This window comes from Bacillus rossius, chromosome 3 (assembly GCF_032445375.1).
Source record: "Bacillus rossius redtenbacheri isolate Brsri chromosome 3, Brsri_v3, whole genome shotgun sequence".
In the NCBI taxonomy this organism is placed as follows: domain Eukaryota; kingdom Metazoa; phylum Arthropoda; class Insecta; order Phasmatodea; family Bacillidae; genus Bacillus; species Bacillus rossius.
Genome location: NC_086332.1, coordinates 94,714,964 through 94,838,067, shown reverse-complemented (window position 1 = coordinate 94,838,067; position 123,104 = coordinate 94,714,964). Strand labels below are relative to the sequence as shown.

At 39.0% G+C, this 123,104-nt stretch overlaps 1 protein-coding gene across 1 annotated transcript; it reads right to left on the bottom strand.

Annotated features, from left to right (window-relative positions):
• Positions 1-23,911: 23,911 nt before the first annotated feature.
• On the bottom strand, positions 23,912-113,570 carry LOC134531039 (sialin-like). Its single transcript, XM_063366531.1, has 10 exons — positions 113,537-113,570; positions 81,162-81,215; positions 78,220-78,365; positions 59,994-60,224; positions 57,620-57,794; positions 54,978-55,108; positions 36,689-36,835; positions 33,954-34,086; positions 31,032-31,276; positions 23,912-24,679 (listed from the first exon to the last, which is right to left on the bottom strand). Exons 2-10 carry the CDS (start codon positions 81,172-81,174, stop codon positions 24,476-24,478), a joined length of 1,425 nt encoding a protein of 474 aa, XP_063222601.1. The 5' UTR covers positions 81,175-81,215; positions 113,537-113,570; the 3' UTR covers positions 23,912-24,475.
• Positions 113,571-123,104: the final 9,534 nt, after the last annotated feature.

The following is a 123,104-nucleotide window of genomic DNA, read 5'->3' as shown; positions in this document are numbered from 1 at the left end:
GGCTCCCGAAAGTTTTGAAAATCCGCACTTTTCATGCCCGTTTCTATGTAATAGCTCATGGTCAGCCACACAGTTGGGCGCCATTTTGTCGATGTTATGGCCATTCCCATGGTTCGGAGTCGCTGCCCAGCTGCTCTGGCAGAGAAGGTTCGTGCCACGTGGCAAGGGAACTAGCCTAACTAGCGTGAAGATTTTATGATGTTAGTTGTGTTTACTGCACACGTTACACACTGTACATGGGCTGTCACGGCTCCCATCTGTGACAGTCCATAAGGGCGAGGCCCGGCTCCACGCACTTTGAGCGCGACACCAAACTACCAGTGACCTGGCTGGCGGTGACACAAAAGTGACGCGACTGACAAGTGGCATGAATGCCAGTGACGTGACTGAGTGACTTGAATGACGATGACATGAAAGATTGTGACATAACTTCCGATGTGAACGACAGTGACATGACTGATGGTGACATGACTGACAGTGTGAATGATGGTGATGTGACCAACGAAGATGCGAATGACGGGGACATGACAATGGTGACACGACTGACAGTGTCCGTTCGACTCTCACTCACAACTTCGCGACTGCACTCTTTCATCCCACTCAGGTGACTGACTCGACCCACGCTCTGCGACATCTCAGTGGCCTCTCCCCTTGCCACGCGCACATGAATCCCCCCTCTTCCCTTCGTGTGCGAGTGCGTGGAGCCCACATGGTCATAGGGAGGAAGACGCGACTCCGTCGCCCGGGAAACACATCTACAGGAAAAAACAATACAAATAGATAATTACACACTCACATAATTAAATAAACAAAACCCTTATGAAAAAACACATCACTGTTATGGTGGTGCCTCTGCAGGGCGTTCCCCTCTCAGCCAAGGATGTTTGTTACACTTAGGCGCACGGGCGCCGGCGTATACGCAAGCCTGAAGCAGCAACGGGCATTTATGGCCTCATTGAGCCGGAGGAGCACTTGGGACAACGTCAGTAACATTAAATTCTTCAAACATTTTTACTCATTAATGTAATTGTTCAACTTCCGAATATGTCTTGAACTTGGCCGCGTCTTCTGTTCCCCGTGCGCTTTACTTTTGGCGTGCTTTTAGCAGGCCCGCTGTAGCGCTATGCTATTCTAGGTGGACAGTATCCATCGGGAGCTCGGAGAGGCTGGTCGACTTCGCGCAACGTTGAGAGGTCAACTTCGCGCCAATTCCGCAGCCTCATCTAGAGCGTGAGTTACGACCCCCACTAGCACCATAACTGCAGCAACTTCCGCCACATACTGTTCTCATCAAACTCCCCCTCTCACCATTATAAGCGGGGTCATCACCGAACAGCCGTACATGCGCAGAGCTCACTAACCCCGAACAGTGGTGGCCAGGGGATGGATAGCACCATGTAAAGTTTGTTAAGGAATAATAAACACACTTCATGTAGCGAAGTGTATAATTTGTAGTGTAAGGCATCTTAGGTGGCCTAAACATCCCAAGGATCAACTCTACGGACACAGCCCTGCCTCTTGCCACTTGGCCGAACCCAAACCCCGAAACCAATTCCTCTTAAAACTTAATAGCTTTGACAGGGACGCATTCATACTGGTGTCAAAATGGCGCCCAACTAGTGTGGCGACTAAAGTTCGGACTAATTTTCCAAAATTAACATCAGATACGGGAAAAATCTAGCCTAAATTCTGCTGCGGGAGACACACAACGCAAACCGGCGGGAAAACGTTGTCGAGAACGGCATAACTCGCAAAGAAAAAAGGACTTCAGTTGCGCGTTACTGGACAGGCTGGCGCGGGGTAACGGGATGTGCCAGCTAAACCAGGTCAAGCCACCCCCACCCCTCCAGCAACACACTCCGAGCAGCCAAGCGCACACCGAGCCCCCCCTTCTCTAGTGCGCCCAATAGCAGCTTCGGCCGAGTGTCACAGCACGAGCCGAGCCGACATTAGCCGAAGCAAATTAGTCAGGCACACCGAGCAGCCATGTGAACGCCAGGGAACACGTGCGCGAGGCCATCGGGTCGTATCACCGCATCAACCTGGCACACAGACCGGACAGCCGCGACCCGCGATCATGATGCAAGCCAACACAGACGTATACATTGACATGGGAGAGCCGTGCGACAAGTACTCCCGACCGCGTACACCGGCCAACAACGAGGTCGCTTGCGCGATGTACACATGTGGCACGGACATAAAGACTGAACCAGGCGAAGGGAGAGACAAGAGAGCACATAAATGCAGCGTGATAAGATGCCACAGGCAACTGGACGAAGTTGCATACTGTCACCATTGTGGCACAACGAAACACCGCAGATGTACAGAAGCACTGGAATTTCTTAACTTCAGAGACCGACTGTTCATGTGTTCTGCGTGCGAGAACATACGAGACCCCCTCAGGTACAGGTGGTGAGCGTCACGAGTAATATCAGAACCATGACATTGCCAGAGTTCGCCGGACAAGCGCACAAGGATCCCGGCAAGTTCACGCGGACTTGCCGCGATAGGCTGACGCTGTTCGTAGTGCCGCTCAACGAGTGGACTGAACGAGTCAGCGAGCGGTTGCGGGGGAGCGCACTCGATTGGTGGGGCATGATTAGTGAATTCGAGATGGAGTGGGACGACTTCGTGGCCCGATTCGAAGGGCGCTTCGACGGCGCACGCGTACGCGCGCAGTGCTAGCGCACACTATTCTGCCATTCCCAGGCTGCCGATGAGGACATGGAGACACATATACATGACAAAGTCCGGATGCACAGGCGTCTGGTCCCAGGGGGCCAATCGGCACAGCTTTGAAGTAGTCGTGGAGTTAATGGTCCCCGAGCTACGGCCATTCCTGCGGAGCGCCACCAGACAGGGGTTAGAGGACTTCGTACAACTGGCGAAAGAGGTGGATCATGACCTGCGCAGTTTGCGAATACCAAGGAGTTCCCCAGCACAGCGACGAGGTACATACACTGCGGAACTGACAACACTTGAAGACTCGCTTGCAGTAGTCTCCTATGTGGCGCTGGCACAGTTACAGGGCCCACTCAGGCAAACAGAAGTAGCATGGGAGCGTGGCAACCCATCACCGAGCAGTCAGAACCAGGGCAACCAACGGACCCAGCGTGATGAGCGCAGAAGCACGAGATCGGAAGGCCAACGAGACAGGGCACCATGCTGAAAGTACTGCCGGACGGAAGAGTACCACTGGCATGATGTCTGCCCTACCAGGGCTGCATTATGGCAGACTCGTAGGACCGAAGTATCCACGGTGGGAAATGCCAACTAGGGGTCGATGCACCCGTTGTCTGCCGCCCCTGGACCCTGTGTCCAGCCCCAACTGAGGTACCAAAGCGCCCCATCAGGACGGACAGGGGTGACCAGCGCCACACCTCAGCGGCCTGCACCAGGTCGCCGACGAGAATGGACCAATCATCAGGGCCAGGCCAGGGACCCTACAGTGCCACCCCAGTGCAACTCAATGGAGCTAGGCCACATCGCAACATCACTGCCCCTACTGAGGGGGAACGAACATAGTGAGGGAGGCACACAGTCATTTTCTTGTTGAAGAGGGATGCTCGCGGCAGTCAGGGCCTAGAATCTCTCCCCAGGTATAGTACACCACCGCAGTGCAGTGCTTCGAGTGCATCACTCCCGTGCGATCATTGTGAGGCGTCAGTGCACATAGCGGCCTCAGACAGAGGGGGGGGCATTTGACGCCAGCCGATAGTGCGCCTCTTATTCGCACAGACCCCGATGCCTCACCGATGCCTCTCAAAGCCGTGTGGCACAAACAAGCCTGCGCGTGCAACATGGTGCAAAGAGTGTGAGTGCACCGAACGACCCGCAGCTAGCACCTTTACCGGCCACATCGGCGGAAGCACTCCGCCGGGTGTGGCAATGTGCTTCCGCCGGACTATAGCATTCAAGGGCACATGTTTTATCCCACAGACAGAAACTAAGTAATATTTAATTCTTCAAACATTTTTACTCATTATGCAGTTGTTCAACTTGCGAATATGTCCTAAACTTGGCCGCGTCTGTTGTCTGTGCACTGCGCTTTTGGTGCGTAATTAGCAGGTCCACTGTAACGCTGTGCTACACGAGGTGGACAGTATCCATCGGGAGCTCTGAGAGGCTGGTCGTCTTCGCGCAAAGTCAAGAGGTCAACTTCGCGCCAATTCTGCAGCCTCATCTAGAGCGTGAGTTACGACCCCCACTGGCCGTGCGTCACTGCGCAGGTCTTAACAGCCATCGCACACTTAGCAACATAACAGCAGCAACGTCCGCCACGTACTTTTCTCATCAAATTCCCCTCTCACCATTATAAGCGGGGTCATCACCGAACAGCCGTACATGCGCAGAGCTCACTAACCCCGAACAGTCGCGGCCAAGGGATGGATAGCACCATGTAAAGTTTGTTAAGGAATAAAAACCACACTTCATGTAGCGGAGTGTATCATTTGTAGTGTAAGGCATCTTGGGTGGCCTAAACATCCCAAGGATCACCTCTATGGACACGTCCCTGCCTCCTGCCACTTGGCCGAACCCAAACCCCGAGACCCATTCCTCAAAAAACTTAATAGCTTTAACGGGGAGGCAGCCGAACCGGTTTAAAAAATTTTATCTCCGCTTACGGTAAAAATTAGTGGAAGGTCCATTGCACATAAAAAAAGGTGTCTAACTACACAGAATAGCAATACATGTCTGTGCGCGCTTTACTTAAAAGGTATTGTACAGATTCATATTTACATTTTTTCAAATATCTAGTATTAGAAATTTTGTATCTCCGCTTTCCGTAAAAAATAGTGGAAGGTCCATTGCAAAAAATAAGGGTATTATTCGAAAAAAATTTTTTAAAGAGGCGCCCCTCAAAGTAATATTTACCAAAATGTGTCCTTTCACTAAAATAATCAAACACAATTTACCTGTGAAAGGTTATCTTCTTATGTTTTTCCTTCAGTAACTGGCTCTCAGTTTTCCTAGAACTTCTGTTCACACAACTTTAAGCAACACACGATGCCATGATATATTAACATATCATGCTTTGTAGATTGTCACACTGGTTCAAAATCTCACATTATACTTCTAAAACAACCAAACTTTTGAGAAATTACAACAGATTCACCTACAACACTTGTGGCCAACCCCCCTTATACCAGGGTAGTTGATCACGTCCGCACCCGCCACGCCAGTCCCGTATACGCGTCTCTATTGACATATTGAAAATGAAAGTGTCGTAAAATTAACTTAAATAGACGCGCATGGACTGGCTTAAAATTTGACCAGTGCGCAAAAGCAATCATTAACGTACTAAATTGACCGACAGCCCTGCTAAACTTATTGTGATAGTTAACATATATATAATGAATTACCAGAAATAGAATGACCAGCATTAAGTACGGTAAAAAAGGAAAGCAACCTATAAATCCAATTCGTGATACCATTTCAATTGCTATAATTAAATTTCATGTATATCGGTCACATTCACATACAAACACTCTTACACTATACTTAAAATAAACCAAAGTCCCATAAAGTCTATTACCGAGGAGGGGAGGGTGAAAAAACGAAATAGTGACGTCTAGATAGTTCTACCAGTAATTTCCATCGCCGCACTCTGTTTTAAACACGTTGTCCGCAAGTCAAACCAGCGGAGTCAAAAGTTACAAATCCAGTTCTTGCACTTACTTGTTCTAGAGGCATACCTCTGTAGTCGGTGTACGCCGGGGTCGGATGTAAACCCCGCTCACCTTGTAGCGCCTGTAGCATCGCGCTACAATGATGACCAGTGCACTAGGCCCACGATATCGCATTTTCATACACCACGCCTGGTGTTACTTCGCCGAGGGTGTATGGCATTACCGTCATCACGTAATCACGTAACGTCGCACTCGTAGCTCATCGCTGAAAAGCCAATTCTCGTCTCTCCCGCATAATTCCGCGGCGCGCGCGCAACACATACAGTCTGTCCGAACGTCAAAAACAGCTGGCCGGCGCCTCCCCTCTCTCGTCAGGTGACGTCACCCCCCCTCCTGTCCTGCCACCCCTGACTCCGCTCGATCGTTCTGGTTAAATCTAGTGGTTGCCACTACCGAATAAGGATAATAAACGTACAACAAAACAACAAATAAATAATTTACATACACCATTAACTAATATAATACTATAAATAATATTATAAAACAATTTACTGATCTTAAAACAAACTTTACGCACCATAAAAGTTATAATAAAAATCAAGACGACTGAGGCCGCCACAAATGGCCTCAACCACCCCGACAAAAAAAAAAAAAAATTATAATACCCCTTTGAGTTATCTAACTATTAGGTCCGCGTAAAGTAAGTAACACTAAAAGCAACACGTAGAAGACGAAGTAAGAAAAACTCAAAAGAGCTGCGAAAGAGAAAAACACAAAACTAAGACACAGAAAGCAAACTCGAAATAGCACCAAACACTAACTGTAAAGCGCGACCCATAGCTAAATCTCCAAAGGTTTTACAAAAAAAAAAAAAAACTAAACTAAAATAATTTAATACTGGATGTAAATTTAACCATTTAAAAAAGTACAGCGACCATTGAACTTTCTTTTCAAACAAATTTTCCACAAATGGCTATAGGTAACTCACATAAACGTCTAATACATACTAAATTTATTAGAGTCCAAAAATCCAGCTACCTGCCAAAATCACGGCAAACATTACAATATGTAAATATAAAAGACTCGCTAAAACACTTTCAAAAATCACGAAATATATTCTTACAATCATAAATTAAATATAAATATAGATATGAAAGTATATAAATTTTCTGACTTAATAACATCACAACTCTTTTATATCAATTGGAAACCAAATTACATTTGGACTACCCCCGACAATAGGGCTTCAACTGCGAAAGGTGAGCTTTTTTCACGCGAAAATGGTTCCCACATTCTTCTAACAAAACGGTAACGGGCCCCAAAAATTTCGCCGTCTTATGCTTTTCTTTATCGCTGAGATGGTGCTCCTTACACAAAACTTCCTGGTTTACAGTAAACGGGTTCGGCAACCGCCCTTTATTATACTGACCCCTAACTACTTCCTTACTCTTTTCCAAATTCATGGCGGCATCTACCCACACTTCTTCCAACTTACGTGGGCTATGAATTAACAAATTCTCTGGTGAAATGCCCCACACATTTAATAGGGGATGGCAGATGTCTCGCCCCAAGAATATTAACGCTGGCGTAAATCCAGTAGCCCCATGCTTGGTCATATTAAAAGCCATATTTAAAAAAATTAAAGGCTCATCCCATTTTTGATGGTCTTTCTCACTAAAGATGGTCATTGCTATTTTCACATTTTTATTTACCCTTTCAACAAGATTTGGGTTCGGATAATAAGGACTCGTTTTATTGTGTTTAATACCCCAATTAAGACACATGCTTTGAAACAGCTGACTACAAAAATAACTGGCGTTATCCGTTACAACCTGTTCGGGCCCACCAAACAAACTCCACACCTTCTCCACAAGGGCTTTTATAATCTGGCTACTTTTCATATCCCTCAACGGCAAAAATACGCAATATTTACTAAAACCATCAACCAAAATTAACAAACAACTATTCCCTTTCGTTGACCTAGGAAATGGACCGAAAACATCTAAAAATACCCTCTGCCAGGGGCGCGTAATACTTTCTACACTATGGTACCCAACTTTACTATTTTGAGGTTGTTTCGCCAACTGGCATGAGACACATCCTTTAACGTATTTCCTTACGTCCTCTTTAATGGTAGGCCAATAAAAATTATCAGAAATTTTGTCTAAGGTTTTGTCGACGCCGTTGTGAGCTCCAACTTGTGAGTCATGAAAATAACGCATCAACATATTGACCAACGCTCGTGGAACATACAACCTCCTCTTTCCCCCTTTACTGTAGTGCAGTTTTTCATTGTGAATCTCAAAATTTTTGTATTGGGGGAGTTGAATGTTTTCCCGGATTTTTCTTACCTCCTCATCTTTATCTTGCCATTCCTTTAAATCAACAAAACCCTCTGGGAAATTTCCTAATACATTACAAACATCAAAATTCCCCTCACTCTCGTCGTCTGACCTTTCACCTACTTCTTCAATCTCCTCGGCATTATACATACGCGATAGCGCATCCGCTACCACAATCTCCGATCCTTTGACATGCTTAATTTTAAAATTAAATCTACTGAAGCGCATTACCCACCTCCCAATCTTACCCAACTGACGGGGGTGGGTAAACAGCCACGTCAATGCCTGATTGTCGGTGCACAAATCAAACTCTGCGTGCTCTAAAAACGTCTCTAATCTTTCCAAGGCATAAATACAGGCCAGCGCCTCCTTTTCATATACGATGTACTTCTGTTCATGTTGATTTAGGGTACGACTGATGTACATTATAGGTTGCATTCCCAGGGGGCCTTCCTGCAATAATACTCCTCCCAAAGCCAAACTCGAGGCATCAACCTGCACCACAAACCTCTTTTCAAAATCGGGCAAGGATAAAACAGGCGGGCTTGAAATTGCTATTTTGAGTGCTTTAAACGCCTTTTCTTGTTCCTCCCCCCACTCAAAGGATACCCCTTTCTTTTTTAGGTTATTTAAGGGGGCACAAAGTTCCGAATAATTCGGGATGAAACGGCTAAAAAACCCAATCATCCCCAAAAATCTCATAACCCCTTTAACATTTTTTGGAGGAGGATAACTGACAATAGGTGAGATTTTCAAAGGATCCATCACTAATTTACCCTCACCAATAATGAAACCTAAAAAATGTATTTGCCGCTTTGCCCAACAAATTTTTTCAGGATTTAGGGTAAACCCTGCCTCTCTCAATTTACCTAACACTATACGTAAATGCTCAATGTGCTCCTCCAAACTATTTGAATACACACAAATATCATCCAAAAAATTAAGAGCAAACTTGTATTGCACGTCCTGCAAAATTTTACCTAAGATTCTTGACAGACATTGAGCTCCAAAATTCACCCCAAAAGGCACGCGGGTCCACTCATAATGTCCCCAAGGGGTGACGAAACCAGTATATTTTCGGCTCGATTCATCTAAAATACATTGATGGAATGCAGCATTTAGGTCCAAGATGGTAAAAAACTTAGCCTTTCCTAGGTATTGAAAAATAGTATCTATTTTTGGTAACGGGAATGGGTCAAGCCTAATCTTCTGATTCAAAAGACGGTAGTCCAAAACAATACGAAATTCGCCAGCTTTCTTCTTCTTTACCAAAAATGCGGGTGATGCATAATTCGACTTTGAGGCAGTTATTATACCTTCTTTTTGCAAATCCTGAATAATTTCCCTAAAGGCTTTCATTTTTGGAGATGAACACTGGTATGGTACGCATTTAATGGGGATATCGTCCGTCAACTGAATTTTATAGGGGTCCAAAACACATTTACCTACTCTTTTGGTAATGACATCCTGAAATTCATCAATCACTCCCTGAATTTTCTCAACTTCGCTTATACTCAACCTTTCTCGGCACCCCTCTATCCCTCCACAAATTACCTGTTCGCTACCCTGGGGTTTTTCCAATCCAATTCGATACTTTGGTGCAAAACCGAAACTTAACCTACGAGTCCGGCAATCAATAACCGCTCGTGTATCACTCAAAAAATCAATTCCCAATATCATTTTATACACCAAATTATAAATTACATAAAATTCCCGATCCCACGAGAATTTACCCAGTTTTATATGCATAATTACTTTCACAACACTCTTATGAATTTTCCCATCAGCCGTTTGCACCTGTATACCTCCCCTTCTCTCAACACGACGCCCAACTCGTTTCCCTTGTTTCAGGAATTGCTCAAAAAATTCTTCGCTCACGAAACTCTTACTCGCCCCGGTGTCTACAAGGGCTTTGACTGTATTCTTACCCACTTCTACCTCCACACATAAATTATTTCCACTTCGCATCACTAACAGATGGTGCTTATCTTTAAATCGAAAATGATTAAGTTTCATCTTCTGCCAACATCTACTCGTTATATGACCATTTTTACCACAGAACCCGCATCGGTTCTTACCACTCCTCCATAGCTTACACCATTTTTGTACATGTCCCATCTTACCACAACAAAAACAAATTTTATTAGAAGTACCCACATAACCATTCCTACGAAAACACGTATCTCTTATATGACATTTTTTCTTACAAAAATCGCATATTAAGGGCGTCGTCCTAGGCTGGGAATTTTCCTCAATGGACCTTTCACTAGAAAGTTCTACGCCACCATTTTTTCCTCCTATCTCCATTAAGGCATTCCTGGTTTCTATTTCCTTAGCGGCCGCACTAACTTCCCCTTCGCTGGACCTCCTACTATCATAATTTACATTATCCACTTCTACAGCCCAGTCCATTAATCCCGAAATACTTTCTGGCCTCTTAACAAACGAACATTCCACTCGTATTTCAGGGACCATATTTTCAATAATCATAGAAATTATTTCGTGATCCAAAAACTTCACTCCAAATATTTTTATGTGCCTAAGCACATCGACCACGAATTCCACAGTACTTTCTCCACGCTTCTGAAAACGACTCACATACTCGTGTATCAAACCAAATTTAACTCTCCTCGGGCACAAATTCTCCCACAACATCTGACGAACTTGCTCCCAGCTACGCTTTTCTACCAATCCGCGCGCAATAATTTCCCTCATTATGCCGGTACTTTTCCCCAAAAGACACCTCAACATACTATAATCGTCACAAAAAATTTTTATATCATTCAACACTTGGACTTCAAGCAATATTTTCCTCAACTCATCACCATTATTTGCCTCTAATCGCGGCAAATTTTTTAACATGTTGACACCTATAGTTGCCGGTACATTGCCTGCCAAATCCCGTTCACGAGCATTCTCAGGGCTTTCCACAAATAACCACTCGTCTGTCCCGTTGAGATATTCGACTAATTTAAGACGTAGTAAGTGAACGTCATCATCGTTCTCTACCATTCGCCCTGCGGCATGCAAATTGGCAATTAACTGCTCCCTTTCTAAGTTGAATACCCAGCTGTTCGCCATGTCTAGGGTGATCGTTTCAAGGATACTCAGAAATACTATCACAGTAAGGACCAACAACAAGACTGCCGTAGCAGAGTGGCGCACTTGTGGCCAACCCCCCTTATACCGGGGTAGTTGAACACGCCCGCACCCGCCACGCCAGTCCCGTATACGCGTCTCTATTGACATATTGAAAATGAAAGTGTCGTAAAATTAACTTAAATAGACGCGCATGGACTGGCTTAAAATTTGACCAGTGCGCAAAAGCAATCATTAACGTACTAAATTGACCGACAGCCCTGCTAAACTTATTGTGATAGTTAACATATATATAATGAATTACCAGAAATAGAATGACCAGCATTAAGTACGGTAAAAAAGGAAAGCAACCTATAAATCCAATTCGTGATACCATTTCAATTGCTATAATTAAATTTCATGTACAAAGGTCACATTCACATACAAACACTCTTACACTATACTTAAAATAAACCAAAGTCCCATAAAGTCTATTACCGAGGAGGGGAGGGTGAAAAAACGAAATAGTGACGTCTAGATAGTTCTACCAGTAATTTCCATCGCCGCACTCTGTTTTAAACACGTTGTCCGCAAGTCAAACCAGCGGAGTCAAAAGTTACAAATCCAGTTCTTGCACTTACTTGTTCTAGAGGCATACCTCTGTAGTCGGTGTACGCCGGGGTCGGATGTAAACCCCGCTCACCTTGTAGCGCCCGTAGCATCGCGCTACATTGATGACCAGTGCACTAGGCCCACGATATCGCATTTTCATACACCACGCCTGGTGTTACTTCGCCGAGGGTGTATGGCATTACCGTCATCACGTAATCACGTAACGTCGCACTCGTAGCTCATCGCTGAAAAGCCAATTCTCGTCTCTCCCGCATAATTCCGCGGCGCGCGCGCAACACATACAGTCTGTCCGAACGTCAAAAACAGCTGGCCGGCGCCTCCCCTCTCTCGTCAGGTGACGTCACCCCCCCCTCCTGTCCTGCCACCCCTGACTCCGCTCGATCGTTCTGGTTAAATCTAGCGGTTGCCACTACCGAATAAGGATAATAAACGTACAACAAAACAACAAATAAATAATTTACATACACCATTAACTAATATAATACTATAAATAATATTATAAAACAATTTACTGACCTTAAAACAAACTTTACGCACCATAAAAGTTATAATAAAAATCAAGACGACTGAGGCCGCCACAAATGGCCTCACACTCAAAAACCAAATTAACGATACATAAATTAACAAACTTTCAACTACTCGCAATGTAATCAAATGGCAAAATCTATGATTTTTTCACTAAGCAATATGGCTGATCTTCCCCCTCATCTTTCCACTCCTGACTTCAAACCCCTCACGACAACGATGCGTTTATGTTCCATCTGGTCAATTTACTTATCTCAGGTTGTAAATGTTTCAGTTTTTAATAATAGGCATACATTTGTTGCATATAACCAAATTTTGTTTTTAATAAATAGTAGTTTTAAAAATGTATAAATTTTTTTTTACTAGTTGAATATCAGGAGAGAAAAAATATCAATCGGTAATTTTAATATGGCACGATAAAATATTGTTAAAGAAAGTTTATTATTGGTTTTCATGTTTAAAGGTGAGTTTAAACTATATAGCGTAGCTATATAACCAATCAGCTATTTATGTAGCAGAACTACATGTAGCTGGTTTGGGTGGAAGAGCACCAGATTCACAGTTCGCACCAAGCAGTGGTGAAGAGAGGACACCTCTCTAAGGTCTAGCTGCACTTTGTCAGAAAAGTGTTGGTCATCCATCACTGTTTTGGGGAATAGGCGACCTGTGGGTCGGATAACCCACGAATCGCGACAGGAATAATGACAGACAATCAAAACCACATCCATGAGCAGGGAGGGGAGACAGCAATGGAGGCACAGAGTGCAAACAACAAACGCTAGCGAGACAAGGACACATACACAAGTGAGGTACCAAAGGGCATGAGGCCTGTCCTGAATGCCATGGGAGACAGGGAAAGGCGACTTAACTCATTCGGGGACAGCGATGGTTACATCACAGACAAACGGGAGCTCAAAGCGAGGCAAGTAGCAGGCCCGACAGCCATACTCACCACAAACAGTTTATACCCTCTGAGACAAACAAAGTCAGACACCCACACACTGGCACCACCACAGCCACACCAGACTACAAACAGGTACAAAGCCGTTCCAATCATGGTTCGCGAAACCTGCAGGCTCAGAGAAATCGCGCAGTTTCTAAATCTACACAGAGTCCAGTTTCGAAACTTAGTCACTCGTAGGAGGGAACTGCGACTCAGTTTCGAAAACAGGGAGGGATACGCACTGGCGCTAAACTACCTGAAGGAGCACAACATCCATCACACTTTTGTGCATCCAGACGAGCGGATCACAAAAGTGGTCATCAAGGGCTTATACGCCGAAGTCTCGGAGAAAGACATAAAATCTGAGCTTTCGGAAAAAGGCTTCCAGGTGTTAGATGTGAGAAACTTTAACATCATGCGACCGGACCACACAGGGACACTTAAGCCAATCCGCACAGGGACATTTCGTTTGACCATCATGCCTTCCAAAGATGACAGTATATTAAATGTAAAAACGATCTACTACACTTCCATTACCATTCAAAATTGTAAGTCCCACCCAGAGGACATCGCACAATGCAAACACTGTGGGGAGTTCAACCACCCTCAGGCCCGCTGCAGTAACCCACCACTGTGTGTGAGATGTGGCCGTAAACATACACGGGCACAATGCACATGGACTAAGCAACCAAATTTTGCATAAACTGTAAAACCGGAAGACACACCGCAGCATTGAAACAATGCCCGGTATATCAGAAGATCGTCGCAAATAGGCGAATCAAACAACAACCCCAGACACTGTTGATCACACATCAGGTGCCACCAGCGAGCAGCCAGACGGAATTCCCCCGCGCCTGCCAGGCACACGAGCAGCACCACACACCTGTGGTAAACAAGCCCCAGCTACGCCCACAAACAACAACACATGAGACCACAAACAATCCTTCCTGCTAGCATCGCTGAGGTAGTCGCCTCGTCTGCACTTGCAACACCAAACATGGGCGTGTTGCAACCTGTTGCGACCTGTGATGCTTCTACGCAGACATCCAAACGATGTGCGTCTCGTCGTCGAAGTTCAGGCAGTGAATCTGTCCCAACTAGCACTGAGCCAAAGCCCAGGCACAGACGTGGTCACAGGCGCCATCGACCATGTCTTGTCGGAGTTGACGACGTCGCAGAAGATGACCAGCTGGAAACCTGTGTTCCTGATCCCGTGACCTGCGAACCAGTTGGAACCGGAGTCGACGAGGCAGTTCGTGCGTCATTAAAGACTTTGCTTGCGAAAATGCTTGATTCCTTTACCTAATATGTATTTGTGTAATTTTTATAAATAAATGTGTAAAACTTGAACTTGTGTGTTTTTATTTATAAATACAGGCAATATTTTGACTCATGTAGTATACCAGTAGACCGTGGGTATATAAGCGAGGTTCAGACGACTGGACTCTCAGTTCACCTCTGGCCATGGTGCAGTACGGACTTGCTCTCTTCAGTAAGTTTCATGAGATTTAGTTACTGTTCCAATGTCGACCGGAATAGACTGTTTACCGTCAGCAGCGGGGACATCGATGACAGCAACGATGGTAGAGTCGGAGATCCCGATACTGGCTGAAGAGGAGACCACGACAGCGGAGAGCTCAATGGCTGCGGTGTCGACAGCTGTGGAGATCCCGATACCGACTGCAGAGGAGACAACGATACGTACTGTTCCATCATCATCTGAAGTTTCATCATCTGCATTCCAGAATTCAATTAATGAAGAGCGTACATCGCATCAATGCAAATATTGTGGCACTTCTTTTACTAGAACTTCAAGCGCGCGCAGACATGAAAGAAGCGGTTGTCTGAATAATGTGCAAAAAATACAATTTCAGTGTAACAAGTGCAGTAAACTCATTTCACATCTCCTTAGCTTACATCGTAATTATAAAAAATGTTCCGAGAAAGTTAAGTGCAAGTATAATGAACATGGTTATTGTTTTGACTCATGCATTGTACTAGCTAATGAGAATAATTATATAAGTGAGACCCTGTCGATGAGAACTTCAGTCCGTCTCTGGTTGCGGTGATGAACGGATCGGATAGTTAGACTTGTATAACATAATAGACCAGTATCTAACTATTCATGAGAACTCGATGGCATCATTACCACTATCAACACCAACCTGGATCGAAGGTCTACCATCATCAGTGCAGAGCTCGATGACAACGTCGTCTACAGCTACACCTACTCTCTCAGCACAACAGGAGATTTCGACGCGTGCAACATTTTCTGCAGAGCTGACCTCAAAGGCTTCAGAAGTTAACATTTCAGCAGTTACTATTGTTGTCAACAGTTTCAGTGGCATTGAAGGAAGGAGCATCCAACGGTGTTCCATCACCCAACTGCACTACCTGTGAGAAGATCAAAAACTTGAAATTACGGGATTATGCAATACACAAATGTAATAATAACTCTGAACACATTAAATATCAGTGCAACAGGTGTTTAAGCAAGTTTATACTCTATGGAAGATTAAAACGACACCTCAGGAATTGTGATAGACTGGCTGTACATTCATCAGAAACAAGCTGTATATTTTGTAACAAAACATTAGCAAATATTCAAAGAGCACAACGACATGAAATATATCACTGTCCTTTTAATGAAGTCGATAATTCATCTTTGTGTGAAAATTGTTGTCAACCAATATTTCGACCTGATAAACTGAATAGACATTTACAGACATGTAAAGGACTTACTTCGACCATTAAGAAAACTGTTTAAATCGAGAAATCCACAAAACTTTAGTAATTTGTCTGTGTATATTTTGTACTTGTAGTAGTGTAGATTTATGTAATAAATGTTTTGGTTTTTTTAAAAGAACTTGGTGTTTTTATGTTCTCAAACCTGCCACTTTAGTGGTACTTTTTGAAAATTAAAGTTGTTTTGAATCGGCCAGGGATCGAACCAAGGACCTTAGTCAATCTAATCAATCAGTATATAGATTACAAATTTATTTAATGAATTTTGAACTTTTTCCCGAATCTCTAGCATTAAAATTACGAATTTCTAATATGGTGGTCTTGATGTCTTATAGGATGATGGTAGTAGAATATTTAAAGTCTCTTTAAGAATGTTGAACATTGTTTATTGAAATTATTATTTTTTTTTACATAAAATTAAACATTATTGCATCGATCGGGTGTCGAACCAAGGACAGGAATCGATCGAATCAATATGTAAATTAATGAGTGATTTATTTAATGAATTTTGGAACTTTTCCCGAATTTCTAGCTAAATAATTACACAATTCTAAGATGGCGTGCAAATGACAAGATGGCGGATGTCACAGTAATAATAAATGATTACAGCACTCTAGCGGGTAAGAATTAAACTAACATGGCGTCAGCGCACTCTAGCCGACGATACAATGATTATGGCTTCCAGAAAACGAAGACAAGATGGCGGACATGACATCATGTTACCTGATGATATATTTACATTGACATAAATGGTGGGGGTCAGTCTGCCAGCACCCACCACAGGGGAAGGATCGGTCGCGATTTTTATTTTTTTGCACTCGTCGGGTTGAAACCGAGGACTCCGAGCTCCATGTCGTAAATGTATTTTTTTTAAATATTTTTTTATTAAAATTTTATTAATTGAATTTTTTTTATAAATTTTAATTTTTTTCATTAAAATCAGATTTTAAATAAAAAGTTAAAGATGGTGAGCATAACGGAAATTGCAACGGTGACATCATAATTCAAAATGGCGGAAAACAAAATGCAGGAATGTTCGAGAAAACAAAATGACGTCATACAAAATGGCGGATCCAAAATGGCCACCGAGGTCAAGGTCACTCTCATCCAATATGGCCGCCATGACATCTGCCGCCCTCTACCTCAACCTGGCCAAATACCAAGGAGGCACAGAGGTCAACAGTGAAAGCATGGGGAACGGGCTCAATGGTGCTTTGTTAGACGTGTAGTAAAATCATGAGAACCTTGAGCCGACTGGGGAGGCCATATTACAGGATAAAATAATTAATTATTAACTAGTCAAAATTAATACAGACAGTGGTTTTAGTTAAATGAATACAACAATATCGTTTCTCTGTTCCTTATATTTTCTTTTCTTTAAATTATTTTACTTTAAATAATAACAATAACAAGGTTAATATCAAATGATGAGTACAGTCATACCGATAGTAAAAGTTAATGTTAAGATAAGGGGCTCCTTTAGATACTTAAGTTAAACACATTGATTTTGATGTTAAGAATTACATAGGTTGAGTCAAAAAAAAATTAATTATTAGTCCAAAACAATGCCGAAAATGCTAGGTTAAAATTTTCTCTTTAGATATGTGGTGGCTCATGGTTGCTCTTCTGCATGCAGAAAGTAACCAAGAAGATCTTTCCTGATTAGACGAGCTGCATCAGGCACTGATGAGCACCATGACTCAGGTGACGAAGAAGTTGTGTGGCACGAAGTAATCGCGCCCATGGCCACCCACGCCTTCTGCACACACACACTTGCGGTGTACGGAGAATTAATTAAGACATTGATGTCAACAGATTGAAAAACGGCCGAAGCTAGGAACAGTTACATCATGGCCGACATGCTTAAAAAAAAAGACGAATTATTTTGTGCAACTGAAGAAGACCATAGAGTTGAGACATGTAAGACTGCACATGTAAAACAAATAGAGTTACACTATAGTGCGGTTTCCCAAATCAACATTCATTATGGACAAAAGTAAAATTATTTTGTTGTAAAATTAATATAAGAATTTTAACACAGAAACTTGTCCTTTTATAAATATAAATTATGCTGAAATTGTTGGTTACAAAATGATTTACAAATTCAAGAATTAAAAAATTATGGCTCCCAGTTTGCTATACAAAATAAAATAAAAACAATAACTATAAATATAGATAAAGTGAGCATGCGCATTACTAAAAATGAGCAATGACACAGACGTCACAATCCAAGATGGCGGAACGACAATTACAATCCATCCCCCCCCCCCTGAACCTTGGGCTCGGAGCCCCATTCCTATACTACTCAAAACAACTTTAATACTCTTTCATTTTCTATCACTACAAAGTTAAAAAAATGTTTACTTTTACAATATTAATTAAATACTCTGAACAAAGAAAAAAAAAAAGGAAAAAATGGTACAGTAGCATTTACAGAAAAGACATATCCTGTTGTGTGTACAAAAAAATTATCTCACTGCCAAAACATAGTAAAATTAATATTGTATCAGTAGGTAATACTTAACCATTATTTCTGTTGTCTTAAATGTGTTTCTTTCATGGCATAGTGCCTATTAGTTGGGGAAAAAAAAACTCATATTATATCGTAATAACAGCAAATAAATAATTATACTTTAAAATTATTATTTAATACTAGCGGCAGGCAAAAGAAAATATTTCTTTTACTGCCTAACACCAAAAAGTTAAAAATTATTTGTTTCATTTTTCTGTAGTGTGAAAATAAAAATAAAGGTTTAGTTATAAAGTACTACAATAATAATATCAAAACAAATATGATATATCAGTAATATTAAATAGTTCAAAGTTTATTTTTATAATCTAACCATTTCAACTCTCGGCCTAGTGCCAATTAAGACTTAGTGATAAATATTACAGACTTCATTTAATTTCCAAAACGGAGCAAACGAAAAACAACCAAGTGCAAAATACTCAATTACAAGTATTAAAAGAGAAACATTGCGGTACAATAAAATAAATATTTTTTCAATACTCTCGGCAGATAAAATGGTCTAGCGTCGATTAAGGTACTTGAAGAGGTCCACTGCTGCTGCCCAGCATCGAACCGAGGACCTGCTGTCCTTGAAGCTGCAACGACGCCCTCTGCTAGGTATGATGCAGGAGGAGGAGGGAACACAGATGGTAGAAACTGGTTTCAGAAACTGCGAAGGCTAGGTTGGACCACTATCACTGACCTTGACATATGGGCTCCTTTGACAGACCTGCTCCAGATGTGTTTTGACAAAGGGAGGGTGGACAAAATGGCTACCTTCATTTCACACACAATCTGTGTACGAATCTTGAATCCCGTGCCTGTGTACGATATTTACAAAGACAACATAACATACTTAAGGCAAAACATACCATACTTCCAGTATAGCATAGAATGTTTATCGGGCACACCTAAGAACTGATCCTGAGTATCCTACGTGACCCCTACTGCTAACTGAAATTGTTAGAACAAAATATAAAGGTCTTGCAGTTTTTGGGAAATTAATAAATGATACACTAATTTATATATCCGAATGTTTTTGCTAAAGCTCCTCATTTGACTAATTAAAAATTATAAAAAATAATGAATAAACTTTAGGTTTTAACGAACATAATAATCGCAAAAAAGTAATGAAAAAATAAAAATTATATGTTTATTTTGTTTTCAAACTATATTTCTTCATAAAAATATCTTGCCAGGAGCCAAAAAACTAAGAAATAGAATGACCACTGTCTTATAATTGTGTTTTTAACGAACTTCAATAAAGTAAAGCGATGTGTAACTTCAAGAATTTAGTGGCGAAATGTCTGGAGAAATTAAAACTTTTAAGCTAAACTAAAATCATGGAGGTTTAACCTCGCTGTGGTGAAATCGGTCCTTAAATTTTTACCAAACATAACCTACAAAACATTTTTAAAACAAACAATGTTTCTTTAACACGAAGTTCATCATAAGTAGTATACAGATTAGTTTACTTGCATTCTAGCATATTTCACTTTCAGTTTGGGCAGCCCTTGTGATTTCACTTATGAGGCTAAATACACATACGTATACTTATAATTCAGGTGAATTCTAGAACGACGTAATTCACGCCAATCCCTGGTTATCATCTGCTTCGTACAAGACATTCGAACTCGAGATGCGAGAATTAGGCTGGGTTCACAATTAAAAAAATTAAGCGAATGCATAGCAAGCCATGCACACGACCTGTGCGAACTGCGAAATCGGTTCACAGTTGAATTCTTACTGTTAATTTCAGCCAATGAAATTTCGCGAACTATGCGACATCTGTTAGCAGTGTTAGTAAATAAACATATTAACTTTCAAAATAGCTATAATAGGGGAACTGTGCCTAATATCGCACCCATTTTGAAAATGCTAATTTATGTGGAGACAAATTTCCTAAAAAAATAAGTAACAGCTGTTTAGCACATTAGGGTTATTACTGCAAAACATGTTATGCTGTACATGATTTAATTTTTATTATTTTGAAATTTATAACAAAGAAAGGAATTTGATGCACTTTCGTCATTTGAAAAACAGTGTTCCTAATATCGCACTAGTGTGCGATATTTGGGACACCATTTTTTTTTAAACTAATATATCTGGCACATCTTCCATTAAGAAGAATAACTAACACATGTTTCAGTTTACATCGTTCTTATACTAGTATATTGCAAAAGAAGAGTTTCTAATTAAAACTAAATTTTTAATGTGCATTTTCAAACTAGAACAATGAAATCAATACGAGTCTCGTAAATCTTCAAAATATTTGTAGCATTACCCTTCTAAACAAAAATCACATATGAATGAAGTGTAATCATCAGTTCCTGAACACTCTTCATGGCACCAAATGTGACACTTTGTACAGAGAACCCATTTTTCCATCTGCCTGTCTTGTGAATACAACTGGTTGCAGTAAGGACACACACAATCTTCATCGTCACTATTTTCTTCATCTGTGGAAACTGTCAGAGGTTCAGCCATCTCTTCTTCACTTGATTCTGAAGACAGTGATATCTTCGTCTTCCGTTTCTTTTGTTCCTTGCTCTTGTCCATAACAGATTCCTTCTTGCTTAGAGGTTTACCTATCTCACAACTTCTTTTTTCCCTCGTGCAGTATTCTTCTTGCAGCCCATCTGTAGCTGTTTTGTCCTACCCTTTATAGATATGTTTTTCACATAATCGGATCGCTTGTTTTTGTAAAGCGAACTTGTCAGTGCGGCAGCAGGGCAGGTTGGTCGACCTATCCCTCTTGATGGTTTTGTTTGGTTGGATTTCAGAGAAGGCACAGGTGAAATGTCAGCAGGACCTACTAGAATCCCTGACGCCATGATTGTGCTTGGCTGAGATGATGAACAGATGTCACTAGGACTTTTATGAAGTTCTTGTTGGATAGGCCTACTTGCTGTTGATATGCCTAACGACCGATTTCCTTTGTTTTGTAGAGCGGTGTCGTATGAGGTTTGTTTACTTTATCGTTGTATAGAGGGCTACTGTTGAGCTCGCTAACAAACTCATGTTGACCGAAAATGTTGCGGTTGCAAGGGAACAAACCAGTTTTCTTGAAACCAGTTGTAGCTGTTGCAACAGTAACTGCCTTGTTGTAAGCTTCTCCCAGAAGTCTTCCAACTTGATAGTGAGTTACCACTCTGCCTTCATTTTGCTTGAGCCAAGTTTAAATTGCTTGAGCATAGTAAGTTTTCAGGGGCAACATAAATGCAGCATAAAGGGGCTGCATTTTGTGTGTGCAGTGGGGGGAGGGGGGGAAACACACAATGTGCACACCATTTTCACGAGCAAGCTCCAAAGGTTGAAGATTTCTGGTATGGGAATAATGTACATAAAGCACCAATATGACAGGATCTTCTTTTTTAGGCTTCACAATGGCTAAGAACTGATGTTGGAACCACTGAAGGAAACTGTCCATTTGTATCCAACCAGATTTATGACACACAGCTATAGAACCATTTGGAGTGCCATCAAGCCGTTCTGGTTTCATGTTGACTCTAGGAAAGACTAGAAGTGGTGGGGCATAGTGACCCGAGGCATTCATACACGTAACTGCAGTCGCCAAGGAACCTCTTTCGGCAGAAGATACTGCTCCGACCTGACGTCCCCTGAAACCACCCTACTAACTTTGTGCTGCACGACAGTGAGACCTGTTTCATCACAGTTGTAGAGATTATTTGGGGAATGTTTAATAACATCCATAAATGGCTCAAAGATGTCAAAAAATATCTTGACATTTTCTTGTGTGAACCCTCTTATTCTTCCCAGTGATGTTGCTTGGGGTTTTCTGAGGCTAAGTTGTGAATTTCTCTTCATGAATGAACGTAGCCATTTCCATCCCACTGCTTCTTCTCCCTTAGAAAAAATATGGCATTTACCATTATTTTCTGCCAGTTCAAAATACATTCGTTTAATGTCTTTAGCGTTAAGCCATAAAACCTAGCCTCCATTTCCAATGCGTACCTTACCAATGCCGCCTCTATTTCATCATCAAGTGCTGGCTTCCTTCCAAGTTTTGTAGCAACTAGTTTATTTACATCTTCCTCACGACTATTAACTTTGTCTTTCAATGTCAATTCAGGAACATCAAACAGTTTCGATGCTCGTGACAATCCCATTTCTTTTCCTCTAACTGCTAATATAGCATCTCTCATGTTTTCTTGTGACCACTGTTTGCGCTTTTTTGGCGCCATCTGTAAAGAAAAATGCCAAATATACAAAATTCTTTTGAAATAAACTCTTAAATGCATACGCATGACATCCCCCAAAACAAAACTGTAAGCTACACATCACAAATCATTCACTTAGATAGCATTACAGGCAGCGTGCTTGCATGCGTGTGCATGTGACAATTTTAAACTGTGTTTGCTTTAACCAATGTATCGCTTGCTATTTTCAAACTACGCAAAAGTAATTTCAATAGTTAGGTATTTTTCTACTTATGACATATTTTGTTTTATATACTATGTAAGTAACATGCCACATACAATAATGTATAATATCTGACTAGATAATAATGTAATGTAGGTTGCATTGTATTGTATTAAGCTGCTAGTCATAGAAAATTTAAGGTATTCCTAATATCGCACCATGCGATATTAGGACTACTTCAATGTGCGGTATTCGGCAAATGCAAGCAAAACAAAAGGCGGCCATTGTCACAAAAAAACGTAACTTCAGTTAAAATAACCACTCTTACTAGCAACACTTTGGTATTATGACACGCTATTTATACAGTCAAATTGTAAAAAACACATATCTTTGTTGTTGAAACAAATCGAAGAAGTGGCCCCTTACAAATATTTAGCTCACAGTAAAAAATTCATTCTCTCCTAGCACACGCAAATCTTTGTGAGGACGCTTATACTCTCCCACCAACACGATACTTTGCACGCAGCAACAAGTTGTGCTTATTGCCGCTAGGTTGCAGCACATACCGGCCGAGATACCATGGGGTGCGGAATTAGGAAGCGGTGCGGTATTAGGCACAGTTCCCCTACTATTATTATCTCGACATTTTCTTACCACAATATGGTTAATATATATAAATAAATATTTCTACTCCCGCCAAAAAAGCACCCTGCTCTTCTCTCATTGGCTGTTGTGCCATGCGTACGCGACCGAAATAAAATATATTCATTTCACTCCTATGCGCACGACCTCGTTCCCATGCCCACGACCAACTTTCTGCTATTGTGAATCGTTAGGTTAGGAAACATGGCGTTCATATCCTATGCACACGACCTACTGTTACTGTTACTGTTACAGTTATTTTTTCAATTGTGAATCCAGCATTATGAGCACATTCACGAGTATAATGTGTTTCGATGACCATGGAAAGCACAACACTCAAAGCACCATGATGACCGATCAAAGAACACTGTCTAGTACTTAGAGCATTTTTCATTGAAGTTAAGATTAATTGTCTGGCACAGATTCTGAAAATAGTTTGCATTTTGGGACACGACCACTCAAAGGATAAGTATAACGAAAGGATGGTTACAAATTTGGTTTAATGGTGCTAAAGAAATATTGTATAAGAATCGTACATTGTAGAAATCTTGTGTTGTGCTTATCCTTGTACAATAATATGATGAATTTCTTTTCGTAACATCATATTACAGAAATTCACTTAAGGCATGGGATTTGTACTATTTGTAAATAATCACAATTGTTTCTTCACTACTTCCTGTGTTCCTATTCACTTCGCAGAACTCGAAGTACACTATGCCCCCCCCCCCCAAGCAGGTATAACCTGGGAGGTGTTCAACTCTAATGAAGCTCACGAGGACTGCAAGATGTGTCGGCGGTGAGCAGGGGCTCCGGCTCGGGCCACGAGTGCACAGCTCTGGGCACGGCCCACGGCCCCCAGCAGGTAGAACCCGGGATGTGCCCGGCTCTCCTGCAGCTCACGAGGACTGCGAGGACTGCGGCGGGACAGATCTGGTCGTGTCGGCGGTCATCAGGGGCTCCGGGTCGGGCCACGAGTGCACCGCTCTGGGCACGGCCCACGGCCCCCAGCAGGTAGAACCCGGGATGTGCCCGGCTCTCCTGCAGCTCACGAGGACTGCGAGGACTGCGGCGGGACAGCTTTGGTCGTGTCGGCGGTCAGCAGGGGCTCCGCCTCGGGCTCCGAATTGGCCGCCCCGGGCGCGGCCCACGGCTGGAGCTCACTGCTGCCGAACACCAGGTACACCAAGGCCCCCAGCAGGTAGAATCCCGCGGTGATGTACAGCACTGTGTTCCACTCGTCCCGCAAGCCCTGGGAGCATTGTGCATTTCGATGCGTGTGGCAAAATATCCATATATACCACTAAGTATTATATATATTAATATATTGTTTCACACACATTACAGATTTTCACTAAGATAATTACTTTTGTTTCATTTCTGCTGTGCATCTGAAACATTCTCTGCTATAGATGTACATATATACATATATATACACTCATATATACATATATATGCACTCATATATATGTATATATGCTATAGGGTATAGGTATATGATATATATGTTATAGATATACATGATAAAATTGGTAATGATTCAAAAGTTAGTGCGGTAAACATAATTAAACATGTGCAACTAGCATTACAATAATAATATTATATAGCAGTCAATCAGAGCGATGAATTAATGGGTTTGGATTAAAGCTAGTCGGCTGAAACCTAGGCTGTACCAACATCACATTTGCTGTATTGGATGCTGCCATATCGTCATTCTATTATAACTACCATTTTTAATTTAATGATGATTAAATAAATGTTTAAAAAATATACAAAATAATCTTCCTTCTTTGAAAATCTTCTGTTAACCACATTAATAAATGCTATCGTTGATCCATCTGACATTTCACCCCACATAAGATTCCCAATTCATTTATTCAGTAGCTTCTACACTGTTAACTTACGACCTTCTAACAAATAATTTAAATTAATAAAAGATTATTTTTTTCCAGATAGGATGACTTTTTGTAAAAATCACATCAGATTCCCAATTATTAGTTGTGTGTTCTTTTACATTGCAAGCTGGGTAAACATGTCCCTGGAAGAATAAAGAGTGTGTTTTACTACATACATAACAAGGTTTTAATGGTGATGTTAGTAGGGGCAGTAAGCTGGTTCTGGACCAATGTAAACATTGCGAATTATGACATCATCATCACACAATCATTGTTATGTAAACATTGCGAATGCAATGTTGATGCCTTGGAATGACGTCAACATTACGCAACCATTGTTATGTAAACACTGCACCTGAACCCCTGGGGGCCGCCATCTTGTTTCATGGAGACCGCCATTGTTGTTGACATATGTCACCTTTGGTTACCAGAGCACGTCACCGTCGCTTGTTGTTGACATCCGCCACTGGGGGCCGCCATCTTGTCTTCATCTGCTGAAGACCGATATCTTAGTTCTACCTTTGGTTACCGGAGCGCGCCACCGTCGCTCCGAAGACAGAAGTTGTATACAATAAACCTTGGGCGTCGGATGATTCGATCCGTGGGACGCAACAACGTCGAGGTTAGGAAGCAGACACCTTACCAACCAGACAACAAGATCAGTTGGGAAGTGGAGAATTAAATAAGGAATATCTGCTTACATTCTCAAAAAGGCGCCATACTAACTATGTCTATCCCACCCCCACCACCAGTATGCTTAAAGCATATGCCGCTATGTTTAAAAACACCCCAACCCATGTATGCTTAAATAAAATGCCGCCATGTTTAAAATTTCGAAAAGTATGCTTAAAGCAAACCCCACCACCAGTATGCTTAAATAAAATACCGCCATGTTAAAAAATTTACAAAAGTATGCTTAAAACAAATGCCTCCATACTGCTATGTCTATCCCACCCAGAGTATGTTTAAAGCAAACACAGCCTGTATACAGAAAATGCTGATGTGATACCTCCTAGCGATGCCAGGGCGAATTCGGTGTTTGCATTTGACGATATAAACTGTGAGAAACAAGGAATAATACAGCAGTATTTTTCTATGGGTAGACACGCACATGTTGATTGTTTTTACCTAGGTCAAACTTATGGCAGAATACCTAAACATTTGCTTCGGGATAATGCGAATGTTATTGGGCTTTTCCGCATGGATTTGCTTAATTTGCGACATGCCTACGATGATCATCTAAGGATATGTGCTTCTTGTGTTGGAAAAATGAACATGGTTTTCTTGTTATTGTAAAGGATTATCCTATACTTAATGGCAGGTATCGTTGTGGTTTTTTATCATTTTATTGTAGCGAGTCATTGAAGGATGTCCTACAGCGTATCCAAGTTTGGAGGTGGTCCTGTGAAACATCAGCTTGACTCGTGTATATCTTGCGATCTTGATGGGAATTGCGATTTAGGCGGAAAACTTTTAAAGCGTGTGGGTATGCCTAAGGATGCTGGGGATGTTGCGAGTAAACATTATATTGACTCGGTCGCGGGTGTAATCACTCGCACGGTGACAGAGGAGCTGTTGTGTCGGTTTACGGTGCTCAATGCATTGTTAATCAATGTACGGGATATGCAGGTTGGTACTATCGTGATTTTACAGAATATGGATTTGATGGAACAGCGGTCTGTGGATTAAATCAATTCTCATCTGTTGGTACTGCCAACAAAGTTGGGTGATATGTAAGTTAATTTGTTGGAGAATAAACTCGATCTATTTGAGAATACGATTGTAGAAAAGGTAAAGGATGTTATGTTATAAACATTATCTTGGCGGAACTGATATTGAAACTTACCGCTAGTATCACTGACATGTCACAACAGGTTTCTCAATTTGCTCGTACTATTGGTTTTGTGAAGAATCGTGTTGATGAATTAATTTCTGCATCGACTGCGAGGACTGTTGCTAAGTGACCCACACCTCCGAGACCGTCTCCTAAAAATACATAGCTCTAGACATTTTATAGTTCTGTATATAAAAAGGCTTTACGCTGTATGGTTATCTTCAGTCATGTCTGCCGAGGAAAACACTTTAGATCACGTCATACGGAACATACGTGCCAAATATATTTTGACTAAGCGAGCACGAATGGAGAGGGATGCGATTAATAAGGAAATGTTCAAGTCATAATTCGCGTTTGGATAAGCTTGGCCAAGTCTCGTCACTCGTGCAGTCTATCCCGCAACATCATTTTGTCCAAAACAAGAGTCTTAAGAGGTGAAGCCAGATCCAGTAATGAGTAATGGTTATGATTCTGACACTAGTATACGTCGCGATGTTATGAGCGATTCATTAGGTGAAGTACAGAATTATTTACGGAGCTACAACCTTCGCTCGGGTGATGGGACCTATGGTCTCCATAAATGCAACAACCATTGTTTCTTAGGGGATACAGAAGTATTTTTTCACTATAATAATTTAATTCGCGTCAACGAAGAATTGATACAGCCTGCTCCTGGCTTATTCGAATTATTGTTCTGCCGAGTGTCGCACACCTACTCAGAGTCTGCCTTAAAACAATACGGACATTTACTAGATATTACAAATGCTTATTATAAAAGGAACGATACTACGACAAAACGTTATAAAAGCGAAACACATGCAAAGTTTGATATCATTAAAAGATTGTTTCCGAATATTGACTCACCTCAGTGAGGAAGTGGTTTGTTACAGAAAACATTGGATTTGCAACGCACAAAGCAATTTGTTTATTGGGACAACCCAAACCAGATTGTTGCTCGCCTCAGATTACTAATGGCCTCGCAAGCTGTTTGCCATAACGGACATAGCAATGAGGTGATATCTATTCTTGAAGAGTTTAAGGAAGCAGGATATATTGCGAAATGAGTGTCGCACAACGTGGGATTGCTAATGAACTGCATCACGGAGTTCGTAGAATTTTTCCTCGTAGACCTGTGTTGACCTATGGGCTTCGTGATTTATTACAGGTTGATTTGGTGGAGATGATTCCGTACAGCAGGATAAATAGCGGTTTAAAGTACATCCTAACTGCTATAGATGTTTATAGCAAACCTGCTTATGTTCCAGTTAAACGAAATACAGGAATATTAGTCACCGTGGCCATGAAAAGTATTTTAAAAGAGGCGGGATATTTTAAGAAAATTCTAAGCGAAGCTGGAGTGGAATTTTACAATAAACCTTTTCAAGCCTTAATGCAAAAGTATGCAATTAATCATTACTCTAGCTATAGCAAAGTCAAGGCATATGTTGTAGAACATTTTAATAGACATTAAAGGATATGCTTTACCATGAGTTCTCGGCACAAGGAAACTATAAGTGGCTTACACTTTTACCGAGATTACTTTCTGTCTACAATAATAGATTCAACTGCACTATAGGCATGGCTCTGAATGCTGTGAGGGATAACTCTTTGCTACAAACAGTTTACAGATATGTTAAGAAAATAGATCCTAGACGGTCAAAGGCTCGCATTGGTTCCTACGTATGTATATCAAAGCACAAGACGATGTTTGACATGGGATTCAAACCCAGGTGGTCACATGAGGTTTTCAGAGTAGTAAAAGTTACGCATAGTTTTCCATGTGTGTTTCATTTGAGTGATTTGGACGGTAATGAAATTAAAGGCGGCTTTTATGGTCCTGAGATTCAAGTAACTGCGTACCCTGACATTTAGTGAATAAAATTCACAAAAAGTGTGGCGAACGTTTCATAGTGTCGTGGAAGGGGTTTCCTGTGTCGGTAAAGACGTTGATTAATGCCGGTGATATTCAACAGTAGGATGTGTCTCGCCCATCGGAGGCGGTAGCCGGGGCTGGACTGGTGACAACAACAGCTTTCTCCATCATTCCCCTCGGGCAATGGTTCGGCCTTGCGCGCGCTGTGGTATAAACACTTTCACTGTCACCCAGCAGGTAAACACATTCCTGGTCGCCAGCGCACGAGCGGGGTTCCAGCTCCCCATACACAGCGTTTGTACAACATTTATTTAAGTTTATATTTATGCTTATTTTATTTGACACACACTGGTGGAGAGCCAATTACTACACGACGTTTGTACAATGCTTATTTATATTTATTTTACTTGAAGTAGTGGAAGAGAAATATTAATAGTATTTTGCCTTACTATGCTTAATACATTTCTATGCTTATTACTTCACACACTGGCAGAGAACCAGTGCTATTTGTTCTTGTGCTACCACTAAATCATATTTTACGTTACATGAGTGGGCTTCCAGCTCTCTTCCCTACACGGTGTTTGTACAACGCTTATTTTTAAATGGGAATTATAATTGCACCTTTTATGCGTGGAGTCCCAGCGGGCAACACCACGCTCTCCTCTGTAGCATTTAATATGGTGGTGTGAGTATGTGGCACTCCATTTAGTCATAGCTAGTATGGTGGCATTTGTTTTAAGCATACTCTGGATGGTGGGGGTTTATAAACATAGCTAGAATGACTGCATTTGTTTTACTCATACTTGGGGTGTGGAGGGGTTGGCTGCATTTGTTGTAAGCATACTGGTGTTGAGGGTGTTTTTAATCATAGTGACATATGCTTTAAGCATACTGGTGGTGGGGGTGGGATAGACATAGCTAGTATGGCACCTTTTTGAGAATGTAAGCAGATATTCCTTATTTAATTCTCCACTTCCCAACTGATCTTGTTGTCTGGTTGGTAAGGTGTCTGCTTCCTAACCTCGACGTTGTTGCCTCCCACAGATCGAATCCCCGCCGCCCAAGGTTTTTTGTATACAACTTCTGCCTTCGGAGCGACGGTGGTGCGCTCCGGTAACCAAAGGTAGAACTAATATGTCGGCCTCCAGCAGACGAAGACAAGATGGCGGCCCCCAGTGGCGGATGTCAACAACAAGTGATGGTGGCACGCTCTGGTAACCAAAGGTTGAACTAAGGTGACGTATGTCAACAACAATGGCGGCCTCCATGAAACAAGATGGCGGCCCCCAGGGGTTCTGGTGCAGTGTTTACATAACAATAGTTGTGTAATGTTTACATAACAATGGTTGCGTAATGTTGACGTCATTCCATGGCATCAACATTGCATTCGCAAAGTTTACATAAGAATGATTGCATAATGATGACATCATAATTCGCAATGTTTACATTGCGAAATAATGATGTCACATTTCGCAATGTTTACATTGGTCCAGAACCGGCTTACTGCCCCTACTGATGTTAATACACCAATATGATTCCTGTGTGTTTGTGTTTTAAGGTATGCTGTTAGAAAATTTCAACTAAATTTTACGAAAAACGCTGGTTATAAATTATCTACGGATCTCCTTAAATTTACAGTTATCTTCGTAAGTTTACGGGTGTTGAGTTCACTCACTTATAACATTAATCAACAATAATATTCTAATTGAAATATTATTATTGACAAACTTTTTGAGTCTACAGAAAAAAAAAAACTTTTTTTTATTCTTCCACATGTGTTTCAACTTGCTTACGACGTAACACGGAACTCTGAAATTGGAACCCGATGTAGTTTCTACGAAGGCAGAATTATCTGAGATTACGAAAACCTTTTAGTTTATTTGAGGTTAATTTTTTTTCGGTTTAAAGCATGTAAATTAATTTTGTAACGGAGTAGGTGAACTCAGTATCCATAAATATGCAGATTGGTGTTGAAAGAGATGGCCGGTAAGGCGAGGGATACCTGCCGGGTGAGGGCGCCGACGACGCCGGGCGCCAGCAGCCCGGTGGCGGCGCCCACGGCGTTGGTCCAGCCGCTGAGCAGGCCGGCGTGCGCCGGCGCCAGGTCCAGCAGGCTGCCGAGGAAGCCCGCAGTGTAGGACAGCTCTGCGGCGGTCTGGCTGGCCGCCACCAGCAGCACAGCCGTCACCTTGTAGGCGGAGGGCAGCGCGACGAGCCCCAGCATGCAGGCGCCCGCGCCCACCGCGCCTGCCGCCACAGCCACAGTCCTCGCCCCCTGCTCGCTACCAAGTTGCCGACATAGAACAATACACTCTTTCAGAAGCTCATGTGGAGACACAGAAATGGAACTTTCGGTGACTAATAATCGAATTTATTGGCTACTAACAATACAGTATGTCCATAATTTGTTTTTTCCCCAGTTATAAAGTTTAATAGTATCAACTGTTAGCGTTGTAGTGTGTTGGTTCAAGGTTACGAGTAACTCAAAAATGTTTTTAGATAAGTAAGTCCATGCACGAGTAGTAGTACGGCTTCGTTGTTTTCTCACTGGTAGCACCACCTATGCAAAATTGTGACTCCTGAGCGTAATTAGTTAAGAGGGTGAACCTGTGAATTTTATTTGGCAACAGGATGGTGGCGCCCCCCTCCCCCAAATGGAATCTCTTTGTACGAGAGTGGTTAAACGCCGAAGAAGATTTATTTTTAAAACACAATCATTTATTTCCGCAATTACATATATTTGTACTAATGTTTCTTCTTGGAAGTGTTTCTTAGCCACAGAACTTACTGAAAGAAAAAAGATTCGTCAAATTCCGATCAGTAATTTTGGTTAATGAGGTTGTTTTGATTTTTCTAATGGTAAAGTTATGTATCTGAAGGAAAATAAATGAAAGGTAAGAAATTGAGCATAATAGACGTACAATAATAGTTGAGAGGTGTGTTTTATTTTTTGTTTTTCAATTTCAAGTGCTAAGATGTGTGGAAAATAAGTATTTCGGTTTTTCTAATTAAAAAAAGTTACATATTTGGAGCAAATAAAGTTGTAGGTAAAAAACTGAACATACATAACAAGCATAAATAGTTATATAGATTTTTATTTTTGAAAATTCATCCATGAAGGGTTAAATAAGTGGTAAGTTGGCATTTGTGGCAAATAACTATATTCTGAATCTAATAAAACAGGTTTTTATAAACTCAGGAATATGCATAAAGATTAACGAAGTGTGTAACTTAAAAACAAAAAAGTTGACAGCCGTGGGTGTGAAAGAGGTTTAAAGTTTGGTTTAAAAAATATATATATCCGATCAAATGGAAATTAAGATTACGGGAAAGAGAATTTAACATATCATGATATACCAAAAATTTTTTACTCTGTTTCTTAAATTAAAACTCTAACGGGATTGAAATAATGAATGTTTGTTTTGAATATAAAAAAAAATTGTAACTCCGAATAATAAACTAAAGCAGGAGCTGAAAATGTATAGGGATTTTTTTTTGTATTTAACAATTCGACCACTAAAAGGTTGAAAATGGGGTAGGTTTAGTTTTAAAATATGTCACTGAATCATCTTAATTGGGAAGAAAGGAACTGGGCATGTATACAACACATAAAATCATAGCTTTTTTGCAAAATTAATTTTGAATGTCCATTCGAAACTACTTTAGTGGGGTGTTGGTATGTTTTATAAAAGATTAAAATTTACCTATTGGAATAAATGTAAGCAGCATATAATATAAATTTTATTTGTATTGGAAATACATTAAAATTTAAAATAAATATTTTTTAAATTTCATTCCTAAGGTAATAAAAAAGAAATAGTTTGGTATTATAAGGGTGACCAAATTCACTTAACCACTTAACAGGTAGGTTGTGAATTCTAAATTGTATGTCTTTTTAAAAGTTAATTGAAAGTTAAAATGGGGAAATTTTATCTTGCTATGGCAACCCGTACAGCCAAATTCAATGAAAAGGGAAGTGCTTAAGTAAGTCTATTTTGTAATGAAAATAGAGAAGTATTTAATTTACTATATTTTCATATGCTCTTTAATGGAGTGGAACTGTTATAAGAATTTGGTAAATATGATCTACATTAAATTAATAGGTCTCAATAAAACCATTTTAAAAATCTCAATCCTGAATGGTTTTGTGATTAATAAAATCTTATATCGTTCTGAAATTCTAAGTTTTCATCTAAAGTCTTACATAAGGATGTTTGAAATTGATCACATTCTTTACTTGCAGTGATACCATATAATTACTATCATAAAATTTGTAGATGAGAAGCCACTGGTGATAAGCTAGTTATGAATATTTCCTGACCTGTGCAACATAACATAAAATTCAATGCCGTAGTCCCTGAAGTTTACTCTTATTAGGGACTAGCTAATGTCTGGCATAGATTGAAATTTCACATTCAATTTTTTTTGTAATTTGTTTGAAGCATCTATCCATCTCTCCATCTCTCTCCAATTCTCTATCTTTATATGTATATCTCTATATATGTCTATTTCTCTATATCTTTCTATTACTCTTTTATATTTAATTTATTTCAATTCTGTCGTGCGTGCGCACTCATACACCGAAAACACACGAACTGCCACTAAACTATATGAAATACACACATGTTTTGAACCAATTTGCAGGACTCCTATTGTATGTTATCTCATGTAGACAGTAACCTTCCTCGTGTTTCAAAGGTAAAGTGTGCAAAATTCCGTAGAGATCGGATAAACGATACGTTAACAGTGAAATGATGAAATATCATCACGATTAATTAAATTCTGCTTTAAGGTGACCGTAAACTCCCTTGTGTTTCAAAGGTCTAGTGTGTTTTATCGCAATCGAATGATCTAGGAACGAACAAGGAACAGACAAACACACGCTATTGTAATGCCAGAGATGTGAAACAATGGACAATCTCACCGATGGTATGGTTCAGCTTCCTGACGACCGTGAGCCCCAGGCCGGTCGCGCGCACGCAGCGAGCGAAGCTGGTAGCCACGATCAGGCGCATGACCATCAGCCCCGCGTAGGGCAGCGCCGAGAACAGCCCGTTCTGCGCACACGTCACGCCATAGAACAGCAGACACACAAGACTGACTCCCAACATGGCATCAGGTTCACTCCGGGACGGGATACTCTCGCGCACTTGCTCTGTGCTTATGCTAAAGTAAATAAGCTGGACTTGACTGCAAAACTCGTGACCGCGTTTCTTGTTCACGAGACGTTTCGTGAAAATTTTATAAATTAAAACTTTACCTGTTTACCATGTGGAATCATCATCTTGTGACATCCCATGTCATAGATAAGCTATTGCTATGTGCTTTTTAAGACAGTACCCTTCAATAAAACTAGGATTCCTTCCAAAACAGCTTCAAACTCAGGGGTACCAACCGAGATCTTAGCAAGAAGAGAAATACAACCGGAAGACTCGCCTGCTTGTCGATTGGACTACAGTGAAGAACCTTCTAGAACTTTCTGTAACCGTCTCAGACTTTCTATTTCATCCTAGATTGTTTGAGAGGAAATATGAGGGAGAGAGGAATATAAGGTATACATATATGGGGTTTTAGGCAGTTCAGTATGGAGCAGGAAGGACTATCAAGACGATGCCAACATAAATCAATGACATCAGAGAAAGGAGCACGAGAGTATGGAGGTTATTGGAGAGCCAAGTATAATTTTTGTGTTCATTATTTTCTTAAATGGCCAGTAATTTTCGTTAGTTGGATAAGTTTGCTTTTGTACGAGGTTACTTGTAAATTTCTCTAATGTTTCTGATACCTTTTTCCTTGGTCTTTTGTGTGAAATGAACCTGGTAAAGTTAAGTACCGTATATGTTATTTTTTGGTGCTTATAATTCTCTGAACTAGTTTGTATTTTCTGCACCTTTTGTGCCGTTTACTCGGTGGCCATATTTGTTTCAGAGCAGTTAAGAAATTAACTCTCTGAAGCCTTGAAATTATTTGTAATTATATGTCGTGTTAGTTTTTCAGAGGTTTAAATCCTTATCTTTCAAAAAATTTATTATAAAGTAACTTGAGATATATTTTTAACAGATAAGAATGGTTTTGATATAAATATGGGTGATTAGAAACAAAATACATAACTTAAATTGAAATTGAAAAAAAAAGTAAAGAGATTTGATTGAATTTTACTTATTTTTTTTTGGGATGCTTATCATATATTATAATTTTTAATGAGATAAATTTCCTTGTTTTGTCTTGTTAATGTTCTGCTACCTTATAAAGTTTTCAGCATTTAGGTTATTTCGCATGATTTTCATTTAATATGCAGGTTAATTCCCATCTAGCAAAGAAAGTTTTTACCTTGTGAGTTGGGTAAAAGCGTTAGTAGTACTTGCAGTGAGTGTTTGGGACCAGATGGGACCGGCTTATAACTGTTAAACCTTCTCAATACAATTCATCAATTAATCAGTTCCTAAAATTGAAGAAAAAAAATGCTACCTATTGCACAAGTTTTCACAGGGTGTGTTTGCAGAAATATTTTTATTTATGTATATATTTTTTACTTTTAAAATGTCTAAATAATGGTCCTGTTTTTTTTATTATCATCATCTTTGATGGTTTTGATCTTTGATTTACTTGTTTCATTTAAACAAACTGAAGTCCCCTGCGTCGCCTTGGATTTGCACTGAGTGAGGAGGCTTGGTGCGGTAATTTTATTCCAGATTTCAGGTTGACAGTGATATCTTTTCCTTTTTGTTCAAGGTCAGTTGTACAAAATCTTTTAAGATCGAATAAAACTGTAGATTTTATTTGTAATTAAAACCAAGAACCAAACTAAAATATAGAAATTAAGGAATTCCAGCTATACATTGTGGTATATATTTTAGAATTTGAGTGTCTTCTTTATTAACCTAGAAGAAATTTCAATATAAAGTGATGTACAAATAAGGCTTTAGACGGTTGTTTGAGTTTAGGAGTTTCAACAGCCCAGTTTTTTTGTTAATATTAGCATATTGAATGTGAACTAGATAAAATATTCGATTTATTGCATGTAATAGAAAAAAAACTATCAAACACATTCTGAATTTAAGCTTGTACGAACACACTGATGAGATTTTATGACTTTCACAATGCGGCAACTGAGCACGCCAATTCTGTAATTAATAGTTAAAATAATATTGCGAGAAATGAATGAATATTAAAAAGGGTAGCAGTGGGTATCGAACCCGAGCCAGCAGATTGCCAGACAGTGCGCTTGAACTCCGAGCCACGCCGCTGACGTGAACACAGTTAAACAATATCCCTTAAATTATAGCTTAAAACATTTAAAGAGCTTTTTCTCGCTTCCTAAGGCGAGATAATTCAGGACGTTGAAAGAGGCATCCACCAGCTTCAACTCACACAGTTTAAGCCAAATCGGTGACCCCCAACTCAGACCCTCCACTTGGAAGTAAATTGGTAAAGAGCATTCTTAACATTATGTCCAGAGTGAAATTTTTTTACAAACAGTATACAACACTATTTACCACCAGTAAAATAACAAAAAAATTCCAATAAAGTATTTGAACGTGTCAAAGTTGAATAAAGCAATGACTATTGTAAGCGAATAAGTATGGACAGTTGTAAAATGCTGTGATAATGAGGGAGACTCCGGGATAGCCGTGACGCTTGCTGCGGTGCTGGACGGACCTGCCTCACGTCGAACTCGAGCACCTCGTTCAGGAAGATGGGCAGGTTTGTGGCCACCGTGTTGAAGCCCCAGTTGTAGCAGAAGTTGGCCACGTGGTTGGCGTTCACGGGCCCCGACAGCAGCATGGCCCGCAGCGGCACCTTCTTCTGCTGGAACACCGCCATGGACCGGCCGGCCCGTGAGCTACCGTGTCCGCTTCCCCGGCTCAGCGCTCGCCTGCCGAGTCACTCGAAGCGGACAAACCCTCCTGGACAGAGCAGCAGCTGTGCTTCTGGAACTGTGGACTGGCGCGCAGTATTCTCCACAGAAAAAGGAGTGCGACTATTAGGGTGGAAACTGAAACCTTGTTTTGGGCGACATGCGATGCTAACTGTTGGTTGGGCCCACATACTAGTGAAAAAATCTTGGAAAGGAGGTGTCATAGCCTTATACTATTTTAACTACTTGATGACCAATTGCTAAGTAACAGCGATTTAAACTGTGCGATAAACATTTAATAATCTTTTGTAATAAAACATGGCGTGTTCTTATAAATTAGTAGGGTATGAAACATTTTGAGTATGCCACACCAAAAAAATATTTGGTTAAAAATTAAGTAAATTAAATTTTATTGTTTTTTTTTGCCTGATAATAGTTTATGCATTACTTTTCACAATCAATATAACTACGTATGTAAGTAATATATTATGAATGCTACTATCTAGCGTATGGTCTCAAAACTACTTCAAACATGTGGGTCTCAAGAGTTACTCTCCCATGGTCTTCTTGTCGTGTGTAGGGAAAGTATGAGATCTGAGCAGTAACAATCACATCATACAGTGAAGAAATGAAAATAATGGTGTAAATCAAATCCCGCGAGTGCTATAAAGAATATATACTGGATGTCTTATGCCTAAAAATTATTCTGAAAACACATTTGTTCTATTCTCACTCGTTAAAAAATACAGTTTTAAACAAAATCCAGAAACAGAACTCCTCATCCACCCTCAGTGTATTCTTAAATGCCTTTTGTTAACAGACACCACTCGGATATCATAAACAGTTTTAAAGCGCATAGTTTTTTTCTAAACCTCTTCACACCGTAGGCGGGGTCCTTAATGTAATCACGGTTGTTTAGGATAGGTAGGCTCCATAAAAATACTTTACTGTTTTTTTTCCGGGCTACAGTGAAAAAAAAATACAATTCTTGAATAAATATAATATGTATATATATAATTTTTTACGATAAGCACTTACTCTAGGAAATTACCAAATTAAAATTTGCTCTCTTTCTCGCTAAAAACTTGCCATTACGGTGTTTTTATTAGTAATTAGAGTCTCGATAGGCATTTGAAGTACGATATTGCAAAATAATACTGTTAGCATTTAATTATTAATAAAAAATTAAACACCATTAAAAAAATTAAGAGAGAACATGATTCAAGAATAAACATATTAGCTCAAGCGAAATCTTCTGTGCGCGAGTAAGCAAGCTCTTTGTGATAGACACTCGCTGATCGAGTGACTACACGCTCACACACATTCCCGGGATGTTCCTCGGCGAGTAGCTAGTAATCTCGCCCAATATTATTGATGCTTTAACGAAATAATCTAGAAAGCTTACCATTCTTCATTTTATATGCAAAACTGGAAAGTGCGTTTAACTTTTATTTATTTATTACATTATTTAGATTTATTTGTATGGAAACTTTAACACAAACATGTTTCATCTTGTCATGAACAAGGGCAAAAAATAAAAAAATAAAAAAAATTCAATCTTAAAATACAGTAATCCAGCTGGAAAAAGCCTATATTCAAGGATAAGATTCTTTAGTCAAGAATCAAGACTATAGCTGAGAGAAGATAGTTACCAATTAGGAACTGCTTCGTTTGCATGTCCTAAGAGCCCGTCTACAATAGTCCGAACCTGTGCGTGGTCCGTGTCCTTATCCGAATGTGAGTGACGTCACATTGTCTCACCGAAAACTGCCCTGTCTACAATTGCGATGTCCGATGTCCTAATGTATTGATTTCTAAAGTTGTTACCAGGGCGCAGTAAATGTGCCAAACCAAAATGTTTTTGTTTATTGTTTTGATACTTTGTAGTTTGAGATTGAACTTACGAAAGTTGTGGGAGTTCAATATTATATATTTATTCAGTAAGGCAAATTGGCAAATGTCACAGCAATCGGACAGCACTAATTAAAATGTCGTCTTGCTCTTCTTGACTTACAACACCTTCCATTTCCTTCAATAACAAAAACAAACACCATGTTTTCAAACGGGAACCGAAAATTCAAATATCGTGAGTGTTCAGTTCTTTTTCTGTGTCCGAAGTACACAGGTTGGGACAAAAAGTTCGAATTGACGAATGTCTTCGGACCAGGTAGGTCTGCAGGACAAGCACACGAAAACGGGAAATTTTATTTTAATGTCCTTTTTATTGCACAACCCAGGTGCATCAAGGAAACGCATCAGCAAAACTGGGACACCAATCTTCAGCTACATTTCGTGGGAAGGCAGTTAACCCCTAGGCAAGATGTAACAGACGCATCAAACGATAGTGCGTTACAAAATCCAGACACTGCCATCTATTGAAGAAGTTCTAAACTAAATTGCAATTAGCGCCTTAGTTCCCTAGCACCGCAAGCTTTACTAAACGGATATCTTATGCCAACGAGAAGGATAGGAAGTTGTCAGACCTTACTTTGACAGTGTGGTGAACATATGTAAAGAAATGACAAAGTCACTGTTAGCGTGTCTATGACCTACCTATTATTATTATCTATTATAAATATGTATTTACCAATTTTTCACTCCTTAGGAATGGACATTTATTATCTTATGTAATATATGTCTCTCTCCAGCCCATAAAACAGCTAATTAAAAAAAAAATCATGTCGATGCCTTGGTCCGCTGCTGCATGAAAGAGAGAGACACACACACACGCACGCGCGCGCGCGCGCAAACACGCACAAACACGCAGAGAACTAAAGGAGCACACTGAAACAGACTGTAAAGTCGTCTACGGTGGTATATTTTTCTGTCTCACCATCCCCATAAAACGAATGAAAGGTTTTATTAGGTTTGAAATTTGATTTAAGTTGAATGTACGCAATTAATATTTTAAGCTGTAGAAATACTTGGAAAGCATTCTTTCATTTTTTTAAATTTTAATTTTGTTTCTAGATTAGAAAAGAAGAATGGAGACAGATAAGCGTGTAGTTCCCAATTTGACCAAACGTAGCGTGGCCATCATGCCCGAAGAAACGCGTTGACTGGCCCGTGAAGCAGCATGGAAACTGTTGCTTATCTTGGCTATACTAGCACACATTATCCGCAGCCACCTGGAAGTCTCATCAACCACGCCATAACTAAACATTTACTAAGTTTGATAAAAAAAAAAAAGCAAATACGTGGTCGGCGACATCTACTCTCAGACGGATCTTGAAAATTTGCAAGGAAAATTGATTAAAGCAAAAAGAAGTGCACCAGTTAAGAAGCGGTATAAGCATTGTAATAAAAAAACTCATTTTCAAGGTGATTTTTACTCAAACAGCAAACATTTTCCACATCCTTTGTACAAATGGCATTGCTAAAACTGTTCATGATCTTACTTTCAAAAGGGGTGCCAAGCTGCACATTAAATTCGGTAGTTATATTTTATTAAATAAAACATAACCACAAATAACAAATTTAACTTAATCGTAACCATGCCACGGTATAAAAATCTAATTACAAACAAAATATTAAATTTAATATACTAAACCCTATACGAATATCAGTTCCCATTTTCACAATGTTTTTATTTGCCTGAAAGTCCTTTGGGGCTTTGGTCTTTGTCTTTAACTGGTGCCTTTCTCATTTATCGCGATATTTCGGCGAGGCTTTTCATACAAAAAAAAAATAAGTTCATAGTAATGCGCATCACAGTACTGGCGACTTAAGACGTCATATGAAAATGTTTTTAACGGGCAAAAAGCTCTCACTACTTCTGACATGAAACTGTTTTGGCTTGCAAAAACATTAATGCCACTGTTTATAAGCAATAAAATTCCCGTCGCAAACGTAGGTACATAGTTTCTTGAAAAACTCGTATCCTCGCAAAGGGAGGACTCAGTCAGAAACTTACTTGGTCGAAGTTTTCATTGCAGGTTGCCCACCACGAGCACCGTACGCTAAGTCTCAGCGTACGCCATTGGCCGTGTTTCCAGTCCACATGGCCTGGAAAAATGCCGTCGCCTGCTTGCAACAAACCCTGGCGAGCCGCGTCATGTTGTTTTGGCGTAATCATCGAAGCGTCTGTATTCCAGCGAAATAATTCCAACTCGCAACGGGTTGTCTTTTCACAAAAGCGGCGCATAGAAACGTGTCCACACACACAGACGTAAGGCAGCCACGAGTCCGGCGCTCCGATTGTCAGTCCACCCCTCCCTCAAAACGCAGCTGTTTGTCTCACTTCCCCTCCATTCCTTCACGAGGCGGGGCGGCGCACATCGTACATTCGCGTAAAAACACACGCAAAAGTATTGACACCCGCGTAAAAAAAAAAATCTAAATCACACCAAAAAATTTATAAAAGATAAAAACTAAAAAAAAAAACCACTACTTTTAAAAATACTAATAAATATTACTGCTCTGGCCTGCGCTTCTTTAGCAAATCTCAGAGCAACGTTACGCGTATATAATTTGTGCCTCGTAATTTTATCGGCCATTTCTCGAGAACGATCGAGAGTTGTGTTTTCTCATCTACAGGGCAGAATTCTATTTGTAAATACTTTACTCTCGCAAAGGGATGTCAAATCGACGACCCGATGTTCGCGCCCTCTCCTTGTTGTCACCAGCAAACTGTCGAATATCACGCAAATGATGATAATTAATTACATACACTCGCGTACCTTCTTTCCGTCAACAAATTGCACGTAAATAATTAGTTCAGAAACACAAAATATAGGAGAGTTATCGTGATAAATTAACAGGAATAGACTTTAAATTAAAAAAGGGTGCGTATACTTATGTACGCGCGCTAGAAGTAATGCTTACTTGGCGTAATAAAAAACTAATTCATTTATTAATAGGACTAAAATAATAAAAGGACTGGAGTGATATTACAAATACGGTTGGTAAAGTTTAATTTCTATCAAATTAAAAAAAAATTAATACTCTGTAGTCAATATCAATATAAACACATTTATAAATTTTATTATTTAAGTTAGTAAAATAATAGAGATACATTTTAATTTTTAATGAATATCAATTAATATTCTGAATGTTATTTATAATTTAATATTTTTAATTATATTCTAATTAGTAAATAATGTAATAATTTCTCATTTATAATGCAATTAAAACATACATACGGGAACACAACCTCACATATATAAATACACTTGAAACAATTTATAAACACAATTTCTATCAGTAATATTTACAATAAATAAATGTTTTTAATCATATGGACCAGAATTCAATATCAACCACTGAAGTAAATGATTCAAAAGCACATATTTAATTTTTGTATGTAGTATTATTTTTTATCCTGTGAAAATTTCGTTGAATTTTGCCCGCACATCGTAAAAATTTACTGTAATAATTTTTTTTTTCCATAACGCGCCTATTGAAGCACATCAACTGGTCAAAGAGAACGGAACAAGCAACGCAGAGCGTGATAGCGAGGAGCCTCGCGAGTATTTCGGGCTCTGCGGCTGTGCTGCGTGACCTTGACCTCTCCCTCGCTCCTCCCGGCGCGAGCCAGCCGAGTGGCGGACACGCAGTCCGCAGCCGGCGCCATTTGCAACCGCAATGAGGCGGCTTCCCTGACGCGCGACGCGCCGAGTGCCGCAGCACGCATTTGCATTGCGGGCACACGGTTCTTCCACCAAGGGCAAGGCGCTGTCGCCCCACCTGGGGGAGAGGACACGAGGAAGGGAGTGACTTTCATTTTTGACTTGATGTAAGCTTTTGGACATACGCCATTGCTAAGCACATGTATGTCTGTAGAAGAAAACTACAAAAAACACAAATTAAGCAAAAATTGCTGTTGTCAACAGAATATATACACCACATAATATTCCATAACAGGAATATGGTCAACGAACAAAGGAAAACAAAGAAAGATGGACTAAGAGAACGAAAAAAAAACCCCACAAATGATGAATTGAACACCAAAAAAATTCAGCACGACAGTTGAAACGAGACAAAAACACAACAAAACAAAAAGACGAAACAAACGCAATAGTTTAGGTTGAGTATTGGCTATTGTTTTGTGCTGCAGGGATGTTTCTCTCTTAATCAAAGGGATCCACATATTTTTTTAATTAAATGCTTTGCTGGCTCAAAATATTTTTATTGCTAATAATGACGGCTGATTCATTGATTTTCCTTTTTAATTTATCGGGTTCCTGTATGAGTGGTGTGGAGTCTTCCCAGAGAATATTGTGGCTATTTTCCCATGTATGTTCAGCAAGTCTGGATTTTAGGGTTTCAGCCTTCTTGCAGTTAGTTGTTATTATGTCCTTTGATTCGGGTGGATAGAGCTCTGCAGTTTCACCTACGTACATGTGGCCACATTCACAGGGGATCTGATACACACATTGGTGGGTTTGTTATTTTTATGTGGCTGGTTTCATCTTGGTAACAATACTTTTAATAGTAGATTTAGAACGGAATGCTGTTTTAAGTCCATATTTGTTTCCCAGGCGTCTTATTTCTTCTGAAAGCCCTTGAACATACGGAATGACTAGGGTTCCGGCCGATTTCTCGGTTTCTGTGGATTTGAGTGTTTTGTTGGATTTCATATGCTGTTTGATGGTGTTGACAGGGTAACCATTGGCTATAAGTTTCTTTTTTATATGATTGTGTTCAACCACAATTTCATTTTTATATAGAAACTAGCTGAAGTACCAGGCGTATCCGGAACATCACTACCGAATTTCGAGTCTGCGGGGCACACACACACTTGCAAAACGGGAAATTTTGATTTTAAAGTTCCATTAATCGCACAATTTTGGTGCATCAAGGCTACGCGTAAGCAAAACCGGGACGCCAATCTTCAGCTTCATTTTGTAATAAAGGCAGGTAACCCCTAGACAAAACGTGACGGACGCACCAAACGATAGCGCGTTACAAAGTCAAGGCAACGCCATCCATTGACGAAGTTATAAACGAAAATGTTAATAGCGCCTTTAGTTCTCTAGCAGCCACGAGCTTCACTAAGCGGATGGGTTTCGCCTAGGAAAAGGACTGGAAGTTGCCAGACCTTACTATATTACCGTGTGGCGCACATTGGGAAAAGACACAAACTCACTGTTTGCGTGTCTATGACCTACCTCCGATAAATTTTTTTTAAATTTTAAAACTGAATTTACCCCTTTTTCACTTCTTTAGGGATGGAATTTTATAATTGTATTATAGTCTCCAGCCCATAAATTATCTATGTTCCAACAATTCATATCGATCCATTGCTACGTTGCTGCGTGAAAGGACAAGCAGACAAACAACTTTCGCATTTATAATACTTGGAGGGATAAGACGCACTTGGTGTTTTCGCATGTGTGCGTGAGAAACAGAAACAACAACATTACATTTTCATAGTTCCTATAAAAGGGGCTGTCATATTTGTGTTTGAGTCCCACAATTGGTTGTTCAAGGGTTAGGGAGGTGTTACGAACCCTTATTTACATTTTAATATGTATATACTCAATACAAGTCTATTATATACTCGGGATTTGAACCCAGAACGTTTTCCGGCGACGTTGGGCAAACGTGTCAATGTGCTGCGCCTTGCAGCTATAGTGGTTTTCACAGTCCTCGCCTTGAAGTTCACGCAACCTATAGTCACATTTGTATTGTAGACGACCGCAACCTCCGATGGCTCGATGTGTAGCGTATTGCCGAACCACCGCGCATCCAGGCGTCAGGGACAAACACTAAACAGACCGAATGCGTAAGCTAAGCATTAGAGCAGTTCCTGGATCGGACATCGAAGGGTTTGTCTGCCGGTACAACTGTGTTAACTTGCGTCATGGTGGGCACAGTAAGCATATTGTTCAGGGCATAAAGTCTCGCATTACTCTGTATATCTCCTTTTTAATGCAATGTTCGGTATTTAATGTGTAATATGTACATTAAAAATACACTGGATCAAAATTCAATCCTAATAGTGTTAATATTGAATGACTTTAAAACACCGCTATACTTATAAGCAGTCGTGACAACCGCTGTTAGTGACATATCAAGTGGCCAGTTGAAGCTAATGCTGGTGGAGCCACGCGCAGAATACAAGACTCAGCGATACATTAAAAAAAAAATATTCATGCATTTTGGTTTAATACAATTTCTTGAACATACGCCATTGCAGGTTTTCACTGTTTTTCATGGAAAAAGTTCATACATGCAAAATAGGAATCATACTGTATTCGTCGATGTTGTAGTTGTGTTATCCGTAATATCTGTTTATTTTCATCGCTGTGTTCGTATATTTTCTGGGTTGTCCAGGTTTTTTTGTCCGTCTACAATTACTGTTGTTGTTGAAACTGTCTCGTCGTTGTTAGCCCACTGTGTACGTCTGTGCTGTTATTATTATTTACATGACTGATAGCTTTCCACGGAATTCATGAGCTGTCTGATATTTAAGTTTAAATGTGTTTGTCTGTGCTGTCATCGTTGGGTTTATCTGTTTGACATCGGCAGATTTAGGCTTGTTTTCTGTGTGTTTATATTTTCATTTTTATTTCTTATTTTGCATTTATTAATTTTTTCCCCCATGACAAACAGTGCACAACTGCAATGGCGTATATCCAAGAACTTGTATCGAATCAAGACTCAGCGGGTCTCAGCTGCAGTCTGGGGCCGGGGACACTGGCAGGTGTCTGGTGAGCACACCGCGCCTGCGGCACCAGACGCCTCGAGAAGCTCCCAGTTCCACTTGGCGGGCGCCTAGCCACAGGGACGTATACTCGATGTAAACTGCACTCGCAACTAGAGAATGCAGACGTCAGTGTTGGTGGCGACCAGGCGACGGGAACTCGAGAGCCCTCACTGAACCAGAGGCGACCTCCAGACTCGGGCTGACGGCCGAGTGGCGCGGGCGCCAGGTTCCTCCGCAAGCCGCCACGGCCCATGTCTAGAGGTTCTTTTCAACACTCTGCACACTCTGCACGAGTAGACGTAAAACCCCGTAGGCCTTCCGCTGTGAGGGTTCCAGCAATATACTTAATTTTAGTGAAACTTCATTGCTAAAGGGGGCTACAATTTTTGAGAGTTACGACAATTCCAATCGCATGAGGGGAGCAGCTGGGTACGTGCTGGGGGAACCAGCAGTTGAGACGGCAGGGGAGAGGTAGAAATGACGCAGCATACTTATACACTTGCATACTTGCACACTTTCATACCTGAACACTTGAATACTTTCACAATTGCATACTTGCGCAATAGCATTATTGCATATAAGTTAATTTATATAACGAATTTGCAGCCGCAGCTTGTTCTTGTATTTGCGTTAGATAAATGTTACTATGATTACGTGGCCACGCAGAGTCCCGATACAAGTTTTTACACTTGTAAGCTCTATAGTGGAAGCTCTCCGAATATAATTTGGGAGATTTCGTCATCCTGAATTTTCCCGCAGCAAGTATATCGAATTTACGCTACCAAACCAAAGGTCGTTGAGTTATTCCATTCAGGATTTCTCGGGAGAAGAGGTAAAGTACGCCACAAGGGTTTTATGGGTTTACTTTCTCTAAAATGGCGTCCAGACTTTTTTCTTTTGCCTAAAGCAGAATTTGACAAATACTAACTAGAAACTATAACAACCTAGTGTTATTGCTATTTATATTTTGACAGAAAAAATGAAGCGCTAATGTGTAAAACTTTTTTAATGAACAAAACTTATAAAAGTTTCGTAGATTTTCATTACGAAGGCTTCGAGATTCAACAGTGAGAAAATGCCCATCTGAGGTATCTTGAAGGGCTTAGAATAAATATAGTACTTGTACCAAATGCCAAATGTTTTAAAAGCAGGCATCCCATGTAGTCTGAAGATTTGTATCTTCTTGGAGCGAAAACCGAGTGTTCCTTCGCAAACGCGCATATTGAACACACGGCGGTGCGGCTTCAAGAGTTGACCCGCGAGCAAAGCTGTGGCGCAGGTCACGCGGGGAGGTCGCGCACGGGGATGAAGTCACGTAGAACTCTCACATTAAAAACACGCGCTTTGCTTCCTTTTTTTTCCTAGACAACGTACAGAACATCGAAACAAACATTTTTTTTTCAGTTGCGATAATTCGAAAGGTCTGTAGTACGATAACTCGTGAGCTTTCACTAAATCTCAAGGGGGAGCGAAACCGTTTGACGATTTTTTACAGTGTTTTGAATCACGTGCCATTTTGAATAACTTTTAAAACACACATAATCCTAACATAAAAAAAATATTACTTATCAACATAGAAAAAAAAATTATTTCATAGAACCATAGTAGCGTACTAATTCTTTATTAAAAAATATATAAGTACTTGCACCTCGTTGGTTTTAGTTTTTTAGATGCGACATGAACGAGAAAATGGGTAAAGTTTCATTAACTTGTTAGACTATGCATCAAACAATATGGAGAATTGACAGGTTGTCACTGATGTAACCACCGCCAGTGGAACAAGTCTGCCGCACAGTTCCCACGCGGCTGAGACGAACCAGTGTTTTTTTTATTTTTTATTTTTTCCCCCCCGAGCGGGCAGCAAACCTCTGCAGGTAATCTAGAAACACGCACGAGTAGCGCTGCGCTGAAGCGGCACGCCACTCCGTCACGCGACGTGCAGTTTCCTCCGCGCGCACAACGAACGCTGTTCATATACAGTGTTTCCGGGCGACTTCTCGTCTCTCATTTCTCTGTAGTCACTCATTCTTGCTCCCTCCCTCTCAATGTGGTATTGATCCGTTTAGATCCGCTCCTTGTTTAGGTCAGGTTTGATCGTGGTCAACTACTAGTGCAGGTCCTTTTGCTCACACGACTCTTTGCGAGCTGTGGAATATTATTATTTCATTGAGGAGAAAACAACACAGTGTGTTTAATCGATAGTGATGCACGATATAGAGGTGGCTTACGCAATACCGTATATGATTGTTTGACAAACTCTCCTAAGGAAAAAGAGTTAGAAAAGAATTAAGTCACAGCCAATCCCAATTACTAAAAGGCCCGTTTGGTCAATAAAAAAAATCTCGCGAAAAATGTGTTTTTTCTTACAGTTTTAGTTTAATTCATATCTACTTCATTTTTACACATAATCACCACTAGTATATAAACGTTATTCCGGAAACAGGATTAAGACTGAGCTGTGTAATGCCGATTGCACTACCGTCACAGCGGCCATTTCGGTGTCAAATTTCTTCAAAATTCCTTAAAAATAAAAAAAAATCCCTAGAATTCCTAAAAATTTCCCCATTTTGAAGGCAAAATTCCCAATTTTTATGAAAAATTTACATTTTTTCCCTCTAAAAATTTGGAGAGGCCATAATTACAAGGAGAGGGGCAATTGTCCTTAGAAACCCCATCAGATGTAATGACCTCAACATTGACCATAAATTTGGAAGTCTTTTAAATTTTGTTAAATTCAGGAAGAATTCCAAAAATGGTCAAAAAAATCATGTACTTCAAATATTTAATTACTTAATCGATTTCGGTCCATGATTCGATTATATGCGAGAGTAAACATGTAATTTATGTATACAAATTAAAAGCTACTTAATTATTTTTTATATAAATTTAATAAAAACGTGCTGACGTCACATCCACCATTATGGATTCCAAAACCTTCTGCCATTTTTAATAATGACATTATGTCCGACAACTTGAAAATTAATAATTTTCAAACTAGCCAATCGAGAAAAAAATTAAAATTTATAAAAAAACAATAAAATAATAAAATGTTAATAAAAACGCAATACGTCTTAGAGTACTTGGTGCAAACCCAGTGAGGTCATTCAATTAAAAATGGCGACAGAACCTTCCTCCACGGAAGCCACTGATAGACGGACCTCCCACCAAAAATTCTAAGGAATATATTGCGTCACCCAGTATGTCACGGCAGCCATCTTGGATCTGTCATAATGTTTTCTTCTGCTAGATAGCGCTACCAAAATATTAGTTTTAATTTTACTCGCTAGAGTGCAGTATCACCATACAGTCATCTGCCGTGACATCCGCCATCTTGTCAGTCGTCTTAACAGCAATACAGAAAATTTGTAATTAATTGTAATAATCCTATAAATTCGGAAGAAATTCCAAAAATCATGAAAAAATAATTTATTAATGTAATGATTGATTCGATTCACTTACTACTTGATTCAATCTTTGCTCGATGCAAAAAAAAAAATCCCAGGGAAAAAATTATTTCATTACAATTACCATTAAAGTGACAGGTTTAAGGAAAAAAAAAAAATTATAAAACAATGTATTACGTAAATTCTATTCTACTACAGATACCACAAATAATAAAAATTACCTCAGGGAACAGAGTATGCTTGTTCTGGTTACAATAGATCTACATGTTTAAGTGTCAAACCGCTACCTTTTCCTTTGTATGCTTCTTCTTCACAACAGATTTTTTTTCAATTCCATCATTAACAGACTCTTCTATGTCATGCCGATAGGTAGAGAGCACTATTCATCGTCATAAAAGGTCTTTTGCAAGTTTCGTCTTGGAATGGTTTAGGATTACCATAAGTACATTACAGCCACAAGTTACACTTTACAAAGTGATCGTTTTCGAATATTTCATCAAGATGATTAACAATATCATTCTTGGCATCAGTTAGAAAGGTAAAAATATTTCTTCGCGCAAGAGAACCGTTTAGGTAATAAAAGTCTTTCAACATTTCACGGCAAACTGATTTCACCAGGTAGAATCCAATTTCATTCGGTCTGAACGTATCGAGAAAAGTCATAGGTTGTGTTGCATGTTGGGTTGATATCAAAGCTTCTAGCTGCAGATTCGTTTTACTACTAGAGGCATTGCGCGTACGAGTCTCAACCTTAACTTGCAGGGAAGAATGCAACACTAGCTGGTCCGCATTACGTAAACGGACTTCACATTTGCAGTTTATCGCTTGTTATCTAAAATTGTCGATACGAGTAAACCATGCGTGACACTCATCACAGCGAAACGCCAAGCGTAATGGGTTCTCCGTACATTCTCTTTTTTCATGTCTTCGTGCAATACTTTATATAATATTTTCGCTATTCAGTTCTAAGCACTTTTCCTAGCACCAGTTTATTTAACCCGTCTGCATAGAAGTTCACCGCCTGGAAAATAACACAGGCAGGAAGAGCTGCTACTCGCAGTGCAGAAGAGTGAAGCGGGAAGCCCACACACAGGGGCAATTATCGTAGCATCCCAGGTCCCGCGACGATCAAACCGACGGAATCTCGGCGAGTCACAGGCCCGGCAGGCATGGCTGCTCGCCGGCAACCCCAGGTGACCAGGATAGCAAGGTGTGACGTGTGAGGACGGGCGTTGTAATTCAATTTTTGGTGGAAAAGTATCTTCACCTGCCTCTGTGTAATGCGCCTGTGTGTGGGCTTCCCGCTTCACTCGTCTGCACTGCGAGTAGCCGCGATTTCTGGCGCGTGACTCGCCTGCTCGCTTCGGCTATGCGAGAGACTGCTGCTGTTGCCGCTGTTTGCTGTTTGCTGGACTGTGCTTGAAGCTGTTGCCGCAGCTGCTTTGCAGGTGACTGCGAAAGGTCAGTCGTCAAGCTGACGACGAGGAAATCAAGACTGCCGTGACAACTGGTTTAGTTTCCAGGCGGTGAACTTCTATGCAGAGCGGTTAAAGAAACTGATGCAGCGTTACGAAAAGTGCTTAGACTGGATGGCGATTATGTGGAAAAATAAAGTAGATGTGTAGTTAACTACAACTGTCAATAAAACCCTTTTTGACGTGACAACGTCTAATAAATCGATGAACGCCGGCTGCATGCACGAAAAAGTATCCCGTTACGCATATTGTCCAGTTACGCTGTGTCCCGTTACGCTCATTGTACGATTGCGCCGCATCTATCTCTCTTCCACTCGATTGGAACAACCATCGATTTGACTTTTTCGAGGCACATTAAACTTTAAACACTCCCATTCGTTTTCTACTTTTTCCATCATCGTCCTATCCTTAACAGAATAACACAGATTGGAAGAAGTTAACTAGCAACATGTATAAAAGTTAAAGTTAAAATAATCTTTTCGTTAAAGAAATAAACATATTTGAATTAATGAGTGCAAATAAAAGTAATTTTATCAATTAAATTGTAGATTTCATTTCACCTCTTCTTTGTATCCATACAAAATAGTGATAATTCAATAAAAATTATTCAATTTTATTCATAAAAGTATGCAATATTTTCATCAATGTTTTGTTATGACGTTGTCACGTTAAACTATCGTCCGTAAACCGACTTTACAGACAACCAATTTTTTTTCACGAGTTTATTTCTTTAATGACCAAAATGAGGTACTAAAAAATGCCCTCGTTTTTAGCCTCGGAAAATCCGGTTTAGAAATTTTACTAAGGCATAAAAACGAAAAATTACAAATTACAGTAAAGTTCTTAGTTAGTGTTTTTCACTTTGGATTTCTTTGCACAATAAACGATAATTTGATAATTATTCCGCCCCTTTATCATAATAATAGTGGATGGCAACCGTTTATCGCACACGTGTGTGCGTTCCGATGATTTGGAAGTTTGATTACTTACCGCGAGGAACAGCCCGTGACTGATTGTTACCAGGGCAAACAGCACTAAAATATGTTTATTCTTGTAGCTCGTTCGTGCTGATCACTCCGTTGCAGCAGAGCCTTAAACGTTTCCGAAACGTCGTTTAAGATAATTATGCATTTAGTACAAAATGTGAAACTACGAGGGATAATCGTTTGGTGTTAATTATTTTTGACGTGATGACGTCTTATAAATCGATGAACGCCGGCTGCACGCACGAAAAATTGTCACGTTCCGCCTGAGCCGAGCGTGCAAGAACCGGCCAAGCATCGTGCGAGAAAATCTTCTATAATATAAACAGGATAAGGTGGGATTTTTAACAAATTGTTCGTGATTACATTTAAACAAATTATTTAAATTAAATTTGCAAAAAACTGTAAATAATATTTGAAACTTTAAAAGTATGCAATTTAATCAATGTTTTCTTATGACGTTATCACGTAAAACTATCGTCCGTAAAACGACTTTACAGACCACCCCCCTCCCCTTTTTTTTCAATAACGAATACTCATTTACAAACTACACACGACGAAAAAACGCAACGCAAACCATCGCCCAACTATCAGCTTCTTGCGTTTCGGGTTCATTTCAACATTCCATATTTAAAGTAGTGTGTTCCAAAAAAACTTAAAGATACCGATGTTTTAATTAAGCTGGAATCAGGATGATCCGTTGCGTCCGTCTATTTACCCCTAGGTCCGTTTATCAAGGAAATCAACAAGTCCTAAAAAATCCATCCGTCCGTCAAAATATTCCCATGCTTTAGCTTCAGATGGGCGGACGCGTTAAATTATAACCTCCAAAATGTTAGCAAGGTTTGGTCGGCAACTAAACGTTTTTGAAATTTGTTTGATTAGTTGCTTTCATTAAATGTTTTATTTTTTAAGTTTGATACAAAAATAACTCGAGACATAGTGGATTATTAATTAGGTATCGTAAAACTGGAAATATATTAATAAATATCAGAGCGAAAAAATATAACAGTTCAACATTCATGATCGTAATCTAATTTACATATACCAGATAAATTTTTCACCTCTATTTAAGCTTTATAGTCTGGTGACAGCATCAATATGATGACGTATTTGATGGACGTGTGAATCATTGTGAATAGCTCGGCTTGTTGACAGACGGATGGGGGACATACAGGTGACGGACGGACTTGTTAAACTTTCCCGGAGTGAATGAAAATAACACTTTCAAATCATATATTATCAGGGACCGGAAAGTTACTTTTAAAAAGTAACTCAGTTACAGTTACAAATACTCCATTGGAAATGTAACCCTGTTACAACTACAAGTTACACTACTGAAAATAAACCAGTTACAGTTACAGTTCTGAGAAAAGTAACTGTAAGTTACTTTAACAGTTACTTTTTGAAAAACTAAAAATGTGATACGTAATAATGTTATAATTAAAAGCTAATAAAACATATTGTGTTTAGTAAAGATATATGTTTATTTAAACTGAAAATTTTTAAATTAGGTTTTTAATTACATTGAGTAATTAGTTCACTCTACAAAATAATAACACTGATATCAAATCACCACTTTTTTAAACACTGCTTATTGATCTTGAGTTGCAGTTGCTTCTCAAAATTTGATTCGCTTAAATTGCCTCTATTTAGGCGAAAAACTAAACTTGCACAGCTGAATAACCTTTCAGCTGCAGCACTTGTTGGCATTGCTGTGTTCAACTTAATGAAAAGATTTTGATTTGAGGATAGTCATCGATTGAAGAAATGTCCTTATTCCAACACCCCAAAAACCTTTGTAGCTCTTGTTCCACAGAATCTTCCACTGAGCTCCTCTTATTTAAGCCAAAGAAATCCTCTTCTTCCTCATCACTGTGTCTCTGACCTTCTGGACATTCCAATGCAGTCCTCTGTAAAAAGAAAACTGGCCAAATTATGCTTGGCTTCATCCTTTTGTCCTTCTCTAGCCAGTCAAGTTAGAATCTGGGGTGAAGGCAAGCTGCTGCAATAAGCTCTTTACTGGAGAAATTGTTCTGAAATCTAAAAAAAAAAAAAAAAAAAACTAATATTTGTTTTAAATTCCAGCAAATATGCAATAATAATGAAAAATTGAAGAGCTGAACTAGACATTTGTACAAACCTTTTCTGAACACTACCTATTATTGACTTAACAAGTGGCTCACAAACTGTCAAAGATTTAAACCGATATTTTTCTGTTCTCTTCTTGATTCCCTGAAGTGTGGGAAGTATCACATATACATTCCATTTTCACTTTGTAGGATGTCAATTGCCTGAGCACTTCAAAATAAGGTTATTTTGATCACTCGACCGAACTTCGAAAAAATTAGAATATGAAGGCCACGGCAACGAAAGTTCTGGACTGCTTTCTCGGGTTCTCGCTTCATTAGATTCTGTCATTGCCTTCGCGCATATGCACAGGTAGGTTAATTTATCAAACAGCACAGCAGTAAACCCGCATGTTGCAAATATTAAATAAATGACAATCAGAATACGAGCGCAGGCCAGCCAACAGCATTTTTACAAGTACAAGAAATACCATCGCAAATAATACGCTTGTCGGGATTTTCGTTCTGGGATTGAAAAAATCAACAAATCATTGTTCGTTCAATAAGAAATACATTTAAAAGATGTAACGTAAGAAGTAACGACAATTATCGTTACTTTAAGGTGGAAAAATGTAATTCAGTTACAGTTACAGTTATTGAAAACTTGATATATTGCGTTACCACGATCGTTACCATAAAAATTAACTGTTACAAATAACGTCGTTACTAGTAGCGCGTTACTTCCAGTCCCTGTATATTATTGAACATTTCGTGTGTTTCACTTTAAACATGAATTAAAAAATTATTCCGTTTCATAAGGGTTGACAACGTCTTGTGAATTCCGTGCTTTGCGAATGACCGTAATATATATTTTTTGCATTGGTTGCCTTTTGCGTAAATGCGTCCTTTCGTTTCCTTGCGTAGTTGTTAATCTCGGCCTAAGGCCCGTTCTACAATGGCACGGAAAGGGAGACGGGTCACGTAAACGGAGACGGATCTCACGGAACACTCCAGTATTGCGTCTGTTGCTTCTATAATGCACAAATGATAACCAATAAGATTCCATTTGAAGGTTTCGAAGTATTAATTTTACTAAAAAAAAATATGCTTCTAGGTCATAGCATGGGTAGAGTTTTAATATATAAAAAAAATGTGACTAATAATAGAACACTAGATATTAATGTACTTGATACAATTTTTAACGTATTTAGAACTTAAACAAATATGGCTACAATCGCTGCCATGTACTCGACTTCTGTTGGTCGAACGGAGCAACGTAAACAGAGGAGCTATGCACTGCCGATGTAATCCGTGCGGGTCCGTCTCCATCTGCGGGCCATTGTAGCAACTCTGTTCTCCGTGTCCGTGCCATTACGGAACGAATTTAAGACTTCAGAAGCTGTGTGCGTCAGCCGCAGGCGAAGATGCGCTCGGCGAGAGCGCGCGACAAGGCCTCCGCTCCGACCGAAGGCGGCCGAAGACGACCGAAGGCGGCCGAAGCACACGCACCTGTTTCGTGAGCTGGGGAGGCACGGCTTCACGCAGGGCAGCCAGCTCCTCCTGGGATATCCGCGGGTGGCTCTCGGGCGAGTCGAACACCAGGAAGTAGGTCAGCAGCGAGCACACCACGCCGAACAGTCCTGCAGCAGGAGACACCCTGCTAACCAGACTGCACGCTAACCGGGAGACGCATCAGCTTGTGCCATATTGGTTAGAAGGGTAGCGTTCGTATTGTGGAAACAGTCTTAAATGACTGTAATTCATCGATTTGACAGTGTTTGCCGATATAAATATTTTAATCCATACTCTTAAACCATCATCAACGTGGTCAAGCACCATTTCCGCATTGTTATGGGCGTGAAAATATGGTAATGACTAGGTAAAATACGTCATAGCATGATGTCTTTTGACAATCCCTAACTCCATGGTGCTAACACATCCACCATTTTAAAATGTCACACACTCACATACTAGTAATTTGACTCAGCTTCTGCAATTTCAAGTTATTAAATTTTAAAATACGTATTTTTAATTTTTTTATTAGACAACAAGAAAGAAGCCACCATCCCCCCAAATAAACACTTTTGCTAGAATTTTATAACTTTAACAATTATTGTTGGTATTATTTATATAACTGAAATAACCTATCTGATCTATCATTTTAGTTTTAAAGTGTAAAAAAAATCCAGCTAAATTTTTTGATGTTGCGAGTATTCAATTATTTTTAAACTAACTTTTTACTTTTACATCATACCTGTAGCAAAAAACTATTAAAATAATAAGAATATAATATCTCGAACACGGATTTTTAGGGTGTCCATCTTGGGATCAGTGATTAATACTTAAGTTTCATTCAAAAATTAGCTGAATTACCTGGCGTTGTACTGGATAAACCACTCTTAAGGAGCAGATTTTCGGAAAACCTCATCCTCAGTTGATGGCTATGTAACATAAGAAACACCATTGCCGAGTTTTAAGTCTGTAGGACATTTACTTGAAAAAAAGAGGGAAATTTTCATCATTAACACTTTCGAAACCTACCCTTAGCAGATTTATTTTCAAAAAAATTGAAAGACGTGTTATTTTGACATCAATTGAAGAGTATATTTACAACATTTCATATACTTAACTGAAAAAAAGTTTCTTCATAAAAACTTTACCACCTCTTTCACACCTTAAGAAATTAAACTAAAAAAATCCTCTCCTTAGTTCACCCCGAGGATTATTAAGAAATAGTTCTTCCGAATTTCATATCTCTGGGTCCACCAATTTAGGATGTGCGTTGTCTTGTTAGTCAGTGCTAAGAATTTTATTAAGTAGAATACCTGTGAATATTTAATCACCGATATATTTGCAAATTTTGGTGCTTGACAAGTTATTTGTAAACTAATAATAACTAGATTTACGTTAATTTTATGAATAAGGAACATTTAAACTCTGTCTTACGATTAGGTTATTTCAAAACAATTGGTTTTCTACTAAAGCGCATACAAGATGGATGGATTATTTTAATAAAATTAAGAAACCAAGTCCCGTACTATAGTTACTACTTTTACTTAAAATAAACTTTGCCATACATTAGGATAAACTTGAAGAAAATTACTGCAAAAATAAATAACTGGAAAAATGCTCCAAATCCACGGATGACTCGGAAATGTTAACAGTTTTTAAGCTTAATTCCACTAATCGGCAGTATATTTTAACATATCGCATTGTGAATGTTCGAGCAGGCCAGGCCGTGAAGTGGCCGAGGAGGCCGATGCAAAGAAGAAGCAGAGTGCAGCACGACGAACGGCGAACTCACCTGTCACGTAGAAGATGAACGGCCAGCTCATGAAGTGGCAGAGGAGGCCGATGCGAAGAAGAAGCAGAGTGCAGCACGACGAACGGCGACTCACCTGTCACGTAGAAGATGAACGGCCAGCTCATGAAGTGGCAGAGGAGGCCGATGCGAAGAAGAAGCAGAGTGCAGCACGACGAACGGCGACTCACCTGTCACGTAGAAGATGAACGGCCAGCTCATGAAGTGGCAGAGGAGGCCGATGCGAAGAAGAAGCAGAGTGCAGCACGACGAACGGCGACTCACCTGTCACGTAGAAGATGAACGGCCAGCTCATGAAGTGGCAGAGGAGGCCGATGCGAAGAAGAAGCAGAGTGCAGCACGACGAACGGCGACTCACCTGTCACGTAGAAGATGAACGGCCAGCTCATGAAGTGGCAGAGGAGGCCGATGCGAAGAAGAAGCAGAGTGCAGCACGATGAACGGCGAACTCACCTGTCACGTAGAAGATGAACGGCCAGCTCATGAAGTGGCAGAGGAGGCCGATGCGAAGAAGAAGCAGAGTGCAGCACGACGAACGGCGACTCACCTGTCACGTAGAAGATGAACGGCCAGCTCATGAAGTGGCAGAGGAGGCCGATGCGAAGAAGAAGCAGAGTGCAGCACGACGAACGGCGACTCACCTGTCACGTAGAAGATGAACGGCCAGCTCATGAAGTGGCAGAGGAGGCCGATGCGAAGAAGAAGCAGAGTGCAGCACGACGAACGGCGACTCACCTGTCACGTAGAAGATGAACGGCCAGCTCATGAAGTGGCAGAGGAGGCCGATGCGAAGAAGAAGCAGAGTGCAGCACGACGAACGGCGACTCACCTGTCACGTAGAAGATGAACGGCCAGCTCATGAAGTGGCAGAGGATGCCTGAGAGTGGGTATGTGAGGATGAAGGACAGCGGCACGCCGACGTAGGCGAAGGCCAGTAGCGATGTCCTTTCTTCGGGCAGCATCCATACACGGAACAGCGAGAACATAGCAGGCAGGAAGAACCCCTGCCAGCGGAACATAGCATGTAGGTACACATGGAATTAATTCTGCATGGCACTTCACACTACACATAATTTAAATACTTTGAAATAATTAATAGATAGAAATTATGTGTGTTGTGTTTCCAGCAGTTATACAATCCATTAAATCATATCCACCTGCATTCTGACCACCAAATGTTGTGTAGAGTTTCAGTGTAACGTGTTTTTTTCCCTCGTTACTATATATAAATGTAGTATGTTATAGAAAAATAATATGAAAAAATTTAAATCGGAGGGTAGCAAGAATTTAATAGTTCTTATAGAAAAAATGGCTGCTTTGAATAGAGAACGTTCAAAATATTGTTGTGGCATGTGATATACGAAAATATTCGAACGATTCTCTTGTAACACATATAGCATATAGTATACAAAAAAAAAGCTTTATGAAATTGTTACGACACACCTGCAGCAACATGGGGGCCGGCCTCGTTGCGGCGTCAGCGCAAATACTGGGACAGCGCTTCGGAACGAGGCTGGCCACCGTTGCGGAAAGCGAACGGGGTCGAGACTGAAGTTAATGTCGAGACCTTATTTTATAACCCCTTATTACCTTCAAGCCCCATTTAAGAAATAATGTTTCCAAAAATTTATAATCAATCTAAAAAAAAAATTGCAGTAATGTGTTAAATATTCAGTGAGAAGTCGTTTACATACGCCATCCCGGAGCCTACACTTGGAGATGTACTAGCGCTCGTAGGCCGAGCGATGGGGCTTGTGTTGTTGCTGTATGTGTGCGAAGTGCCAGGGCCGGAGCAATGATCCACGGGGTGGGTCTAGGAGGCACTAGGGAGCCTTATTAGTTAAGGAGTCCGCCTCGCCAGGGGTATATGTGTGTTAGTGAAGCCGGGTGATAAGCGCGACGCTCGCTGGTGCTTATAACGCAGTGTCGCCTCTAAGCGCAAGACTTCGAACTGGCGTGCACTCTTCTCGTCGTGCATACGATAACTATGAAGTTTGAACGGAGACCTTAACATGATATGGCGGAGAACTGAAGTTAAAGGTAAATGCAAGTCTCTTAATTGCTTTCAAGAATTTGTACCGATTGTTTTATGCCTAAAAGTTACTCTGAAAACACGCCTTTTAGCCATTTTAACTCTTGTAAAAATACAATTTAAAAACTTAATCCGGAAATAAAACTGCTTTTCAGCATTAAGCGAACTCTTGAATGCTTTTCGTCGTCAGACGTCACTTGGATATCTTGAGCAGTTTCCAAATCGCGTTGTTTTTCCTGAAGCTCTGCACACCGTATGTGTGCCTGTGTAGGCGGAGCCCTTAGCTATAGTGCACATCACTTTTACAGTTATGGCTAAGGTCACATTTAAAATTTAGATTTTTTGAAATTGAGATTTGAAGAGTTGTAAATGAAATACAGCATGTTTATGAAAAATGTTCCAGTTATAAATTTTAATATTGTAAACTAAAAGCGTTTTAGAGTGTTGTTTCAAGGTCAATGTTAAAGAGTAACTCACCCAGTTTTAGATAAGTACATGCGCGAGTACTGCTTTGTTGTTTTCTCGCTTGCAGCGCGAAATAATGGCTCTTTCCCCAATCAGTAGAGAGTGAACCTGTAAACTTCATTTGGCAACAGGATGGATCCCCTCCCAATTGGAATTTCATTGTACGAGAGTGGTCGAACGTTGAATACCCTGACCGTTGGATTGGTAGTTTAATGGTCGAGACGACGGAGCTTTTTTTTTTTCGCTGGCCTCCGCGTTCACCTGACATAACGCCATGCGATATTTTTTCCTTTGGAGTTTTTATAAAAAGATCGTGTCCACGTTACGCCGATACCTAATGATTTGGCAGAGTTGAGACACAGAATTGACGAGACTTTCGCTGACATTACTCCGGAGTTTTTTTTTTCGTAAGGGTCGATGATGACAACTCGCTCATTTTGATCAGAAATTAAACATTTTTCATTGAAATTGTCGTACGCCTTCTTCCTCTTTATCTAATTCGGATACGAGTCTATCAATGATGACGAGAAACGTTTTAAACCTGAAAGTATGAGTAGTATCACTGGCGGTGTGGGAAGGTTTGGGCTTTAGGTTGGATGTGCGCCGTATAGCTAAATGTGCACATATTGATCATTTGTAAGAACATCCATGTTAGTTCAGCTTGAAGCTGTTGCGAAGTGGCAGAAGTACAGCCTGCACGACTCACGCAGGCGACGCCCTGCAGCAGGCGCACGGCGAACACGGCGGCGGCGCCCCAAGCGGCGGCGGCGGGAAGCAGCGCGGCCAGCAGGCTCTGCGCGGCGTTGCCCAGCACGAAGGGCCGCCGGCCGCCCAGCGCGTCGCTCACCCGCCCGCCGGCCAGCTGCGCCAGCAGGTAGCCGTAGAAGAAGGCGCTCAGCAGCAGCTCCGTCAGCGGCCGGTCCCACGCCAGGTCTCCCTGCGCGCCAATCCACCCGTCCACACCCTCTGCTTCTTCGGGCGCCTTAGCAAATACACGAGGCCAGTGCATTTTCACGACGCGCACGCACCATGCAAAGAAATTTTCACAGGATGAAAAAAAGGACTTCATAAAAAAATATAAATGTGTGTTTTTAAATCTTATACTTTAATGAATGATTCTGACAACTGGCCCATATTAAAATAGCCATTTATTTACTGTACCAATTGTGATAGAAATTTTCAAGTGTTCCCATATGTATAATTTATTTACATTATACAATCGATGTTATTATATTATTAGTTAATTAATAGTTATAATTAATAAATGAGGATAGATATTCAGCAGTTTTTTTAATTTTCACTATGAATTAAAATCTATCTTTAGTAATTAACTAAATTAAATGATTAATTTTGTAACACATGTTAGAATTAATTTTAAGTTCTTTATTTGATTAATTTTATTCTTTAACCATATTATATAATATCACTTATTTTATGTTCCTTAATTATCTGCATGCTAAATTGATTCTTTTATTACGCTATGTTAGTATAACTTCTAATGCGAGTACATTGGTACACGCAACAATTTTTTAAAAGAATTATTAAAGTTGGAATTCTAAAAGGAAAAATAATCGTTGCTAAACACCAACTATTATTTCACAGGAGAAACTTTAGGTAGCAGTCGGTCATTGTTAATAACAACCTTGTATAACTGAAAGCTTGGGGGACTATCCTATTTCATTTTCATAATGACTATATCCTAAATTTTTCGTAATGGCTATATCCTATAATTAGTGATAGAAAATTTTAGATAAATCAAAATTATATCCAGCACCCTATTACTATTTTTAAGTTCTTACTGTTATTAATTTCATATACTAATTATCGTAATAACTACATCCTAAAAATAGTGATATCAAGCACCCCATTACTAATTTTAAGTTTTTATTGTCATTAAGTTCATATAGTCATTTATGTAATGACTATCCTAAAATTTTCGTATTAATGACTATATCCTAAAATTAGTGATACAAAATCTATCACAAACCATATTGTTATACCTAATAGAAAATTTAAGACAAATTATATCAAGCACACCACGCTTTTACTATACAGAGTTGTGGCGAATTATTTATCTGATTGACAAGAAACTTAAATTTAAATTTAATTTTGAATTTTTAGTTCATTCAAGGATAAAAGCGTTATTTTTATTATTTTTTTAATTATAGGTTTATTTTATTCTTTTTAGTCCCAAAATATAACTGCAAACATAATTAATTAATATAAAATAAGATTACAATGGTTTCAGCTTGCCAGTTAAAAATTATTATGAAATTAAATAACTAACGGTTATGGTTTTGAAAAACTATTTTAAAGGAATACTGATCTAAATTTGTGAGTTCTAGGTTAAATGAAAACATTTAAAAGTCTTTCAAGTATATGTCTACAGACTTGAAACTCAGCAGGGATATGCTTTATATTACATACACATACACTGAGTATGGGGTTTTGCTAATATTCGCCAGTTCCAAGGCGAGTTACGGAAGCTTTAAATATATTTGGGGCTTTAACATCTCCCCCGGCAAATTTTCCACCATATCCCGACATATTGGATCAAACACACTACAAATCAAAATACAATACATTTTTAAAATTTTCGAAATTTAGTATCATTAATCACCCCCCCCCCCCCCCCCGAGGGGTTGAAAGTCGACACCGGGTACATTTTACACCATAAACTGCCCTCGGAAACACTCTAAATCTAAAACAAAATATATATTTTTAAAATTTTCGAAATTTATGGTCATTATACCTTCCCCCCTATGAGGGGGAGAAAGTCAAAGTCCGGTCATATTTTCCACCATAATCCGATCTCGGCAACACTCTAAATCGAAAATAATATATTTTTTAAATTTTCAAAATGTAAGAGCCAAACCGCTCCCACCTCCCCTCTTTTTCCCGGGCACATTTTCCATTTTAACCCGACCTTTTTGATCTCGGAAGCACTCCAAATCAAAAAAAAATCATTATTATTATTTTTTTTTGGAAATTTTGGGTATTTAACTCCCTTCCTCCTGGGGGCACAGTCGACCCTGGGCAAATTCTTACCATGCCCTAACGCTAACCTCATGTATACACAAAAAGCACGGTTATTACCATAACTCGAAACTAGTGGTTTTTTGACCCTCTGAAACATCTCCCACTCCCCCTAACTCTAAGGTCTAAAGTTATCAAAATATTGTATTATCAGAGGTTGCTTTATATGTATGCAAAATTTCAACATATTCGGACATCGAAAAGTGGGTAAAAATAATGGAAATATATTAAATAGTCCATTCATTCATACAGGTTAAGCTAATAAAAGCGTGGTAAAAAAGCAAAATTACTCTTGAGTTAAATTATATTAGTTTTTGAAACTAAACGTTAATTTGATGTACACTGCTATAATTTTTAAGACACTATAAATATAAAAACTTAGGTCACATTTGGGAAAAATAATATTTTCAAACAAATTAGCAACGACCACTGCTAGCCTAATAGCTTTCCGAATAAGAGATAACAAACTCTGGGAACTTAATAGCAGCGAAATCTAATATTTTTTTTCTTTGAAGAGTAATTTCCATGGCCGCCAAGTCACCTGATATCAGATTTTAATTTTATTTTATTTTAGCTAATTAACAAATAATAGATTGTAACACCCATATTAAAATGGCCCTTATTTGGATGGAGTGGCGGTGGGGGGGGGGGGGGATGTCTGACACCACTGTAGTAAACTCTGGAATGAAAGGGAGTGAAAGAATGAGAAGGCGGTGTTTGAGGAGGGGGTTTAGGTTGCAAAATAAGTCAGGACCGTAGTGTGCAGAATTAGAATCCCTGGATTTTCGCACTTATTTGCCTTAGTCTGGGTAGTCACGAGATACACTCAAAAACTAGTCCATGCCTGTTTGGTTACATAAACACACTATTTATTTCCTCTGCACGGATCTGCCCTTACAGCTTCGGTTTCTGGGTGTTCTCTCTCTCTCTCTCTCTCTCTCTCTCTCTCTCTCTCTGTCTGTCTAGCTTCGAACTGAAGATGTCCAGCGCGCGCGACCCGAGACTGTCGGGTAGGCAACCCGCTATACTCTTTTATAAACATAGTTCTACAACAGAAGTAAATCTGAAGCGCGTCTCGGTACAACTATCATTACTCCGGCTCTCGTTGAAACACAACTTCGCCTGCACAAGTCCGTGGCGGGGGCCTGCACGCTGCAAGGAGCGAGATCCCTGCAGTGACACACCACGCCCCTCGCGGCGGAAGACACTCTCTCGCACCGCAGACTGCCTTGTAATGCCAGTATTCATTTCCCTTACAAGATGAAGTATTCCTCACAAGTTTCCAACATTGGCTAACGTTTACCAACAGAACGCTCATAATCTGCAGACCCAAAAAAAAGGCGTGTGCGTTTATTCGTGTCCGTACAAACTCCAAGAGACATACGCTTTCTTTGAAATTGTTACCTTAAAATAAATTATCAGATACAATTCGTACGGGGTGGGGCAAAAGGTGTGAAAGGGATTTGAAAGGGTATTAAAAAAGTGGAGCAACTTACAGAAATATGGTTTATTTTATTGTAATCAGTACATATGCCCATTTTTTTTTAAATCAAAAGTATCTATGAAGGGGAAATCGAAACTCTTAGACCGCTGTTTGGCACATTTTACACACCTTTTATCTTTTGACGGCGCTACAGCCCGTACGGCTGGAGTTTCAATGGCGGCTGATGGCCCCTATCTTCGTTTTTTGATCTTCAGAACTTGATCAAAAATGGGGACACCAAATCAACCTCATTTGATATTTTTTAATAGTCCTTCAAAACCGATACACACATTGTAGACTATTGATTATTATTCATCTCAATATTTTATTGAGATACTCCATGTGCTCCTGATTATTCCTGCCAATATTTTGTTTGTTTTTCTCCAAGTTCTTCTGATCATTCATGGCGACGCTTTTGTTGGTTTTCTCCGTGTACTCGTGGTTATTCCAGGCGAGACTTCTGGTGATGTACTCAGAGTGCTTCTGGTTATTTCTGAAAGATCAGTCTCTGCAAGAAATTTTTTTTACTTAATGAGACATGCAATTTTATTTAGTTACATTAGTAGTATGTAAATGACGGACCGAGCGCAGGTATCAGGTAGTGGATTGAAGATTGTCGGTCCGCCATCTTGGATTGTGACGTCACGGCGGCCATCTTGGATGGTTGTGACCTTGACCTTTGACCTTTACCTTGAATTTGATCCTCAAAAATCGCCAAAATCCGCCAAAATTGGGCAAAATTTGCCCAAAATTCCTCAAAAATCGCCAAAATTTCCATTTCTGTGGAAAAAAGTTCCGCCAAAAAATCTCAAAAAATTCCACAAATTAAAAATTTCTCATTTCGAGGGAAAAATTTCCCGTTTCGAGGGAAAAATTCCCGTTTTTAGTCCTTAAAAATCCCAGCGGCTGAAAATTCCTAAAACTGGCTTAAGCATCCTTAACTCAAGCCTCAGTTAAGCCATTTCTAGGAATAAGGATACCATGGCCGCCATCTTGAATTATGACGTCATCGTTGCAATTTCCGTTACGGCCACCATCTTTAAATTTATTATCCGATTTTAATGAAAAAAATTTAAAATTCATAAAACAAATTAAATAATAAAATTTTTAATAAAATATTTAAAAAACAAACATTTACGACACGGAGCTCGGAGTCCTCGGTTCGAACCCGACGAGTGCAAAAAAAATAAAAATGGCGACCGATCCTTCCCCCGAGGTGGCTGCAGGCATACTGACTCCCACCACTTTTTATCATCATCTAGTATGACGTCATGGCCGCCATCTTGTCTTCGATGCTGGAAGCCATCATCATTGTATCGTCGGCTAGAGTGCGCCGATGACATGTTAGTTTAATTCGTATCCGCAAGAGTGCAGTAATCATTTATTACTGTGACATCCGCCATCTTGTCATTTGGTCGCCATCTTGAAAATCCGTAATTATTTAGCTAGAAATTCGGGAAAAGTTCCAAAATTCATTAAATAAATCACTCATTAATTTACATATTGATTCGATCGATTCCCGTCCTCGGTTCGATACCCGATCGTTGCAATAATGTTTAATCTTATGTAAAAAAAATAATTTAAATAAACCATGTTCAACATTCTTAAAGAGACTTTAAATCCTCTACTACCACCATCCTATCAGACATCAAGACCACCATATTGGAAATGTGTAATTTTAATGCTAGAGATCCGGGAAAAAGTTCAGAAATCATTAAATAAATTTCCGATCAATATACTGATTAATTAGATCGACTAAGATCCTTGGTACGATCTAGGATGATGCAAAAAAATTAAATATATCATCAATTTAACATAATAGTAACAGGTTCGAGGAATTAAACACCGCAAGTTCTTTTACAAACATAATATTTATTACATAATTTCTATTCTACTACAGGATCACTTACGAAAGCCAACAATCTTATAATCATTTAGTTCCGCAGCGGTGTGAAATGACTAATTCTTAGCTCCAATCGGTTTATACTAGACAGAGTCCAGCCAGAACCTTTACAGACATAGTCCACCTCTTCTTGACAGAGTTTCTGAATACCGTTTTTAACAGTTTGCTTCACATCGTTAGAACTGTAAATTACTGCAGCAGATGTCTTGAATGCACACTTCTTCACTTCGTCATCGAACGGATATGGCTTTCCATATATACAGTCCAACCACAAGTTATATTTCAAAGGTCCGTTTGTTGCTACATCATCAGTAAGCTGATTGATTATCTTCTGTCTGATATCGTCAAGAAAATTACAAATGTCCTTCGACTCACCGAACGTATTTAGATAATAGTAGTCTTTCAACGTTCCACGAAATGCAGACTGCGCCAAGTAGAAGCCATTATCGTTCACTTGTAATGCTACGAACACAGTCTTAGGTTTAGTTCCATGTTCAGACGTCATAACAATCGGTTGCTGGGCATCTGTTTTTTTGGTTGTACGCTTTCGTGTCTCCAATCTAAAGCGAGGAGTCGAAATGTCGGCAGGTAGTTCAGCAGTAGGAGCACAGACTCCACCTTTACATTTTTTCGCATGATGTCGCAAACTGTCAATTCGAGTAAACCATTTAAGGCACTCATCACATCGAAACTTCATGCGAGAAGGATTCTTCGCGCATTTGCTCCGCTCATGTCTTCGTGCATCATGGTAAAATGCGAACGACGTATCACAGTAGCTGCAAGGATACCGTGGTAATGAACACGAACCTTTCAGACCCGATCCAGATACTGACGTTGCCGCAGTTGCACCATTTCCAGGCATTCTCTTATGAACATCAATGCATCGTTGTTGCGCCGAAACCTTTACTTTCTGCCGCACAGCAGGACCTTTGCATGCCTTCATGTGCGTTTTCATATTATCTTTTCTGGCAAACTGCTTATGACATTTCTCACAAACAAACATTTTACGATATAGGTTCTTGGCACATTCGCTCCTCTCGTGCCGCCGAGCATTGCTGTTGTTTGAGAAAATCTTGTCGCAGTAACAGCACCGATGTTCGTTAGTTGTTGTCGATTCGGCATCCATTGAAGTCTTCATTGAGGTCGTATCGTCGATCGTCGTGGTTTCCTGCACATCCAGCTCAGTAGTCATTAAGCTATCTTCTGCTGGCGGTACCACGTCTGTTGAAGTCTCCTCCAGTGTTGACATCGACGTTGCCAACGGGATCTGCTCCACCATTGTCGTCGCTGTCGTCAAGGTTCCCGTAGACGATGATACAACGTCCATCGAGTTCGGCGTTAAAGTCGGTAAATATGCCATCGAGTTCTCAAGAACAGGTAATTACGCGACTTATTCACCAGATGAAATAATCTAGGTGATCCTTACACCGTCGACGACAGTAACAAACTGAGCGACCTGCTGTCTAGGACTCGCTTATATACATGCACCGGATGGAATAATACGCAAGTCAAATCAAGAACCACTTACTATAATACCAGAGTCAAAACAACATTAAAAATAGAAGGACCATCAACGAAAAGGCAGCACATTTGGAAGCACCGACAACGAAAAGGCAGCACCGACAACGAAAAGGCAGCACCGACAACGAAAAGGCAGCACCGACAACGAAAAGGCAGCACATTTGGAAGCACCGACAACGAAAAGACAGCAGCGACAACGAAAAGGCAGCACATTTGGAAAGCACCGACAACGAAAAGGCAGCACCGACAACGAAAAGGCAGCACATTTGGAAGCACCGACAACGAAAAGGCAGCAGCGACAACGAAAAGGCAGCACATTTGGAAGCACCGACAACGAAAAGGCAGCACCGACAACGAAAAGGCAGCACATTTGGAAGCACCGACAACGAAAAGGCAGCACCGACAACGAAAAGGCAGCACATTTGGAAGCACCGACAAAAAAAAGGCAGCACCGCCAACGAAAAGGAAGCACATTTGGAAGCACCGACAACGAAAAGGCAGCACCGCCAACGAAAAGGAAGCACATTTGGAAGCACCGACAACGAAAAGGCAGCACCGCCAAAAGAAAAGACAGCACATTTGGAAGCACCGACAACGAAAAGGAAGCACCATCAACGAAAAGGCCGCACCGCCAACGAAAAGGAAGCACATTTGGAAGCACCGGCAAAGAAAAGGCAGCACCGCCCACGAAAAGGAAGCACATTTGGAAGCACCGACAAAGAAAAGGCAGCACCGCCAACGAAAAGGAAGCACATTTGGAAGCACCGACAACGAAAAGGCAGCACCATCGACGAAAAGGAAGCACATTAATTTGTCATTGACTGCAATATTCATTGGTTCCAATATTCATTGGCTCCAATATTCATTGGCTCCAATATTCAATGGCTCCAATATTCATTGACTCCAATATTCATTGGCTCCATCAGTCATTGACACCTACAGTCTTTTGGTTCCAAAAGTCTTTTGGCCCCAAATATATTAGGCTAGAATTCTTCGAGTCTAAGAGACTATGAGACCACATGGCTACGAGTTTAAATTATATAGCTGGTTACGAGTTATACATGGCTTGCGAGGCTACAGAGCTACGAAGTTTCTAGTACACAGGTTTACATGACTGCGAGGATACAGGACTACAAGTCTGCAAGAGTACTTGACTACGAAGGTACTCGTCTACATGACTCCAGTTACCGCATCTGTCTTCGACAGAATTTTCTCTTTTGCTCCAACTGCTCCATCAGCATTATGTTATAAGATTACAAGGCCTCTTGCTTACGTAGCTTCAAGTCTACGAGCCTCCAATGCATCATGACTACGAGACTACGAGCCATGAGGTTACGAGTCTATGCGATTGCGAGTCTTCTAGGTTACGTGATCGCGAGGCTATAGGTCTACGAAGCTTCCAAAACGCATGGTTACGAGACTGCGAGGCTACAATTCTACGAGGTCCCAAGACATCCTGGCTACGCGACTACGAGCCATGAGGTTACGAGACTACGTGACTACGAATCTTCAAGTTTACGAGACTGCGAGGCTACAGAGCTACGAAGCCTCTAGAAAACGAGTTTACGTGACTGCGTGGATACAGGAATACAAGTTTGCATGAGTTCTTGACTACGAAGCTACTCGTCTACAAGGCTCCAATTGACACATCTGTCTTCGATGGAATTTTCTCTTTTGCTACATCTACGTCATCAGCATTATGTTATAAGATTACAAAGCTACTTGCTTACGTAGCTTCAAGTCTACGAGGCTCCAATACATCATGACTAAGAGACTACGAGCCATGAGGTTACGAGACTATGCGATTGCAAGTCTTCAAGGTTACGTCATCGCGAGGCTATAGGACTACGAAGCTTCCAGAACGCATGGTTACGAGAATGCATGACTAATTGGCCGCATGGCTACGAAACTTTATGTCTCTAACTGACTACAATAGCACTATTCAGTGGTGAGAGTTAATTTATTTCATGCAAAGGTACTTGCTGCAAGCAGTTCCGCTTTTCAACATCAGATGACGTCACGTTTTGCTTGCAGGTAAAATAATATTTATTTATTTTATGCGGGATGCGGGTTGTTCACTATCGATCGCATAAGAAGAATGGCATCGATAGTCTTCAAGGAGAAGGAAGTTCGTCCTTCCTGCTAGTGCTTCTCAGATTTCTCACGGTCCGCCATATTGGATTGCGACGTCACGGCTGCCATCTTAGATGGGTGTGACTTTGACCTTTGACCGAAACCGCAGGAATGATCGCAAGCACTCGGATTAATCATCAAAATATTGATAAGAATAATCAGGAGCACACGGAGAAAACCATCATAATATTGGCAAGAATAATCAGGAGCACACAGAGAAAAACGACACACGTTTTCTTTGATATCATAAAATTACAGAAAAAAATATTTAAAAATAAAAATAAATTAATAAAAAATTTAAAATAAAAACAAAAAATACATAAAATTCTGGCTTGTACTAGAACTCTATCTTTGCTCAACAATGATAAGTTTACAAGCTAGCAGAATCTGTTTATGTATTTTTTGTTTTTATTTTAAACTTTTTATTAATTTATTTTTATTTTTAAATTTTTTTTTCTGTAATTTTATGATATCAAAGAAAACGTGTGTCGTTTTTCTCTGTGTGCTCCTGATTATTCTTGCCAATATTATGATGGTTTTCTCCGTGTGCTCCTGATTATTCTTATCAATATTTTGATGATTAATCCGAGTGCTTGCGATCATTCCTGCGGTTTCGGTCAAAGGTCAAAGTCACACCCATCTAAGATGGCAGCCGTGACGTCGCAATCCAATATGGCAGACCGTGAGAAATCTGAGAAGCACTAGCAGGAAGGACGAACTTCCTTCTCCTTGAAGACTATCGATGCCATTCTTCTTATGCGATCGATAGTGAACAACCCGCATCCCGCATAAAATAAATAAATATTATTTTACCTGCAAGCAAAACGTGACGTCATCTGATGTTGAAAAGCGGAACTGCTTGCAGCAAGTACCTTTGCATGAAATAAATTAACTCTCACCACTGAATAGTGCTATTGTAGTCAGTTAGAGACATAAAGTTTCGTAGCCATGCGGCCAATTAGTCATGCATTCTCGTAACCATGCGTTCTGGAAGCTTCGTAGTCCTATAGCCTCGCGATGACGTAACCTTGAAGACTTGCAATCGCATAGTCTCGTAACCTCATGGCTCGTAGTCTCTTAGTCATGATGTATTGGAGCCTCGTAGACTTGAAGCTACGTAAGCAAGTAGCTTTGTAATCTTATAACATAATGCTGATGACGTAGATGTAGCAAAAGAGAAAATTCCATCGAAGACAGATGTGTCAATTGGAGCCTTGTAGACGAGTAGCTTCGTAGTCAAGAACTCATGCAAACTTGTAGTCCTGTATCCTCGCAGTCATGTAAACCTGTGTACTAGAAACTTCGTAGCTCTGTAGCCTCGCAAGCCATGTATAACTCGTAACCAGCTAGATAATTTAAACTCGTAGCCATGTGGTCTCATAGTCTCTTAGACTCGAAGAATTCTAGCCTAATATATTTGGGGCCAAAAGACTTTTGGAACCAAAAGACTGTAGGTGTCAATGACTGATGGAGCCAATGAATATTGGAGTCAATGAATATTGGAGCCATTGAATATTGGAGCCAATGAATATTGGAGCCAATGAATATTGGAACCAATGAATATTGCAGTCAATGACAAATTAATGTGCTTCCTTTTCGTCGATGGTGCTGCCTTTTCGTTGTCGGTGCTTCCAAATGTGCTTCCTTTTCGTTGGCGGTGCTGCCTTTTCTTTGTCGGTGCTTCCAAATGTGCTTCCTTTTCGTGGGCGGTGCTGCCTTTTCTTTGCCGGTGCTTCCAAATGTGCTTCCTTTTCGTTGGCGGTGCGGCCTTTTCGTTGATGGTGCTTCCTTTTCGTTGTCGGTGCTTCCAAATGTGCTGTCTTTTCTTTTGGCGGTGCTGCCTTTTCGTTGTCGGTGCTTCCAAATGTGCTTCCTTTTCGTTGGCGGTGCTGCCTTTTCTTTGTCGGTGCTTCCAAATGTGCTTCCTTTTCGTTGGCGGTGCTGCCTTTTCTTTGTCGGTGCTTCCAAATGTGCTGCCTTTTCGTTGTCGGTGCTGCCTTTTCGTTGTCGGTGCTTCCAAATGTGCTGCCTTTTCGTTGTCGGTGCTGCCTTTTCGTTGTCGGTGCTTTCCAAATGTGCTGCCTTTTCGTTGTCGCTGCTGTCTTTTCGTTGTCGGTGCTTCCAAATGTGCTGCCTTTTCGTTGTCGGTGCTGCCTTTTCGTTGTCGGTGCTTCCAAATGTGCTGCCTTTTCGTTGATGGTCCTTCTATTTTTAATGTTGTTTTGACTCTGGTATTATAGTAAGTGGTTCTTGATTTGACTTGCGTATTATTCCATCCGGTGCATGTATATAAGCGAGTCCTAGACAGCAGGTCGCTCAGTTTGTTACTGTCGTCGACGGTGTAAGGATCACCTAGATTATTTCATCTGGTGAATAAGTCGCGTAATTACCTGTTCTTGAGAACTCGATGGCATATTTACCGACTTTAACGCCGAACTCGATGGACGTTGTATCATCGTCTACGGGAACCTTGACGACAGCGACGACAATGGTGGAGCAGATCCCGTTGGCAACGTCGATGTCAACACTGGAGGAGACTTCAACAGACGTGGTACCGCCAGCAGAAGATAGCTTAATGACTACTGAGCTGGATGTGCAGGAAACCACGACGATCGACGATACGACCTCAATGAAGACTTCAATGGATGCCGAATCGACAACAACTAACGAACATCGGTGCTGTTACTGCGACAAGATTTTCTCAAACAACAGCAATGCTCGGCGGCACGAGAGGAGCGAATGTGCCAAGAACCTATATCGTAAAATGTTTGTTTGTGAGAAATGTCATAAGCAGTTTGCCAGAAAAGATAATATGAAAACGCACATGAAGGCATGCAAAGGTCCTGCTGTGCGGCAGAAAGTAAAGGTTTCGGCGCAACAACGATGCATTGATGTTCATAAGAGAATGCCTGGAAATGGTGCAACTGCGGCAACGTCAGTATCTGGATCGGGTCTGAAAGGTTCGTGTTCATTACCACGGTATCCTTGCAGCTACTGTGATACGTCGTTCGCATTTTACCATGATGCACGAAGACATGAGCGGAGCAAATGCGCGAAGAATCCTTCTCGCATGAAGTTTCGATGTGATGAGTGCCTTAAATGGTTTACTCGAATTGACAGTTTGCGACATCATGCGAAAAAATGTAAAGGTGGAGTCTGTGCTCCTACTGCTGAACTACCTGCCGACATTTCGACTCCTCGCTTTAGATTGGAGACACGAAAGCGTACAACCAAAAAAACAGATGCCCAGCAACCGATTGTTATGACGTCTGAACATGGAACTAAACCTAAGACTGTGTTCGTAGCATTACAAGTGAACGATAATGGCTTCTACTTGGCGCAGTCTGCATTTCGTGGAACGTTGAAAGACTACTATTATCTAAATACGTTCGGTGAGTCGAAGGACATTTGTAATTTTCTTGACGATATCAGACAGAAGATAATCAATCAGCTTACTGATGATGTAGCAACAAACGGACCTTTGAAATATAACTTGTGGTTGGACTGTATATATGGAAAGCCATATCCGTTCGATGACGAAGTGAAGAAGTGTGCATTCAAGACATCTGCTGCAGTAATTTACAGTTCTAACGATGTGAAGCAAACTGTTAAAAACGGTATTCAGAAACTCTGTCAAGAAGAGGTGGACTATGTCTGTAAAGGTTCTGGCTGGACTCTGTCTAGTATAAACCGATTGGAGCTAAGAATTAGTCATTTCACACCGCTGCGGAACTAAATGATTATAAGATTGTTGGCTTTCGTAAGTGATCCTGTAGTAGAATAGAAATTATGTAATAAATATTATGTTTGTAAAAGAACTTGCGGTGTTTAATTCCTCGAACCTGTTACTATTATGTTAAATTGATGATATATTTAATTTTTTTGCATCATCCTAGATCGTACCAAGGATCTTAGTCGATCTAATTAATCAGTATATTGATCGGAAATTTATTTAATGATTTCTGAACTTTTTCCCGGATCTCTAGCATTAAAATTACACATTTCCAATATGGTGGTCTTGATGTCTGATAGGATGGTGGTAGTAGAGGATTTAAAGTCTCTTTAAGAATGTTGAACATGGTTTATTTAAATTATTTTTTTTACATAAGATTAAACATTATTGCAACGATCGGGTATCGAACCGAGGACGGGAATCGATCGAATCAATATGTAAATTAATGAGTGATTTATTTAATGAATTTTGGAACTTTTCCCGAATTTCTAGCTAAATAATTACGGATTTTCAAGATGGCGACCAAATGACAAGATGGCGGATGTCACAGTAATAAATGATTACTGCACTCTTGCGGATACGAATTAAACTAACATGTCATCGGCGCACTCTAGCCGACGATACAATGATGATGGCTTCCAGCATCGAAGACAAGATGGCGGCCATGACGTCATACTAGATGATGATAAAAAGTGGTGGGAGTCAGTATGCCTGCAGCCACCTCGGGGGAAGGATCGGTCGCCATTTTTATTTTTTTTGCACTCGTCGGGTTCGAACCGAGGACTCCGAGCTCCGTGTCGTAAATGTTTGTTTTTTAAATATTTTATTAAAAATTTTATTATTTAATTTGTTTTATGAATTTTAAATTTTTTTCATTAAAATCGGATAATAAATTTAAAGATGGCGGCCGTAACGGAAATTGCAACGATGACGTCATAATTCAAGATGGCGGCCATGGTATCCTTATTCCTAGAAATGGCTTAACTGAGGCTTGAGTTAAGGATGCTTAAGCCAGTTTTAGGAATTTTCAGCCGCTGGGATTTTTAAGGACTAAAAACGGGAATTTTTCCCTCGAAACGGGAAATTTTTCCCTCGAAATGAGAAATTTTTAATTTGTGGAATTTTTTGAGATTTTTTGGCGGAACTTTTTTCCACAGAAATGGAAATTTTGGCGATTTTTGAGGAATTTTGGGCAAATTTTGCCCAATTTTGGCGGATTTTGGCGATTTTTGAGGATCAAATTCAAGGTCAAGGTCAAAGGTCAAGGTCACAACCATCCAAGATGGCCGCCGTGACGTCACAATCCAAGATGGCGGACCGACAATCTTCAATCCACTACCTGATACCTGCGCTCGGTCCGTCATTTACATACTACTTACATTAAATTAGTGAATTCATGTTACTAAATCAACACATATTAATAATATCAGCTGGAATTAAAACAAAAATAAATCATTACTCAGCCAAAATATGCTTTAAGATGGGTGAGAATCACTATCATGCAAGACGAACTTCCTTCTCCTTGGTGTCTAGCGAAGTCCTCCTTTTCTAGCGATCATGAGTGATCATTCCGCATTCCACATGAAAGAGAGACTGCCTGTACAACATGTCAAACGAAGAGATTCATTACTTAGACGACTACTATGACTTGAGACAGCTGAGAAACATTGACATGTAATACATAAAACAGCGACTGCCCGTACAACACAAAATGTGATGCCAAATGTTGCAAGAATCAAGACTACTTGCAAAGGTTATTTGCATGAGATATTTAACTCTTTCTGCTGAATGGAGTTATTGTAGCCAGTTGCAATCTTGTAGACTCGAATCCTCGTAGCCTCGTAGCCTTGTAGTTTTGTAGCCTCGTAACTTTGGAGTCTTGTAGACTTGTATCTTCGTAGTCTTTTAGTCATGTAGCCTCGCATTCTCGTAGCCTCGTAGTTTCGTAGCTAGTTGGATCCTCGTAGACTCGTAGTCTTATAGTCCTGTAGCCTCGTAGTCTCGTAGCCATTTAGTCTTGTAGTTTTGTAGCTTCGTAGCCAGTTGGAACTTTGAAGACTCGTAGCATTGTAGCCTCATAAAATTTTAGTCTTCTAGTCAAATGTCGTTAGAGCTTTTGAAGTTGTATCCTATTGTATCCTGAGACCGACCGTATCGCTGTGGTGAGAACGTATCCCTGTGATGAGATCTTATCACACCAGGTTGAAATTTCGTCAAAATGTGCTTCCTTTTCGACAAATTCGTGTCCAGTGTGTGTAGTCTGTGTTCATTGCGTGTATTGTGTGTGTGTTGCATGTTCGTTGCGTGTTCATTGCATGTCAAGTGTTTGTACTGTGTGTGTCCATTGCGTATCTTGTGTGTGTATTGCGTGCGTATTGCGTGTTCTTTTCTTTTGTCGAATGTGCTTCCAAATGCGCTTCCTTTTTGTCGATTGTGCTTCCTTTTTTTTTTAATGAGATTTCAAATGTTCTTCCTTTTTTTGAATGTGCTTTCTTTTCATTGGATGTGCTTCCAATTTTGCTTCCTTTTCGTGGATTGTGCTTCCTTTTTATTGATTGTGCTTCCATTTGTGCTTCCTTTTCGTTGGTTGTGCTTATAAATGTGCTTACAAATGTGGTTCCTCTTTGACGAATGTGCTTCCGATTGTGCTTCTTTGTTTTGATTGTGCTTCCAATTGTGCTTTCTTTTTATTGACTGTGGATCGTTAAGGCTGTACTCAGGGCATTATTGGTCTCGTGGTTCGGAGATGCCTGGTATAAACGTCTGACATTGGACATGGCCTGTTTATAACGTACGTCAAGTATCATCGAAAAAATACCTCTTGGTTCGGAGACGCTTGTTCTAAACGCCTAGCATTGTACAAGACCTGGTTGGAATGTATTACAATTATCGAAAAATTAGACTTCCGTGGTAGGCATATCGACAACATATTTATTTCGCAGGACTGGTATCTTGTATAGAGTCGTTTTTCGTAGATATAATGTTTAATAAACAACACGAAAGGTAATACAATACAATTTAAAATAAATTAAGCTTTAGTTTTTATCACTGGTCCAGAATTGAACCGAGGATGGAAATATTTCGAGTTAATCTTACATTAATAAATGATTTTTTTAATGAATTTTGAAATGTTTTCCAAATTTATAGGTTAATTATTTCGAATTTCCAAGATGGCGGTCAATATGTCATCATCTGCTTACTGGAGTCTGGTAGACCAGAAACCTATGCTACTTTTAGGATTTTCACAATATTTTATTGAATAAATATTTGTTTACCTACAATTACCAATTTTTGCATCGTCCAGGGATCGAACCAAGGGCGTATATCGATCGAATCAATCATCACTTTAAAAAATAATTTTTTTTTATGAATTCAGGATTTTTTTTTAATTTCTAGCTTAATGACTATGGATTTTCAAGATGGCGGTCATGACAGCTGACAAGATGGCTTACTCCACAGTAATAATACTACTGCACTCTAGCGAATAAAAATCAAACTACTTTGGCGGCAATGCATTTTAGCAGATTATGTGTGTAGGTAATATGTGCGACTAGTACTCCTAGTATCGACTATCTACTGAAAACAAAATGGCAGCCAAGATAGCATCGGCAGCTTATTGGCGGCTCGTGGATGAGTACTTTAAGCCACTGTTAGGATTTTTTCAACATATTTTATTAAATTAATATTTATTTTTAACATGCGGTTACATTTTTGCATCGAGCTAAAATTGAACCAAGAATATAAATGAATCGAATCAATTATTATTTTGATTAGAATTTTTTTTTTATTTTATTTCCAAAGTACTAGCTAAATAATTACAGATTTTAAATAAATCGTGGATTCCAATATGGCTGATGTGGCGTCGTCAAAAATAGCCGCCGAGTCCTGATTCTAAACCACACACGCCCGAACATGTCCGAATCCTTACGATTGGCAAGCCACAACTGAGTAAACTACCAAGCCACAGGTCCATAAGAATATTAGTCCCGTAGCCCCTTTTTTCCCACTACTCAAGTTGAAAAAAAATTTATTTAGTAATTGAAACCAAATTATAAGTTAATCTTCTAGTAGTTGTGTGTAAACATCTATTCACGGTAACGAGCAAACTCGCGTGTTCTGAAGTTCATGTTGCAAATAAACATATAAGACAAAAATGAACACGGGATTTAACGTAGAATTAATCAAAATAATGCTGAGTGTGATAAATAAACTGATAAATAAAATATTCGCTTTTCTGGATGCGAATTCACACATACTTTCTGCGCCGCTAGAATTCGCTGCTTGAATCGTAAACGTTGCTTTCTACCATCAGACGCAGATAGGTATTAGCAGCATGTAATAACAGGGAATTCGAAACAATCTAAAACGGCTCTAATAAAACCCCGGTTTTGGACCTAATTTTAGACAGGTAATTTTAGTAAAATACTGCCCAACTTTTTAAAATTCAATAAACAGTTAATGCTCTTAATTTTTCGCACACAGTATAAGTTATACTTCTATGGCATTACTGAAATATTAACATGAAACATTTAAGAACACATATTGTAACTCTAAGTATATGTTTGAATATTTTTGTTCGTTTAAACGACTGAAATATATTTGTAAATACTTCCTACAAAAAACCTTAACGTTACAGAACTGATTAAACGGTATCATATTTGGTTATTAAAAAAGTAAGAAAAAAATTCCAGCAACGAGGTTTGAACCCAGCTCCTTGAAGCTATCAAGTACACTTTCTAACGCTGTTATAGTAAGACTCAGGGAGAATTAAAGGATACTATGTATTATAATCAATGTAATGCCAATTTTCTCATGTACTTTTTTAAAACTTGTGATTATTTTTTACTACCACTATTTTAATTTACCAAATATATTCCAGAGTAGTTTCACTATCATAAAGTTTCATTTTGCTCAGCAATGCGTTTGGTATGTTCCCTAATGTTACGAAAATTTCCATATACAGGGTTATGCTGCTACAGGTGAGTCCACCACTTTTGTGTCACATTTCCGTTCGTCGACTTCCGTTCCCTTCCATTTTTACGAAATGACTCGTTCCGAATGCCGTATGCCGAGCGCTAACTACCGAAGAGTGGTTGCTGGAGGTAGCTGAAGCGACGAGTTACCGTCTGGTCGGTGTCGGTGTTGTTGGCGGCGGGCCGCAGCATGCACACCACGGCGAAGCTCAGGTTGAAGCGCTGCACGAAGCAGTTGAGCAGCGACACGAAGGCGCAGCACGCGAGCACGAGGCGGCACGACCCCCACAGCGGCGCTGCAACCACGCACCACGCGCTGGACTTCACGACCGGGGAATTCCGGCAATTCCCGGTACTTTTGATAAAGCAAACGAACCGGGAATTGAAAAATCGATTCTCGTATCTCTCGGTACTTTCGGGACTCCATAAAATTTAGTTTTTCTTGCGCGCCAAGGTTACTTTCATCTGATACTCTCCTCTGGCAAGGTGAGAGTTGTAGGCCTGCTGAGGGGAGTGTTGCGGGCTGGTGAGGGAAGTGTTACGACAGGGTGAGGGAAATGTTGTGGCAGGGTGAGAGGAGTGTTACGGCAGGGTGAGGGAAGTGTTGCGGAAGGGTGAGGAGAGTGTTGCGGGAGGAAGAGGGGAGTGTTGCGGGCAGGGTGAGGGGAGTGTTGCGGCAGGGTGAGAGGAGTGTTGCGGGAGGAAGAGGGGAGTGTTGCGGGTAGGGTGAGGGGTGTATTGTGGGAGGGTGAGGGGAGTGTGGCGGTAGAGTGAGGGAAGTGTTGCGGTAGAGTGAGGGAAGTGTTGCGGGTAGGGTGAGAGGAGTGTTACGGTAGGGTGAGGAAAGTGTTGAGGAAGGGTGAGGGGAGTATTGCGGGCAGGGTGAGGGGAGTGTTGTGGCAGGGTGAGGGGAGTGTTACAGCAGGGTGAGGGAAGTGTTACGGTAGGGTGAGGAAAGTGTTGCGAGAGGGTGAGGGGAGTGTTGCGGGCAGGGTGAGGGGAGTGTTGTGGCAGGGTGAGGGGAGTTTTACAGCAGGGTGAGGGAAGTGTTGCGAGAGGGTGAGGGGAGTGTTGCGGGCAGGGTGAGGGGAGTGTTGAGGGAGGGTGAGGGGAGTGTTGCGGGCTGGGTAATGGAAGTGTTGCGGAAGGGTGAGGGAAGTGTTGAGGGAGGGTGAGGGGAGTGTTGCGGGCAGGGTGAAGGGAGTGTTGTGGCAGGGTGAGGGGAGTGTTACAGCAGGGTGAGGGAAGTGTTGCGAGAGGGTGAGGGGAGTGTTGCGGGTAGGGTGAGGGGAGTGTTACAGCAGGGTGAGGGAAGTGTTGCGAGAGGGTGAGGGGAGTGTTGCGGGTAGGGTGAGGGGAGTGTTGCGAGAGGGTGAGGGGAGTGTTGCGGGTAGGGTGAGGGGAGTGTTGAGGGAGGGTGAGGGGAGTGTTGCGGGCTGGGTAATGGAAGTGTTGCGGAAGGGTGAGGGAAGTGTTGCGGGTAGGGTGAGGGGAGTGTTGCGGTAGAGTGAGGGAAGTGTTGAGGGAGGGTGAGGGGAGTGTTGCGAGAGGGTGAGGGGAGTGTTGAGGGAGAATGAGGGGAGTGTTACGGCAGGGTGAGGGAAATGTTGAGGCAGGGTGAGAGGAGTGTGGCGGTTGAGTGAGGGAAGTGATGCCGAAGGGTGAGGGGAGTGTTGCGGGTAGGGTGAGGGGAGTGTTGCGAGAGGGTGAGGGGAGTGTTGCGGGTAGGGTGAGGGGAGTGTTGAGGGAGGGTGAGGGGAGTGTTGCGGGCTGGGTAATGGAAGTGTTGCGGAAGGGTGAGGGAAGTGTTGCGGGTAGGGTGAGGGGAGTGTTGCGGTAGAGTGAGGGAAGTGTTGCGAAAGGCTGAGGGGAGTGTTGCGAGAGGGTGAGGGGAGTGTTGCGGGTAGGGTGAGGGGTGTATTGTGGGAGGGTGAGGGGAGTGTGGCGGTAGAGTGAGGGAAGTGTTGCGGTAGAGTGAGGGAAGTGTTGCGGAAGGGTGAGGGGAGTGTTGAGGGAGAATGAGGGGAGTGTTACGGCAGGGTGAGGGAAATGTTGAGGCAGGGTGAGAGGAGTGTGGCGGTTGAGTGAGGGAAGTGATGCCGAAGGGTGAGGGGAGTGTTGCGGCAGGGTGAGGGGAGTATTGCGGGTAGAGTGAGGGAAGTGTTGCGGTAGAGTGAGGGAAGTGTTGCGGGACAATGAGGGGAGTGTTGCGGGAGGGTGAGGGGAGTGTTGCGGGTAGAGTGAGGGGAGTATTGCGGGTAGAGTGAGGGAAGTATTGCGGGTAGAGTGAGGGAAGTGTTGCGGCAGGGTGAGGGGAGTGTTGCGGGACAATGAGGGGAGTGTTGCGGGAGGGTGAGGGGAGTATTGTGGGAGGGTGAGGGGAGTGTTGCCGCAGGGTGAGGTCAGTTAGTGTAGCGTCGGGCTGACGCTTGTGTGCCTGTGGTTGTAGCGATAGTGTTCTTTAAATAACCATAACTTTTCTTTTCTTTTAATTTTTTAATGAAAAGAAGAAATGTTATGTTAGGTTATTAATGCTGTGATTTTGCATGCGTTAAAACAAATATTTGTTTAAATGATTTTTCCACAAAGTTAAAGATTGATCGTAAGACTGAGAATAAAGTGATATTTTACGTTAGTAAATACATTTTGCAAAAAAAAAATTGTAATACAAATGTTTATCTGTTTTACTTTTGTTCATTAAATCTTATATAATCGTTCAAACCTAACAATTTCTACTTTAATACCAACTGCTGAACAATTAATAAAAAAACTACTACTAGTACCGAAAGTAAGTACCGGGAATTCTCGGTTCCGTTGAAGAGTGGTACCGAAATTCCTGGTTGTAAAAGTCGGTAGCCTGGGAGACGTTGTAGGAAAACATTCGTGGTGTGGTAAATGATACCCGATTTTCGTAATACAATTTCTTGGACACGCACCATTGCAGTTTTGCACGGCTTGTCATGGGAAAAAATTCATGAATGCAAAATAAGTAATAAATTCATAGGTTTACAAAAATAACAGGATAATTTCTTACCAGTGTTTTTTTGTAAATTTAAGTTTACATTTTAGGAGAGTAGAAACACGGGTTTTACCTTTGGCTGCCATACTGTGAGCTGTGCTCGTTACAGGGTCGGAGTTCACACCTTCTGAAAAACAAACAAAACAAGAGTAAGCTACATTCACAGCGTGTGTCATCAGTTGGACATGTATTTTTCGAGAAAATATTTCGAGACTAGCTGTGAGTTACGCAATACATTCGTAAGGTTTTTTTTTGCTGAAAATTTTAAATTTTGATAAAATTACTTAACTGTCAGTTTTATGTTTGAAAAAAAATTTAAAAAGGCCTATGAGACTGTAGTTTTGGTTATGTTCAAAGAAATTTTGCAGTTATTTCGACATAATTTGCACTTATTGTTAGATGTAAACCTATTAACTTAACAGCTAACAAAAACATACATTTTAGGAATAGTGATATGGTCGATAAAATATAGGCCTAAGCTGAAAGCAGTAGCAAAAGGCCTATTCTAGGCCACTCAATAATTTGCATAAATTCCACTTTTTCACATCAAATATAATGTTTTTAAAATGAAATTTCCCATTTTTACACCAAATTTAAAGATTTTTTTCGACCTCCAAAATAGTTATAAATAACTTAAATGCAAATATTTGCAATAGTGAAATGGTGATGTCACATCCAAGATGGTGGGAAGTTCTAGAAAAACAAAATGGTGGAATCAAAGTTAACCACCAGAGTCAAAGGTCAAGGTCAAATTTAATATGGCAAATCAAATATGGCGGCGATGACATCAACCAAGATGGTGGTATTCAACATGGCGACTGCCTTCTTAATCCTCCGCCTGTGCTTGAAGATCCTCTCTCCCACTACTGTGGTTGTTATACATTTAGGCAGTGCTGCCAACCTCTGAACACACCCATCAGTAATCACATTAATGCAAATAAAATATGCGTAAATCAGGAGCGGCAAAATTTCATCTCGAAGTTAATTGCAAACATTCAAAATTGTCTACATACACTAATACAGTGGAACCTGGATAATTCGAACTTCTTTAATTCGAAATCTTCTTTAATTCGAATTTTCCTCTTGGTCCCTAGCATTTTGTATCTAAACAATGCTAAAAATCGTGGATAATTCGAATTTTATTTTGGATAATTCGAATTTTTGGTGCGTCTAATTTAGTGAATAAATTATAAACTACGGCTCAAAAAATTGTAAATTTATCGGGAAATACGTTTTACAAACAATACTCGGCAAAAGTTAAGCGTTTGACCAAATGCGCGGTAGCTTGTAGTGTGATGACTCACCCTTCCCCTCCCGCACACTTGTGCCGAGTGCCGACCGCCTGCGCGTAGCAACAACACGCAGCAGTAGTGTCTCCAAGGTCACCCCTCCCCACACTCACCCCTCTCCACTCCGTACTGTACAACTGTGCATCGTTCTGTGTATCGTCTGTTTTGTAACATACAGTGTACTGTAGCTTATTTAAAATTGTCTTTTGATGTGTGATTACGTGTAGTTTTTACGTACAGTGACGTTTAGTGAGTGAACTGTGAGAGTAGCAACCATGGCGTCGACCTCGTCTACAAAATCCCGTGCTTATAAAACTTTGACTCTAGCTGAAAAAGTAGCGGCGATTAGGGAAGTGGACAAAGGCGTAAAAAAGAAATTGGAAATCGCGAAGGACTTTGGGATTCCACCCAACACTCTATCCACTTTCTTGAAGAATAGAGATAAAATTCTCAGCAGTGCAGAGGAATTTGATAAAGACCGAAAACGACTACGAGAACCAGATAACCCAGACGTCGACAATTGTGTTCTTAAGTGGTTCAAGCAAGCCAGAGACAAAAAAATTCCGTTGAGTGGTCCCCTAATAAGGGTAAAGGCCGAGCAATTCGCTAAAGAATTGGGCAAACAAAATTTCAAAGCTAGCACTGGATGGCTGGATGGTTTCAAAGAACGTAATAAAATTACGTTCAAAGCAGTCTGTGGCGAAAGTGGGGCAGTGAACCAGCAAGAAGCCGGCCAGTGGAAGCGAGATTTAGAAGAGATGATCCAAGATAGAGACCCAAACAATATTTTCAATGTTGATGAGACTGGCCTTTTTTTTAAATGCACACCGGACAAAACATTGGCATTTAAAAGCGAAAAATGTCATGGTGGAAAACTAAGCAAAGAAAGAGTGACGCTTTTAGTCGGAGCAAACATGGACGGCTCAGAAAAGCTGCCCTTGTTGATGATTGGAAAATCGGCTAATCCCCGTTGTTTTAAGAATGTCAAGTCGAAACCGGTGGATTACGTTAACAGCTCAAACGCTTGGATGACAGGCGACCTGTTTTCAAAGTGGCTAATAAAGTTGGACAAGAAGTTTATTAAAGAAAAGCGTCAGGTGGTCCTCTTCATCGACAACTGTACTGCGCATAACACCATACCAGTGTTGAAATGTGTTAAAGTGGTTTTTTTCCCAGCCAATATGACATCTGTTGTCCAGCCAATGGACCAAGGGATTATAAAAAATTTGAAACATTTCTACAGAACCTTGCTGGTAGAAAACATACTGTCCGGAGATGGAAACGCCCTGAAAATAAAGCTCGATATTCTGCAAGCTTCCAGAATGTGTAAGCAAGCGTGGGACAGAGTGAAGCCAGAAACAATCAAAAACTGTTTTAAAAAGGCAGGTTTTGTTAAAACCGAGGACGAAACTGTGGAAGCCACTGAAGCGGAAGCCATTCCAGCAGCAGTCGACGGCTGGGAGAATGTGGGAGCCGACCCGACCATCTCGTACGAAGACTTTCTCAATGTCGATGAAGATGTTGCGGTGTGCGGTGACGTCGCTGACACCGAAATCATCGCAGAGGTGCTCGGCAGTGAGAAGCAAGACGATGACGGGGAAGGTTCGGAAGAAGAGATCGCTGGAGTAGAAGAAGAACCGGTGCCGAGTGCAGCTGACGCCATGAATCACATAAAAGAACTTAGACGTTTTTTTGAGAGCCGAATTAATGTAAGTGATTCATACTTCATCTCTTTGAATAAGTTAGAATCTTTTGTAATGGCCGAGAGCCTTAATTCGAGAAAACAGGCCAAAATATCATCTTTTTTCAAAAACAATAGGTTGTTTTTATGTTTCAGTTCAATAGTTTTAAGGTCATTTTAATATGTATGTATCGTTTAGGCATTAATCGATGTATTTATTCAAAAAATGTCAACCAATAAAGAGTTTTAATAGAAAATATGATTTTTTATTGTTTTGGCCCTATTTATATTACGAACTTCCTTAATTCGAATTTTTGGATAATTCGAAGTTTTTGACTGGTCCCTTGAGGTTCGAATTATCCAAGTTCTACTGTACATTAATAAAATTATAAAATACATTTTCAGGTATAAATATGAAAAAATAAAAATTGAGCTTAATACACAAACACAAGGTTATGTTAAAACATAAATCGGACACACCCATACCTTTATACATATCACTGCGACTAGTAAGGAAGTTCCCAGTAGCATGTTTAACTTCTTCGAGTTCCTTGTTGGTGAATTTTTTTTGTAGCACACCTCACTGTACGATTTAATTTTCACTTTCTCTACCATCAGAGCGCCTAAAGTAGAAGTTGATAGAGACGCTCTATATTCAGTTTGATTGCGGCGGACATTGCCGAATATTCTTTCTGTTGATGCGTTGCTGTGTGGGACTGTCAACAGGGCTAACATAATTTTTGGGAGAGTTTTGTACTGTAGTTGGCCACTTTCATTTTTAATATTTGAGATTTTATACCAGACAACATCCATTCTTTTTTCCTCTAGGATATCACTTGAGAAACTATCACATTGATACTCAAAAAATTCTTGTTCCAGAATATACAATTCTGAAACATTTATAAGTCTTGGAAATCTCTCGACAAAATACAGAACAGAGGAATAAGATGCAGTTGTTCTCAATGAAATATCACACACTTAAACATGCTGCAAAAACTCATAATGTAAAGGAAATTTGTCCAAAATGTAACTACTTGATGAAACATAAAAGGCCCGCACAGAAGAATAAAATGTCTGGCTATCAGACTGGCTTGTTGAACCTTTTAATTCTGCTCTACACTTGGCGCCAATAACCAAATCGGTATCATCGTTCTGGAATTTCCTCTTCTTAAAGTTAACATCAGTGATTGATGTGGAGCCTAACAGCAAAGCTGATGGCTTAACAAATCTGACCAGTAAATCTCTAAGAAGACCTTATAATTTACGTCTTTGGATGTGAATGGCAGGAGCCTCTTGTTGTAAAAAAACATTAACAGCAGTGAAAACAGGAACAGTGTTTTCAAGAACAAGACAGTAGAGTTTGGTTAAAGGATTTTGCATCAGTGACTTGATGCTCTCAAACTGAGAAGTGGCAGCAGTAAGTTTACTGTCTGGTTCACAAAATAACAGTTTGAGAGGCTCCCACTGTTCCAAAACTCTTATGACACTTTCTAGAAGTGAAAGCCACCTGGTGTTTACACACTTCAAAATTTTATGTGGTGTATTCCCACTGAGTTCTGGTTGCAATTTCAAGATTTTCTGTCTCTTACTACTTTTGTCCAAAAAATAGAACACCTGAACCAAAAACTGTTCGATGTTCATACTGAACTGGGTAGAAGCTTTCTGTGCTGTCAAATGAATTAAATGGCAAGAACAGCGGTGAAGAATTATGGAAGGGTGTTTGGCCTTGCAAAATGAGAATACCCCTTTGTTGGATCCTATCATAGTGTTTGCATTGTCTGCAGAAAAGGCAACACAGTTTTATCAACTTATATCCAAGGAAGTTAATTCAGTATCTAGGACAGAAAAAATTCCTTCGCCTGTATTATCGGTGCATTCAAGCAGCGACAGCAGAAGAGTGCAAAATTTACCTAATTTTTCATTAAAAAATGAAACTACGACAGGGTACAATTTAACTGCATTCTGGTCAGTGCTACCATCAGTATAAAGAGAAAATGGTGACATTTTCAAAACAGAGGCAATCTCTTCCTTTGTTTCACTATACATATACTGGACTAATGCAGAAGTTTTCGTCCTTGTACATATATATATATATATATATATATATATATATATATATATATATATATATATATTGCTATTTCCGAGTCTGGGAACATAGCCCGGAACAGATGACCAGCATCGTCAGACACTGCCAACGGAATATTGTGTTCCGCGAGAAACGAAGTGAATAACAATTCAGCGTGCGTAGTTTCATTCACACCGTTCTTTACAAAAAAAGATGAAATTGATTTATGAACACTTTGTAATTTACCATAATCTTTATGCTGTTTACACTCCACGTGGTGTCGGCAATCATCTCGTCCCCCATGTGAGATAACAAAAGCGCAGCTGCACACGTTACAAAACACATGGTTCTCAGATATTTTCGACGCATAAGGCATGGACATTCTTTTGTATAACTACGACGAAACTTTTGCAAAACCTTCTTGCTAGCTGATGCACGCGAATCCGACACACGCTTCATATTTTGTTCATCTAATCTACACAATAGCGTACATCGTACATGTACACGCATACAAGTGCACGACACTTCGTTTTCATGCAACAGTGGACAGTGCTGCCATGTCTTCCTCCCATATTCTACGACATTTACCGCAAAAAAACAGTATTTAACGTGCCGCTTTTCGGGGTGGTGCCGAAATTTTTGACATACTGGTATGCGGGCATTTTAAGATACCAAGTTATCCTCACAGTATTTACTGCTCGTTATACCATATTCATCGCACTGTTGAGTTATGTGATTTATCGTACAGCAAACAACACATCGTATCGTAGATCATTCTTACGATTCCAAATAAAATTAAATTTCCCCATTTCCGTAATAAACAATGACGTCTCCGTAATTACGTAGCTACATGTTAAAATCCGTAATAATTACGGAAAATCCGTAAATACTTGGCAGCACTGCATTTAGGTTCCTTGACTTCCGTCTGTGGCCATAGGCGGCATGGCCACTTGATTTTAGATTTATTTTAATTAATTTTGAATTATGGCTGTTACGTAATTTTAGTTTTAATTTTTGCCCCTTTCTTTTTTTGGTTTGTTATAAGTTTTGTAAATCTTATTTTTAAATATGTTTTTATATTATGTTATTTTGTACGTTAATGGTTTAGTTTCTTAATATTTAATAATAACGCTTTGGACTTTCAATCAAAATACTGTGTGCGACGCTCCCCCGCTGTGAGCATGCAAATGGACTGTTCCAAGGCTATAAGGTGGTGGGGGAAATACGTCAAGGAAAAAAAAGAAAAAGACAGAATGAGCTGTAGGTTCTGGGTTCGAGTCCCGGGTAAGACATGGGTGTTAATTTACAGAAAGAGATTTGATTGCTACGATATGATAAAGATGGGAATGATTTAGTTCTGGTTGTGGGCGAAAGCCGTTAACCATACAAACAACTAAAAAAAAAAAAAAAATGAGCTGTAGGCGGAGTGTCGTCAGCTGATCGCCGTGTGGCGTGTGTGCGCTTCGAGCGTAACGGGCGCGATGGCTCGTGGTATTGGGCCTGGGCAAGCTCGCGAATACTTTTTCAATAAAATCAGCTGACGTGTATTGAGCATTGGGGAATACTTACGTTGTCACGGGTGCTGCCAAGAAGAAGAAGAGTTCACGCTACATTTTCCGTTGATTGCAGAGTTAATATGAAGCATTTAGCACCTCTGCTAAATTACAGCCCGCTAAACTCCAGGCCAGGAGGTCCGGGGTGTGATTCAACGTATATCGTTCGTCCAAGTAAGTGATTCCGGCCCTGAACTTTTGCCCCTGTAATCCCGGGGCGTTGATTTGGACTTTGCCAAAATAAGAGTGAATAATCCAAAAATAACTTCTGCAAAAAGACCCTGCCCACAACTTCGAGTGTATGTTCCATCGTGGTACCAATTTTAACGAACCTTGTATCATGCTTGCCGCGAAGCGTCGAAAATTAAAAATCACCCGGGTGTAATTAATACATTTTAGAGTGACATTTATTTTTATTAACTTTTATTTAAAAAGAATTGTAATTCATTATTTATATACATATATATTTTTTTTTTGAGCAGCTTTTCATCAATGTCTGATTTTATTTATGGGTTTATTACAGTATTTATTTATTGGTATATACTAAAACGTGGCTCTATTAAAAGCCTCTGTAGCTCTATAGGGCAAAAGGTTATAGGTATTATTGTAATCTTTTTGAGATTTTGTCTTCAATTAAATTGCCTGCCATGTTCATGCGCAAGTAGTCCTATTAAAGTTTTTGGCATTTCAAGTAATTACGTGTTTTTCGTTTTAAATACTATTACTCTGTTCTCTTCCTTTTCCAAAAGGTCTTTGAATAATTTACTTAAGAATTTTGGGGCACCCGTTTATTGGAGCAGCCCGCAAAATAATAATTTGAAAAAGATTAAGAATTATGTGGAGTGTTTAAGGCTGTTCCCAGACGGGTGTCTGACTTGTGGTGGTGTGACACAGGGGGTGCCAACCACGACACGTCGTATTCACGAAATCACTCCTACCGAATGCCTTACACTGAAAGCTAAGAAAGTAAACATCAAATTTTACTTCAAACAAGGGTTTTTGACACACTATCGTTATTAAGGTAAAGCACTCACTGCCTCTATGGTTTGTAGTTTCAGATGTTGTTACAGTTAACCTTGCGTCACCCAAAATAACATGCTGCCTTCACCGAGATCTCAAATGTATTTTCATAACTACAGATTATAACTCCCCTCTATCGACCTTTGCGTCCGAAATTGTGTGATGACGTTTCTAATGAACTCCTTGACAAATCGTTTAGCTATCGTAAGGGGTAAACCGCCAGAGAGAAGGAAAGAGAGAAAGGAGAAAAATTCTAAATAAACATAAATTAGCAAAATTATTACTTACTTCAAAATAAAATATCAATATATCAATAACTATTGATCAATAAATAATGATTAACTAAACAATCAATTTTACTCACTGTTGAAATAATCATGCCTTAAAATGTTAGGTATTAAGATTTTTAGGACACCAACTATAGAATTAAAACAATTATAAGTACAATTTATACACGTTTCAGAAAGTTAAACAAATTAGATAAATTTTATTCTCAACCAAATTTATAATATTATTAAGTATTACTCAGAAAAAAACATTTTTACAATTTAATAACAAGATAATACAGTGCTGGGTTTTTCGGATATAATTTCTTATTCAAGTATTTATTGGAAATTAATAAACACGATTCAACAAAATAATTACTCACTTCAATATAACAGCTCAGGATATCAATAATCATTGATCAATCAATATTGATTAATTAACAATAAATATTTCTCACTGTTGTAATACTCACACTATAAAGAAAATTTGTTTAGTAAATATCAAAGCTAGGATCGATTATAGTAAATTAGTGTTTAATTATTTTATATTAGGTATAGGTAAGATGTGATCGAGCATTCTTCAACACTGATTAACATATTTACACGCTCGTGGGTTTATAATTATAATACGGTGTGTTATTTAGTTAAAAAAATAATAATTCGTGACAAATAATTACCCTGTAAAACTAAAGCGTGAAGAGCATTATGCCAGGGAAAAAAAAATTAGCTACACAGCTAAAACGATACTTATACAACACTGATTTACACAAGTATTAAAAATAATACGTATTTGAAAGAACACCATTTTCTAGCAAATATTAAAATTACGGTACGTGTAATTCACGTTCAGAAATTTAGTTTTTGATGTTGGGTACTGGTCAATATAATTGAAACTTTAATTTAATGTAATAATTAATGATATAAATTGTGTTTTAAATTGTATCAAGTGTATTTTTTAAGTTATTTATAGAAGACGTGTTATGTTCACACACACACATATGTATTGATTCATTAAAAAATAATTACATTATTATTTAGTACAAATTTAACATTAATATATTCGATTAAAATTCAGAATATTCATTGATTTTTACTTTGAATTAAATTTTTTATGAATTATTTAACTAATTCATATAATTAACTTTATACACGTGTTTATAATAATGATCAAATGATAAGTGTTTATTTAGTTAATTTATTTTACAATAAATATAAAAATAGTTCAGTGTCTTAAATCAAAAATAAATATAACTTCTAATTTTTTTAAAATAATGGTTAGAGCGTGAATTGAGGAACACCCTCCAGCCCTCCAGGGCAGCCAGCGCTGTGCTGCGAGAACACGGAGCTGCAGGCGGAGTCACGTGCTCGGAGCGGTGTTGGCGAGGAGCCTGCACAACTACCAACACTGCGACCACTGATGACGTTCTGACGGTACATACCGTAACATTTGAGGACGAGTACACATTTCGGACGGCGTTAATCGCACCGCTGCTACTATACATACCACGTGTGTATCAGTTGGCGATGTGAAACGAATAAGTAATTAGCGGTGCAATCTAACTAAAATAAGTATTATAAAATTAAAAATTTTATTGGTACAATTGTCTTTATATTACATCTGGGGTTGTTAAGAAACCAAACTTATTTACAATGAAATTTTACGTAATATTTGTGGTAAGGACGGTAAGGTATTGTTATTGTTTTTTTTAAATCTATGGTTTCATGACTGCTGTGGCAATGCACAGGGTTTGCAACATTGACGATATAAAATTATTTTCCTTCATCTTTAAATTAAATAAGTATCAAACAAATCACCATATTTTTTAAAAGCCTGAAATAAAAATCAAATAAAAAAAGAGTATATTTAATTTATCAGTGAGACGAAAAATTTCATATTCACTGTCACAATTATTTATTTAACTCGCCCATTAATAATTCAGTCGTTGCTTGCAGTTTGACGTGTCTCGCAAGTCTCGCAAGTCTCGCGGATCGTAGCGACGGTGGTCACGGAATGCGGCACGTGAGTGTCCCGGCGCAGCGTGAGGAAGTCTCCGTGAGTGGTCGTGAGGAGCTGCAGACCCGGCGTCGCCAGGCGAGTGCGCGCGCAGCTCGCCCCAGCTAGCCCCGTGCCAAGGGGGGTCACGCGACCAGACACGTGCGCACGCCAGGCGAGCGCCGAAGGCTGATCGGAAGCGGAGATTCGCATGCAAATGGCGGGCGGCGGGGCGCGTGGCGTCAATACGGCCGCCGAAAGGTTACACACGTGACGTAGCGGCGCCATCTGTACTGCAAGGAGCCAGGGGTTCTTTGTCCAGGCCTCGCCATCTTGCAATTTCAAAAATTTTGATACAGTTTGCAACTAAGCTTCCGTGCTTAATTTATTTATTTTTTGGTTGGACATGGCACAGGTCTTAGCTTTGTCTACTTCTTAAAGTCAATAATTGTGAACTGGCGTGGTTATCACGATAGTTGTAGTGGCCCGCGTGGAATAATACGTTATTTCCTCGCAGCGATTACTGACTAGACTGTTAGTAAATTGGTGGTCGAAACAAGACACAAAAGTTCCGGGAGATACGATTTTTGCCTTACATGCCAAAATTCGGAATCAATACCTAGTTCAAAATGAGAACTTTCACATAAAGATGGAAAAATCTAAGATGACGAGGCCTAATCTCCCTTAAGACCAGTTCTACAATGGCACGGAAACGTAAGAAAAGTCAATCAATAGGATTTCATTTTAAAGTTACGAAATATTAATTTAATTAAAAATGGTTATGCTTCGAGATCATATCACAGGCACAAATTACACAAATAATAAAAATAAACCACAAAGTAATAATAGAACACTGCGTATTCATGTACGTGAAACAATTCTTAACGTACTTAGAACATAAACAAACTTGGCTATTACCGCAGTCAAACAATTGGCTTCTACTGGTCGCACGGAGCAACGGAGACGGAAGAGCTCAGCATTGCCGAGCTAATACGTCTGCGTGCCATTGTGGAAACTCTGTTTCGTGAGATCCGTATCCGTTTACGAGAGCGGCTGTAACGTTTTGCGTCATTCCGGGCCGACCCACGCCTGAAACACCCAGAACAGAGACGCTTATTCACACCACTCCTCGTGGCGACCTCTGTAAGCCCCGCGGCCTGGCGGGACGATGCCTGGGAAGCGGTAGGGAGGAGGGGATAGCGAGGACCCTTATAATTCGGGCAGGCACGCGTGGCATGACTTAAGGGGCCTCCCTAGTAAAAATGTTTAGCGCGGTGGGCCACTGGCCACGTGCTACTGCCAGTGGTTGGGCGTGGCGATATACCTGAGCCTGTCGCCTGCGCCGCGGTGGAGGGGGGAGAGGGCGTTTCAGCGAGGGGGGCGGAATAATGGGAGGGTTGTCATTGTGTGGACTTATACCTGCGTTATCTGCGAACAAGATCGTGGCAAGAAAGGTGACTGTTTTTCCCTTTCGCTACATTCAACCAAAAGATAATGTTCTCATATTGCCTTGCTTGCTTCCTGACAGTGTTTATTAACTTGAAACATTAAATTAGTGTTGCGATCCAGTCCATATCCATTAAATGCAAACAATCGTCAATTCTGTTTAAAACATTTATTTTTATTTTTTAATTATGTTCTACATAATTAATAGATTTACATACATTACAAAAAATTGTCACCAAAAATTGATGCGTTAGCTTGTGTTTTCAGAAAAAAAAATTGTAAAAATTGTTATAATTAAAAAAAATTTACAACATTATACTTTAGAACTGACATTTGTGTGATGAATGGTTTTGCACGAACATTATGCTTTCATTCATAAAAGTCTTCCGCACCGCGACGAGAAATCACGTCCTACTAATAGATTGAGTAATAAAACTGGGAATAAAATGATGAAAATAATATTAAATATTTTTACTCTTAGACACAAATCAACTTTTGAAATCGCAATAACGACAAACAAATTTTTAACTTACTTCCTGAAGAAAAAGTGCATGCCAAACTCACTTTAAAATTCTGTAGAGAAAAAAATGTCAGGAACAAACAAGTGATCCCACCAACGACACATCGTCAACTTTGTATTCTAGGGTTCACGTCGTATTTAGTTACACTAAATATTACAGCATATTATTATTTTCTGGCACTTATTACATGTTTAGCATTTTATTTTTTTAATATTTTTTAATGACTTTAACGTTGCATAATATGATGAATAAATATACACGAATGAACTGGAATCCCGTTCCGAGTTACATACAGACTGTTTACGAGCAGTGTAAATTTCTTAGCTGTTGCAACAGCGGCCTACAGGTGGATTCAGACTGCAGGCTTAGTCAGTCATGCTGAATCCACCTGAGTTCAGATTTTATCGAAGACAAGTGCGGGTGGTATGTAAGAACTCAGTGTGCACTGACTGTTGTGCTCAAGGTGTCAGTGAAATGTATAGCTGGAATCACGGGCGAAAATCTGTAGGATTCCCTTGAGGCCCGCGCGATAACGTGAAGATTTTGCAAATCCAAGCGGGCCCCCTCCGATGGGCTTTTTTTTTATTTCAGGGAGGTTCGGGCCACCCTGAGATTCTCCCCTCCTCTCGGAATGTACACATGCAGCTGGAATTAATTTTTAGCCAAGTACGTCATTTGGTGCTGTATTTAGGCTGTCAAAGAAGATACGAAACATGGCTGCTTTGATAATTGACGATAACTCCTTTTTATTGTGAAATAGTACCCATCTACAACGAAATCCCTACATATACCACCACTACTGTTGGGGATTTTCTATACAAACTATCAAAATAATTTTGGTTTCGTCACTGTCACTAGCTGTTATTGTATCATACGAAAACATGTTTGTTTTGTGTATTAATTTACGGTATTCATCTCTGTCAAAAAAAATCCTTTTCGATAATAAAGTGTAAGCAAGGTAGAATATAAGGCTAATTTTAAAATAAAAATTGAATAAAGTATTTTTTGCTTGCAGTAGTTCAAATTTTTGAATTAATTTTGTTGTTTGTTAAAAAAACCCTTCTAAAATCAAAGAAACTACCTACTTCCTAAATAGATAAATAGCGCTTTAAGAGTTCACACGCTTTTATAAATATTTAAACGCCAACATTTCAAATGTAGGTTTCACATAATGATAAAATCTTATCTATTTTCATGGTTACGCCTAATGGAAATAATACACAACAATTCGTCATAAATGTTTTTTATGCTTTTAATAACTACTCTACACATGAGCAAATTTCGATATACATAAAACTAAGGAACTCTGCATTACATTTTAAATCTGTGTACGACACTAACAGAAATTGAAGCATAAAATAACATTTTTATTTTTTAATTAATAAGTATTTCATCAACGTGAGCTATGCTTTCATCTCAATGAAGCCACGCTACATAGAGGAAGTGCACATGTATTCAGTCATAACAACAGACCCTGCGGATCACCGAGTAAACTAATGAATAGAATTCATAGCATTACCAGGGTTTTAAGACATATTTTCGCTTCTACTCAATCGCAACATCTCACTTAGCATGTATAATGATATTGTTTCAGTAAACATAACATAAGACATATTCGCCCCATGTACAGTAGAGGAAACTAAAATGTTTGGAACACTGTAAACTAATTGTATTGTCATTTCTGTAGTCGCTCGAAGCGGCAAACTATGTATTATTGTTCAATAAAACGAAATATTGAAACAAACAAACAATAACATTACGTTCAGACAATTCGTTTCGTGAAGTGAATGTAATAAAATACACAAGACAGTTTTTTATAAATACACACACCATTACCAAAACACAATCCCATAAAAATCATATAATATTCCATGTCGACTTAAAATTATTATCTATTATTCACCATGATAATTTCTTGCGGGTAGCCAGCAGCAAAGGGACACAATTTTTATTCATTTAATTAACTTTGACCAATCTTGTAAAACCTGGCATGAGCAAAGTAAGCTAATTCACAATTTTATTTTGCGTCACAATATTAAACATCAACTAGTAATGAATTAAGAGTTTGCTTCGCTTGGTAGAACATCGAATATAGTCATCTCCAGGTATTAAACTGAATTTTGAAAGAGGGACTCAAGTTTCTGAACAAGTTGTTGACTTTCCTGATGATCCATCGACAGTTCGTAAACGGTCTCATCGTCGGGATGTCGATCTTGGGACCTTTTTCCTCACCATAGACCCGTGGTCTGTTCTACCATTCGCACAGCTATCCCAACCTATACAAATAGCCGAGTGCTACTACTCCCGTTGCTTCTATCATGGAGCTCGCCCGCAGTCGTACTTCCCTATCCAGCCTGCGTAATACACGCGTCCTACCTGCTAGCCGCCAAGAACGCGTCCATTTGTGAAAAAGCCTCACCCGCTAACAAATACTAACTCATTAATTATAATATGCAAAACATAAAAACATTACATATGCGATAAAACAAAATTTGCTGCTGTCATAAGCCGAAGAAAAAGAATCAAGTTGAAATACCTATAACATAGACAGATAAATCTAAAATAGAGTTATCGATAGTAATGTATGTCATATTACACTAAATACGTGTTCTTACTAACAACCGAATTTAAAAATAATATAAATTACTTTTTTTTCTTTTTCAACCATAACCGCATAGACGAAACAATAATTTTGATAAAACATTTTGTATAACTATACGACAGGACTAAGGGCGGAATTCATAGTGGTGATATAAGCAATACTTGAAAAAAGTACTGCTTATATGCATGCTTAAGTATGGCATTAAATTCATAGCGAACAAAAAGAGCACTGCTTATTAGGACTACTTCAAGTAATACTTCACGAAGCACTGCGTCAAATAAGTACTGCTCAATACGAATTCACAGCCATGAAATAAGTTTGCCTTGTTTCGCAAGTATTCATAATCAGTGTTGTTATGTAACGAATTACAAGTAATCGGATTACTTGTAACGATTACTTTTCAAGTAATTTATACTTGTAACGAATTACATTTAAAAAATGTAATTCGTACTTGTAATCGGAATACATAACATTAATTGTAATCAATACATTAAAGTAATCGATACTTTGTATTTACTTGCCGTTACTTTTATTATCGAAACGTATAATGAATACAATTAAGAACAATAAGAACATAAATTTTTGTATTAGTAAAGTTTATAATTTTACGCTTGTAGTGCTACGATCGTATGCACAACATCTATGATCAAAAATGACAAAGCACAGAAGTACGACATGTAGTGAATGCACTGGCACTTGTCTTAAACATACTTCAAGCGGAAAAAAACATGTTCGCTGGTTACCTACAGGCAACAATATTTAAGGGAACTTGGCAAAAAGATGAACGACAGCAGTGTTGTTTATTGTAGACCTTTGGCCAAAGCATTGCATGAGGGTGTAGACAAGCGTTTCAGTTCAATTTTGGAAGATAATAAATTGACAACAGCTGCCGGCCTCATTCCATCACTGAAATTTTCTTGGCTGGAAGGACAACAGAAACAGGAAGCTGTATCCTCCTTCAAAAATTAAATTGATGCCTTCGCTAGTGGTGTAAGTTCTGCTTCTGTTATGTCAAAAGAAAATGTGAACAGAGACGAAGAGGCAATTTTTCTCAACATTTTAATCAGTTTCACTTCTCTTGGAGGAAGTAAATTCCTACTTAATGAACAGCCATAGTGACTTGCAGATTCTCCAACATTACCCTATCCTAAAATCTGCATTTTTTAAATTTAACACGTCGCTGCCGTCAATTGCTCCCGTTGAGCGTCTTTTTAGTGTTATTAAAGATGATTTTGCCATCAAGAGAGGGAATCTATCTTATGAGAACTTTAAAATGCAATTATTTTGTAAGGTCAATTCCAAAATTTAAAGAGTGTTACTTTTATTACAGGTAGCTACTTGTATGAAGTCTTTTGATGTTATTCAAGCAAGTTTGTCCTCAAATATTATTCATTTAATTAAAGATAATAAATTTAATCATTACATGAAATAAATTTTTTAACAAAACATATATGTATGTATGTTTATTAATGTAACAGTGTGTAAAAAAATTAAATCGTAAGTGAGTTTTAAAATGGTAGCGGAAAGTAATTGTAATTGTAATTTTACTGATTACTTCTATGTAAAGTAATTTTTACTTGTAATTAGTTACATTGTCACCACAGTAATTGTAATTGAGCCCAATTACTTTTTCCGAGTACTTTTAACAACACTGTTCATAATCAAATAAGCCGTGCTTATTCATTGATATAAGTAATACTTCATGAAGTCGTCTATCTAGGTGACTCAAGTACCGGTACGCCGTCAAGATGGCGGACCCACGTGTTGCAATATAACCCCGTATATAGTCTGTATTGTCAACATTAAGGGACGTAACAAATGTAATGGTATGCCAAATGAAACTTTATAATAGTAAAACTACTATGGAATATATTTGTTAAGCTGAAATTGCCACAGAAAGAAGTAATCGGAAATTTTAAAATACGTTATGAAAATACGTTGCTTGTATATTACCCATTATCTCCTATCACATGAGTAGAAGTTGCGGTAGCGTAGTGGCGAAGGGCACGATGGCAGCGGTAGAAGGGTGATTTTGAATGTAGTTCGAATCCTCATCAGTCCAAATTTTTTTTAATTTTTTTTAAATAACAGATAATTAAATTGTACATACTGTGCTTTCTGCAAATATAAATTATTATAATTAATTTATGATATAATATTATTAACTACATTTAGGTGTCTCAGTCCATTGATTTTATTCATAGTACTACGTACCTAGATTTATTTTTACTTTTAAAAAAGTAAAGTAAAATCACATGTTCACAAATAATTTAAACTAAAAGTTAATTTTATAATTAAAACGCCAACGTTTATTAAGAAACGAGTGTCCATAAATTAATAATGAATAAACTGATACTTCATAGCGACACACCTGTGAGGGTAAAAAAAAAACATGCAAAATGTTTTTCTTCACCTAAGATTTAAATTTATTACGCGGTATGTGCGTGTTTATTTGTCTCACTGGGTTACAAAAAATATTAGTTACAATTCCTCTAATTATGTAGTTAAATATATAAGTAATCAATAAATCTTATATATAACATATATGAATCGGTAGCATTTTTTTACTATTACAATGAAATTAGCTTGATTAACTGTATAATTAAATTAATATTAGAATTTAAACCGTACATAAACTACATTTAGTAAACCTAATGTCCCTTGTATCATTTAAATTTATATATTTTTAGATTTTGAAATTAACCTACAACTTAAAAATATATTTGTAATTCCAAAATTTCTCTTAATTTGTTTTTAAATACTAAACCAATTTTGTTATTTATTTGCAAATGAAAAATATAAGATAAAATATCAAATAATATTTCCGCAAGTTACATAATTTTTAACACAAACAGGTGTAACTTTCACTTTCTTTTTTCAGTATTTTGATAAGTTGACTTCGACAGGTTTATCCTCCCCTGATATGTTTGCTTTGGTCGGCAACTGCGTTGGCTGGTTTTCTGTTAGCATTCTAGGTATCGTGTGTATGGAGTTAAGAAATCTTTCTGCGGTTCTGCTATACAAATTTTTATGAAAATTTTTATACCCATGGGTATAACAGAAGTTATAGCAGAAAATGGGCATCGTGTGGGGTGTTGTAAGGAATAGGTTATGTAAGTTATTAATTCCCGTTAATTTTTCCATATATTTAATTAAAATTGAGAGAGTAAACAAATTCAATTTGGGGAAAGAAACGAAACAAATCGTTGCCGCTTAGTTTTGTAAACAATACAGGCTACATACATAACCTCTTCTGCATCTAGCGTGATGGATTTTGGTGATTGGGACGATTTTGAACAATTTGCGGATGAAGTTTACGAGGACCATGTCAATGTACGGACACCAAAGCGCTACGTACAAGATGCATTAAACCCTTTCGAATGGTATAGTGATTCTGAGTTCAAGCGACGTTTCAGGTTCAGCAAGAACACAGTCATCCAAATTATCATGCCGTTAATTGAACCTGCACTGAGGAAAGAAACTACTGCTTTGTATTTTAAGACCAACTGCTTAAACAAAATTCTTTCCGAATCAGAATAATGTTTTCCTCTCTTTTCTTTCCCACTAGCCATCACGAATCATGAAAGTTGTTTCGCTACCACGTGGTTAACTTCACCTGCTTATAGATCACAAACACAATATGGCCAACATAATTTAACAACACAAAGATTCAAAACATATTTATGTAGTTGTAAGTTCGTTTTTAATACATGTTAATATTTATGTTATTCAAGTTCACTATCAAATAAAGTATAAATATCATCTTACGTATTAATTTCATTATTTTAAACGCATATATGATTTGAAACTTGGGCATTTTTATTTTCAAACAGGTAAACTATGTATTTACAGCGGTATATTTGCTTGCGTTACTTTGACACCAAATTCGTCCTTTACTTTTTGAGATACTTCATCAAGTACAGCATGGCCAATATAAGTAGTGCTTGTTCAAGTATTACTTCGTCGAGTATAGGTTTATGAATTCATTGCTGGAATAAGTACTACTTGAAGAATAAGCACTACTTTATAAAGTATTACTTATTCGCCAAACAAGCCTTCGACTATGAATCCCGCCCTAAAAGTACATTGTACGTAATAAGTATTTGCTTATAGGAATTAATGCTGCAGAATATACTAATAGATTCAAATGCATAGAATTTAATATATTTTGGAATTTATTTGGCAATATGCATGTACAAAAGATTGAATTTGAAATGAATTATCTGTTTTTAACTACAAATATAATTTTATCATTTCTCACTTTCATTCAAACTTCAGAGTGTCATTTTCAACAACAAAATAGCCACAACTTCACTTAAAAATATTTTAACTTGATACTTATATTGTATAACTTTTGATGAAATTAAATGTTAAGAGTTTCATTTAAGTTCGAAAGGAAACATAAATATTACGTTCAAAATAAATAACAAACGTTTTGTCTAGTTAGGAGTTCCGCGTCATGAAAATAAAGGAAAGTTAAACTTTTCAGTATACGGCTGCAATAATTATAGAGGAAAATGCTATTTATTCATTACATTTAATTCCCGTTTGAAGAAGAATAAATCGAAAAGTGCTATACCGAAAGTATAAAGTTGAAGTTCAATATTGCTTGTCAAGTAAGTTCAAGATCAAAATAAAAAAGAAGAAAATTTGTTTTCTTGAATATATTTTTTTCAGAAAAGTATACATACATACAATATTTTTTAAAACTAAAATAAACGTTTTTAGTCCTTGAGTATAAATTTACTGAAATATTTTTTTAGTTAATTAATTTTTTCATGCGAAGAAATATTTAATTGTTAAAATCACGAGAACATAATTTATTACGTTTATGTATTCTAAAGCTTATGTTAAAGATCGACTATATGCTATTCAATTTGCCCAAGAATTTTACTGCAATAGGAGAGCATTGCAAAAACACAATTTAACTAATAGGTAGGCCTATTATCACAATAAGTTATGTTCATAAACTATATTAAAGGGAAACAAATATTTATCATTTAATGATATGCAACTTTTTCCTTTGAGGTAAAAATTGAGGTATATTTAATGTAATAAGTAAATCCTCTCATAAAATTTACTGAAACTAATATTCTTCATTGTCCGTCATATTATGATTCCAAACAGTTCAAATCAACTGAAACATGAAATAAAATAGTAAGGTTAACCATGAGGTGTGGAAGAAATTAGAGAGTGCTTTGTAAAAAGTGTTAAAAATTTCTTATGAAATATTGTAATTATTATGTTCGTACATAATGTAATAAAAAATTCAATACATGCAATTCAACACATGGGTACTTTGTATTGCAAGTTATTAAACATACCTATATTTTAAAAACACATGTGCGTATCTAAGTCGAATTGTTATGTAATACATGATGAAAAATAACATTACCAACACAACTTCCCTTCCAAATAACTTTCACCCAAAGATAAGGCCGCGGACAAATTATACACACTGGTCGCACGAGGAGCTGAAATAAGTCTTATAAGAAAGCCGGCCGGAGTAATTCTTTTCAAGCCAAAGCTGAAAGTAATGGATGTTGTTTGTCTAAAGCAGGCAGTGAAATTACATACAAGTTTACAGAATAGCCATATAAGATCTTTGACGCTTCTTATCCCGTCAGTGGACTGTACGCGAAGAACCAACTGCATCATGGCCCGCCGCCAGTTTTATACTTACGTATGAATACACTTGTAAACGATGGTTTGTATACTTATGTAGGTTGCCGACATCGATAGGTATTCTTTGGCAGCTCGATGTGGATTCATTCGAACACGTTTGCGCTAAACACGACATATTTTTACATAAGAGTGACATCGCGCACTGAAAAACGTTGCAGGTCTGTAACGCAACAGTGATGCAAATATTACATAGTTCGAACATTTTCTGGAGCACGACATTCACTTTGGGTAATGCTAAGCTACTTGATAGGTACACTTTACCCGCTTTAAAAGTGATAGCTTAAAAAAAAGTGTACATGGAAGCAGACTCAGCCATATGTTTATTGCTGTTGTGTTTGTCATAAACCTAATAAGTTCAATACGGCCTGTAAGTAGAACCCATGTTTTTTTTACGACTTGTGTACAAGCTGTGGTTGTAAAGCGAATTTATATTCTTAGTTAACAAACGTCTATCATAACAAATTTGGAATAAGGCTACCTTAATTTTTTTTCTAGAACGAAAATATCTGGAAATAAAAATCAAGGAAAAAAGCATGAAAGATTACGGATTTTTTTTCCAACAACAAATAATTTATGGTTTAACTGCTTTGTGTACTATATAAAAACATAACAAGATTTCAAAATTTTACATTTTTTTTTTACTATCCGTTATAGTTATGTTTTGTTTTAACTCATAAATATTTAAGTTGATTGCCAACGTCACGAGTGTACAATAATTTATGTCACACTGCTCCGGGTTGCAGATAAAGTAACAGGCGTGAAATTTGATTAGAAACGCGTTCTATTAATTCAGGCCCTTTAATTGGGCGTGACGGACCATGTGCCAAATATGTAACAATTATAAGTAGGTGAAGTATTAAACAAAAAGAACTTGAATGCAAAATAATGCATCTAAAAAAAATAATTTGCAAGGTTCTTTCATGGATGTTGTAATGTATGGGCAATATTTACTTAATTTTTGTTTTTGGATAAATTAATTGTGGTTTGTAAAATTTTAATAATTTTGTATAATTGCTGTAAAAAATTTATTTCCTGTCCTTATTAATTAATCGAGCTGTAGAAATAAGTTTATCTGAAAATTTACGTCATCTTCATTAAACATTGCCACTATTTATACTTTTTAACTTCCAAATGGTTTTTGAATTTTGTAATTAATAACGTACCATCCATAATTACATATGTGAGCGATCGGTCACTGACCTCATCTTCAATACTCCTCGTGACTCCTGCGCCAGGAGGAACATATATATACTCCTGACTAGCTTATTTAATATAGATCTTCCCTTGTTTTTATTTTTTATTTATCATTCCATGAACATTTTTAAAACAGAGAAGACCATCAGATATCTATCTAACCAAAAAGCATAGAAAAATAACATTTAGTTTTCAAAATATGATTTTTCTTTTAGTTTAAGATACATTTTATATAAACCTACATTTTTAAGTATGAAAACTTTTGTAAATAGTTAACCATTTGGTTAATACCAGTATAAATTTTTCTTCAGCGTTGTAAGATGTGTAAGATCATTTTGGAAAACTAAAATAATTAAAAAAAATATTGGGTAGTATAATAATTGTTTTTTGAATATTTATTAAAAATAGAAGGAAAACACTGAAGTGTATGTTCATGTTAAAAGTTAAATAAAATTTTTGTCGAATTAGCTAGCGAGACTGTAAAGCCACCAATAAATAGTTTGTAGGACAACTTTCAATGTGTTGATTGATTAGTTTCAATACTTTATTTCGTAATACATGATCTAGTATGGTAAGCTTTAGGATATTTGTAGTTTAAACAAAAGCAATGTTTTAGAGATACACGAATATAGTCACAGAGTAAGTCGAGCACATGGTACTGTGGCGAGGCACACTAAAAGCAATTCTGAGAATTTCTTTCGGTCATGGGATTATCTTTTACTGGTGCAGGTTGTGGGTTGTCTCCCTCTCACGCACGCACGCACACACAGGTAGCCTGCCTCCCCCCCGGGCCAGGGTCCACCACCACGCTACCTGTGCTGTGGCTGCGAGCTGGCTTCGCCGAGCGGCAGCACGAGACGGTGGAAAACTTTCAAGATTTGCAGAAATTGCGGAAAAGATATCTCGGAATTCAAAGCGATGACTATATGTTTTAAATACATGAATTTCTTCAGAAAAAAATTACATTTTTTTCTAGACTTGTACTTTTTTTCTGTCATTCTCCTAAGCAGTATAAAATGGCCCCAAAGTTGGACAAGTTGGTGATTTTTTATTTCATATTTTGATAGAAAAAAACATAAATGTAAAAGTATACAGACAGTTCGTGTAGTATCTTCTCGTGGGTGAAAAATTTTCAGATTCGTAGTGTCGATCAATAAAGTCCCATCATTATTTAAAAAACATAGTGTTCCGCTAACTTCTGAAGCTACTAGGGAGGCCCCTTAAGTCAGTGGACGGCGCGTGACGTCAATGGCCTTGCGGGGCCGTCAGCCAGCTCCGAACCTGGCGCGCGTCGCGGTCCTGTCTCTCGCGTTCGTAACAATATGTAATTCGTCCAAGTAAAAAGCACTGATAAGAAAATGAAGGGTCCTGCAGTGCGGAATTACTCATAATGTTTTTACACTTACGAAAAGACTTATTAAAGCATATTAGGCAAATTCTACCAATTTCAGGAGCAACACCACATACATTAAATTATTGTTCACTAATGATATTCGATTACGAAGTTATTTAAAAATCCTATTCGACATGATAAATGCTTTTTTATAACCATTAGACACAGATTCATTGAGACCTTTTTGAAAGGAGTAGGCTGTTCTTTAAAAGTAATAATTTTTCGGCACTTTAAGTTTAAAAATGCATTACACATTAACACTTCTACCATTCAATGCAATTTATTGGACATACGCCATTGCAGTTTGATCTATTTGTCAGAGACAAAAAATTCCAGAACGCAAATTAAGGATTAAAAATGAAAACATAAACCTTCAGAGAACAAGCCAAAATCAGCATATGTCATATAAACACAACGATGAACATAAACAGAAATTATGGACAACACAACGACGGAAGATCAGAAGAACACATTCAAACTCAAATATCAGAGAGAAAAATAATTCCGTAAAGGAATTCAGTCATGAAAATAAATAATAACTGCAGCACAGATAAACTCAGTGGGCTGTTAACGACGAAACAGTTTCAACAATAACAGTAAATGCAAATAGACAACAAAACTTGAACAACGCAGAAAATATAAGAACTCAACGATGAAGATAAACATATAAACACGTTTTTTTTACATCCTTTTTTGATTTTGAACCAACTTCTAAAGGCTATAGCATGGGTAAAATTTTTTTGGGGGCGAAATCCTGTTAGCACAATTCTTGTCTCTACTGGTTGTAACTGCTGTAACTTTTTAAAGCAAATCGGTGTTGGTGACCTGACACATTTTATTAATTGCCTGAATTGAGGTGGAATGGCCCATCAATTTGGAAATGATTAGTAAAAAATACCGGCAGTTATCATGTCCATTGTGATATATATATATATTTATTTATATATATATATATATATATATATATATATATATATATATATATATATATATATATATAGTTACCATGATAATGTGGAGAGAAAACTGTGTTCGTCAGGTATAGCCAAATTAATTGGTTCAGATTTATTTATTACTAATGTCTACACCATAAATTTATTAAATAAACTCAAGATCTCTGTAGGCAGCAATTAATTTTACACTGGTCATTGAAACATTAACACTTTCCACTGGAGCTTGGCTGGATAGTGGCACGCTCTTCTTCCGCCTCTGTCCGCTTCCTTCGCACACTCACGGACACAACAGGTTTTCTATTACATAACAGTTGCGACGTTTCTGGAACTGGCATCTGTTCCCGTCCTCAGGCACAGACATAATGTGGTGATTTTTCGATGCCGCTGCAGGCAACGATTTGGAATCCATATTACATTTGCAACTAATGTCAGCTGCAATATGAGAGTTTATATTGAAGTACAAACATCTATCTATATCTATAAAATTGGATGTTGGTATGTATGGCGTTTATAAACTCGGACACCGTTTGACCGATCGCCATGAAAGTTGGCACATCGAAGTGTTTTTTCATGGAGAAGGTTTTATATGCTGTCCATTTTTTGTAACTCACCGTAAGATGACGCTTCGGCGTATCAACTTCTAAACTGTTCAAGTGGTTGCCAAGGGTAAACAGAGAATCATAGATCATAGACATAGAAACAGTAATTGTGTGTCATTTCTCCATGTCCACCACACTGTCATACTATATAGCGCTATCAACCTGTGTTCAGCCTTACGGTGATTAAAAATTCCTGGTGCAGTTACATGTTACAAATCCATTGACACAGTTACAAAAGAGGATCAAGCTGTTAATTATCCAGTCGAATTCCTCAATTCATTGTAGCCACATGGAATCCCAATGCACAAACTGACGTTTAAAATTGGCTCATCAGTACTGTTCCTTTGGAATATGAACACGCCAAAGTCATGCAACGGAACCAGATCTGTAAAAATAACTGATGCTAAATGTACTTGAAGCAAAAAAAAAAAAATAATGGCAAATGTAAAGGAGAAGATGTGCTGATACAGTGCTTTCCAATGATTCCCACTGATTTCCCCGTCACGTTAAAACGTCTGCAATTTCCTGTGCGCCTTGTGTTCGCGATTACAATAAACAAAGCTCAAGTGCAGTCACTGCGCGTTGCCGGATTAAATTTAACGAAACCATATTTTTTTCATGGTCAACTATATGTTGCTGGATCCAGAGAAGGCACTCCAGAACTCCATACATGAAATCAGAAAAACCAAAAATATTGTTTATCAACTTAGGTACGTTACGCTCGATGTTAGTATTAGTTTGAAATTTTTAATTAGTTCAATTAGATAACAAATAGAATAGTCAAAAAATATTGTTCATTCAGGTGAATTATTGCTAAAAAATGTATATTTTATATCAACAAACATAATGAAATCTTATTAATATAATTTATCTTTCATTTTTACAATTTTTTGTAAGGATATATAGTTTAATAACACATTATTGATTCTAGGTAAAATACAAACCATTAATTTTTAGACATAAAACAATAAAATAAATATACATAGGCAGGACAACGTCTGCCGGGTTCTGCTTGTTTAATAATATAATAATACTCAAGAATAAGGTAACTGCTCCCTGATGATGGCAACTGCAATGTCGACCGAAACGTAGGTGAATTATTTGCCAAGGACACGGCTACAACCCAGAAGCCAAGCTACTTCACTCCAGCTAGTATATCATAGACAAATGGGTACGTGTTCTTGTGTACGCACGTTAGAAGTTATCTTTACTTGGTGTAATAAAAAAAATAACTTGAATTTTGCAAGGAAATAATTAATAGAAATAAAATAATTAATGAACTGGAGTGATATTATAAATATGAATGGTAAAATATATATTCAATCAAATAAAAACATTAATAAATACTTAGAATTAAATATTAAAATAAACACTTGTGTAATTTTATTGATTTAATTTAGTAAAATAACATAGATAAACTTTAATTTAAAATGAAAATAAAAAAAATCCTGAATATTTATAATATTTAATTATTTAATAGTAATAACTTTATAATTTATAATAAAAATAAATTATACATACGGGAACATAACCTAACTTATATAAATCGGCATACACTTGAAAATAGACTTGATAATTCGTAAACACAATTTTTATCACTAGTATTAACGATAAATGATTTAAATATATAGACAAGTATTCAATTTCAGTCACTATATGATTTAAAAGTACATAATTTTTTTTAATTTGTATCTAGCCTTTTATCATCCTGTGAAAATTTGGAAGGACGCATCGTAAAAATTCACTCTCATCATTTTTTCATAACATGCCTAAAGTAGTATACATCAAAAATAACTGACGTTATATACTATCCATGCAGTTACCAATGAAAGCTAACGACGAGTGAGGGAATCAGAAAGATTACATTAAGCGAGTGTGCTCTCAACGAGCAGATAGTTGACTATCTCAGTGTAACTGAGCCTAAATACAGTAGTGTGCGAGTCTGCGTTCGCGTGCGGAATGTATAAAATACTATATTATTCCTGCTGTGAAGGGAAAGCGTGCTATTGGCTGGCAGGGAGCGTCTGCGTCTGCGTAAGGACTCTAATTCACACGTTTGCGCTCATGTTTGCTCTAACGCCGCCATTCCGCTAGTGTACGTTTATTCACACGTTTGCATTCACACACACTCACAACCAACCACTGCGTCTCCATAAATTCCTGTTTTTTTTATAGTATTCAGGGATTGTATTAGAATAACATGGCCTCAATTGTTATCTCGTAAAAAAGAAAATATTCTACTGGATGTCCAAACAATTTTTTTTTCCCAGTTTCAATAGTATAACAGTTAAATTTAAACTATTTACAACAAGGTAACCAACCTAGTTTTTCTTACAAATGTTCAACATGTGCACCTTTAGTTATACGGCACACATCCAACCTAAAGTCCAATTCTTTCCACACTTGTGGAATCCCGCAATAGTCTCTTAAATTCTGTGTCTCAACTCTGGCAAATCATTAAGTAGCGGCGGAACGTAGACACGATCTTTTATAAAACCGAAAGGGAATAATTGCAAGGCGTTATGTCAGGTAAACGTGAGGCCTGTGAAATAGATCTCTGACATTTCGACAATTATGACCAGTCCAACGATCAGGGACTTCGACGTTCAACCACTCTCGTACAAAGAGATTTCACGTACGTTGAACTGATATTACAGATTCACTCTTAGCAAATTGCAGAACACAAAACATTACTGCAAGCTAGAAAACAACAAAGCAGTACTCGCGCATGCACTTATCTAAAACTGTTTGAGTTACTCTTAAAGACCTTGTACCAACATAATAAACGCTTACAGTTGATATTATTAAATTTTATAACTGTGATATTCTTGTATGGACATACTGTAGTTAAAATGTACTTATTTTGCCCCGAATTACTTCTCCGTACAATCCCACGTCAAAAAAAAGTTTCAAGTGAAACTGTGACAGTGACCTTGGATGGAGTGATAAGGTTGGCAACCTTGAAGGCGGATCGTAGTACTATGAATAAAAGCTACCATACAACACAATGGTATAAAGAAAAGCTCAAACACTGCGTATTCTAACTACCAGCTTCCCGGTTTACAAAACTCAGCTTTTGCAAATACACCCCACCGTAAATGAAGTCTAGTTTAACAGAGTTTATTTTGGAAACGCGTCGTTCGAGAAAACGTGGACGCGAATGTGTGAGTGAAAGAGGTCTAAGCGAATTGTCCTGCTGACACCACATTTTAAGCCTCAGTTACCTGACGGGGTTTACACGCCACTCACTTGCGAACAAACTTGCCCTTAGGAGTCTCGGCAACAAGTGGACCTATTAACACCACTGGAAAATCATGTTGGCAAGACTGCATCTCCAGCTAAATATCTTGTCATTCATCAGTGTTGCACTTACTGCTCGAAGGCACACAATTACCAGTCGTTAGGTAATTGACGAAAATTGAAAAATGGTTTCTTAGTTACTGCAGCCAATTATTTACGTAATGTGATTGAACATGGGTAGTAGGTTACGTAAGTGTTTCACAAGAGCGGTTTACCTTGATTTTAGATGTGTGACTTTAAGAGATTACGCTGTGCGTTGATTTAATTTTTCTTACCGCGAAACTGCAAATGAAATATCGTCAAAATTGTAGTTTCGAATGTTTATTTTATGAACCAAATCTCGTAAATACAAATAAACAGGGACACAAATCACGGATTTGCTGGGAAAGGAACCCGCAAAGACCTTCGCTTCCTTTCCCCCCAACCCGGAATATGCCGAAAAAAAAAAAAAAATAATCAAACCAAAGAGGAAATTGCAAGGAAGTTCGGACTTAAATCCAAGCACAGGCACGCGCGTATGGGAATCCAGTGGACTAATTTAAAGTAACAACTGCGTCATATTGCTTGGTGGGTAAAGGGCGGTATGCCAGTTCTCCAAGAACTTCCAACAACTACACGAATATTTTATAATAACGGTTTCAAATGTAAATTTGTATTACTCATCAAACAGAAGAGTATGTATAAAGCACACACTGCAAATATTTCTGGGCTCTATTCCACAAATGGTTTCACACATGTGCAGAAAACTGCTACATGTTTAAGGTGATGTGGGTTCTGGCACAGTGATGGAGCAGGATGCACCACAACAACCGTCCACTGTGCCGCACACGAGACTGCTCACAGACTGCTGGTCGCTAGAGTGTGCGGCTGACTCTAGACGCCTGCGCCCGGCTCGTCGCCTGCTTCCCGCGCAGCGCTTGAACGCCACAGCGCTGCGATCGCGCGTCCTCTCAGCCAATTGAGTGGTCACCCGAAGCCCGCCAAATTCAAATTTGTGCGTTACTGTTCACGCCTCCAAATTTGCAGCGTTTCGTTCTTGAAGTTTACTACCTCCCATTAAATTCATGCACAGCAATAATTAAGAAGCCCCCTTACAGCGGTGGAGGGGGGAAGGGGCTACCTGCAATTGCAAAAGCCTGACTGAAATCTCATGGAAAATTTTCTGTACATTGAAAAGTTTCATGCTTATTGCATGCATGTAGGCCAACATATGGGCAGTAAAACCTAACGCAGGCACAGTGTCCGGAGATGACGTGCGGGTTAACCCCGCGAGCAGAACTCTCGGTCCACGCCTACCCCCTCCTCCCGGGAAGTTTCCACAGGCCCCCCTTGTGAATCCTCCAAATTTGTGCTCTTGCATATACGTACACATATCTTGAGAAAGATGACATTTTTTGCTTCTTACTGGCATTCATTATTTTATCAATGTTGATCAATATCACGCAAACAAAAAGTGTTATGTTGCGTGCGCTGCTTGCCATCAACATTTAACGAAGGAACGAAAGGAAACGTAGTCACAACAGTACTATATATCGGGGATCGCCGCGCGGTGCGGTCGCCACGTGGCGCTGCTGGGCGCGCAGTTGTCTTCGGAGCCGCTCAGCTGGCCACCGAGAAGTGTGGGGTGATACTGCAGCAAGACTAACAATTGATCCTGGCGTCAGTGGATGAAGTTATTTGGAGACTAGCGTAGCAATGCCTCAATTCCCCCCCCCCCCCCCCTTTTTTCTTTTTGTAATTTGAAATAGGTATACATTTACAAAGAAGCTCTCTATCTCTCTAATTCTTCTTCTATTTTTCTATGTATACCATTCTTTAACTTTCCATATATATATATATATATATATATATATATATATCTAGTATCTATATGTGTCATACTGTAGTAATAAAAATATTTAAAAAAAAATCATGTGTTTAACTATCTATATATTTACCTGTTACATGTGTAACATATATATATATATATATATATATATATATATATGTATATATATATATAATATTTAAAGACGACGGTAACCCTCTTCCTGCATGTAATGTTTGGAGATTATTAATCTTCAGTGTAGCATATTAAACATAGTTTTGTATTTTATTCCAGCGTAATATATATTTATGATGTTGAAATTATAGAGGTGAGCGATTTATGAATGTTTTCTTAATGCAAATAGCTAAATTTTTAATTTTAAAAAAGCAATGCGAAGCTAGTATCCAAATATGTTTGTAATTTTTGTTAAGATTTTCACTGCTGTTTGTCTAAATAATGGTATCATTAATACCGTACAGTTGGAAAACCAAACTAATTTTCTTTTCACATAAAATGTTCAGTAATACTTGTACGAGTATTAAAATGGTTTAAATTTATAACAGGGAAACAACATTAAATATTTTAATTCAGTAAATTTTTCACTACTAGTAGTTTAAATCTTTTGCATGAATTTAAATTTATTTATTTTATTGGAATGGGTAATTAAAGGAGAAATTTAATCACAATATCAGCTGAAAAAATGTATGAGTTAAAAAGTAAATAGTTTATAAAAGAGTCGTCATACAATGAAGTGCCGCTGGAGGGCATTGCTAATAATCGTTCGTTATTGTAGCCCTAGAAAGTGTACACAGGTGAACAGTATGAGTTGTCTACTTCCAGCATAGCAGTGATGGGGAACAACAATATATTAACACTGTGGCTTCACTTTACCCTTCATAATTGAATTCGCTGTATTCCAAATTGTTATAATCCAGAGAGCTGAACTGTAAAGACTTCTAAAGACGATCTCTCTCATGAGGTTAATCTTTTTTATTAGCTTTCTAAATCCCCAATGAAGTCAATAAATTAGGTTATTGTTGCATGTAAAATTTACCTAAGCAGCACTTCTAATCTGTCACTATTTTAATTTACAATTCTAACAGTAAAAAATGTATAAATAACATCAACCTGTTATCAGTATAAAAGTTTTAAACAATGTTTGTTTGACGTTCCGAGCTAAGAGAGACAGCATATAAGTAACCAAATTAATTTTAAATAAGAATATTAAAAAAAACTATAACAAGAAAACACACATTTCGTTTTAGTCTGCAGGAAAAATTAGATAACGAATTTCATATTTATACTATAAAAACCTAGAAACTTCTCGAACATTCTAGGAACTTTTAGAACATTTAGGAATCTTAGGTACCAACTCTATATCCTCAAATATTCTAAAAAGGATAATAGATCAATTTCGCATATTCCACACAGTAAAAAGATTAATAATATTTTATATTTATACATACAACACTTTCGTAAAATGTATATAATATTCTCTGTAAAAATAACATGGCTATTAGCCTAGCTTTGGCTTGGCGCAGGTATGCTCATTATGTGCTGTGCTGCTAGAAAACACTCCAATGAAAATAACATACCTTTTCACTTTAAACAAGCTGAGCATTAAATGAATCTATCTTGCCGTTACGGTAATGGCTACAGTAATCAAATGAAATTCACCCAATGATATTGGAGATATTTAAAAGATTTACGTAAATGCCAAAACGGGCTCGATATATTGTGTCTACTTCTGTGACCTTATGTTCGTTACCCTTTCCAGTAAGAGTTGGTCGTGTCAAAAATTGTTTCAGACAAGAAGTTTTTAGATTCTTTTTTTAACGTTGACGTCTAAGGGCGTTATGACTTTTTTGTTCTTAATTATTTTTTCACCCCTTGTGCGGGGTGAAAACAAAGGTTTTTGGTGTTACTCTTAGAAGTATAATAACTGCAAACCAATTGAATATTTTAAATTTTAAGGATATTATAGTGATTTTCAAGTTCATTAAAATAGACTTCCCTCATTTCACCGCTTGGTACAATTTTTTGCATTAACTTACTCAAAGGCTATTTTCCATGTCTATATTTTATTAATCAATCTGTAAGTAATATGTGCAAATTAACAAGCAGTTATCATGTCCATAAAAAGTGCACTTATATAAAATATAATATAATGAAATTTTGCGATATTCGGAGATATTTTCTATAAGACAAACCATTATAACGAGTTCAATAGTAGGTAATCAGTTTTAGAAATCTACGTAAAATTGTTAAATTTTCGAATTGGTTTTACGTAACGATTTTATGGAATTTCAGTGCTTTTGGACCATAAATGTTTGTCATATTTGAATTACTAGAATAGTATTCACAGAGTGCTGCTTTTGTTTGCTTGGGATGGTGTCTTTTTTCGTCAGCAAATTCGTTAGTGGATTAAAAAAAAAAAAAGATAATTTTGTTAGCACGGGTATAAAATATTTAAATCGTTGCGTCATATTTACCGTCCGCGTAAAGCGTTAAGTTGGCTGATATCAACAGTAACTATACGAGGAGTCACGTGTCAAAACAGTAGCTGCCGAAGCTGAGGGTGAAAGGTGAAATGTGACTGTCGACCGGCCAGCCACTCCCGACAAGGCGGTCCGAGTTCGATCCTCGGCGGGGAAACGTGACGGACGTTGCCGCGCGGCAGCGGGGTCTTTCCCGGGCTGCCAAATGATGCACCAGCATCTCTCCACCGTTCCTCGTCTCTAGCGATCTCCATGTCGCCCCGCCTGCCTGTGCACACACGCGGTGTGCGGAGCTTCAGAACGAACCAGGTAGTTTAGAATCTGCTTGAGATATCCACATGTGTCTCTGTATAGAAAAAATCATTTAATGATACACGTAGAGCAGATGAGCAGTCTTTTCTTTTTTCTTAACTGTGTCTTTAGAAGAGTAAAATTAGCTTACACACGTTTTTGTTTCTGGGTAAATTTTAGGCATGAAACACCTAGGAAGGAATTGTGAAAATCACTCGCGCCGTGTAATGGTATGGCGGTAGTTGGCCGGGCCACAGCACCGGCACAGACGCACCTATGACGAACTGACCTGCGGCTGGAGGCGGAGAGCGGTCCCGCGCTGCGGCTAGTTGGAGACTGGCCGGCGCGTTGCGCAACTGGGCTCGCAACAACTGGAGACGAATACCTGTTTGTCGAGGCGAGGTCACGCGGTGCTGCCTCGGCCCCTCCCGCCGCCCGGATCACCACCGAGCAGAGTCACATCACGCGGCAGAGCGGTTCAAATTACGTCACTCACCAACAACTATTTTACTTTATTTTTTCCTGAACGAAACTAGGACAAGGAACTTTTATTATCTTTGAAAGATTTGTGCAATGGGAGTGCATGACTTGATGTAGGCTTTTGGACATACGCCATTGCTTAGCACATGTATGTCTGCAGAAGAAAACTACAAAAAAACACAAATGACAAAAAACACAAATCAAGCAAAAATTGCTGTTGTCAGGATTTAACGCCACACAATATTCCACAACAGGAATATGGTCAACAAAAAAGGAAAAAACAAAGAAAAATGGACTAACAGAACGTTTTTGTCTCGTTTTGACTGTTGTGCAGAATTTTTTTGGGTTCAATATTTTTTGTGCTGTCATCATTTGTGGGGGTTTTTCGTTTCTCTTTTTTTTTTTTTTTGGAAAACTATTGTGTTTGTTTTGTCTTTTCGTTTTGCTGTGTTTTTTGTCTCGTTTCAACTGTTGTGTTGAATTTTTTTGGGTTCGGAATTTTTGTGCTGTCATCATTCGTGGTTTTTTTTTTTCCGATCTGTTAGTCCATTTTTCTTTGTTTTTTCCTTGTTTATTGACCATATTCCTGTTGTGGTATATTGTGTAGCGTTAAATCCTGACAACAGCAATTATTGCTTAATTTGTGTTTTTTGTCATTTGTGTTTTTTGTAGTTTTCTTCTGCAGACATACATGTGCTAAGCAATGGCGTATGTCCAAAAGCCTACATCAAGTCAAGGAACTTTTAGCTTGTGTTTTTTTTTTTTTTTTAAATAGTTTGTTATCAACAGCGAAAATCCTCAACTTGTTTGGAAAACCTTTCGAAAATTCGACGGACTGTTTTGTGAGTAGTATCTGATCCAATACTACTGGTGGTAGTCGGCTGGTTTTGGGTATCTGCATGGATATGAACTTAGCTGTGTGATCATGCGGCAGTATAGTTTGAAGTCAAGATTTTCTGCGGTTTGAAACTTTCGTCTATACTCCCGGAAGACGTCGTTAACAAGCTAGTTTGATTTCTTTCGCGCGAAGAAAAACATTATTATGTCATTTAGCGAGACCACCTATAGAAAGAATAATTTTAATGTGGCCCCAAATAAAGAATTTAGACGTTGTCTAAGTCATTTTTAGTAACTATTAAATATTGACTTATAAAAACTTGTTATTTATTTCTTGCTAGTCAGTTTGTTATGGATACATTTTCGTATAAACAAATTATTTTAAAATCCTGGCACCAGGAAATTTGCGATTTCTTGTTACATAGTAAAAATGTGTACCGAAATAATTTATAGTATTTTAATAATATTTTATCACTACATTGTCTGTTTGGGAAATTATATTGGTCAAATATCCAGTTCTGAACAAGGTATTTTTGACTACGATAAATTGTCTAGTCATGGTCATTGTTGCAAAATAAACAGTTGTTTGAAATTTCTTTACGATGGTTTGCCTTGTACAGTCGGCCCAATTCGAATGCATAGCCTTTTGTTGATGTTTTTATTTCTCCTTTTTGAGCTGACCGCCGTCGGAGATATTTTATTTAAAAAGGTCTAACATAAAATTTGCCAAATAATTAAATAATTGTCTAATACTTCGTGCAGGGTTTACATATTGTGTGCTCGTCCTCTAAGGAGGAGAGCACACAGGTCCATTCAACTCCCATCACCCTTCACCGCCTGTAATGACACGATGATGTATAAAACCAAGCGATTTGAAAATTGCTCCAGATACCAGAGCGAGACCTGTTTACGAAAAACATTCAAGAATACGCTGATGGCAGATGAGTAGTTCTGTATCCATATTTCGTTTTTGAATTGAATTTTTGTAAGAGTGAAAATGAGTAAAACGCGTGTTTTCAGAATAATTTTTAGGTGAGAAACACCCGTTACAGATATTAGAAAGCACCCAAGGGCTTTACATTTCCCTTTTATCTTAATTTCTCCGCAATATAATTTTATGGTTACAGATCAAATCTCACAGTTGCGCTATGCACGACGATAAGAGTGGACACTATTTGAGAGCCTTGTGTTTAGAGGAGATATCGCTCTAGAAGCACTAGCAACAGCCGATCTTATCAGCCCACCTCACTAACACAAATGCACCCTTGAATAGGCGGGCCCCTTAAACCCTCATTTATTCATTCATTAATTCATTCCATCATTTTTTGATTCACTTCCAGGTGGCATTTCGGATCTGCCAAAAAAATATTGTCCAGTGATAATATTTTACACTGTTACAAAATGAATAAGAACCTTTTGAAAATTTGGCAGTTGGTTTAACGTGAAACGTCTATGTGAGCGAGTCACTCTTGGTGTGATGGACTGAAATGTAAACGAGACATTGGCCGCCTACTAAGCCAGATGTGTGTGTGCTATCTTCCTCGATGTGTCCCCTGGAGCAGCACAGCAGCGGTGGAGGTGGTCGGGCCACTAGCGCCTGGCAGCTCTGCGCCGCTCCAGAGACAGTCTCTGTGCCGGCCACTGTGCCTGGCCCGCAGCGATATTCCTGCTGGCTCTTGCACGGGCTCAGGCTGGCGGAGTGTATTTTGATACCTTTTATAGGCTTACTTTACATTTTTACATACCAATATTTTCTGAAATACACTATTTTTTGCTTAAATCTAAAGACCTAAATGAACTCTACACACGAACACACGATTCACCGCGCTATCTCGTCTGAGTCGTGAGCTGCACTGAGTAGAAAGGAGCGAGAGCGCCGGGTGTGACCAATACGCGCGGGTCCCTTTCCCCGCCAACCCGCCCGTCCGCGATGCAAACTCAAGGACGTATCAGCGAACTGACTGACTAATAGTTTGAGAATCATTAAGGGAAGACGATATAGACCTTTTCGTTAGTACGGTACAAATTTCTGTTCTGGTACCCTATGCCGGCAGCAAGAAGACATTTATGAGTGTGACGTCATCGCTAAACAAGAATCTTCCCTCCTTCCTCCTCTCCTTATTGCCCCCTCCCTTGTGGTCTGTACTGCCTCCCCTCCTTTTCCCCTACTCCAATCTTCTCTCTGCGCATGCGCTCTAGCGGCCGGTCGTCCTGGAAGTTGCAACGGCTGACTGACGTTCTTATTATTTTAGGTTTGAACGAGGCAACATGTAGCTAATTGGGTAGCAGGTAGTTCTCCGTGTCCGGCGTGTGTGGGCAGCATGAAGTTTAGGGTATGTGATTAAATTTGGATTAGCCTTTTCCTAAATTTGTTTTGGATTGCCTTTGGAAATTTTGGTTGGCTTGCCATTAATTATATCATGTAGGAATCATTTGTGTGCAATAATATAGCTCAGTCGTTCTGATTGGCTGTTTTGCCTTTGGGCTTTGCCCAGTATTGACAAGTTTTTTTTAAAAGTCAACTTTAATGCTCACGAGTGGTCGGTGCATGGCACTCTCTATATTAAAAGGCGTTAAGATAAACATCGCGAGGAATTTAATGCTTTAATAGTAACTGTGTATGTGTTGCTTTTACCGACTCCGCGGGGTCGTTAAAAATATGTTTAATAATTTAATTGTTTTATTGTATTGCAGTTTGTACTTCATGGAATAGAGTATTGTGATCGTACTTACGAAGGTTCGTGAATCCATGAATGGTTAGGTTAGGTAGTCATGTGCAAAGTTGGTTGTGCAGTTACGCCTTAATTGTTTTTGGTCGTTATTTTCATGAACTTTGTACATTATGTGCTTACTTGCGACTTATCGCTGTCAGTTTCATAGTTGCATGTTACTTGTTTTGAACAAATAAACTGTTATTTGTGGGACGAAATTGTGTAAATTCTTTGGAAAGTATTATTTTTTGTAAGAGTTCACATGTCCTTCATTAGGCACCTTGCTTATTCAATGCTCATGTTCTATTGCAGTTTTCTATTCAATTAACTGGTAAATACTTGTACTAATCCCCAAGGTTGGTACAACCCGTATGTTGCGATGAGATTTTAAAGACGTTCCACCTCAAAAAAAAATTAATTGGTAATCATTGCTCGACTGATTCGTGCCGTAGTTGATGCGCGAGCCATAAGGGTCGGGCCTCCTTGCCTCTTGCGTGTGAAACTGAACACTTTGAACTGCACTGCACTTGTTGAAACTTCCGTTAACCTGCTGGCCAGTTGGCTGGAGGGCTGTTTGATACAATATCTTAGCCCAAATTCTGCCTAAGAAAATGGCTTCGCACATGCACAAGGTGAAATGATTCGGAAACATGCTTTGAAGAGCTTAAAAATTACATTCCTTTGTAATTTACCAATCACATAGGTGGGAAATTATTTTTTTTATGGTGGAGCCTATCAATGACCATTAAAAAATATAGTTCAAATGTAAAAGTTCTGGTTTATGCCACTTGGTTTAATGGAAAGGCTGAAGGCGACTGGACACGAGCATTGGTGGTATGTTGGGATTGACGAGAGGGTAATAAGTTCTAAGTAGTTCAGATACAGCATTGGTTAAATTTGTACCCTAGTGATGTATGAAACACGCTGTTCAACTTGCATAATTAATAAAACATCTTCAACTCGTTCCCAAAAAAATATTTGAATACCTCAAGTACTAATAAGATACTTTAGCGTGCTCTGCCGCAACATTCACATACCTGAGCCTCTGATGCTGGAATGACAGAAGAGCAACGATGCGATACGAATATGTCGATGCAACAATAAAATATCACATTACTGTGAACCTACGGTTTTACCTCCGAACCAAGCAAAATTAAAAAGATTGTACATAAAATGTTTATTGCTGTTACATACGCACTAAATATACGACAGCCATCAATAGATATGTTTGAGAGAAATTTGTTTAGTTAAAATTTAAAATTATTAAATTGTAAGAAACACGTGCGTAAACACGTTTCAGCAATTTCACAGATAAATTTACTAACAAAATCTTAAAAATAGAATAATAATAAATTTTTAAGGCTTTGTTCACTAAAATTTACCTAGAAAATATTTTTAATGTGTCAACGCACAATGAAAGTTAAATTTCAAACTAACACTTTTCTCTCAAATATGTAGATTCAAAGAAAATCTGTCGTATGCTTGGCTCGAATGAAAAGGCTAAGAAACATTAAATAAGTAGTTAAAGAGTTAATTATTGTTTGTCGCGCGAATGAGAAGTATGTGTTCATAATAAAGCGATATCTTGTATCGCGCCTGTCATGCTGAGTCCAGCATGGAGATGCACGATGGGGTGGAAGTGTCGTCACGGCTGTATTGCGTGGAACGGTGGGAAGGGGAGGGGGTCGCCCATATGCCAGCCACTCAGGAGCACTTAGACCTCATCACGGCCGATACGCCACTACAAACACCGCTGATAGACCCGCCACACACAGCCACACAGAGATAACACACCGCGCTCTCAGCGCCGGGGCAGCGTGCAGTCCCACCACCTCGTGTAAAATAACATCGCCATATGAAATGATCTGAGGTGTGGAGCCCACGCTTGTTCCTTTATACGCAAGGAACGCAGTGTTATGAGTCTCACGCAACGCACGGGCGAGCAGGCCTCACCAAGAAGCCTCCTTCTGGGCGTGGCTGTGGCTGCCGTATTTGAGGCCTCGGGTCCGCGGCTGTGTTGACAATCCTTGTTCCTCCCCCCCCCCCCCCCCCCAAAAAAAAATCTTTCGCAACGTTGGCCGACCTCGCGACGAGGCGGTGTCCCACCAGGGTCTCCACAGTTAGTACTTTTATAACTTTTTTAGTGGTTTAGTACAGATCTAGTACATTTTCCTTTAATATAATAATATTATTGTAACTCCAATATGTTTTATTACTAAGCGTAATTATTTTTAAAAAACTGTGGAATGTATGTGTGTGTGGTGTGATATTTAAGTTCGAGCATTGCAATGTCATAATAACTTCCTAAATTGTTAAAAACCATAATAAATTATAATCTAACACTTTTTTTTCTAATCTAGTACTTTTTTCTCGCCTAAGTTGGTAAGAAATATTTTTTCCTTGTGGACACCCTGTGTCCCACTGTTTTGCCCTGAAGCCTGTGTTGTAGCTTACGTCGCAGCGAGGCCTGCTCCTCGTGCGCTGCCTGCGTGTCGTAACAGCAGCTACGCAACAGCGCAACACGCAACTAACACCACAAAATAGCGGTTCATAAAGCACGCAAGTCGCAAGACGTCATCAACCCCATCACTTAAAATTGTATAAAAAAAAAGTATAATGAGTTTTTAACCCGGCTTCTTTTGATAATTCATGTTTATCACGGAAACAAAACAAATTTTCAATGGTTTGATTTAAAAGTGTTATTTTCTCTAATTGCGCTAAATTTTTAACAAGTTTAAACATGTATAAGTATAATACATAAATCATTGCGGACATATATGCAAATAACCTCTGCCTTTTTAAAAATTTTCGGAACACTTATCTTTAAGTATGGCCGTCTGAAACGCAAGCAAAAACGCAAGAAAATTGAGGGTTGCGTTAATTGCGCTTTGTGTGGTTTATAAATTGGTGTATGTACTATAATGTGGTTACTGAACAATTTTTGGCTTGCGTTCTCGCGAAGTTTCTAAACCATGCCATGAAGCAGCATTACCAAGGATTAACACGCACAGACATGACGACTTTGAGGATGAACCCGTCACGAAACAAGGCAGGAGCTCATGACGCTGGATCACAGAGACGTTACTTGGTTCTCTGCTCATAGTTCCCAGCGCGAGGCATGGACAAGGAACGGGAGCACGTCGAGGAAATACACTGGCTCATGCCAATGTCTAGCATATTCCGAAATTGTGAAAATTATGGGGCTTTGGGTTGACTCCTCCGAGGAACGTCCTCGCCTAGAGGTCTGTTTGACCATTACGGTTCAGAAGCGCGGTATTGAATGAACTACTCCTTTCAACTTGGTTCGTGATATTTTCCTGTTGGACGATCGTGTTTTGAGCGATGAACGGAGATCCTTGGGCACTATGGGTTGAACCAAGACTGGTGTCGGACTGTGCATTTATGCCCCTGCGGCTATGATTTCCGCAGCGTTTTTTTTTTGGCCTAATATTCTTTCGACAGCTTTTCTTAGAGTGCCCAACGCAGGTCTCTTAAGAATGCACTAGTTGCATTTACAAAAAATCTAACATGTAAACAATTTATTTAGAATAAATCACGGAGTATAAACTAGCAACCGCTCCGGTTCAACCACATCTGTGACACCGGCCTAAGTGCTTTGTCGGGGAAGTTGATGATCTAGGATCCCATACAGTACAGAGGTGTTTGTAAGTAAATAGGTATGTTACATTTGTTGATGTTTTGTGTACTAAGGGATATGACTTTATTTGTTGAATTAAATAACTATGTGATTATTATTCATTATAAACAATTTTGTTTTTTGAATGTTCGGGGCATACGTTATGTTGAGAATGCCATAACAGTTTTTTTTTGTTGAGGATCAAATGTTTAAAAAACACAAAACTGCAACGTTACAGGTGCGGACAGTAATACGCAAATTTAAATTTCGCGCGCATAAGGCGCTGTCACACTGGATGAGAGGATGCGGGATCGCAGCGCAGTGACGTCCAAACACTCCGCGGTAAGCAGGGACGAGCAGGGCGCAGAAGCTCAGAGTTATGTTTGCAGGACAGCTGGTATCCTGCTGGCCTGTGAGTGTAAGGACGTGACTGGCTTAGCGAGGTGGTCGTCGCCACACGAACTGACAGTTTGGACTGAACTGAAGCCTTCCCCACACACTATCAGTCTTGTGGTTACTGTTGCTGTTGGACGTATCGTTTCATCGTAGAATATGGAAGACACTTTGGATGTTGAAATTTCAGTTAAAATTTTTGGTTTGAAACAGTAAAAAAAAAAAAAAAAAAAATGGTAAAGCAACCAAAGCGTACAAACAAATATGTCTGCTATGACACTCAGCTGAAGCACTGATTGACTGAATGATTGTTTGTTCTGACAGTTAAGACCAGCGAGTCGCTGTTCCCAAGCACGGTAGTTCGGACTAAATGCTCTCCTCCCACAGCCCGATTTGATGGGAAGCCATCAGTTCTTCTGTCCAGCAGTTCCGACTGATCAGTCCACCGTCCTTGCTCAGACACGCCAGTTCCGACTGATAAGTCCGAATACAGTTTGGACTGATCGTGTAAAAAAAGGGGGGGGGGGCTTAAGAGCCTTCAAGATGTTTGGCAACAACAGTAATAACGTACAATTACGTATTCAAACGTAATCCAAAAATAATAATTCCCAGAACTGTTATAGTATTAAAGCACTGTATGTGGGCAGTGTTGCAGACTGCTCGCTGCTAGTGCTACGGCTTAGGCTACTAATTAAAAGAACATTTATTTGAATGGCCTACCGTGAATACTTTTTTTTCTGGAATTCATCTGGTGAATTTTCATGTTAATATTATCATTGCTTACTTAGGTAGAAAATATCAAACATTGCAAGTGAAAAAAAAAAACTTTCATTCGTTTAACTTTCAAATGTAAGCACGTCAATATAAAACAAACAACTTCGTATTAAAAGTAATGCACAATATTTAAGTTCAATGGCGAGTATTTAAAAAAAAAACAACTCAAATCATGTTAATTTTGATCAATTTTTTAATATGTTTATACTTTAAGACTTAATATGTAAAGGTATCAAATGGCATTATCGTCGGCTTACTTCTAAAACCTCGTTAGTCCAGATTTTCCCAGTTTTAAATTCCGGATGTGTTTGGTGTATTTTTTCGTTTTTTCATAGTGCATATGCTGATAAAACCTCGTAAGTTAACTCTACTTAGTCTATTTTCTATTCACAAATTATAAAACCTGGTATCTTTCTCAGTCGAAACCGTGCTCCAAAAGCTCATAAGTTCTCCTGTAAAATTGACTGAAATGGAGTTACGAGGTTTTAGAAGTAAGCCGACGTTATATATTATTCACTTTCAGAATGAATATTACAAAGATGTAATTGCATAAAGTGTTCTTTATAGTAAGTAAATCAAACTAACACAAAAATAAATATTTTACAAAAATATACTTAAATCACTATAAAACACTTAAGTTAAATATATCACGTTCACAATTGTTCACTCGAAATATACACTTGCACTATATATAAAAATCATAATCTTCATCATAATCATCATCATCATCATCGAATGCTTCTAGCCTGCAGCCGGGTCAGCAAACTCAATACAAACAAAATGACGAAAACAAAAGGCTGGCATTAGCATAAATTAAATCTTTTTATAGGTTTAGGGATTGAGTAAACAATAATGTCGATGTCACTGCACATTTATTTGTTGCTGTTTCTTAAATTTAACGCTTCAGTTTTCGTCATACATGTCGTCATTTTACTCGCCTAATTTTATTATAAATTCGCCCGCAGCTAACTCCACTAGGCAGTCTCTATCCAAAATCTATTAGAATTTAACGACATGTTAGCAAT

What these genes read in the sequence shown, in the direction of transcription:
- LOC134531039 (XM_063366531.1), bottom strand. An exon ending in GTTCATCTTCTACGTGACAG is followed by an intron (nt 55,109 to 57,619) that starts GTGAGTCGCCGT and finishes CTCCTGCTGCAG; the next exon opens with GACTGTTCGGCGTGGTGTGC. An exon ending in GAAGCTGAACCATACCATCG is followed by an intron (nt 31,277 to 33,953) that starts GTGAGATTGTCC and finishes CTGTGGCGGCAG; the next exon opens with GCGCGGTGGGCGCGGGCGCC.